At 40.2% G+C, this 101,166-nt stretch overlaps 2 protein-coding genes and 1 long non-coding RNA gene across 6 annotated transcripts; 1 reads left to right on the forward strand and 2 right to left on the reverse strand.

The window, feature by feature from the left end:
• Nucleotides 1–572: 572 nt before the first annotated feature.
• Tmem243 (transmembrane protein 243) lies at nucleotides 573–17,270 on the reverse strand. 2 transcript variants are annotated; one of them, XM_069996384.1, is made up of 4 exons: nucleotides 17,094–17,270; nucleotides 2,902–2,952; nucleotides 1,454–1,558; nucleotides 573–695 (listed from the first exon to the last, which is right to left on the reverse strand). In XM_069996384.1, the coding sequence occupies exons 1-4, from the start codon at nucleotides 17,169–17,171 to the stop codon at nucleotides 573–575; spliced, it is 357 nt and encodes a 118-aa protein (XP_069852485.1). In that variant the 5' UTR covers nucleotides 17,172–17,270. The 2 variants fall into 2 exon arrangements, with proteins under 2 accessions (XP_069852485.1, XP_069852486.1); XM_069996385.1 differs by lacking the exon at nucleotides 17,094–17,270 and adding an exon at nucleotides 6,846–6,973.
• A 67-nt stretch (nucleotides 17,271–17,337) lies between these two features.
• LOC138809638 (uncharacterized) lies at nucleotides 17,338–46,542 on the reverse strand. Its single transcript, XR_011366908.1, has 3 exons — nucleotides 46,450–46,542; nucleotides 44,211–44,275; nucleotides 17,338–17,399 (listed from the first exon to the last, which is right to left on the reverse strand). It is a non-coding gene; the product is annotated as an uncharacterized lncRNA (long non-coding RNA).
• A 19,747-nt stretch (nucleotides 46,543–66,289) lies between these two features.
• Crot (carnitine O-octanoyltransferase) lies at nucleotides 66,290–98,311 on the forward strand. Of its 3 annotated transcripts, none has more exons than XM_069996386.1 (18): nucleotides 66,290–66,374; nucleotides 66,946–67,033; nucleotides 70,666–70,801; nucleotides 73,550–73,674; nucleotides 75,732–75,913; nucleotides 76,067–76,191; nucleotides 78,549–78,657; nucleotides 79,440–79,533; nucleotides 80,343–80,468; nucleotides 82,595–82,696; nucleotides 85,208–85,291; nucleotides 85,376–85,483; nucleotides 85,703–85,833; nucleotides 90,432–90,555; nucleotides 91,658–91,736; nucleotides 91,824–91,917; nucleotides 92,337–92,456; nucleotides 97,298–98,311. In XM_069996386.1, the coding sequence occupies exons 3-18, from the start codon at nucleotides 70,687–70,689 to the stop codon at nucleotides 97,416–97,418; spliced, it is 1,839 nt and encodes a 612-aa protein (XP_069852487.1). In that variant the 5' UTR covers nucleotides 66,290–66,374; nucleotides 66,946–67,033; nucleotides 70,666–70,686; the 3' UTR covers nucleotides 97,419–98,311. The 3 variants fall into 3 exon arrangements, with proteins under 3 accessions (XP_069852487.1, XP_069852488.1, XP_069852489.1); XM_069996387.1 differs by having other exon boundaries at nucleotides 66,357–66,404; XM_069996388.1 differs by lacking the exons at nucleotides 66,290–66,374; nucleotides 66,946–67,033; nucleotides 75,732–75,913 and having other exon boundaries at nucleotides 70,714–70,801.
• The last annotated feature ends 2,855 nt before the right edge of the window (nucleotides 98,312–101,166 follow it).

A 101,166-nucleotide genomic window follows, 5' to 3' on the forward strand; every position in this document is an offset into this window, starting at 1 on the left:
TCTGTAACAAAAGGAAACAAATCAAGAGTCATTCCTAAGGGTTATAAGCCAAAATTAATTTCTAGGGCTTTAATGAGTTTGATCCCTAAACAAAAGTCACAAAAACTTGTATAAATTATTTTATTTATTATTGTAATTAGATCTTCACAATCAAAGTTGTCTTTTCACCGTCTCTTTTGTTAACGTGAAATTGTAGTTATAAGCAAAAAATGGTTGCCTAGGGAACAATAATTGTATATTCAGTTTAACAGAAATAAAAGAGTATTTGTCTTAAAATGCAAGATTCTGAGCCATGCAATTAAATTGTGAAAAATGTTTAATTTCAAAAGTGAAAATTACTTGTGCCATTTGAGTGCTGGAATGTTCAAGTGCAAAATCGGCTCCTTAAAAGAAAAGCAAAGAGATCTATGATATATATCTCCCTTGCAAGAGGGAATTTAGATTTATAATTGACATGAAAATCATGTATCAGACTTCTGTAGAAGATTCTTCAGCGTATTTTTTTCCAAAAGTTATTCACTGTCCTAATGTACAGTTTGAAGAGTCCTGGTAAGGATTTCTCCTTGGCAGCCTCACCTTCCCACATCATGGAAGTACAGGTTCGCACATATACATAACATGATGATAGAAAATACGATATAGTAAATTAGATTTCTAAATTTCGGTTCTAAGTCTCCTTGTCGATACCAGTAGATCTAAAAGAAGAATTAAATAAAATTTTAAGTAATAGCCACTAGGCCAACTGTTGAATATAAAAATACCACTAATTTTTTTCCCACCAATGTCATGTTTCCCTTTATATATTTTTGAGACCAACACAAACACAATTTAATCCTTATTCTTAATAACTCTGATACTACTCTAGGTTTCCACATCCCAAGGACCTACTCTTCCTATTTTGTCAGTAAATAGGTCAGACAAGTGAACTGCTTGAGTCAGATAAGTAAATTACCATTACAAGTTAAGCCTTAAGTAGTGAGGAGCCCCTATTTGTAGTAAAAGCAAAGTCCTTGTGACTAGGACAAAACTGCAGCTTTAAGTTCCCCTGAAAATGTGATATTAATTGCCTCCAAATGGAGAGTAATCATAGATCTACAGAGACTAATTTTCTCATTATGAGGAACAAATCCAGAGTATCGATTCTTCCCTAACTAACATTTTCAAACCCTTTATGGCCCTGTGCACAAGTCCTTGAGTGAAGACAAGTACAAATTTTTCAGCCAGCTAAAGATATTTTTGTTTTCCTTTTTAAATATAAGGGAACGTAGTTTCCCGTTAGGTTTATAACTTAGGAATCTAATAGAAAAAGGTAACTTAATGATTTGCAATTTCTGACATGGAAGAGAGAATATTTGAGAAACTTCTTTATGGACCCAGGGATGAGAACTCTGTCCATCAGCACTACAATATCAGGCTCTCAAGAACACTCTACTTAAATTTAAATAGTACTCACAAGTATGCAGGCAGTAATACTACTCAAAGAGATGCAGACAGCAAAAAATATATTCAGCGGTTTCGGGGGTAGTTGAGGGAATACAAAAGCACTGATCAGTGTTACCTGTAGGGAGGGAAATTGTGTAAGGATTTACAAATAATTCCAAGACTTGATTACTCCCAGTCTGTGCATATTATAAAATTATATCTACCACCACTGGGTTTGCTTTCTGGAATTTCAATATATTTTAAAAAACTTGTAAACATGTTCAAGTTTTTTCTGTAATATTTGCAAACTTTCCAGCCACTTACAAAAGGAGACAAAACAGTGACAAACAAGCTAATCTCATCCTCTTTGTTAAGAAATCATGTAAACCCCGTTCCTAGGATTAATGACTATCCTGAAGAGGTCTAGCCATCTTGTTATGCTGAATACTTCTACAAAAAATTAAGGATGATTTTACTTACCTTTATGAAAAATATTGAAGGATGGCTTTCCATTCATATACCCATTGTTTTTATTAAGAAGTATGGAAAAATTCATCCTCTTAACCAATTTAATGAAAGTCTAGACAAATGTCATCAGACTATGGAAACTGAAGCTGTTTACTGTGATAATACCCAGTTGTATTACACAGAATAAGAAAGTGCTATACACTGACCAAATGTTTTGTTTTTTGGGGTTTTTTTGTTTTTTGTTTTTGGGTTTTCTTTTTCTTTTTTGGTCGGTCATGGTAAACTCTGGGCCTGGGTGTTGTCCCTCAGCTCTTCAGATCAAGGCTAGCACTCTACGACTTGAGCAACAGCACCACTTAACAGCTTTTTCTGTGTATGTGGTGCTGAGGAATGGAAACCAGGGCCTCATGCATGCAAGGCAAGCACTCCACCACTGGGCCACCTTCCCAGCAAAAATGATGAGTTATAGAGGAAGCTGATAGTAGAGAGTGATATTTTTATAAATTTACTAGGCAAGCAAACTCAATAGCACTGTATCTCATATTCACTTGGTAATTTTGGAAGTGGAAATCCAAATAGCTCCTTCATTTGCCAATTGTAATTTTGTGGTAAGAAAATTAAAAGCATTAAGTGGACTGCGATTGAAACACATCATTGGCTCATGCTCAGCCCTTCCTTCCTGAATTTTTTTTCCTTTTGATTAATTTAATGTTAAAACCTTTTCTTTTTTTTTGTGGGTCATGGGGCTTGAACTCTGGGCTTGGGCGCTGTCCATCAGCTCTTCAGCTCAAGGCGAGTGCTCTACCACTTGAGCTACAGTGCCACTTCCGGTTTTCTAGTGGTTTATTGGAGATAGGAGTCTCCCGGTCTTTCCTGCCCGGGCTGGCTTTGAACCGCGATTCTCAGATCTCAGCCTCCAGAGTAGCTAGGATTACAGGCGTGAGCCACCGGCGCCCAGCTAATGTTAAAACTTTTAAGAGCCTGAGTACAGCACGAAATAAAGATACTTACTAGAATCAGTAAGGATGTAAAGCTGCCAACAACTAAATTGATGATTCGGTCCTGAAAAAGAAAGAGTTTGTAAGCCATGGTTGCATTCCTGGGGCTTTCTGTATGAATTCAAGGCAATAGGTTGGTTCAGCATGAAGAAACCAAAATCCTACCTTTCTTTGACTTTGATACATTCACCTGCTAGACCAGGCAGTGTGTAATGAGTCATAAGAGTAGAAAAGATAGTTTGAGAAATTGCAATTAACTAGAGGAGGTTTCTGAAAGATTGGAGAAGACTAAAAAGGAAGGAATGCTTACAAATGCTCCTGTATATACAGTAATGTGTGTAAGGATATAGCACTGGGACTGCCAAGCTATAGCCTTAGTGAAAATTACTAGAAGACATAGTGGTATTGAAGTGTCCTTATTTAATCTAGAAGTAGAGACCACAAAGTGTCAAAGCAGAAACCAATCTCAGAGACCAGTTAGTCAAGTAACATTCCATCTTATTTAATAGCAAAGACTTCAGTTTATAAAAAGAATTACTTGACTGAATGAAGAACCTAGGGTCCTCCCTATTATTTCCTTGTGATTTTCATTCCCAGCCAATACAATGTCTGGGAAACTTAATCCAATTTTAATTTTAAATCTTCATTTCACAGACTAAGGTAAGTTTAGACCCAATGTGGTTAAATTATTTGCCAAAAGCAGATTAGAATTAACTGAAACCAGAGAGTCCTGTGGTTAAAAGTAGCCATAATTTGACATGTTATTTACAAAACCACAGAAAACTTGATTTAGAAAACATTTAGATTAACAAATAATCTTACTTCTGAGAATTAAAGCTGGGTCTAATGAATGCAGTTATTTTTCTATGTGTGGAGAAGCAGGGAAGATCAAACCCAGAGCCCTGTGCTTTATAGGCAAGCACTCTACCACTGAGCTACATTCCCATCCAATTAATCAGTAATCTTTAAAAAGAAGTTTGGTATCAACAGAGAACAGAGTAGGTATGGAATATAAGTAACCGATAAACAAAACTTGAGACATGGGAGAGGCACAGGAATTTCAACAGCAAACCAAACCTTCAATTTCAAGCTACTTTTCAAGATAAGAATACCAAGAGTACAACAGGCAAAAAGTATAGGAAAGTCCCAAAATCCAAATAATAACTAGGTGTGCCAGGTCTAAGGACAAAGAATAGTTTTCCCTGCAATTTAATCTTAGAGGACTAATCAGATCTTAACAGCACAGCTCATAGAACCATGGAATAAACCAGAGACCCAGTCTGGAGTAATTTACCAGTCACTAACTACACAAGATGACTTAAAGTGTGTTTAACATAAAATGTGTATAAAAATAATCTACATTCCAATACTTCTGTATAAAATGTTCAGTTGCACTCTTCTGGTCTATTGTGAGAAGCAAGAGTATCTGTTTATCCCTCTGAGCTTCATGGATTTTCTGTGTATCTCAGAACAGCCAGGGAAGAGGTTCAGATGAAAGGTAGCCAAATATAGCAACTTGTTCACCAGAATCAAAGCAAGAGGAAAAATAGTAGTAACATCCTCAGAACTTTCACCTCTCTTCATGAAAAATTTTGTAATGAAATGATGGCTACTTTATGGGTGGCAAAACTAGAGAGCTGACCCCAAGTTCTCAAGCACCAATAATGATGGAAACATGATTCAATGGCAGGCCCATTCTTCCAAGCACAACAGATCCTATTTATATTCCTCACTGGAGGAGCAAACTATAAGCTACTACTACTTCTATAGACAAGATGGCAAGTGGCAGATGGCACTTCAAAAAGCCTATTAGTAAAAGAGCTTATTAGCCTACTAAGAATAAAGACTTCCACATAGGTGGACTTTTTTTCCAGATAGTAGGCTACCTTTGATAATTGATTTTATTCATTCTGATATATACTTTATACTTTAACAAATATTTCTCTGCCTACCTTTCTAGAGGTCACTGAATTCCAAGTCATTGTCGTACATATTTCTATATTCTCTGCTTCTAAAGTATTGGTTCCCTCGGGGGCTATCAAGTTGAGATGAACTGTTTAGAATATTGCAGAACTATTTCTCAAAATATTTTCATCAAGCCAAGAGCTCAGCTTTAGGTATTCTGCGATTCATATTAATGTAATTGTAGACCAAACCAAAGAAACAACACTAGCACCTTTGGGAGTCCTCTTCTAATGCAGTCCTCTAAACTTTAGCTATTCTAAGTGTAATTTGCGAACCAGTTTGTTAGAAATGGAGGGTGTGGGGCCTTGTTAAAAAATCTGCATTTTTAACAAGATTCTCCAGTAACATTTTAAAGTAAGCAGTGTTCAAAAGCCGAGTCTAAGCAAACCATTTTGCAGAAGCAGATCCTAAGATGGAGAGGCTCTAGCTTGGGCCAGAAATGATCCCTTCTTGAGGTCTCAGTCTCCAACAAAAATGGAGAATAAATCAATAGCTAGCTAATCAGGATTGCCAAGGACAATTTTGTGACTAAATCAGAATAAGAGTTCATGAAGAAAAGTGAATACTGCATTTAAACTTCACTGAAATAAACAGAAACTGTACTTCTACAATTAATGACTTTTTCACTTTTCATAAAAACTAGCTTCCTCCCAACTTAATTTTTACCTTAGTTACACCTACCAAAATTGTTCTCCCTTGCCAGCTTTAAACCTTGTTGCTTATTCAAGCAAGATGGATAGGGCAGAACCAGCCTAGATTCTTACCTGCTGAGAGATTTAGGATGTCTCTTCCCCCAAAGCCAAAATGTTCAGCTGCAGGTTTAGTCTTAATTGATAATAGACACATAAAAATATACATCTCTGGATGTGTACATGTACATCTATGTATATTTTTAATTTTGAGAGAAACTTCAAAGTATAAGTCATTTAGTCATTTTAACATTACTTCAGATGCAAATACAACAATGAATAAACTACATTCTCCAGTTTATATCACTCAGGACTCAGGCCACTAAGTCCACAGGAGATTACGGGCGGCAAGGGGGGGGGGGGGGGTTGCTGGAAGAAGTCCAGCATATCAAAACAAGAAGGAAAGAGATGGTTCACTTAAGGAACTCTTACCAAGTCCAGAGAACAAAAGCACTGCAGTTACTAAAAAATTGGGGAAAATGGGAACAGTTGGTGGTTAACTGAGTATCTTAAGGGCTGAGAAGGAAGGAATGCAATGCATAGCAAAGAGATCTGCCCTAGCCCAAAAGAGACACATTTCTGTCTTCTTCTAAATGAAAAAGATGTATATACATCTGTGTATATACTCTGTGAAGCAAGTAACAAATACATTATCTCCATTTACCAGTAACCAGGTTCAGATGAAACCAAAGGATACACTATTGTCTCCATCCAGTAGTACTTGAAAAAAGTAAACTTAATGAGTAGTTCAAAAAAAATCTTAAGAATATTAATTACATCTGTCAGGCACTGTGGCTCACGCCTGTAATTCTAGCTATATACAAGAGGCTAAAATCTGAGGATTGTGATTCAAATCCCAGGCAAGAAAGTCCATGAGATTCTAATCTCCAATTAATCACTAAAAAGCAAGAAGTGGAATTGTGACACAAGCTTAAAGTGCTAGCTTTGAGCAAAAGGAGTGCAGGGACAGGTCCCAGGCCCAGGAGTTCAAGCTCCAAGACTAGCACCAAAAATTAAAAAGAAAAAAAAAAAGCTTAATACATTTCATCCTGAAATTCGACTCAGGACACTAATGTTCTTATCTCATTTTGCTCCTGGGTAGTGGCCTCAGATGAATCCTTTAACCCATCTTAACCCATATGGGTCTATCAAATAAGATAGGGCTAAATGACATCTGGTCCCTTCCAGGTCATTTAGACCTGAGTATTTAACTCAATTCTTAGTCATAAACTTCAGACTGCACTTGAGCCAGAGTAGATCCAGTTCCCTGATAATGAAAAAGCAAGAACATCCCCAGACTTGCCTGATCAGTCATTATCCAGAACCTTCAAGAGCAGAGTATCCCAAGCTCATTTAGATAGTAATGATGGTTCTGACAAGAAGTTGATACTATCTTCCCAAATGTCCAAAAGGAGCTATCCTTGGCTCTCAAGAAAACATCTTGCTTCTATAGAGTGTAGAATACAAACAAATACAATGTTCAACCTTCTATTTCCATAGCAATAATTCTTTCTTTGCCTATGCCCAAGACAGATATGAAAGTTATACTCAATATATCCAAACCCCTTTAGAAATTTATAAGACATAGGCTGGGTCCTAGTGGCTCATATCTATAGTACAGGAGGCTTGAGATCTCAGGATCTCAGTACAAAACCTGCCCCAGCAGACATCTAGTTAACCAGCAAAACAACAACAACAAAAACAAACAAGTGGAGGTATGGCTCAAAAGTGCCAGCCTTGAGCAAAAATGCCAAGCCACTGAGCTCCAATATAGATTTCCCCCCAAAAAAATAAAACTTGTAAAACAAAAATTGTCTTAAAGCAGCATTTCTGATTTAAATTCAAATTATTATAATTTGAATTTAATTTGTACAAATTAGTACAATAGTCCTCTCAATCTTGTTTAGCTCTCCATGGATTCATTTACCAGTGATCCATAGTCCAAAAATCAAAGTTAAATGGAAAAATCCCAGAAATAAGTTTTAAATTGCTTGCTTCCAAGTAGCATGATGAAATCTCCATCTCCCCTAATGTTCAGGTCCATCTTGCCTAGGACATGAATTGTCCCTTTGCAGTATTTGTGTTCAAGGGACCCTTAATAATGGCCTCAAGGGTACAAAAGTAGCTGGCAAATACACCTACAGAGTTGTTGAAGGAAAAAAAAGACATGATAAGGTTGTTAAGAAAGAATCTGGGCTGGGAAGGTTGCTCAATGGTAGAGTACTTGCCTTGCATGCATGAGGCCCTGGGTTCCATTACTCAACACCACATAAGCAGAAAAAGCCAGAAGTGGCACTGTGGCTCAAGTGGTAGAGCACTAGCCTTGAACTGAAGAGCTGAGGGACAGAGAGCACCCAGGCTGAGTTCAAGCCCCACAACTGACCCCCCCCCAAAAAAAAATCTGTGTATGAAATTGTAGAGAAAAAAAAAAGAAATTTAGGCTAGTTTTGTACCACATAAAGCAAACATTACACAGCCACAATGCATGGTAAGTACTTAGTAAGAAAAAGGCATTCAAATATTAAAATCTAGGAGTCAGTTCTATCCATGATTTGAAGCATCTGTAGATAAAAGGGAAATACTGTAGTAAAATTTCTGGGTGACAAATGGAAAGTACAATAGGGAAGTACTCACTAATTAAAGCACACTGACTGATGATAAGATGAGGAAAACTTCTGGCTATAAAAAGAATTGATTGCTTGAGTCTATATAAATAGAGTGATAAGAAAATATAGGTATCTATATATATGCTGGTTCATGCCTACTCAGGTGGCTGAGCTCTAAGAATGGTGGTCCAAAACCAGCCCAGGAAGAAAATTCTGAGAGACTTATCTCCAATTAACCAGCAAAAAGCCAGTAGCAGAAATTCAGCACCAATGGTAAAGTACTAATCTTAAGTGGAAAAAGTGAGAGCAAAAAGTCCTGAGTTTAAAATTTAGTACTGAACATAAAAAATCCACAAAGGATCACTCATATTCCCTCACCATTTCCTGCTGCCACCCCTTTGACTCAAACAGAATCTCCCGGATCAGAAAATTAACCTGTCACTCCCCACTGTAAAAAATCTTACCCTGGGGCTGGGAATGTGTTTTAGTGGTAGAGTGCTTGCCTAACATGCATGAAGCTCTGGGTTTGATTCCTCAGAACCACATAAAACAAGAAGCCAGAAGTGGCTCGAGTAGTGCTAGTCTTGAGCAAAAGAAGCTCATGGTCACTGCCCAGGCCGAGTTCAAGCCCCAGGACTGGGGTGGGGGGAGGGGGGAGAGAATCTTACCCCTGCTTCTAGACTCAAGTCCTTAGACTTAACACCCCAATCTAACTATTCCTTATTCCGTAAACCCAAAGGGCTCTACTTCCGACAATTGTTCACCTAACAGTGTGGAAATCAAGACTCTTGAACTACATCCTACAATTTTTACTCCAACATTTTGCATTTACCAAACTTAAGTATTCAGGTACTATAAATAAAAGGCCAGTTCTCAGAAACTGTTTTTGCTTTCCTTCCAAATAACAGAAACTTCATATCAAAAGGTTTTGGCCCAGCTGAAGCAAAACAAAACACAAAACAAAAGAAACCATGCCCTATCCATGGGTTTCATTTGGGTTTTTTTGAGAGCCGTGCAACTGACCAAACAGCAGTTTCCACTTATGCTTTCATCAGGAACATCCAATGCATACACGAAGACTAAGATGACATCTTGCCCTACTGGCTCTAGGCATAGGGCCAATTGTTGTGAAACTTCCTAAAGAAGCACTGAACTCTGAACTGTGCCAACAGCAGAGGATATATGAGAAAGCTTTCTGAGAATGCAAACACACCTACCCTTTACAACTCCCTTCCAATTCTCAGACAAGACCTCCACTTCTATATGTTCATTTGAACACAAACTTACTGCCTCATTTCTATCTAGAAAAGTTAGTTCATAGATATGTTAATTTCCCTCTTCACAGACATTTAGAAATCTCTTCCCTTGTCTCCTCATAGATAATATGCATTTGAAATCCATTATAGCCACTGGAGCACAATTTGGGGGAATCAGACCACAGAATTAAAAACAGACAAAAACCCACTCTAGGGCTGGGAAGGTAGCTCAGTGGTAGAGTGCTTGCCTCCGATGCATGAGGCCCTGGATTCGATTCCTCATCAGCACATAAGCAGAAAAAGTCAAAAGTGGCACTGTGGCCCAAGTGGTAGAGCGCTAGCCTTAAGCTGAAGAGCTGAAGGACAGTGCCCAGACCCACAGTTCAGGCTCCATGACCGATAAAAGGAGAAAAGAAAAAAAACCCAGTCCACATTCAAGGAAGAAAATGACCCCTAAAGTTGGTGCCCTCCCAGAAGCACCCTAAAATGCACACCAAGCTTCAGGATTGGAGATAGAGCACAAAGGCAGAGGTGGAGGCCTGACTGGCTTACTCTTTCCTGCCATGTACCTGCCTGTGGCCTTGAGTTTAAGTCACTTAATATTTAAGCCTTAGTTTTCCTTGTGTGTATAATAGTCTAAAATTCAGGCCTGCTATAAGGATTAGGATAAATACAAAGCTGTAAGGATTAGGATAAGCCCCTATAACAACATATGCATTGTTGACTGAGTAGTAAATTGTAGGTAATTGTTCTATTATTTCTACCATGATTGAGTAGGCTCCTGAGCTTAGTGGGAGCTGAGCTGACCCACTGCCATAGCCTCAGTTTCTAGAAAAGCCAATAATTTTAAATGCATTCCATCACTCTCCAAAGAACACTCAGATCAGTCTTCTAACACACCAGAAAACATATTCCCTATACCAATACATTACCTAACCATTAAAAAATAGTTCAATTCAGTGGAACCAGCCAGTTAACACAGAACAGCAAAAAATCAAATCTTCAGAGGGATACTCAGTAGACCACATGCTTCAAAGGTTTTAGTTTATGTGTTTTTCATAAAATGCTATATTATTTACCCATTCATTACTGTCCTCTTTGATTGATAGGTAAAAAGACAGAGACAGAGAGACAGACAGACAGATAGATCAGTAGAGAAAAAGATAGATGGTGATAGCTTTTTCTGTATGGGAGTTTGAAATGCCACTTCTTATTGTGGTAAGGAACATATCTTGGCTTTCTGAATACTAGCCTTTGTCTTCCCTTGCTTCAGAATTTTCACAAGAGTACAGGTTACTTTATGATGATGCTAAATTCTCCTGTCAAGTAAAACTGAATACACAAAAGTACACAAACAGGACAAGATACTGTGCCTAGTACTAGAGTCTAAAGGAGTAAAGAAAAACTGACTCCTATACTCCAGGAGCATACACTGCTAGTCAGAAGCCAGATGCACACAAGTCCTCAGAACAAAGAGCAAGAGCCCTGAACCTGCCAGGCTTGCAAGAGGGAAGCATGGATAGAAACTAAATGCACTATAAGGAAGTTTGCCAAAGTGATAAATCAGACTAATCAGGATTCAGGTGTCTGGAGAAGACCATTTGCCTAGGGCAAGGAGGCAGGTAAGGCAAGCAGAAAGTGTTTGAATGGAGCTTGTACAGAGCAAGGGTAAGATCAGTGGATCCTAACCACCCATGTTCCTGACCCCTTGGAGCTTTCCAAACAAGCCAATGCATGAGTCCCACCCCCAGGAATCCCAGTCCCCACCCTAGTCTTGGGATGAGGAAAGCCATGGCATCTGTTTGTCCTGAATTGCTCCTTTAGCACAGGAACTAAAAGTTGTGAGGCAGACAAAATGAAAGAAGTCAATAGCTTCCTGTCCCACTAGGTGAGAAACTCTCCACTGAACATAAGAGCTGTGTTCAGATGACCATGTATAAACCCTGTTGAAAAGCTAGAAGCATGCACCCTCCTTGGAGGACAGCTTTGGGACAGCATTCAGAACCATAGCTTTGTTCTTAATTAAGGAGCAGAAACTCAAATAGCAGACATTAATCTTCCACCATTCCACATTCAAACTGTTTGATTAGGGCTGTAGGTCATGGAAAGATCTTACCTTTCCTGTGTTATTTATTTCCTTACTCATGAGAAGAGGGGATGCAGGAAAAGGCTGGGTTGGAGTGGGAGGTGACTCTGTGAAGGGCCAAGTTATGGAGAGGCTCCAGTGTATGGTTCTAAAGGCAAAATCCTCTCTGGGAACATGGCACCGATGTCTCACACCTGTAATCCCAGCTACTCAAGAGGCTAAGATCTGAGAATCTCAGTTCAAAGCCAGCTCTGGCAGATAAGTCTATGAGGCACTCATCTCCAATTAAGCAGCAAAAAGCTGGAAGTGAGGGCTGGGAAGGTGGCTCAGTGGTAGAGTGCCTGCCTACCATGCATGAGGCCCTGGGTTTGATTCCTCAGCACCACATAAGCAGAAAGAAAAAAGCCGGAAGTGGTGCTGTGGCTCAAGTGGTAGGGTGCTAGCCTTGAGCTGAAGAGCTGAGGGACAGTGCCCAGGCCCAGAGTTCAGCTCCCACGACCGAGAACAAAAAAAAAAAAAAAAAAAAAAAAAGCAGCTAGTAGTGGAGCTGCCAGCTTTGAGTGGAAATAGTAAAGCAAGAGCTTAATGCCTCCAGTAATGACATGAACAAAGAAAAACTATATAATCCCAGCACTTGAGAAGCGGAGGCAGGAGGATCATCACATGGGCTACAGTGAGTTTTTAAGCCAGCCAAAGCAATAGTGAGACGCTATATAAAAAGAAGAAAAATAATAATAGTTCACTCCTATGACTACAGAGCTACCGTAACTAGTGACTCACTAGCTTTAGAACTGTGCTGTCCAAATGGCAGCACAGTGTACACACTGGATTTCAAAAGCTTAATACAAACAAAGTAAAAATATCCCATTTTTGTATTGTTTTATGTTGAGATGATGAACTTATAGGCCAAATAAAAATATTTAAATTAATTTCACCAATTTTGATACGTCTTAATAGGAATACTGAGATAAATTTTATTTGCTCATGCTTCTTTAGAAAATACTAAGCTACAACTCAGGCTTAAAATCTTATGGTGGGGCTGGGAAGGTGGCTCAGTGGTAGGGTGCTTGTCTTGAATGCATGAGGTCCTGGGTTCCATTCCTCAGCACCACACACACAGAAAAAGCCAAAAGTGGCACTGTAGCTCAAGTGGTAGAGTGCTAGCCTTGAGCTGGAGAGCTGAGAGACAGCACCCAAGCCCAGAGTTCAGGCTCCACAACCAGAAAAAAAAAAAAAATTTTATAGTGGGAGTCGGTAGCTAACACCTATAATCCTACCTATGTAGAAGGCTTAGATCTAAGGATCAAGAAAACTCTCTGAAACTCTTATCTCCAATTAATCACTTAAGAAAGCCCAAGTGGAGCTGTGGCTCAAGTGTTAAGAATGCCAGCCTTAAGCAAAAAAAGCTAAAGGACAGTGCCCAGGCCCTGAGTTCAAGCCCCAGTAATGGCACAAAAGCAAACAAAACCAAGAACAGTCTAATACGTTTATACTGTCTCAGTCTCTGTGCTGTATTTGTTTTTTTTACTTGAAAGAGATGTACTATCAGGGCTGGGAAGGTGGCTCAGTGGTAGAGTGCTTGCCTTGCATGCATGAGGCCCTGGGTTCGATTCCTCAGCACCACATAAGAAAAAAGAAAAAAGCCGGAAATGGCGCTGTGGCTCAAATGGTAGAGCACTAGCCTTGAGCTGAAGAGCTGAGGGACAGCACCCAGGCCCAGAGTTCAGGCCCCACGACCGGACCTCCCCCCCCCCCAAAAAAAGAGATGTACTATAACACAAAACAGGAGCACACAGTTGGACCAGCATATGTCACATAGCAAAACTGTCTTAAAAATACACAAAAAAGCCAGTACCAGTGACTCATGCCTACAGTCCAAGCTACTTGTGAGGTTCAACACAGAAAATAATGGTTTCATGTCAACCCTATCACAAAAAGTTTGAAAGATTCCAGAGATGGACATAGTGATAAACTCCTGTCATCCCATGCTACACAGGGGCTGAGGTTAGGAGGACTGGAGTCTCAGGCCAGCTTGGGCAGATAAATGTAAGACTATCTCCACAGATTGAAACTGGATGCAGTGGTATATGCCTGTGGTCCCAGTGAGGAAAAGAAGCCTAAAGTAAACAGAATGTGGCTCAGGGGAAGACCAGGGTGGGAAGCGAGACCCTATCATAAAAGTAACCAGAGGGGCTGGGAAGGAGGCTCAGTGGTAGAGCACTTGCCTTGCAGGCATGAGGCCCTGGGTTCGATTCCTCAGCACCACATGAGCAAAAAGAAAAAAAGCCAGAAGTGGCTCTGTGGCTCAAGTGGTAGAGCATTAGCCTTGAGCTGAAGAGCTGAGGGACAGCGCCCAGGCCCAGAGTTCAGGCCCCACGAACGGACCCAAAAAAGTAACCAGAATAAAACAGGACTGAAGGCATAGCTCAGCAGTATTGCTCTAGCCTAGAGAGAACAAAAGGCCCTGAGAGTTCAAATTAATACTAATATATAATTCCAGAGATGTCAAGGAATGAAGGATATGTTTCTTACAAAAGAAAAACTTTCCTTTTTGTTAATAATTCCTTAGACATTTATATAACCCTAGAAAATTGCTTTGCTTTGCCTTTTGCTCCACAGCTTGATCTATAAAGCTATTCCTAAGCATTGTGTTAAGGACTGACCAAATTTAGAGTTTCCCTAATTAAAATCAGTATGTATAATCCAGTACAGAGGAAAATGGGAAATCCTCCAGGGAATGGCCACCAGGGTGCTACTCATGGGCTACCATGTTATATTTGTATTGTTCACTAGGTTCCAGTATCTTTCACTCATGTGGGACTAACCAGTTCGGCCCTACTTCCTGTGAAATGGCAATAGGTTTGTGAACTGTCTGCAGTGCTGCATCATTAAGTTACTACTCATTCCACTATTCAACTCACAAAAGAGAGTTGGGAAATATTGTCAGAGAATGCTGGGTGGCAGAACAAGTCATCCTTAGCAGCACTACTTCCTTAGTACAGTAGGAATAGCAACCTCTACCTTGCAAGGCATTTGATGAACACACAAGGAAAAGGCAAATGCCCAGCATGTTGCCTGGCACTGAGGAACCACAAACTTCTTTCCAGACTCTTCTCTGCTCTTGGGCTTCACTCAGTAAAGAAGTTGAGAGGCTAAACTGGGAGGGAGCAAGGGTAGAGGTGACACTGTCCACCCTTTACTTGACTTATATAACCATAACCCTCAGTACATCACCTTTACAATAACAATAAAAAATAAAAATAAAATAGGAAAGGAAAATGTACTCTTTACCTGACTTATATAACAGTAATCCCTCTGTACATTACCTTTATAAAAATATTAAAAATATATTTGTACACATATATAATATAAATATAGAGGCTATATAGTACCTGCAAAGCAAGTAAGACTATTAATAGCTCAGAAAGTCTGTTAGACTGTTAACAGGAAGTCAACTTTCCCCTTCCAAGATTTTTTAGCACAGTAGTTCATTAGTACAAGTTTCCACTGTAAAGTGGCTACTGGGTTCAGTTTCCTGGCATCTCACAGAGTAAACTGAGGATACCCACATACAAGAGCCAGGATTCTTTAGGGTCCTCAAAAATACCCTGGGGTTCTTGCAATTCCTGTCCTCTGGGAATGGCTGGACTGGAATATGCCCTATCTCTTCATGATTAAGGCACCATTCATTCCTGTGCCCTGTCTTCAGGACCTCAAATACCTTCATTTTCTATAACAAAGACAGATGCTTCTCCTTCAGATTCTGGCATCTTAAGTTATTAGAAGCATGTATCTTCTCATACCCTGGAGCCATAGAATGTCTTTTCTTTTTCTATCCTATGGAATTTCTCTACATCTAATGATCCAGTCAGCTTCGCAGAGCCAACCAAGAGAAGCAATTTTGAGAGATCTGTAATTATATATTATTCTTAACTTTGCTCAGTGTAGTTAAATCTACCATCATAGTTCATTGCCCAATTAATGGAGGGACTGTACATCCTTGAACTAATTATGTGTACAATAAACAAATAGTTAAAATACTTAGGCATTGGTCTTTTGAACCCTAACTAGTCAGAAAATATCAATATTTCTCAATGTCTATGTATTTGTTCAGGTTTTTGTTTGTTTGTTGAGATGGGGGGAGGGTCTCATGATATTCTAAAGTTGGTCTTGAACGCCTCAATGATCCTTCTACCTCAGCCTCACTAGTGCTAGGATTATAGACACATACCACCACATCCAGCTGCTAAATATCTATATAAGTCAACCAGTCTAAAACCAAGTCATCTCCCTCTATACTACAGGAATAATGAAGAAAAGGAGACCAGAGGTCTCAATCAGTATGGAAGTTATACTGATGTTCCTTTGGTCAAATTTCCCCCATTAAAGCAAATAGTTTCTCCTTTATATCCCCAACATGTCCCTCTGCGATGTCAGGGTATAGAGCAGGCATATGATCTAGACAAACCACATTGATTTGCTCCTTTTCCTCCACCTACCTGGAATCTTTGAGACCAAGCACATTTTGTAACGCTCAACAAGGCTACAGAAACAGATCTATCTACTGGACTATAATTCCTAACCACTGTAGTCTGGGACCATGCAAAGCCACACGAATCAAGAAAAGGCAGCTTCCTGGAAAGAAAGCTTAATTTTATTAAAATACTTTCAGATATAGTAAAAATCCCTGTGAAGATTTTTCTTGTGAGGAATTTAATCTGCTGGCAGGCTGGCAGCTTCCAAACTCAGCAATGTGTGTGTTCCTGACCACCACGTGTACAAGTTCCTATCCCTGGAAGCCCTGGACTGTGTGTGTCTTGAGAGGCTGAAAGCACTTTATCAGGGGTCAAAGATCCCCACTGCCACTTACAGGAAAATGAAAACCAAGCTTATCCTGCCCAGACTACTCCGAAAGTTAACAGTGAGTACAGGAAAAGAGCTCTCATCAGTTATTGGCCCGGAACATTATATAATCAAGCATTTTGAAAGATTGTAAATCTATAAAAGCCTAGAATAATGTAGTTGTTTAGCTTGTTGGGGCCCAGGGACCCTTTGATCACTTCCTGGAATGGCGGCTGCTATCAAAGACATCCTGAAGGACTACTGCCTCAAGAGTGAACCCTAAGGGCTCTAAGGCACCTCTCTTGACACACCTGAGATTCAAGTGGAGGTGAGGTTGTACAGCTACCCCAAGTTCCCCTCTGGCAAAGGGCTTCCAACAAATGGTCTGGAACTTTCTGAACTTTTTCTCCACCCCAATCTTCAAAGCTCTATAAGCCAATCCTGTCCGAAAGCAGGCGCCAAGTGGCAGGCCAAACAAGCTGGGAAGGGAACCTGGGGTGGGGTGTAGAACCAGCTCAGTCTACCTCCAAGTGGGGGGGGCGCTGCTAATGGATCCAGCCTGGCTCTGGCGGGAACGCAGACAGACAGACAGACAGACAGACAGACAGACAGACAGACAGACACACACACACACACACACACACACACACACACACACACACACACCCCACACGCGGGAACGCAGGCAGACACACACACACACACACACACACACACACCCCACACGCGCGCGTGGCCTGGAACCAAAGTCCGCAACTCACCTTGGCTGATGTCTCCCCGAACAGAGGTCTGTTGTCCTGGCCACTGGTGCCGTAGGTCCTGGCGGTAAAGTCCTCCATCTTGGCGCTCCTTCGTTCGTCCAGGGACACTCAACAGCGATCCCACATGAGCTGCGGGATTCGGGGGTCCGCGGCTTGGGAACGCGGGCGCCTCACCGCGCGCGCATGGCCGCGGGGCCTGGAGCTCGGGGAAGTGCCGGGGTGGTGGCGGCGGTGGGCGCTCGCTCAGTGCCGGGGGTGGCGGCCGCTCGGCCCGAACCCCGCTCCCGGCCTCATCTCGAGCAGCTGCTGCGGGAAGTGAAACCGAAAAAGCCACCACTCGGTGGACGATCCGCGCGCCGGGCGCCCCCGTCCTCCACTTCCCCAAATCTCAGCCTCCAGCCGCGCCCCGCGGCGCCCCAGCTGCAGTCCGCCCAGCAATCTGATTCTCCCTCCCGGGACCCCGCTCCCCGACGTCGCCCTAGAAGTCCGTGCTTTCCAGACGGCCCGCCCCGAGCGCCAGCCCCCCACCCGCCCCGGGTTCAGAGGGGAGAAAGTTTTCACCGGGGGAGCCGTACCCCCTCCGCCAGTGAGCCGCTGCGCGCTCGCCCCGGACCCCGCGCGGCCGCCCGGCCGGCGGCAGAAGTGAAGTTGCCGCGGGTCGGAGTCAGCGCCCCGCGGCGCGGCCGGCCCCGGAGTCGCGGGCTCCGGCGGCTCCCAGCAACTCGGCTTCCCTCGCCTGGGTTGCACCTACGGAGGAGGTCGCGGGGTGGCGTGCTCGCGGCCGCTTCCCCTCCCAGTCCGCCGCCGCCGGGGTCCCGCACCCACCGGCCGCCTGCCAGCGCCCGCAGGCCAAACCTCGGCGTTCCCCGCCGGCCCCTGGTCCGCTGGGATCCCGCGGCGCGCGCGGCGCCGAGACGCGGGCTAGGCGCGCGGAAGGAGGGGCCTCGGCACCGGCGGCTGGGCTGCGCGGCGGACACCGACGGATCGCGGGGCCCCGGAGCCCGCCGCCACTGTCGCAAACCCGCCGGGCCCGCCCAGGCCGCGTCACCACCCAGGCGGCCAATCCCGCGGGCAGCCGCGCCGCATTGGCTTCGGAGCTTTCTGCCTGGAGGGGCTGGGTTCTCCTCCGGGCGGCGCGGGCTCCAGGGCTACACCTTCCTCCCCGGCTCTCCGTCATCAGCCCCCGGCGTCGGCGCGCCGTCCGCGTCGGCAAAGCCCACTCCCGAAGACGGCTTTGCATCTGGCTGGAAACGGCTGAAAGCCATCTTGAAGCCTGCTTTAACCAAGGCGGGCTCTGCGACCCGGACACCGTGGGTTTGCGTGTACTCCAAACCCTGGGCTGTTACAGAAACGGGTGGGTGTCTAACTCGTCCGCCGAGGCTTCCAGCGCGTGTGCTAAGCCCCCGGGCCGCGGCGGAGCCGGAGCTGCGCGCCGCCAGCCTCCCGGGGGAACCGAGGTGGACCGAGGTCGCAGCTTCACGTTTGGAGTCATTTACAAATACAAGCAAGCACAGCGTCCTCGGATTCGGCGGGACTCAAGGTCCGGACTGAAGGAAGGAGAAAGAGACAGAATGTTTGTGTGCTGGGAAGTCGAGGCTGGAACGTTGTAGTCACACAAACTTCGAATCCCAGCCATGAATCCAGTGATCACGCGAGCGGTTGGAACGAGGGGTGGAGAACTCGGAACCGGACCGAATGGGTGCCGTGTGCATTTGATCTACCGCTGAGGTCTGGACTGTTTGTGAACAGCAGGCAGAGTACGCAGGATTAAACGCGGTTCTATTAAAAAGGTTGATGGGTCCCACACCTAACTTCATTCGCCTGCATGTAGCCATATGCAACAGAAGGCGTCTGACGCCTCGCCCGGCGGGGTATGACTGACTGGACTCCCAGACCTCCAGAGGTGGAGGCAGAAGGATGGTGATTTAGAGGCCAGCCTGGACTCCATATCAAGACGAAAACAGTAACAAAAGCAGCAAAATACTTTTCGGAAATGGATTGTGTACCAGACAACTGAGGGTCGGAGCAATATGATGATCACGATGGATCTGGGCAACAACCACCGAAGACAATCTTAAACACTGTACTACTGAAGGTTGAAACATAGGAAGATCCAAGTCTCTGAAGTCTAAAACACTGAAAGATCACAATCTTGATGACACCATTTTAAACACTCTTCACTTACAGTTTTGAAAGAGTATTATTATTTGAAAGATACAAGTGAACATTGTAGGGGCTGGGAAGGTGGCTCAGTGGTAGAGCGCTTGCCTTGCATGCCTGAGGCCCTAGGTTCGATTCCTAAGCACCACATAAAGCAAAAAGAAAAAAGCCGGAAGTGGCGCTGTGGCTCAAGTGGTAGAGCGCTAGCCTTGAGCTGAAGAGCTGAGGGACAGCGCCCAGGCCCAGAGTTCAGGCCCCATGACCGGACCCAAAAACAAAAACAAAAAACAAAAAACAAAAAAACAAGTGAACATTGTATAGGCAACTTTTCATCCTAAAATAGGCAATAGTATACCTATTTTTCCAAGTACATACTTTCACACACATGTACTAACAGCAGTCCCGTAGAATCACAGTTATGAACAGAAATATCTATAAAGACATCCGTGAAAAACCATAATATAGAGACCCAGATCACTTTGACTGGCAGTTTTGGGCACCAGCTATCTGTGGTATTCAAAAATACTATGACCTACAAACCAAGTCTCTGAAGACAAAAAATTATGAGTGACCACTATATAGCCAACCAAAGATTTGACCTCCTAAGAATTTTCTCTTTCACAAGTGCAGATTTTTTTTTCCTGTCGGTTGTGGGGCTTGAACTCTGGGCCTGGGCACTGTCCCTCAGCTCTTCAGCTCAAGGCTAGCGCTCTACCACTTGAGCCACAGCGCCACTTCCCAGATTTTTTTTAAAAGTCTTAATTTATTGAGTAAGTTTCAGTGTTTTGGCATTACATTCACCACTATACATGAAGTTAATGTGATGATAAGACACCTTTAGGGAGTTAAATTTACAACAAAAAAGCAGAGACTATAGAGCTCGGGCTGGGAAGGTGGCTCAGTGGTAGAGCCTTGCCTTGCATGCATGGGGCCCTGGATTCGATTCCTCAGCACCACATAAGCAAAAAGAAAAGCCGGAAGTGGCGCTGTGGCTCAAGTGGTAGAGCGCTAGCCTTGAGCTGAAGAGCTGAGGGACAGCGCCCAGGCCCAGAGTTCAGGCCCCACAACCGGACCCCCCCCCCAAAAAAAATGAATTGATAAAGCTGAGGAGATGGAAGGCAGAACATAACAGATGAATGCTGACAGTTACACATAATGGGAAATTTCACTAAAAAGAAACTTCAGCACCTGTTTAAAGAAAGCGTTACAGGGACAGGAGGGGTAGCCCATATGAACTGGCCAACTTCATTACCATATTTTCAACTCATGCTTCCTTAGGAATGCCTATTTGTTTTTGTTTGTTTTTTATAGCATCACTGTGTTTGAAAAATATGCTCCCACTCATTTTCTTTTTTTACTTTTTTTTTTTTTTGGTCCAGTCCTAGGCCTTGAACTCTGGGCCTGGACACTATTCCTGAGGTCCTTTTTCTCGAGGCTAGTACTCTACCACTTGAGCAACGGCACCACTTCTGGACTTTTCTGTGATTAATTGGAGATAAGAGTGTCACAGACTTTCCTGCCCAGGTTGGTTTTGAACTGTGATCCTCACATATCAGCTCCTGAGTAGCTAGGATTACAAACTTGAGCCACCAGTGCCCTGCCTGTCATTCATTTTCAATGTGATATTCTTTTTGAAAGTCTTAGGCCTCAATATCCCTATTAAATTCTCCCTTCTTCTGTGCTTTGCCTCTCTGCTGCTTGGGGTATGGAGAAACTCATCCCATATACGCTCACATACAAGCCTCAGGTTTGGTGGAACAATCTAGTGACTGAATAGCAACAGCACTCACTGCATGCCTATCTTCTTATCCTCCTATGCTCATAATTATTTTCAAACTTCTCAGTGACTTCACTAGCAAAATCCCAGATATTTTTAAGGCAGAGATAAGGAGGATCCTGATTCAAGGCCAACCTGGACAAAAAGTTTGTGAAAACTCAGTTTGAGGTGGGGAGGGCAGGAAGAAGTGAACTGGTGTGATGGCATATGCCTGTGGTCCCAGCTAAGCAGGAGGAATAAGTAGGTGGATTATCATCCAAGCTCACTGGTGGAAGAGAGTTCGAGACCTGACCTGAAAAAAAAAAATGACTAAAGGCAAAAAGGGTTGGAAGTGTGGTTTAAGTCACAGAGTGCCTGCCTATCCAGCTTGAAGCTCTGAGTTCAAACTCCAGGACCACACAAGGAAGAAGGAAAGAAAAAAAGAGAGAGAAAGAGAGAGAGAGAGAGAGAGAGAGAGAGAGAGAGAGAGAGAGAGAGAGAGAGAGAGAGAGAGAGAGAGAGAGAGAAGGAAGGGAGGGAGAAAGAAAAGAAAGAAAAAGGAAGAGAAAGAGAAGGAGGGGGAAGGAGGGAGAGAGAAAAGAAAGAGGAAGGAGAGAGAAAAAAAGAAAGAACAAAAAAGATAGATGAGAAAAAAACAGGTACTTGGGAGGTGAAGGCAGGAGGATGAAGAGTTTGAGGCCCATCTGGGCCAAACTTATCTCAAAAACAAAAACAAAGGGCTGAGGGCATAGCATGGGCTTGGGTTCAATCCCTAGTATGGCAGTAACTAAAAGAAGAAAAGCCCTTCAAGAATTGCATCCAGTAATATCAGCAAAGGATGAATTTTTCAAAGGAAGCTTTCACTACAGCTGCATCCCATGGCTGTTAGTTCCTTCCCTGCAGCTCAGCTACCCGTCCCTCTTAGCTTCTTTTCTTTTCTCAACTTTTTAAATTGCAGTTCAGAATTTTAATATTCAGGATTTTAAATCTTTTATAACTGTGATTTTCCTAGACTTCAGGGATTTTGTTCATTTGGGATTATGGTGTTTGAAATTGTGTTGAAGCAGAAGGCAAGTCACATGATCACTCTTGTAATCCTAGCTAGTCAGGAGGCTGAGAGTTGAGAACTGAAAACTAAGCTAGCCTAGATAGGAAAGTCCAGGAGACTCTTATCTCCTATAAATTGCTAAGTAGCTGGAAGTGGAGCTGTGGTTCAATAGAGTGCTAGCTTTGAGCAAAAAAAGCTCAGGGACAGGACCTAGGCCCTGAGTCATGACCAGCACAAAAAATTAAAAATATAAAAATATAAAAAATATAAAGGGCTGGGGATGTAGCTGAGTAGTGCATGTATGAAGCCCTGGGTTTGATTCCTCAGTACCACGTAAACAGAAGCCAGAAGGGATACTGTGGCTAAGTGGTAGAATGCTAGCCTTGAGCAAAAGAAGCTAAGGGACAGTGTCCAGGCCCTCAGTTCAAGCTCTAAGACTGGCAAAAAAATAAGTAAAAATAAAAAATGTAGAGAAAGCAGAAGGTGCTACATCTAAAAGAACCTATCTTTCTCAGACGAAAGCCACTACCTTCAAGCTATGTGATCTTGAGCAAGTTATTTAACTTCTCTTGAGTTCCTTCATATATAAACAGTGAAGATAATAAAAAGTACTAAATGTCTAACTTTTACATAGTTTAAAATATATACATTTCACAGTATGACGCTAGCAAATAGTATCAAAATGATGGCTGACATAAATGGTGACAAGCAGTGTGAACAGTGGACAGTGTAGATGCTCTGAATTCACCAAGATGAGGAGGAGAGGTGAGCATCAGGGCACAGAGGCCAGAACTTCATGGAGATGCATTTGAGAAGATAGATCGAGTCACAAGTAGCAACCTCACTCTGTTGCGGTCTATTCTCCATTTGTCAGTGTTTACACCTCTACTTCATTTTTCTTCTCTGAATATCCAGCTTCCTCACGAGTACTAGAGGTTGCACTGGTCCAGCTAAACTTGGGGAAAAATAGGCCTTACCACTCCAGGCCCAATCTGTTTTTCCTCTGTGCCTTCAGCACAACGAGAGAGGATTATTCAAAAGGAAAGAGTTGCATTGAAGTCAATGATAGGGTTAGCAATGCCCTGCCACTCTAGCTATAGGCTTCCAGCACTGGCATCACTGGGTAACTCATTAGAAGTAAAAGATTACAAGCCTCACCTCAAACTGAATCACTGACTGTGTTGTGATAAATACCAGCAGAGTATCTAGATAGATGAGGCTGGTACAGCACTTACAACATTTTGTTTTTCCAAATTGGGTTAATGCCATCTAGCAAATACTCCCAACCCCATGATCTCTAAGTTCTTGATCCTCCTCATCCCATTTTATCTCATTCCTATTTTATGCTCTGAACCTTTTCAACACTCTGAATTTCACACTGTCAACATATCAATGCTGTAGTCACCAGAGCTTCTCCCATCTGCTCCTTTGACTCTTTTCTGGTGAATCAGATAGCTGATTTCACTTCTTTTTTCTTCTTCTTCCTCCTCCTCCTCCGCCTCCTCCTCTTCTTCCTCCTCTCGTCTTCCTCCTCCTCCTCTTCCTCTTTCTCCTCTTCTTCTTCTTCCTCTTCCTCCTCCTCCTCCTCCTCTTCTTCTTTCTCCTCTTCTTCTTCTTCCTCTTCCTCCTCCTCCTCCTCCTCCTCTTCTTCTTCTTCTTCTTCTTCTTCTTCTTCTTCTTCTTCTTCTTCTTCTTCTTCTTCTTCTTCTTCTTCTTCTTCTTCTTCTTCTTCTTCTTCTTCTTCTTCTTTCTTCTTTTCTTTTTCTTCTTTTGGCAGCAGTGCTGAACTCAGAGCTTGATATTTGCTAGACAAGCTCTCAAATGTTTGAATCATGCCTTCAGCTTTTTTGGCTCAGGTTATTTTTAGATAACGTCTTTCTTTCTGTCCTGGACACTCTGGACCTAATCTTACCATTCACTCTTCCTAACTGACATGACAAGGAATTGTCACCATACCAAGGTTTGTTGTTGTTGTTGTTGTTGTTGTTGAGATGGGATTCGGCAAACCCTTTGCCAAGACTCTCCTAAAACTGAGATCCTCCTGATCTTACTTTCCAAATAGCAAGGATAAGCCATCTCACTTGGTTTTACTTTCTTTCATTTAGCTTCTCTAACCCATTCTTTTGAAAATATCTTCACTTCCTCATTATCTTATTTTTTCATTGCACCTGTGCAGAAAGTCCCCTGGGATATTATTCTGTCTGCCTCCTCAGCATTTGTGATTAGATATCTTATTCAGCTGGAGGGTGGGAATAGTAAACACCTGACTGGAATAATCTTAAATTGAGAGCAGTCAACTTCAACTGTCCTTAAAATCATCTGAAAGTTGAGCATCAGTGGCTCATACCTGTAATCCTAGCTACTCAGAGGCTAAGATCTGAGGATGATCATAGTTCGGAGATATCCAGGGCAGGAAAGTCCATGATACTTATCTCCAATTAACCACCAAAAAGCTGAAAGTGGAGTTGTGGCTCAATTGGTAGGGTTCTAGCCTTGAGCAAAAAGATCTCCAGGACAACACCCATGCTGAGTGTAATCCTCAGGACCAGCCCAATAAGATAAAATAGTAAATAAGAATAAAAACAAAAATTAAAAAAATCTGTAAATCACATATTGCATGGGCAATTTCCTTACGTTGCGCCCTCCTTCAGACTTCTGGCCCTCCCCCACTTCTCTTTCAGTCTCAGCAGGATACTCAGCCACCTGCTTGACAGGGAGGAAGTGGAAGCCATCAGACAGGAAGCCTCAAAGTCCCCAAGGAGCTCCACCTAGCACCCCTTCTCCATCACTCCTTCCCTCCAACTTAAGTGGATGCCATGCCCGGCCATCATATTTCACTCATAGTTCACACCCCATAGCACCCTCAGCCCACAGTCACAGAGGTCCCACTCTGCTGACTAGATTTGTTTCTACAAAAAACACTTAAAACACGCTCCGTTTCAACCATGTGGAAATAAGTAAATGACAAACTCGCACAGAGCCGATGTCTTTCCCAGCCTCCCAAGTACTCTCTCAGCCTCCTCTGTGGAACAGAGTTAATCACTGGTACAGCCATCTTCCTCTCTCCCTCTCCTTCCTTGAGAGCAGAGCCCACTTTCCAGTACAAAAACAATAGAAGACAAGAAAAACAAAAACAGATGTTCACTTTCAGAGAAGTCCTTGCAGCTGGGGGAGGAGAAGTGAGTGTTTAGGCAAGTGAGTCATTAGGACAAGTCATGAGGTGGGTGGTTTCTGATTAAAGAGAGAGGCATAAGAGAAGAACAATCCTTCCAGCTGTTTCCATGCAAGGACAATGCTATTTGGAGATGTTGCCCACATCTTATGACCATAAGAGATTGCCAAGTGTATCCTAGAGAAAACAACCAGAGTATGAGTGAGTGAGCTGCCTTCTCCAGCTTCTCCTATATGACATGTTGGTGTCTGTGCATGTGGGTGCATATGTGTGTGTAAGCATGCATGTGGGTAAATTCAGTGGGAATGCTACATGTCACTTTTACTTGGGTATTTCATAGTAACATTTAAGAATATATTAATTACATATTTAAAGTCAAACTTTCTGTGAAAGGGTCTGCATGCAGGTATCGATAGTATTAACTGCCTGGCTTCCACATTTGCCTCATCTGAAACCTAGTTAATGAGCATGATCTCATGAGTGTTCTCCCCTGAGTTTCCAGTGAAAGGACTACTACTACCATTGGTTGACTTTTCCTCTATAAACAGCCTTTGTGACTGCTCTTCTACTTATCCTCTGCACAGCTTTTCAATGTTATCCTTCTAGACTTGGCTTTTTCTTCATCTCAATAAATGCTTTGTAAAGGCAGAAGACCCACAGCGATGGCTTTAATGAATTGCTCTGTGCTGCTTTCTCCAAACCAGAGGCACCCACACCTTATCAGGAAACATGGCAATTTATGAAAGTTGTGATTAAAGTTAACATAACTCTCTTCTTTTCCAATAAGAATTATTTGTGCATCTCTGCTTTTGCTGCCTGCACACTGGAGCTATCTTGATAGAAAGCAATGCTGAAAATTCAAGCACTTGGGGACTTATTTAATAGCCTGGGACCACATCCCAGACCTATGCAGTCAGAAACTGCTGGAGAAAACACTTCAGCAGCAAGATATCATAAGCGCTAGAATGATGCAGTAAAGTAGAGAAGCACTGGTAAACCAGGAGCTCCTGCCAGTCAATAGCATAGAGTTTGGCATCCACAGACTGACTCTTAGTTTAACCCCTCAGGTACCTAACTGCAATGAGGCTCTGTTTGAACTTTTTTTTTTAATTTTTGGAACCCATGACCGTGTGCATGTCAGGGAAGTACTCTACTGATGAGTTATCAGCCAGTCATCTATTTTTATATTCATGAAAAGAACAAAGCAACGTTTGCCTCATTGGGTTTGATGAGCATTTTTAAATAGTATATTTGAAACATCTCACCTCCAGTTAGCTCTGTAAATAATGCACCTTATGTACACACCTACTAAAAAGGCATAAGGCAAATTTTGCAAGATAGAGAAAATTACATTGACTAAACAGAGAAAAATATAAATACAAAGTCGAAATTTATGTGGTATAATCAAGTGAGTTGTCTATGTATTTTGTCACATGACAAGGTCTCTACCCTTAGTTCATCACGTAGAGCTTCTGAATCCTTCAGAATCTCCTGAGTGATAATGGGCCCACAGGCAGCCAGGATGGGGATGGTCACAAGAAAAACCCACCCATAAGTAGAAGCAGAAAACATCTGACTATATTCTATGTGATTTAAAAAAAACTCCATAAAAATCCTTAGAGGATTGAGTTCAGACAGCTCTTACACTGAAGCCATCTCTATGCCTGCAAGGTAGCATGCCCCAAGTCCACAGGGACCCTTCCAGACCTCATTCTATGTATTTTGTCTTTTCATCTGCATCCTGTATCGTGTCCTTTACAACAAGCCAGCAAATACGTTTCTTGAGTTGTGTGTGCCATCATAACACATGATCAAACCTGAAGAAAGGCTGGTAGCAACCTCTGATATGCCTCAAGTCAGACAGACTTATGAGTGCCCCCAGGGTCCCATTAGTAGCAATTGGCATCTTACGTGGGAGCAGCCTATGGGACTGAGCCCTTTAAGTGGCAGTGCCTGCACTGATGCCAAGTGGTGTCAGAAGTGAAAGGCTGAGTACAGAAAAGCGAAGCTTTCCCTCTTCCAAGTGCCTTGAGCTGAGGGTCGAGTCAGTAGAAGGGAAAGTGTCCTTGTATGTGCTAACCCAATCTGAAAGGGGTTTTGAAAAACATGAGAATTATTTTTTTACATCATTAGTTTGATTTCTCTCTTTTCCTGGGCATTTTGAAAGTTCCATCTGTGTAAGAGGATCGGATGACTGGCAATTTGAGCTCCTGTATCCTTTTTTTCTGTGACATACGCTCAGTAACCACTGTGCCATCGTATATGATCCTTCAAAAACCAAGAACAAGAGGAATCAGAAAATAAAACTAGGGGCGAGAGGGTAAGGGGACAATCGGCTTTTAAGGTCAACCCAGACCACATACCTGTCAGTGAGGTTTGTTTTGATGAAAGTAATGATTCTCACACAGTCTTAGAGTTCTGTGGACAGAACTATAAGAGAACTATCCGAAGCAAGTGGAGAGAGGAAGGCTCACACTCAGAACAGAACTGTGTGAAATGAGCTTTGCCCCCGCTGGCAGCATTCAAGGACAAGAGAAGAAGATGTCTGACTGGCTATGCCCTAATCTGTTGTGTGTTTTAAAGGGCAGGAAGCAGAGAGTAGCACCTCTCAAACTTTCATCTCAAACTTCTGCCCTGAGTGCGACTTTTCACAGACTCACTGGACTCGAGAAAACCCAAGAAGAAAAAGATCAGGAAGGAAGGAAGTCTGTGGTACCAGTAGAGAGCCACAGAATTAGAATAAGGGAGAGTGTCTTCTAACAGTCTAGGCATCACATGGAAGTCACTGATGCTCAGCCTGAAAGTCATGTGATGGGAGAATAGCTTCACACATGTAATTGCTTTAGGCAAGACCACAGATTGTCCATATCAATCAGTATACACTGCTGAGTGCAAGTCAGATTGGTGGGTCTCCTGCTGAAAGAAATAAATGGTAAATCTATCCAGCCCTTGCCAATCATGTGGGTACAGTGGTGAGGTGGGGAAGATGAGGAGCCCTGCTCAATAGTGCTGCAGACCAAACCCAGGACCTTGCATGTACTAGACAATTGCTCCTCAACTGTCAGCTCAGTAACTCTAAGTGTTAGTCTAGCCCGGGCTGAGGCACCTTGGGTGCCACTGGCCTCATCTGGAAGAGGAAAGCCTGGAATCTGCCCTGCCACACCGGCAATGCTAGTACACTGTGACAGCATTTTTTTTTAATTTACAGAAAAGTTGAAGAGAGTTCCCAGGGTAATATGCCTGGTACAGCCTGGCCTTTGTGCCTTTCATTTCAATGTTAACATCTTAAGAAACCACTGGACATTTAATCAAACTAGGAAATGAACATTTGTGCCATATGACTTAGGAAATATACCACAGAATCTATTTGGAGTTCCCCATTTTTCTCTAAGACAAATTAATAATTAAAAACCCCTGACCTTGAGCAGACCCCATATACCAATAAATAAGGAGAATACCCCAACAGGAGTTTGTTGTGGTAGGTGAGGTAGGTTTTTATGTTCAGAGTTGCTCCTCATGGAAATCAATTAGAATGAATAAAATATAAATTGTAGATGTATTTATAATTGACTTAGTCAGCATGGCTTCTGGGATTGCAGATCAAATCCTCAGCATGGATTTATTTATCACCCAGTGTGAGGAACACGGTTCTCCATTTAAAGGTGCAAAGTTTGCATAGAAAAGTGGGATTTTTAAAAAATGTGTTCATGCTAGATGATTCTTGAACAGATCAATAGTTGACAAGAAGTTCCTACAATAATCTCTGGGATTTATTTGTGTGTGTGTACGTGTGTGTGTGTGTGTGTGTGTGTGTGTGTGTGTATGCGCGCGCGCGCGCTCAAGTGTGTACACATTTATGTATGTGTTTGGTGTGTTGTCTGTGTATTTTCTTTTTTTTTTTCGGGTCCAGTCGTGGGGCCTGAACTCTGGGCCTGGGCGCTGTCCCTCAGCTCTTCAGCTCAAGGCTAGCGCTCTACCACTTGAGCCACAGCGCCACTTCTGGCGTTTTTTCTTTTTGCTCATGTGGTGCTGAGGAATCGAACCCAGGGCCTCAGGCATGCAAGGCAAGCGCTCTACCACTGAGCCACCTTCCCAGCCTGTGTAAATATTTTATTTTTAACTAATTTCTTATATTAGAAATTTGAAATGAAGATCCAGAGGAAAGTAAATAAATTTTCCAGTGTTGAGTGATGTTTCTCAAGAGAAAATAGTATGAGGCATGATGGTGAATGCTTGTAATCTCTGGGAAAATAAAAGCAAGAATATGGTGAGCTTGTGAACATCCTAGATTACATTATAGAAGAAGAAGTGAGAATGGCCTCAGTGGCTTATCTTTCTGTTATTTCATGCAAGATTCTTGGTAATGATTTGGAGAGGATTATTTAAAATTATTTAGGAGATGTGTAGAGGAGGCCCTAGCCTTTAATTTTGTTATTGTTATTCCTTAGCTTTAAGAGTTCCCATTTCTTGATTGTAAAATGAGCACGATGGAATACAAAGCTGCTAAAGTTCATTGACACTGAAATCATGTGATTCTTTTGCCATAAGAGAGGAAGGCTTAAGGCTTAAAATTAAAGAAAAACCATACAAGGTAAATATAAATGTAATTCACAGATGCAGTGTTTTCTTTTCTTTTCTTTTTTTGCCAGTCCTGGGGCTGGGGCTTGCCTGGGCACTGTCCTTGAACTTATTTTTCTCAAGGCTAGCACTCTATCACTTGAGCCATAGTACCACTTCTAGCTTTTTCTGTGTATGTGGTACTGAGGAATCGAACCCAGAGCTTTACGTATGCTAGGCACTGAGCCACATATCCAGGCCAGATGCAGTGTTTTTATAGTTTCCTTTTGTAAGCTGATAGTCTCTGTGTGTGTGTGTGTGTGTGTGTGTGTGTGTGTGTGTGTGTGTGCGTGTGTGTGCAGGCACGCATGTGCATGCAAGCTCATGAGCATTTGAGCTGAAGGGTGGGTTAAAATCTTTCCCCCAAAGGCATTTTCTCTGTGATAATTTGACATTTTTAGTCATGTAAGCCCAGCAAGGCGCAAAGCACAACACATACTGAAGCCCAAACCTGACAGCCTTGTTTAAGATGTTCTCTAAATAGAGCAATGGGGGTAATCACACATCTTTTCTTAGAATAATGCTTCTCTGATCCTTTAAAAAGAAGAGACAAGCATACAACTTATTGCATAAAAGCCAGAGAAATTCATGGAGAATATTTGAAGAAGTAAATAATATTGCTTATTATGTTGTCTCTTTCTAATGATGTGAAATATATTGAATTGACTTTTCAAGGGTAACAACACAAGAAAAAAAAGCAAAGAATGAGAAAAAATGAACACACATTATCAGCACTGCTGACTTTTTAGGTAAAACAAAGCCTAGCAGAGCACACTTATACCAGGTTTGTTTCTCCTTCCAAAGAAGAACTTGGAGAGGCACTCAATTTTCATTTTGAGGATATCAAAGTTGGTTGCTGGTGGCTCAAACCTGTAACCCTAGCTACTCAGGAGGCTGAGATCTCAGGATCACAGATTGAAGCCAGCCTAGGCAGGGAAATCTGTGAGACTCTTACCCATACTTAATTACCTGAAAATCAGAAGTGGAGCTGTGGCTCAAAGTGGTAAAGCACCAGCCTTGAGCAATAAAGCTTAGGGACAGAACCCAGGAATAGAGTTTGAGCTCCACAACTGGCAAAAACAAAACAAAAAACGATGTCAAGATAGAGAAGAAAATAAGTAAATAACAACAAGGATAAAGAAAGTCTTTTGCAGTCCATCCATCCAGCAGCATATTAATTTGTGTGCTCTGTGCAGTGCAAACATTAAGCCCCATTCCATCTTGGCTGGGCTCCATATGGTCCCTGAAGTGCAAAAGCATCTATTCCTGAACCTCTATTTAGGGAAAAGTATTCACTTTCAGAATACAGGCAGAAGTTCCATCCATACCACCCAGCACAGTGTTCTCCCACCTTACCCCCAAGACACACAGGACCAGAACTTGTGAATCTTGAAGGCAATGCTCCACCCAACAAGGACTCCGGTGCCTCCCTTTTCCCGCTTGAACTGTGGCCACCCAGAAGACCTGTGCATCCCATGCCTGCGCTTGTGACTGCATTCAAGAGAAAAAAAATATTCGAAGACACATGTGACAGTACAATAGGGAAACAGCATACAAGACTCTCCAGGGTGCCAGGAAATATTTTGAGTACCGGGAATGTGAATGAACAAAAGATAGAAAGGCGAGATGGATAGGACAACAGGGTTTATTGAACTGAAAACCTGAGAAGGGCAATTAAGTTTGCTCAGCACAGTAGAAGAAGAAATGGCGTGCTTCCCTTAGAACTCAGGTCTTGATTAATAAGCAGAGACAGTAAAGTCAGGTGGGGCCGGGGGCAGGGATAGTTTGTATTGCTGAGGGAGCTGGGGAGTATGGGAACAGAGGAAGGGGCTCTTTGTGCAGAGATGGAGGCAGGACAGGACTGCAATCTTATCTTGAGTTACCAGAAAAGAGGTTTGAACAGCATCTGTTTTTAACTGACATGGCATTAAACAGTATGGCTCTCAGTTCACAGGTTATCTCTTTTATAGCCACAAGGTGTGACTGGGAAAAGGGAAAGGGAGAGAAAATGATTCAGCGAGGTCTGCACAAGGCTAGTGCTGGCATTTTTCAGGATATTGCTGTCAAGACGGGGAGATGAGTGTTTTCAGTTTAAGTCACTTTCCATGCAGGGAGGCCTGGGGACCCCTGAAATCTGACTTTACAAGGAGAGAGCCTGCCCTGACCTCAACTCTGAGGAAGTGTGTCTAAGTGGGAATGTAAAAGCAAGCAGCAGAGTGGACCTCAACCGATAGAAAACCTCAAGAGGTAAAATCAGAAGTGAAGACAATTCTAACTAAACTAAAGTAACAGAGTCTTGCTCAGGATGTTCCAGAGTGATCAGGAACCACCTGGCAGATGGTGAAAGATGAGAAATATCAAGGCACTTAGCTGCCCAAGGTAGAACATTCTTGCTAAACTGAGTTTGTTGATAAAACTGGATATGGCAAAGAAGTACACCAAGGGGCCTAGCAGAAGGTTCAGGAGCCAGACTAAAATTTGGTCAAGAATCTTTGTCAACTACTATGGACAATATGTTGAGTATAACAGGCTCCCAAAAATGTATATGCAGAATCACTATGCCAATGTAATTATATCGAAGATGGGGCTTTAGGAGTTAATTGGGTCATAAGGACAGAGCCTTCATGAATGGGATTTGCGTACTTAGGTGAACATACAGCAAGAAGCTGTAGTCTGAAAACCAGGAAGGAGTCTTGCCAGAATCTAGCCTTGACGATCTTGGACTTCCAGCCTCCAGAAGTACAAGAAATAAAGATTCTATGTTTAAGACACAAAGTCCATGTTGTTATAGCAACTTGAGTTGACTAATACAATGAACTTACATTTGGAAAAAGAAGAGTCTGCAGGTATACTTAAGGGTCTCAAGATGAGATAGCTTGGATTGGGTTGGGCACTAAATACAATCATTGATACCCTTATAAGACAAGGCAGGGGTTAGAGTTGGGTGGCAACAAGCCAAGGAACACCATAGATTGCCTACAACCACCAGAGGTGGACAGAAGCATGAAACTCAGAAGGAACAAACCCTGGACATTGTTTCCAGGACTGAGAGAGAATGAATGTCTCTTGATTTAAGCCAGCCCAGTTTGTAGCGGACTGCTACAGCAGCTCTATGTAACTCCACTGGGATTTTCGTTTTCCTTTACTATAGATATTGAAAGAATTTATTAATGTTGATCAAGTTTTCTCTTGTGAGAAGACCCTGGAAGAGCCACTAGTTCCAAAGTAAGAAGAGCTCTCGCAGAACATTTCAAAGGACAGGAAACCCATCTGCTCTATGGCAGGCAAGCTACCTACGAAACAGAGACACTGAACTTTAACACAGAGAACTTTAGTTCCATCCTTCAATGCCCTCCTGAATCTAAACACTAAATCAACTTGCTGAATTTGCTTTGCTTTTGAAAAACATTTTGTTTTATACATCTTACAGTATTTGGGCGAGTTATGCAAGCAACAATAGTTCCACTCACCTGACTCCGTGTGTTATTACCCATTTCTTTTATTTTTTATTTTGCCGGTGCTGAGGCCTTAAGCTCTTGCTGGGCTTTTTGCTCATGGTGGGCACTCTCTCAGTTGAGCCATGCTTCCAGTTCCCCATTTTGGAGGTTTCTTGCTGGTTAACTGGAGATAATCTCCAAATATTTTCTTTCCAGATCACAGTTCAATGTATAGCTAGTACTATAGGCATGAACTACTTGTGGCCCCCCCCTCCTCTTTGATGGTACTGAGGTTGAACTTGGGGCCTCTTGGTGCTGGGAAGATGCTCTTCCACTTGAGCCATACCCTCTTAGGCCTTTCTGCATTTGGTATTTTGGTGTAGATCCTCACCTTTATTTCCCCTCAGGGCTAGCTTCAGATGTTGATCTTATGACCTATGTTTTCTCAATTAGAGGCACCACAGGCACACTAACATGCTTTGACTTGTTGACTGAGATGAAAGTCTCAGTAATGTTTTTCCCAGGCTGGCCTCAAGTCTCCATCCTTTAGATTTTCCATTTCCCAGGTAGCTGGGATTATACATGGATACTACCTCATTCAATCTTTAATCTTAGATAAAAAAATTATTATAGAAACAAATATTGAATTTGGTCCCATGTGACTGTTTCCTTCCCTCTCCCTCCCTCCCTCCCTCCTTCCCTCCTTTCCTCCCTCCTTCCCTCCTTCTTTCCTCGCTTCCCTCCTTCCTTCCTTCCTTCCTTCCTTCCTTCCTTCCTTCCTTCCTTCCTCCCTCCCTCTCTTCCTTCCTTCCTTCCTTCCTTCCTTCCTTCCTTCCTTCCTTCCTTCCTTCCTTCCTTTGTTTCTTTTGTTCCTTTTTACAATATTCAGGACGGAATCAGAGCCTCATGAATGCTAGGCAAGTTTTCTACCACTAAATTACAACCCCAGCCCTTTGTGACTTTACAATAAAAAATGAAAAATTAAACATACACACATATATACATTTTAAATATATTGCACATATTAATATATATTACATAGATATATAATCTATGTGTTTCCCCAAAAGATTTTACTTATCATTTTATACCTACAACAGCTGCAAAAATTAAAAGCCTGGCAGTAGCATATTTGGCAAAGATAAAACATTTTAGGAAATATCTACTGGTAGGGTTGTACCGGAAGAAATACTGTATTGATTACATAGTAAAGGTTAAGATGAAAAAGATGCAAACATCTGCTCACTCAGCAATTCTAAATCTGGGAGGAAGTCTTGCACAAATGTGCCAAGGGACACTTAGGAAAAGGTTCAAGGCAGCTTTATCTGTGATGACAGGAGGTGGAAACAGTCCAAATGTCCATCAACAGCAGAATAGATAATGGAACATAGACTCACAACTTAATATAGCAATGAAAATGAAGGAAGCAGTTATATGTAACAATATACCAGCAAAAATGAGTCTCCCAACCATAATGGGAAGAGGTAACAGCCAATGAAAATGTGTGAATCCTGTGGAGTTTCCAGCAAACTCTGCAGTGCAGCCTCCAACTGTAATCAAGCCAGGCTTTTCTTCTTGCCTGGACACACAGCAGGCCAGAGGTGTCAGGGACATGCATGCCAGGAACATCAACCTCTGTTTCCTCTCCCTTGCGTGGGGCGACTCTCCCTGGGATCAAGACAGCTGTCTACAATGGTCCCTTCTTTGATGACAACCACATTTTGGCTGCCAAATCTCTCCTCAGTCCACTATTAGTTTCTCACTCCCCTGCTAGGTTTTCTGGCTCATTTCTCAGGTCAACCCCTTATATTAGAATCCATGCCTAAAGGTGTATGTCTGAGCAAACAATAAAAACAATATGCTTCCGCTTGTCTGAGATTCAAAAATAAGCAGAAGAGCAATATGTTGTTTAGCGCAGAGAGATAGCTTATTGGTTAAGGATACGGAAACTAAAACCAGTGTCTGACATTGAGAAAATCACCAACTTCTCTGTGCCTCAGTCTTCTCATTTACTGATAATTGTCTTTGCCTCAGATGCTCACTGTGACCATTAGAGTTAACATTTGTAAAGGATCTAGATTGCTGTCTGACCAAGAGCAAAGGATTCAAAGGACATTAGCTATTTCTCATAGTAAGGATGCAGGGATAGATGCAATGAAACCATAAAGGAAACATTAATACAAAACTAGAAGTGTAGTTACTTCTGGAAGGGGAATGTGATAAGCTCAGGGAGGGACAAGGGAGAATCTCAAAGGAGTTATTCATGGCCTATTTTTTTTGGGGGGGGGGGGCGTTGATTGTAGGGCTTGATCTCAGGGCTTAGGCACTATCCCTGAGCTCTTTTTGCTCAGGATTAGTCCCCTACCACTTTGAGCTCAGAGCTCCACTTCTGGAGATAAAAGTCTCATGGATTTTCCTGTCTAGGCTGGCTTTGATCTGTGATCCTCAGCTCAGCCTCCTGAGCAGCTAGGTTTACAGGCATGAGGCACCAGCACCTAGCTCATGACCTATTTTTAAGCTAAGGTAATGGACATATTCATGCTGCCTCATTATTATGCTTCTTAACTTACATGTAAATTACACCTTTTATGTTATCAAACTTTACAGAAGTCTAAAAAAACCAAAGCACTCATTGGTATGTAATGTTACACTAAATACATACAAAGTTTTGTGCCCTTTGATGGAGTATGCTCTCCAACACAGCTACAATTAGTTTCCTGAAGGTTTTCCTAGTTCCTGGAGCTCTGGCCTTCAGAGGGGAATATCCATGCCTTACAAGTCCTCTGGGCCCCAGTCCCAGGATGCTTCTGGAGACACACAGCTAGGACATGCAAAGTGCAGCAACACTGCCCTTCCCTTCTTTCCCCAGTAGAGGGCCCCAGTATAGTGTCTGACTAGGATTGTGGTGCCCTCTCATGGACACTTTACACTTTACAAGGACCTTGATTTTCTTCTAGGTTTGTCTTCAAGCTGCCATTAAATTTAGGATGATGAAATAAATTACAAGTTGACAACTAGAGTTGGTGTGTGTGTGTGTGTGTGTGTGTGTGTGTGTGTGTGTGTGTGTGTGTGTGTGTGTGTGTGTGTGTGTGTGTGTGTTCTTGTACTAGAGCTTGCAATCAGGGTCTGTGCTTTGCCTTTTAGCTTTTTCACTCCAGCCTGGCATTCTTCCATTTGAGCCATAGTTCCATTTTTCCTGCATTTTGATGGTTAATTGAAGATTAAGAGTCTCACAAACTTTTCTGTTCAGGCTAGCTTCAAACCCCAATCATCAGACCTTGGTTTCTTCATAGAAGTTCTTATTAGCATAAATTAATTGTACAAAGGGGTGTCATTGTGATGTTTATTTTATTATTATTAGTTTTGTTTATGTGGTTCTGGGGAATCAAACCCAGGGCCACACGAATGCTAGGCAAGCATTCTACCACTAAGCCACATTCCTAGCCCTCATTGTGATATTTATGTATTTCAAATAATGCACTCTGATACAATTTTCCACCCCTGTTATTCTTGGTTAACCACTCTCATTTTTAATTCTTCTTTATTAACTTTTTTGGTGGGTTTTGTTGTGCTATTCTATTTTTGTATATTCACATATGTAAATATCCACTATTCTCCCTGTTCCCATACCACTGGTTTCATGAACTTCCAGATTAGTCTCACTTTCTAAAACTCCCAAACTATAAAGGAAAGATGCATAATATCAAAATGCCATATTGAAATAAAAATGATGTAGCACTATTGGACTACTAGGGATATTCCACGAGGATTCAGTGCAGTGCATTCTTCCTCATAAGACATTGAGTGTCCACCACCCTTGTTCTAGCAGAAGTTCTGCCCTTCAGTACCATTGAATGAGACTTGCTCTCCTATAGGAGGGCATAGAGTAAGTCCTTGACTCAGGTTCTTCTTTCTTATTCTCCTTTGTCCTAGTTTCTCTTCCCACATCCTCTTTCCCAGTCTGAGTTTTACCTAGTTTCCTGATACAGAGAATTTTGCTTTACAACTGTGGTCCTAAAACAAGTAGGCTAGGACCATTTATTTGACAGGTGGAAGAAGGAAGAATGCAGAGTAAACTCAGCAGTAGAAATAGGAACACAGGGAATATTCTTACAGACATGGACTCAGCATACATAGGTTTGGTGAAACATATTTTAAATGTTATTGTGGGGCTGAGGATCTAACTCAGTGGTAGAGTACTTGCCTAATGTGTGTGCCTAATGTGTGCAAGGTCCTGGCTTCCATCTCCAGCACCACTAACCCAACAAAAAGGACTATGAAAACATAGACATAGTGTTGGGGATAGTGCATGCCTATAATCCAGTGTAATTCAATTCACTGATGCTGGGTTTGTCATTCTGGGTTTATCTCAAACACACACACACACACACACACACACACACACACACACACACTTCAAACATATCAGTTATTACTGTCTTTTTAAATTTATGGCTCCCTTAATTTAGAGGTTTAAAAAACCTAGTCTTTTTTCTTGTGTTTTTACCTGGAAGTTTCAAGCCTTAGGCCTGTTACAGAATTTTGCCTTGGATTCTTCCTTGGTAAGCAAAACTTGAGCTCATTTCAAATGGAAGGCAGTAATTCATAGGTAATCTGAATATGAAGAGTCTATGATCTTGGCTCTTCATTCACACTGTCCATTAATTACAAAAAGAAAATATAACATTTAATTACTTTTCCTCACATTTTAAATTCCAAATTCCTTCTTGAGTTCTATTCTTCAGTTTCACAATTTTAGGACTGTGGCTGCCTCAGTCTATTATTTTCATTTCTGGGAACTCATTTCAGTATGGGAAAATGGAACACCATACTTCATGCCAGATTAGTGAATCTGGTCTCACATCATGCAGAGAAGTACGTCTGGGTTAATGAGAACTTCAGCTCAGAGGCTCAGATTCATTGTTTTTTGGTAAGCAAAGAGAGCTTTTCTCCTAACAACACAGAATCTGTTTCATATTAATAATGCATTACAATAATTACTTTGCATTTTGTTCTGTTCTGCATTTCATAAAAAAGTAATGTGTGTAGAAGTTCATTTTCTTCTAAATCATATAAAACAACAACTCAGTACATATTTTCTTTTACAGCAGTGGGTTCCATTAGCAGATGTGCCTAGTAGAATTCAATGTCATTGCAAATTTTTTCTTTCTTGCTTTCTTTGTTCCTTCCTTCCTTCCTTTCTCTTTCTTTCTTTCTTTTCCTTCCTTCCTTCCTTTCTCTTTCTTTTCTTTTCTTTCTTTCTTTCTTTCCTTTCTTTCTTTCCCTTCCTTCCTTCCTTCCTTCCTTCCTTCCTTCCTTCCTTCCTTCCTTCCTTCCTTCCTTCCCTCCCTCCTTCCCCTCTTCCTTCCCTCCTTCCCCTTTATTTCTTTCTTCTTTCTTCTTTCTTTTTATTTTTTATTTTTATTTTTCTCTTCCTCTCTTCTTCCTTTTCTCTCTTCTTTTATTCCTTTTTACTTTTTTTGGTAGCACTGAAGTTTTACTTGGAGCTGGCACTCTACTGCTGAAGCATGCATGCCCTTTTTTGCACAGGTTATTTGTTGAAAGGGTCTTAATTTTTGACTGGGCATTTGCTTGTACTACAAGCTACCTCTTTTATATTTCCTTTAATAGCTGGGATGACAAACATATGCCAATGCACTCAACTATTGATTGAGAAGGGAGTCTCATGTTTATATGTCTGGGTTGGTCTTCAACTAAGATCCTTGGGATATTAGCCTCCCAAGTAAATAGGATAACAGGTTTGAGCCACTGGTGCCCAGCTTCTGTTTTAATATAGTTAGCTTTTATTTCAGAGAAATACAGCTTTCATCTACTTGGTAAATTTATCAGCCAGCTTATGTTCTTTTTGAAAAGAAAGAAATTTGTGTTTCCACTGATGTGTTTTTCCAGCCCTATTTTTGTTTTTCCCTGTTTATTAAATCTGGGCATAAGTTCTTTTGTTATCTTTAGTATCAAAATGGCATCTGGTCATGTTCTTCATTGTTGAGCAACATTACTTGGCATGTCTAAATATCCGGTTTCCTAGTTGCCTGGAAGTGCTGCTGTGATCCTTCGAGTGCAAGACTCTCTTAGAATATAAAACACTTCCAAGAAAAAAACACTAAGGGAACAGCTAGCACTCAGTATGGCATTTGAGAGCTTCCAAACGTTAGCCTTCGGTCTTGATATTTATTATGAACATTTCTTAAATGGTGCTACAAAGAAATCATTTTTCCCCAAGAGATAGAACAAGACTCGTTATTATTGCTGTGGCTCTGCTGAACTACTTGCTTTCACAGCCTGGCATTTCAGGGAAGCCACAGTTTTGATTATGGATTCTACACAGTAAAGGCAGCCAAACAATCGCCACATTGCTGACTTTCAAAATAGTTAAGAATGCAGAATCAGTGAGGCAGTAAAGAACAGAGCCGAATCTTGAAAAAGACCAAGGAGAGAATCTATCAACTAAAATTAGGAGGTTAAAAACAAAAGGAGGTGAAACGTTCATATGACAGAAACGGAAAGATGCTCAGGACACCTCTTTGCTGTGCAGTTGCATAAGCCTGCCTGAAATGTGGCTTCAGGGCCTCTCCTTCACTTAGTTGGATGTGCCTGACCATAAAATGCTTACGGTCTGATTTCCACAGTGTATGTTGCATTAGGACGTCACACTGTGCCCTATAATTGTATACAATTACTCGGTGCCAATTAAAAAGTTTTAAGTGTTTGCTGAGTGTCAATGACTCCTGTTTGTCATTCTACTAGCTACTGAGGAGGCTGAGATCCAAGGATCACAGGTTCGAAGCCAGCCCCCTCAAAAGAAAAAAAACAACTCTTATCTTCAATTAACCAGCAAAAAGCTTAGAATGAGGTATGGCTCAAGTGGTGGAGTGCTAGCCATGAGCAAAATAAGTAAGCAAGTGTGTGGTCCCGAGTTCACATTCCACTACTGGTACACACACAAAATAAAAGGAAAGAAAGGAAGGAAGGAAGGAAGGAAGGAAGGAAGGAAGGACGGAAGGAAGGGAGGGAGGGAGGGAGAAAAAGAAAAAAGAAAGAGGAGATGTCTACCATTAGATGAAATGAGTTCTTTAACAAAAACAAATTTGACTTTCCAATTTGCCTAGATAACTCCAATAGATAATTACAACTCTTGCAGACATAACCTGGCAAGTTTTCCTGCTAGGTACAGGCTCATTTTGGTAATAGTTTCCCTTGGTATCAGGGCTTGGACTCAAGGCCTAAAACTGTATGGCTTATTGCTCAGGCTATTGCTCTACCATTTGAGCCATACCACTAGCTTGACTTTTTGCTGGATATTTTGGAGATGGACTCTAAAGGACTTTTTGTTTTGGAGGGGGTCTCAAACATTGATTCTCCAGATCTCAGCCTCCTGAATAACTAGGATTACTGGCATAAGCCATGAGCACCCAGCTTTTCCATAACTTTTCTTTTTAAATACTGTAGTGTTTAATCTGTGAACGAATGTATTTGAAATCTGACTCCTCCAGAAATGCACACAGTCCTATATATCTTGATGTTAGCCTAAATAGACCCATGTAAAACTTGTGACTTGTATGACTGTAAGATAATAAAATCTGTTTAAAGCCAAAAAATAAAATAGATAAAAATCTAAGTCCTTTGTAAAAGTTTAAAAGTAAAATTAATTTCCATGTTTTTATTTCTTAATCTTCCTTTCACACAGTAATGTAAGTAATTTTTTTCTCAGGTACTGACATTTGAACTCAGAACCTCATACTTGCTAGGCTCGTTTGCTAGGCTGGTGTTCTAAACCACACTCCTAAGCCTGGCATTTCTGCTACTTAGATTGGAGATGAATTGTTGTGGGCTTTTCTGCCTCAGCTGGCTTTAAACTGTGATCCTGTGTATCTCAACCTCCTAAGTACCTAGGATTACTCACTTCACATAAATAATTATTTTATGTTCCAAAATTATTTCATGTTCCACCAGAGACAAACTCTGCATATAATTCTTACACTTGTTTAAATGGACATTTCTTTCTTTCCTTTCTTTCTTTCCTTTCTTTCTTTCTTTCTTTCTTTCTTTCTTTCTTTCTTTCTTTCTTTCTTTCTTTCTTTCTTTCTTTCTTTCTTTCTTTCTTTCTTTCTTCCTTTCTTCCTTTCTTCCTTTCTTCCTTCCTTTCTTTCTTTCTTCCTTTCTTTCTTTCTTCCTTTCTTCCTTTCTTCCTTTCTTTCTTTCTTTCTTTCTTTCTTTCTTTCTTTCTTTCTTTCTTTCTTTCTTTCTTTCTTTCTTTCTTTCTTTCTTTCTTTCTTGTTGTTGGTCATGGGGCTTGAACGTGGGCGCTGTCCCTGCACTCTTCAGCTCAAGGAGAGCACTCTACTGCTTGAGCCACAGCGCCACTTCCGATTTTCTAGTGGTTTTTATTGGAGATGAGAGTCTCACGGACTTTCCTGCTTGGGCTGGCTTTGAATCATGATCCTCAGATCTCAGCCTCCTCAGTAGCTAGGATTACAGGCATGAGCCACCAGCGCCCAGCACTTTACATATTTTCTAGTAGGATGTTTGTAAAAGTTAATTTGTTAGCAAAGTCTCATTTTTGTTTTGTTTTGTTTTTTTATTGTGAAAATACTGTTCAGAGGGGTTACAATTACATGGGCAAGATAGTGAGTACATTTCTTATCAAGCATTATAGCTTCCTCCTTTGTTTACCCTTCCCATCCCTTCCCAGCCTCCCCCCCCCACCCCGGCAACCTAATCCTCCCCCCCCCAAAGTTGTAAAGTTCATTTTCTACATGACAACTTGTACTGCTCATTGTTGCAACAGGTCCACCTGTATCCTTATTTAAATGACTTGTTTTTCCCCTTCCCCTCCATAAATTATACCTACATCAAATACAGTGAAAGCAGGGGTTATACTGTTGGGGAGGGACATACAAAGCAACAAAGAAATAATCTTATAAATGCTTTAGAAACAAATGCATGAAAGAAAAAAAACATTTAAATACATATCTTAGGGTTCATTTTCCTAACATCACCTTATCTGACCTTTTCTGGTTGACTCATATATATATACTAGATATTGCAAATAAGGGAAACCATGGGACCTATGTTTCTTTGGGCCTGGCTTACTTCACTTAATATGATTTTTTCCAAGTCTTTCCATGTGCTAACAAATGGGGCAATGTCATTCTTTCTGATGGAGGCATAGAATTCCATTGTGTATATATACCACATTTTCTTGATCATTCATCTACTGAGGGGCATCTGGGTTGGTTCCATATCTTAGCTATGGTAAATAATGCTGCAATAAACATAGTTGTGCTGGTAGCTTTAGTGTGGTCTTGTTTGTAAACATTTGGGTCAATGCCCAAAAGTGGGATTGCTGGGTCATAGGGGAACTCTATGTGGAGTCTTTTGAGGAACCTCCATACTGCTTTCCAAAGTGGTTGAACAAGTTTACACTCCCACCAACAATGCAGTAATGTTCCCTTCTGTCCACATCCCCTCCAGCATCTGTTGTTTTATTAGAGTTCTTGATTTTTGCCATTCTAACTGGGGTGAGGTGGTATCTCAATGTTGTTTTGATTTGCATTTCTTTTATGGCTAGGGAGGTTGAGCATTTCTTCATGTGTCTATCGTTCTTTTTTCTTCAGAGAAGTTTCTCTTTAAGTCATTTGCCCACTTATTTATTGGGCAGTTGTTTCTTTGAGGATTTGTTGTTGGGGAATTTAATTTTTTTAGTTCCAAGTATATTTTAGATATGAGACCCTTGTCCGTTGTATGGCTAGTGAAGATCTTCTCCCAATCTGTGGGCTTTCTATTGATCTTGCTAGCTATGTCCTTTGCCATGCAGAAGCTCTGCAACTTCATGCAATCCATTTGTCCAACCTTTCTTTGATTTGTTGTGGTTCCGGGTCTCTATTAAGAAAATTTCAGCCTGCGCCAAGGAGACCTAGGGTTTCTCCTATTCCATCCTGTAATGTTTTCAGAGTGTCTGCTTTGAGTTCAAGGTCTTTGATCCATTTGGAGTTGATTCTGGTGCAGGGTGATTTATAAGGATCTAGCTTTAGTTTTCTACAAGTAGTTAACCAATTTTGCCAGCACCATTTACTGAAGAGGCTGTCTTTCTTCCGTTCTATTTTTTTTAGCTCCCTTATCAAAGATTAGTTGGCTATAGGTCTGTAGGTTCATTTCTGGGTTTTCAATTCTATTCCATTGGTCCTGAGCTCTGTTCTTGTGCCAGTACCAAGCTGTTTTGATTACTATGGCTTTATAGTAGAGTTTGAAATTTGGTATTGATATTCCTCCAGCACTGTTATTTCCATTGAGGAGGGTTTTTGCTATTCGGGATCTTTTATTGTTCCATATGAATTTTTGGATTGCCTCTTCTATTTCCTTGAAGAATGAGGTTGGAATTTTGATAGGTATTGCATTGAATTTGTAGATAGCCTTGGGAATTATTGCAATTTTTACAATGTTAATCTTTCCAATCCAGGAGCATGGGAGTTTTTCCCATTTTCTAAGTTCTGTTTTGATTTCCTTTTTCAAGTTTTTAAAGTTTTCATCATAGAGGTCCTTCACTTCTTTAGTTAATTCCTAGGTATTTTATTTTTTGAGGGGCTATTACAAATGGAGTTGCTTTCCTAATTTCAGCCACACTTTTCTCATTGTTGGCATACAGAAAAGCCATTGATTTTTGAGGGTTAATTTTATACCCTGCTACTTTGCCAAAGTTTTGAATCAGCTTGAGTAATTTGGGAGTGGAGTCTATGGGATTCTTTAAATACAAGATCATGTCATCTGCAAAGAGGGAGAGTTTTATTTCTTCTTTCCCTATTTGGATCCCCTTTATGTCTGCATCTTGTCTTATTGCTGTAGCTAGGCATTCTAATAGTAGGTTGAAGAGAAGTGGAGAGAGTGGACATCCTTGTCTTGTTCTACTCACTGTTTTAAATGATGGAAGTGCTGGTTCTCAATGTCTGGCTTCCAGATCAGCAACATTAGCACCATCTGGGAAAACATTAAATACACCTTTTGGGGGTCTAATCCCAACCTCTCATATAAGGAACTCTAGAGGATGTGGAGGGGAGGCTCAGCAATGTATGTGGTAATAATCTTTCCAAAATCTTGAAAAACCACTGGCTTAAATCAATTCAGTTAAATAAGCTTATAAATAGGTTGTTTGTTCAGAGGAATTGATACTTTGAGGAACATCAGTTTAAGAACATTTGATGTTCTGTGTGTGTGTGTGTGTGTGTGTGTGTGTGTGTGTGTGTGTGTGTGTGTGTGTGTGTGTGTTGTGTGCTAGTCCTAGGGCTTGAACTCAGGACCTGGGCACTATCACTGAGGCTACAGCTCTACTTCTAGCTTTTTGGTAGTTTATTGAAGATAAGAGGCTCATAGACTTTCTTTCCTGAGCTGGCTTCAAACCATGATCCTCACATCTCAACCTCCTCAGTAGCTAAAATTACAGGCATGAGCCACCAGCTACTGGCTCTTGTGTTTTGTTTTTCACTTTTTGTTTGTTTTTAAAGATATTGGAATTTGAACTCAGGGATTTTATGCTTTCCAGGTAAGCACTCTACCCCTCAAGCCATACACTTAGCCTTTTTTGCTCTATTTTATTTTTATTATTTGCCAGTCCTGGGGCTTGAACTCAGGGCCTGGGCACTGTTCCTGAGCCTCTTTGTGTTCAAGTCTAGCACTGTACCACTTGAGCCATAGCACCACTTCCAGCTTTTTCTGAGTAGTTTATTGTCTCACAGACTTTCCTGCCTGGGCAGGATTTGAACTGTCATCTTCAAGCCTCAGCTTCCTGAGTAGCTAGGCTTACAGATATGAGCCACTGGCACTTAGCTTCTAGTTTAGTTTTAGCAGGATCTTATACTTTTTACAGAAGGTTTGGGTTATGATCCTCCTATCTCTGACTCCCTTGTAGGTTGGGACAGGGATGGTGGCTTAGTGGTAGAGTGCTTGACTAGCATGCATAAACCACAATGCTCACTTGTTCTTTGAGATAAGGTCTTAACTTTTTGCCTAGGGTGACTTCAAACTATAAACCTCCTACTTCACCCTCCGAAATAGCTAAAATGCCTAGCCCTTGATTTTCTTAAGATACACAAAATCATATTATTTAAAGTTGGAAAGAAATCATGATTTTCTTAGTTGAACTTACTGCCTTAAAAAAGACAAGTTTTAAGATATGTTGGCTGTAAAACTTGAATATAAGCACATATAAGCAGTCATTTCTGTACTTAGAAGTTGTTGAGCTTCAAAAAACTTATATGTCAAAGACCTGACATATCTTATATTTTTGCTTCTATGTGTCCTTTGAAGTCTGATCAAACAATTTTGTGAGCTTAGGGTTTTTTCCATTTTCTCCTTTCATTTAAAAAATGTACAAAAAGCTGCCAGATTTGAAAGGACATAGTAAAGGAAAAATATTTAAGGTATTTAGGACATCAGCATCTTCTTTATAATTGCAAATACTAGACACTTCAAAACTGTTCATTATTCTATCTACTACCAAGCTGTGATCCAAATTTCATACAATTTTCATTATGATACGGTGTCAAGTATTTCACTTCTTGTTTATAATTTATCTCAGTTGATTCAAAATATACAACTAAATTCCTGTAAACTATTCACCTTATATTATTATTGTATGGCAAAAGTTGTAGTTCTCAGAAAATAGTGGATGTTCAAATTATTCTTAGAGCATTTGATTTAATAGTAAAGCCATGTTACTGATAGGGCACATAATTGTTAAAACATGTCAAAATATAACACGTTAAAACATATCAAAATATAACACATTTTCAACTATGGTGTTATTTCTGTAAAGTCACTTTAGAAAGAGGACTGATGTCCCCATTAGTCACCAAGAATTATAATGTTTTTAAAATCAGTTTCATTATGCTAGAGATCTCATGTTCACAGGAATCAGTCTAATCACAAATACACAACTGTTGAAGTAACAGACAGAAATCCTCTACAACCTGTTAGATATTTCTCTTTTGTCTACCCTAAATTCTCTTCTATCTTTGTGGTAGCTTTTGAGCTTAGGAAACTACTTTCTTCCTGAAATACGTTTATATTTTCAGTGGCCAAGTTCAGCTTGCAAGAGCCAATTGTTAACTTTTTCAGGAGTTCCACAAGAAAGCGGGCAATGTATTTTAACTTACAATTAGACAAGTTATATTTTACATTGAATTCAAACTCGAGACTCACTGCTTCTTAGTCATTTTACTACCCTTTACCATCTCTGTTGTTGAGAATTCAACTCTGCATGGTGGGTATGAGGCAGGCAGATAGAACAGAATTCCTGGTTGCTGGAGCAACAGGGAGAACTACTCTCCATGGTTACCAAGATCCCTCCCACAGACACCCTTCTGACTTTTTGTTTTTTTGATTGGTCGTGGGGCATGAACTCTGGGCTTGGGGCCTGTCCCTGAGCTCTTCAGCTCAAGGCTAGTGCTCTACCACTTGAGCCACAGCACCACTTCTGGTTTTCTGGTGGTTTATTGGAGATCAGAGTCTCCTGGACTTTAGTGCCTGGGCTGGCTTTGAACCACAATACTCACATCTTAGCTAGGATTACAGGCGTGAGCCACCACAGCCCGGCTAAAATCTGTGGGACACTTTTTTTCTTCCCCCAGTATTGGAGCTTGAACTCAGGGCCTCTGGACACTGCTCCTGAGCTACTTTTGCTCAAGGCTAGCACTCTACCACTTGAGCCACAGTGCCACTTGCAGCTTTTTCTTTTTTTCTGTTGGTCATGGGGCTTGAACTCTGGGCCTGAGTGCTGTTTCTTAGCTCTTCAGCTCAAGGCTAGCACTCTACCACTTGAGCCACAATGCCACTTCGGACCTTTCTAACTTTTAAGGAAACTACTGAGATTGCCAAATGGTGCTGAAGAGACCACCAAAACACACCGACAAAAGATGTTGATTAAATTCCAGGGACAGACTAATTGGTGCCAAATCTGGGCGGTTTATCTGGCAAAGCAGAGCCATAACCCATTGTGAAGGTGAAGGGGACAAGGACAATGAACTGACTAACCATTTTACCCTAATGATGCTCAGGATCTTGGTTTAAGACCACCCAATCTTTATGAGGAGCCTGGTGCACAGTCATCCTGGTAAACCTGGGCGGGTGCGTATGCTCATCTATTCCATAAGTTCCACCTGCCAACCAACCTGTCCATCTGAATCTGTGAAAATAAACAACTACAGATAGTGCACACAATGACCCACCTGCCTTGGCTGATTTCCCCAGAAAACAGGCAAGAAGGCTGCATTCCAGGCTTAGCATTGCAGCTCAGCCCACCTAGTATTTCCTGCTGGGTGCACCTTCTACTTCCTATCCTTCACTGTCACCAGTCAGTGTGCTGCTCCTTTTTTGATGTGAACACAAGAGACCTAGAAGACAGATCCTGATGGGGAGACTCCATTCCCTGTCTTCTTTCCTGGTAACACTAACATTTTCACAGCATTCCCTAAAGGTGGTTAAAAATAAACTGAGGTGCCACATGATCATCTTTCCCTAACATATTTCTTTCCTAATAAACTTTTGCCTCACTTTAATTATGCTTCATGCCTTGCTTGAATTATTCTCTTGAGGGATACAATACCCAGGGTAGATTCTTCCCTGATTTCTCTGTGACAGTGAACATCTCTTCCCAGCTCAATTCTCACTTTCACAACCTGGGAGCTTGAAATCATCCAGGAGCATTTACATAATAGAAACCACAGAAACATTCATATCAAGGTTTTCAGCCATTTTGTTGGTTTCTCCAGAGTGCTGGGTGTTGAACATTTGCCAGTTGCCTCAGGGGTGTACTGGATGAGCCAAGGCATGGCTAGCAAAAGCACCCCAATCTATTTGGAGGTGCCAGATAATACAGAGGAGGCCTAGTTCAATTAGGCTTTCAGAGAAACAACGAAGAAATAGTTTCACATAACCGAGACATGGTAATTGTTAATCATCGAATTAGACTTTGTTGAAAAAAAATCAACTGCAGATAACCTTGTCAAACTTCCTAAAAGCAGGGTTTTCAGGCTTATTTAAGTATGTTTTCATACTTAAGTAGGTCTAAGTAGGTCTCAAGTACTGCATGGGAGACGCTTTAAAACTATTGTTTGTCTGAAAGTCTGATTTCACTGTGCAACTTGTATTTTTATTTGCTCTATCTGGCATTTCTATTCATATTGTCTCAGCATAAGGGAGTATCTTCTGTGAAGTTACCATAGTTTTCTTTTCATGACCCATTATCAATAGAGCTCATTGAGCTGCACAGGGCACCTGGTTAATAATGTAACTCAGGAGTTGGCATAATACAGGAGTTTTGTACAATTGAGACAAAAATGGAGTAGAAGAATTGATACTTTTTCAGATATGAAACTAGAATCCAAGGGAGTATCAGCTGACAGTGAAAATAACAAATACCTGTATATGTAGATCAGAAGGCAGTAGGGATCTTGAGTAATGAGCAGTCTACCTTTCACTACCACGTGGCAAGGAAGTTGATCAGTAGTCTGGTAGGCTGGTAGAGGTGGATGTGGAAAGGTGACAACCCCTTAAAGGGAAGTTACATGAAAACCACCTGGGAAGCTTTGAAAAGAAGCAATTTATAAATAGTTGGCCATGGAATCCACGCTTCAAGTTGCTTTTGTCTCCTCCTTCCTCTCTTTCTCCCTCCCTCCCTCCCTGCCCCTCCCTCCCTTCCCCTTCCTTCCTTCCTTCCTTCCTTCCTTCCTTCCTTCCTTCCTTCCTTCCTTCCTTCCTTCCTTCCTTCCTTCCTTCCTCCTTTCCTTCCTCTCTCTCTTTCTTGTTCATTTCTTTCTTTCCAACACAGGTAGTTTCATTGTAGTCAAAGTTTACTTTTCATAGGGCAAACAAACATTTTTTTATTTGCAAGGGGCAAGGTGACAACTAATTCATTGGCTTCCAGATGACCTAAGTCACCTGTGAGCCAGACTGAGTGGCTGTACCTGTTTTTCTAGTGTTGTCTTGCTTTGTCATCTGCCTTTGCAAAATGTCTATCTGTGGTCTCATGATGTCAACATCTCATATTTATACAGTATTGATGTCATTACAATAGGCGTCTGTTAGCTCAGTTGTCATACCAGTTTTTGTTCTTATAACCCAAGTTGATTGGGCACATTAAAAGAAAGCTAAGACTAAATTTCTTTGCACTTTTAGTTTCTCTTTCTCCCTCCCTCTCTCCTTCTCTTCTTCTCTTCTTCTCTCTTCCTCCCTCCCTCCCTTTCTACCTTCTTTTTTTTTTTTTTTTTTTAGATTTTTTGGTTTGTTGTTTTGTTTTCTTTTGTGCAGGTAGTGGAGCCTCAACTCATAACCTCATACTCTTTCTCAACTTTTTAATATTTTTCTCAGCCACTGGCACTTTACCACTTGAGCCAGTCCTCCACTTCTTTATTCTTCTGATTTCCAGTGGTTTTCAAATGACCTGTACAGTTGGCATTGCTTTGGATGCAGATTTTCCCATCCCACATCAGACCGACTGAACTAGGATTCTGTTAGTAGATTAGGGACAGTTATTTGCAGTTTTGGTTGCTTTTCTTGCAACATAAACCTATATTGTGATTATTGATCCCCATGTCTAGATTCTTCCTGGCTTGTAGGTTGTAAATTCCTGTTTTTTAAATTCCTTCTTCCCTTTGAACTTCCTACTCTCTGGTCCACCCCTTTCTGAAATGCAGACATAATTAGATAAGGTCATTCTGGAATAGGGTGGGCCTCATAACTGGTGTACTTATAAAAGAATGGCCTGTGAGGACAAGTAACACACAGACACAGAAAGCAAGCCATGCGAACCTGAAGGAAGAAATCTGCATGAGGCAGCCATAGATGTGGTGAATGCCTGCAATCCTATGATTTGGGCAGCTGAGGAAGGAAGTTTATAAATTTGAAGCCAGCCAAGACCACCCCGTACTATAAAAAGAAAAAGAAGAAATTTGCATGATGCGAGCCCCTCCTCAAGCATGCACCGTCTAGCATGTCATACCCAATATGTGCCACAAGATGTCACTTAAGCACAACTGGTAGCTAACAGACAGCGGCCCTCCTAACCAAACCCGAAATTAATTAAGTAGATACTGTGCCCAAGTGCATACTTTCATTGTATCAATACCCAGAGGAGATTGGTTGTATTTTGTTTTAATGGCTCTCAAAGTCTTAAGATATTTTAATATTTTAATTCTTTTTATTTATATTTTCTCATCAAAATATGTACATCTATACTAGGAGCTTTCCCAAAATAAGAGCCCAGTGACAAGGTATATTTTGCTTTCTTTCAACATACAGACCCTAGGAAACCTAGAATCTTTGAAAAGGAGAAGCCAACACTTATTTCAGAGTCCAGAACCTGACAACTTCATTATGGATTAGCGAAATCCATAATGCCTGAATGTAGGAAAAACAACAACACACATGATTTAATGGAACACTTGATTGTTATCATTATTTTCTTCCCCTTGGAGAAAAATGGTCACAACCAACAGCCTTCATGAACTACATAGCAGAGCAGGAAACAGGCCAGCTCAACCCCAGCGCCCCACCCCCAAGATAAGCTCTGGAGAGAGGAAAATAATTCTTTGACCTAGTTTTCTGCTTATAAAGACTCATGTCCAAGAATTTTGCCCAAACAAAAGGCAAACTGCCAGTTGTCCTGTTGGATTTTGTGTAGTTAATGGATAATCATCAGGGTTGTCCACTGTATGGTTGGGAGTGTAATTTTTAAAGTGTGTGTGTGTGTGTGTGTGTGTGTCTGTGTGGTGTGTCGGTTCTTGGGGAAAATCTGAAACAGAAAGAATGAAGAGGACAGGCCCTTGCTCTACAGAGTGAAGCACTCTGTGCTGAGAGGAAGCTGCTCTGCACTGAGGTTGCCTTTGGAGAAATGGTTTTGATTCTTCCCAGACTTTCTACAGACTTAGACTCTGCCTCGTCTGGATATGTGGGATGGGGGAGGAGAGCCCACAGGAAGAATGAAGTGGCAGATACCCATTCCACACTGTATGGACTCCTCCAAACAGATCTGGGAGCTGAGTGTCAAAAGTCCACTTGAGGCTAATCTGATGGAGCTCTGTCCCTCATTGTATGGTCAACTTTGAGAAATGTCTTACTTATGGAACATTATTGTCTTAAGATGACCTTGGTAAATACTAGGAAATAGAACTTTAGCTCTTGAAACTAGGAGGTGATTTGTACTAGATATTGACAAAACTTCTTTCTAAAAGGTTTAACACCAAAGCAGAGAAACAGATTGTGTTGGGAAAGGGTTTAACTATCTTTACAGTTTATAACATGGGAACAGTTATAATTAGAAAATAATTCAAGGTTTACACCCATGTTGAAATTTATTCTAATCATTCATGGCTCTGATATACTTGATTACATGAGCCATCTTTTATTGATGATATTATATTACCTCTCAAATTAAGAACATGTGAGAAGTAAACTGCTACAAGGCACTAAGATTAAAAACAAACAAACAACAAAAAAACCCTCAATCTGAAAAATGAAGGTGTCCAGAACAGCACAATCAGATTACAAAACCATGAGAAAGCTTGAGCATTTATTTTCTTGCTATTGTTTCTAACATATTTATAAGATATTTCTTTGTTGCTTTGTATGTCCCTCCCCCACAATATAACCCCTGTTTTCACCGTATTTGATGTTGGTATAGTTTGTGGATGGGAAGGGAGAAAACAAATTGTTTAAATAGGGATACAGGTGGACCCATTGCAACAATGAGATGTACAAGACGTTATGTCGAAAAATGAACTTTACAACTTTGGCATGGGGGGTATGGGGGGGAGGGGGGAGATGGGAAAGGATAGGAAGGGGAAACAAAGGAGGAGGCAACAATGCTTGATAAGAAATGTACTCATTACCTTGCCCATGTACTTGTAACCCCTCTGTATGGTATTTTCACAATTAAAAAAATATGAGAAAGAATAACTTGCAATAATGAATAATGGGTAGCTTACTATGTGAGCCATTTGGGTAGAGGGGGAAGGTGAGGATCCAACTCTCAAACTACTTAAGTTTTTAATAAAGAGAAATGGGCCTGAGGATGGACTTTGCTCTAAACTTTTGAAATAACTTTTGGCTGGCTGGGCAAGATAAAAATACTCTGAAGCTGTTTCCTTGGGTCAGTCTTGGGTTTAATAGTGGTGAATGCGTTCAGGTTTCTTTTACTATAACAAATAGCTGGGATAACCAATTTTAAGGGAGGAAATGCTTGTTTTTGGTTACAGTTTGGGAAGATTCAGTCCATGGTGGGTGGGCCAGTGCTCTGGGGACTCTGGGGAGGGAGCATATCATGGTGGATCATGGTAGATCATGGTGGGTGTGTTTAACAGTGGCAAGGAAGCTGTTTACATTATGGCACTTAGGAGGCAAATGGAGGGACAGAGGGACCAGGGGTCAAATATCCCCTTTTATGTCCATATGGACATAAAAACACAAATGAAATCTGTAGCAATACTGGAAAATGGAAGGGTTTTATTAGTAGACCAGAGGCATTTAGGAAATTCTGGAACACACAAAGCAGAATGGGTCAGAATGAGCAGACAGCTGATTACTATTAAATTACTGCCTGTGATTCAACACAGGGGAGGAACTTCATCACTAAAAGCCTCCAGAACTTTGAACTACAGGGTGGGAGAGCATATGGGTTCTTGAGTCCACAAGAACTAGCTTCTCAGTTTTACTAGACATCTCCCCAGGTATAGAAAGAGGCTTTACTAACCCCAGATATAAGCCATCAGCTTGACTGTGATGCCATGGGTCCTGCCCCAAACCAGGAAGTCTACCTGCTGTCACATCCCACCCAGCCCCACCCCCACAAGCAGGTGGCATCGCATCTCAGCTAGGCCTGGATGAGCCTGAGAATCACTATAGCCTCACACCTGCACCTGCCACTCCCCTACCTATAGGACAGACACCAACAGACCCTTGGTTGCTTTCACCATTGACCAGTTTGTTATTGCAGAGCAACAACTGGGATCACGTTTAACATGTGCTTCTGGCCCAGTTCTGAGGTGTCACCTGAAGCACATGTGCTCTCAATTGTAGAACTGGGGCCAGCAGTTCTGATAATGAGTAGCAAAGGTTAGAACACCATTTTCTGAAATATATTCCTTGTTGCTTTAAAAAGTAAAAGCAGCAAGTGGAAAAAACCCCAAACAAACCTAAAGAAGTTATTCCCAAACCATGTAAAGCCAATATTATAAATTGGAGGAAGTTTTCTGTTAATAGCAATTATCTTTGAACACTAGTTCTTATTACTTGTACTTTTTTGCCAAGGCTCTAGTGAGGAAATGGGTGAGCATAATTATGTTATTCAGTGCCAATTTGTCCTGGAGCTAGGTTGGCTCCTGTTGGAGTGCATGAGGAACTAGTAGACAGTTTCAGAAAAGACATTTTTCTGATGACACCACATATATTTAACTAGAAAAGAAAGAAAATAATCTGAGAAATCAGGTGAGGTGTTTCTCTCCTCGGCAACCTGATTAGATATGGGGCTGGCTAGCTCTGGCAGAAAGGGGCTCATTGAAATTCCTAGCCTTCCTTTACTCTCTGTTGAGGCTGATGTAGCAACAGAATATGGTCACTGCCTCTGGGTTTCACTTCCTGACAGTTGAACACAGCAGACAAAGCTGTGTGTCAAAGGTAGAAGAAGAGACTTGGGAGCAGACCAAATGAGAAGGGAATTTAGGCAAGTTACTCCCTTGGCTAAACTTGTACCACGAGGTTAATAGCCTTTCACCTAGCACTGTTGAGAGGATTCTGGGACATGATATCTGTAATAGAGTCAGCCATAGAGAGACAAGGTAGCTGCCCTTTGTATTTGTGTTAGATGCAATTAAGTATTCACATGTGGAAGTGATTCTTTTTAATTTTTTTACTTTTTATTATTATAAAGGTGATGCACATGGGTTAAGTAACGAGTATATTTTCTTTTGTATTGTGTCTTCTGTTCCTCACTCTCTCCTAGTCCCTACCTCCATCTCCACCCACGAGTTGTACAGTTCACTTTCATCAGTGTCCAGTGAGCTCCATGTCCTTTCTCACCCTTTTTCCCTTGAGTTCTGTGCCTTCCCTCACCCCCTGAAAGATAAACACATGGATGAACATACAGAAAGAAAAGAAAACAGAATCATCAACAAAAATTGAAGAAAGAGGATCTCTTGTTTTCATCTCTTGGAGTTCATTTTGATATATGTATATGTTTATATTCAATATATATTATTTTATATAAATATATAAATATAAAGAGGCATATATGCACTGTGCCTTTGTGTTTTTTTTCCTAAGAGTATCCTCTTTTGGTCTCACTATGTGAGAACTCTAAAGACCTGTATAACTTATCATATAACCATGTATTTTAGATTTAACTTCCACACATGCTGTTTGTCTCTCTGAGCTTGGCTTATCTCATTTAACATGACTTCTAAGTCCATCCATTTCCTTACAAATGACATGATATTCTTTTTAGTTGCTGCATAAAATTCCATTATGTGTAGGTTCCACATTTTTTGGACCACTGTTCTATTGCAGGGAATCTGGGCTGTTTCTGTAACTTGACTATTGTGAATAGTTCAGCAACAAACATGGATGTGCAGTTGTCTATAGTATCCTGGTTCAGATGTTCAGGGAAGATGCCCAGGAGTGGTATGGCTGGGTCATAGGGAAGATCTATGTTTAGTTTTTTGAGGAACCTCCAGACTGTTGTCTAGAGTGGTTGTACTAATTCACCTTCCCACCAACAGTGCAATAGAATTCCTTTTTTCCCCTACATCCCCACCAACATTTGTTGTTGTTCGAATTCACAATGTTGGCCAGTCTTACTGGAGCAAAATGGAATCTCAAAGTTGTTTTGATTCGCATTTCCTTAATGGCAATTCTTCATATGTTAAATTCATATTGACTTCATAATTCTTCATATATTAATTCTTCATATATTAATTCACATATTATACTATTGAGCACCACTGGCCAGTAGCCAGGTAGCCTGATCTTTACTTGTTAAGAAGCATAGAGGTCAGGGGCCTGTCAGGCATTAAAAGCTGGTGAAGTTAAAACTAGACGTTAAGCCTAACTGAGAACACAACCACAGGCACATGTTTAGCAGGTAAGTACTAACAAGTTCCAGCCAAATAAAAGGCCAAACCTTAAAAAATATGTATGAACTGATTTTCCCATGCAGAAGAAACACATGGTTGCACAGGGGCAGCCAGGGCAGGTGCCATGGTCACTAGCTAGGATTATAGGCGTGAGCCACCGGTGCCCAGCTCGGTCTACACTAACTTTCAGTTTTGACATCGTGGAAATCCTCCAACTTCATTCTTTTTTAAAATGTTTTCAGCTATTCTGAGTCCTTTGAGACTTCTAAGTGGATTTGAAGATAGGTTTTTCTGTTTCTATAAAAATAACACTGAGGCTTTAATAGAGACTACCTTGATTCTGTGGTCACTGTAGGTAATACTGATACCTTAAAAATATGGCTTTCTTTTCCAGGATTGTGGAATGTCTTCTCATTTACTTATGGTTTTCTTAATTTCTTCTAGCAGTGTTTCATTGTGCAGATCTTTGCTACATTAACAAAGTTAATTCTAAGTATTTTACTCTTCATGCTGTTATGACTGGTGATGAGTTGTTGAGCAGATCTAACAGTTTTTGTAGTTTTTATATATAGTTATTTATAGTTTTTTGTAGTTTTTGACATGTAAAATTCTGTCATTTGTGAACAGAGATAATTCTGCCTCTTCTTTCATAATTTGCATGGTTTTTAACTCTCTCCCCTCCCTTACCTTCTTTTCCCCTTCCTTTCCCCTCCATTCCCTATTTCTCCTCCCCTCCGCTGAAATTAACATGCTTGTTTTACTTCCATGCTTTGTTTTACTTAGGGGTGGGCACTGGTATTTTTACACAGGGTAGCGCGGAACCTTATGTATGCTATACAAGCAGTCTCCCATGATGCTACATTACTGACTCCTCCTTCCTTCCTCCCTCCCCCCTTTCTTTTTCTCTTCTCTTTCCTCTTTTTTCCCTTCCCTTCCCTTCTCTTCTATTCCCTCTTCCCCTTCTTCATCTTCTTTACTTTTCCTCTCACTCTTCTCTCTTATACATATACATACATGATTGTATACCAAGATTAGCAGCATAAAAATAATCATGAAAATAATTTATAATTTGCTATCTACTGTTTTCTGATTTATTTGTCCATATTTTCTTTTATCTTTCTTTCTTTTTTTTTTTTTTTGCCAGTCATGGGCCTTGAACTCTGGGCCTGGGTGCTGTCCCTCAGCTCTTCAGCTCAAGGCTAGCACTCTACCACTTGAGCTACAGCACCACTTCTGGCTTTTTTCTGCTTATGTGGTGCTGAGGAATCGAACTCAGGGCCTCATGCATGCAAGGCAAGCACTCTACCATGGAGCCACCTTCCCAGCCCTTGTTTTAGCTTTCTAAGCATATTTAACTGTTTTTTAAAACAATGTATGAGTCGGGGCTGGGAAGGTGGCTCCGTGGTAGAGCGCTTGCCTTGAATGCATGAGGCCCTGGGTTTGAGTCCTCAGCACCACATAAGCAAAAAGAAAAAAGCCAGAAGTGGTGCTGTGGCTCAATTGGTAGAGAGCTAGCCTTGAGCTGAAGAGCTGAGGGACAGTGCCCAGGCCCAGAGTTCAGGCCCCACAACTGGACCCCCCCCAAAAAAAAAAGCATGAGTCCAGTGTCTTAGCTGGTTTTTATCAATTTATTTTGTTACTATTGATACTCGAGTTTCTAGACCCTGAGCCCAAACTCCCAGAGTTCCAAATGTCAGGTCTGGCTGCTTGCCTTATACACCAAATAAAGAAACATGGTGAAGGGCAGAGAAAGGAGGTTTATTACTGCTTCAAAATTGATTCTTTGCTTCATAAGTGAAGTAAAAGTGGGAGAAAAGCTGCCATCTATGTGTCTGCACTCAGACCTTCTCCCAGCACTTTACAATCCCTCTAGAATCCAGCCAGAACTGGATTTATCACTCATCAATAACATTTTTGTGGGATCTGAACTACCCAGTCATAAATGTGGCAGGTTAGACCATTAGTCTGTCTCTGGAGGAGTTCCAAAGATGTTGCTATCAAGACAAGTCCTCCTCTTGGAGTTCATTTCGCCTAACATCAACTTATCTGACCGTTTCTGCTTGCCTCAGACATTTCTACTTATTGTAAATAAGGGAAACCATGGGACCCATGTTTCTTTGGGCCTGGCTTACTTCACTTAAGATAATCCCAACATAAGGACTCAAATGGTTTTTCTTTCTTGCTATTGTTTCTAACATATTTATAAGATGATTTCTTTGTTGCTTTGTATGTCCGTCCCCCACGGTATAACCCCTGTTTTCACTGTATTTGATGTTGGTATAATTTGTGGATGGGAAGGGAAAAAACAAATTGTTTAAATAGGGATACAGGTGGAGCCATTGCAACAATGAGATGTACAAGATGTTATGTTGAAAAATGAACTTTACAACTTTGGCACTGGGTGGGGGATGGGGTGGGGGGAGGAGATGAGAAGGGATGGGAAGGGGAAACAAAGGAGGAGGCAACAATGCCTCATTACCTTGCTCATGTAATTGTAACCCCTCTGTATGGTATTTTCACAATTAAAAAAAGGCAAGTCCTCCTTGTAGGGTATGGTCTGCTGCCTAAGAGCCTCTATGTTCCTTCAAAGCAAAAAACTTTATTGATTAGTCACAAGACCTGCCATTCCTAGATTCCACAGTGATAAATCAATTCAATTGAAGAACCTCTGCCTTAATGAAATATTTAATGTGTTTTGTGGATGCTTATATATCTGATTTTGAGTTTATAATCCTATGGAGCTTTCTAATTGTCCTTCATCTTCTGTGTATTTCTTCTGTTTTAGATTTTATCATATTGTTTCTCCTGTACTAATTTGAAGGTCGCATATTCTGTTTGTATAATTTTAGTTGTCACTCTAGAAATTTAAAATGTACATTTATATAATGCATTGCAAGCAATGTAAAGACCTCTAAGGGAAGTCATCTTACCTGCAGTCAATTTGTCAAGTTCATTTTATTTATCACAAATTGTTTAATAAAAATCAAAGATTGCTTAAGAGTGTGTTATTTCCAACACACAGTTATATCAGCTGCTAAAGTTCAATAGTATCCAAAGTCCAGAGGAAAAGTTTTCAAATACAAAATACATTTTGGTCCTTTTTCTAGTCTTTTGCCAAAGAAGAGATCGAAGTAAGTTGACACAGGTCATTACCACCGCAAAAAATAAATACGCACTTTGGTATTACCAATATTGTAATTATCTTCAAGTGAACTTGAACAGCAATCCCACTATGTGAATCAGTGCTCTAGGGCAGGATCAGCTGATAAGCCAAAACTTGCCTTACAAGGAAATGGGGCAAGAGGCTACAAAAGAATGAGGAAGTTAACAAGAGTTAATAAGGACGAAGCACTAAATATTTGGCATCAGGACCTTATGTGGAACAAAAGGAGAAATGTGGATGAAAAAACTGTCTTCAAAGCCTCCAGTTCTCCCTACTTAAATGAAGGCTAATCTCTGTAACCCTCTGTTCACCACAAGGGATGAGATGGGCTGAAGTTTTGTCTTCTTATGGCATGTCTATACCACGTACTCTCCTTTCCTATATTTCCTTTCTAATAAACTTTCCTATGCCCTTTAAAAAAGTTGTTTTAAAAAGACTGAAGCAAGAGGATTGAGAGTTTGAGGCCAGCCCGGGCTACATAGCAAAACCTTGCCTCATTAAAAAAAAAAAGTGTAAAAACAAGAAAGACCAAGATCTTGGCTTCTCATTTACCTGTCTTTGGGAGACGAAAGAGGGCACAGAAATGGAGGGATAACAGGTGAACAAATGCAGCAGTGGTACTTACTAGATGCTATATTGACCATGTTGTTCTGAAGGCCAATTCCCCTCCCAATCACTGCTCCTTTCTAAAAGGTTTGACCCTCTTTCTAAAGAGACCCAGGTGGACAGGGACACCTGTCATCTGGTAACCTCGTCAACACTCACCAGATTCCCTCCTGAGCTTCCAGTGGGGTGCTTTCCTATCCACCTGGGTCTCTTTAGAATGAGGGTCAAACCTCCAAGTCTGGCATCCCCAATCCAGGAAGTGACTGGCCTAACCTAGGCCATAGAAGCCCGCTGGTGTGGTCTGCCATTCCTGACTCAAAACCCCTCCCAGATGGTCAGCACCATTATATTAGGGGTTAATTAAGTTTAGGAAACTACCACATGGTCTTCAGGCAGAACAAGAAATTTTATTCCTGAACAGCCAAAAAGAAAAACGGTCAAAATGCTAAACTTTATTTTATAACTATATTTTACCCCCAATGGGAAATGCATCAATAACCTTAATATAAGAACTGAAATGAACCAAAAAACCCAGAACAAACTTTCTGACCAAAAAATGGTAAGGTCTGATGCTGCAAGCACAAGCAACAAAATTAAAAATAAATAAATTAAAACTTCTTCAAAATTAAGAACTTTGCACACCCAAGATTAGTGCAGAAATAGTCAAGACAAGTGCTGTGATTTGGATGTGTACCCCAAGCTTTCCACGTGGAGTTTGGTGCCCATGTGATGATGTCAAGTGGAGATGGGACCTTTAAGAGTGGGAATGCCAGTGGAGCCACTGCCCACAGAAGGAACCCAGTAGTTCTTGTGGGACTTCGGTTGTGTCTTTAGAACAGATTATAAAGGAGGAAGGCTGGCCTTTCCCATCTGGTTACTTGACCTTGAGTAATCCTTTACTCTCACACACATCTCTGCCATGGTGCCACCCTCTGCGATGTAACACAGCAATGAGGGATGTACCCAACAGTGCCAAGCTCTTTTTTTATAAAGTACTCAGACTCACATAGTTCGTTACAGCAGAAAAAAGGGGGGCAATTAATATCACATTCAGTAGAATGAGAAAAATTTCTAAGCCATATATCTTTGTGCATGTATGTGTAGGTGTAATGGACCAATTATTTGATCATCAGCACCCAGCTTATAGCAATTTTATATGCAATGTCCCCAAATATAAACCAAAATTATCTCAATAGGTAAATGGTCAAACAAACTGTTATATCTATGTCATGAAAAATGACTCAATTGTATTACACAACTTGGATGGATTCCTAAAGCATCTTGGTGAGTGAAATAAGCCAGTCTTAATAGGCCACATGTGACACCATTTATTCAATATCTTGAAGCTATAAAAGGCAGATTAGTGGTTGCCAGGGGTTAGGGATGATGTGGAAATAGGAAATAAGCAGAATGGCAGGGTGTAACGAAAGGGCATTCTTGTGGTGATGGAATAGCTCCGTACTTTGTTTGCAATTGTAGTTGCTCAAGTATACATTGACAAGGGGACAAGGAGTATAACACATTATTTTGTTGACAGTTTTCTGGTCTTGACTAATGTTGTGTACACGTAACTATTGGGTGAAACTAGGTGAAAGGTACATGGAACCCTTCTGTCCTCTTTTCCAAACTCTTAGTAATCTGTGGTTCTGTCAAACTAAAAAATTCTAAAAGGCTCGGTTGATACATACCTGTACTCTCAGCACTCAGTAGGTGGAGGCAGAAAGCTCATCAGTTTGGGCTAGCCAAGGATACATAGTAAGACCTTACAGAAAGAGAAAAAGAGGAGAGGAGAAGGGAGGAGAGGGAAAGAGGGAAGGATGGACAAGAGGAAGAAGGAAGAGAGAGAGGTTATATAAAAACAATAAAAGACAAAAGTTTAATCATCCTTAAATTTGTATAAGCAAATAAGAGCCTCTAAAGTAACACTATATAAAATAAAAACCAGAGGGCTTCTCTGGTTTACTGAAGAAACAAAAAATACCTATTTTGCTCAAAATTACAGGGAATAAGAGGAATCCATTCATCTTATTTTATGAGGATAACATAATCTTGAGACCAAATTCTCACAAGGACATTCCTAGATGTTTAAATTCTAAGACAATGTACTCATGATCATAGATGGAGAAATCTTCAACAATATATTAGCAAACCAAATCCAGCAATATGGAAAACAGATAATTATATCATGACTCAAACCCAAGAATTACAAATAGATAACTGCTCCTTTGTCATTTCTTTCTTCACTTCCACCCCTTTCTCCTTTTCTCCTCCTTTTTCTTTTTTTATTGTGAAAATACTGTACAGAGGGGTTACAATTACATGGGCAAAATAATGAGTACATTTCTTATCAAGCATTGTAGCCTCCTTCTTTGTTTCCCCTTCCCATCCCTTCCCATCCCCCCCATCCTCCCGCCCTCCCCCCAAAGTTGTAAAGTTCGTTTTCGACATAACGACTTTTCCATCTCATTGTTGCAATGGGTCCAGCTGTATCCCTATTTAAATGATTTGTTTTTTCCCTTCCCCTCCACAAATTGTACCGACATCAAATACAGTGAAAGCAGACTCCTCCTTTTTCTTAACCTCCAGTGTTCTTTCCACAATTGGGTTCACTTGACTCATTTTTATTTCCTGTGTGTATTCAGCATGTTTCTACATCCCAAAAGGCATTGACAGGAAACCAGATAGAAGACACAATGAAACAAAAAACCAGATTGCCCTACAGAGGGTTTATGATGAAGAAATGTGAACTCAATGGATGACAAGTTGGTCAGAGCACTTGGTTTTGCCTGTCTCTGTAACCTCCCACTTGTGGTGGGCAATGCCCAACTCTGGATTGCATAGGGCAGGAAAGACTGTGAGACATTTATCTCCAATTAACTACCAGAAAACCAGAGGTCGAGATGTGACTCAAGTGGTAGAATGCTAGCCTTGAACAGAAAAACTCAGGGGCAGAGCCCAGGCCCTGAGTTCAAGCTCCAAAACCAATGGAGGTGTGAGTGGGGGAAGGAGGGGAAGAAAGAAATGTATTAAGACTAAGAAAGGATGAGTAAATATGAAGTCAATGATTTACAATGTGACATAAAAGGCAATGTTTACACTGAGGGTTTAATATGAGAATTTATTTCCCTTTCAAGTTTCAGATTTATGAAACTGATGGTCCAGATGCTTGTGTATTTTAACTGAATTTCTGCTGTCTTTCCTATTCAAGGTTAAACCAGCTTACAACTCAAGATGTGAATAATACTAACAACAGAATTCATAATTAGAAAATTTATAACCAAAGAGGAAAGGAAAAAAAATTAACCTTTAAGATGATCATAATTGAATGTGACCTACTCAATACAGACAGCCAGAACATAATGAGTTGCCTTCAGTGTCAGAAAAATCTTTTGACTAGTCCTTTTTTGAGCAATGCTGGGACCACTAGGTCTATGGGGACTCATGCAAATAGTGGTTACACGGCGACAGATAATAAATTTGGGAGTTAGAGAGATCTGTGTTTGACTCCCAACCTACCACGTAGTAAGCTAAATGCTTTTGTTTTTACTATGACAATGCCTCTCTCATTGTTTATCATACCTAAAATACACGGGCTGGCAAAAGAAACAGCTTATAGCTGTACAAAAAGTATAACTACTGAATCACTGTGTATCTGGACTGGGTGTTTTATAACATTTTATAAGAAATCCTCTAAAAATAGAGATGGCTTCAAACTTAGCTCTTCTGGTGTGTGACTTGGATGCAAACTGCATTATTATTTATCATTCCAACCATGAAATGTTCATTTAACTATTATCACACTTCATAGAATTCTATAGGCTGGAGGTATTGTTCAGTAGTAGGGTATTTGCCTAGCATGTATAAGACCCTGGGTTCTGTTCCCAGAACACACACACACACACACACACACACACACACACACACACACACACACACACACACACACACACACACACACACACAATTACCTCCAGTGATAACAACAGGTGGGATCAATTCCAGAGCATTTTATTCATTTATAAATTTTATTTTTAACATCTATTTAATCTATTTATTCTTTGATGCCCTGAGGATTGAACTCAGGGTCTGGGTACTGTTTCTCAGCTCTTTTGTTCAAGGCTAATGCTCTACTACTTGAGCCATAGCTCTACTTCTGGCTTTTTTTGGTGGTCAATTGGACATAAGAGTCTCATGGACTTTCCTGTGCTGCTAGCTTCAAAACTCAGTGTTTAGATCTCAGCCTCCTGAGTAATCAGGATGATAGACATGAACCTGGCTATTTACTTTTAATCTTATTTTATTTTTGCCAGTACTGTGGCTGGAACTCAAGGCCTTGTGCTCTTGTTTGTTTTATTCACTCAAGGCTGGTGCTTTAACATTTAACCCACAGCTTTACTTCTGGCTTTGTTCTGGTTGATTGGAGTTAAGAGTCTCATGAACTTTGCTGCCCAGGATAACTTTGAATGGAACTTCATTCAGTAGCTAAGATGACAGGCATGAACCACCAGTGCCTTGTTTAAACATTTTATTTTTCAAGTGAGAAAGCTGAAGGAGACTTAGATTAAATATTAAATTAAATTTGGATTAAATGTTAGATTCTGCTAACACTTTATAAATAATGTGGAATAACTACTAAAATTCTCATGAAGTCATATCTTTTCTCCAGGTAAATACTATTTCCATATGCATTCATTCAGAATGAGAAACAATGCAGCCATGTGTCACCAACAGTACTATAACACCAATTACTTTGCCAAGTGTGTCCCTGGCATAATATCGTTGGTGTTCAGGCATCCCCAAAGAGGTGACAAAGAAATAGAAAGGCAATGTGAAGCAAAGTAGGAAACAATTTAGAGCTGAAGCTCTAGACTGTTATAAGCAGAGTTCAGTTCAGTGGATGGTTCTGGTGAGATCTTCAGAGGGAAAGGAGAAGTCAATTTAGAAAAACTTTCTGCTTAGCCAGAAATGATTTGTCTAAGGAGATTTACCCCCCCTACATTTAAAATTTTAATTTTAGTCACAAACTTGAGAGGTAAAATCAAATCAGAAGCAGAGTTTAGAGGTACAAAGGTGAAAGGTGCCATGATAAGTAACAGAATTATATTGCTATGGTTTGAACTGTGCCCTCTAAATTTCATGAGGTGTAAATATAATCCCTCAGATCTCTTGTTAATTACATGTCATGGGCTAAAGGAAGGGTCTTTGTTATAAAAACAAGCTCCATTGTGTTACCTTGCACTGCTGTGAGACTCTATAGAGAATTTCCATCGGCAAGAAGGAAGTTACACCTGAGGGGTTTTGCTTGTAATCATAGCTACACATGAGACTGAGATATACTGGTGTAAATGGGACTACTGTACTGCGAGTTGTGTAAAAGTATAGCACAGACAATTACACACGGCATAGGCCATTTGGTAATGCTAATAAATAACCATGTCAGTAACGTAGCTATGTTGAAGTAACAACAAAGCACTTAACGCCATAATCCATTTAGTAATAAAGAATTTCCTTTCTTGTGTGATTACATTTGTAATCATGTAATTCTCCTAGGAATATACAGCAATCAATTGGTTAGGCTCCACTTGTTTCACTTCAGGGCTAACCATGCATTGTAGCGGGAGTAAGTTACAGATTCACTACTTAAAGTAAATGAAACTGCATTCCTGTTGAGGATTTTAAAAAGTTCCTTTATTTTCTTGAATAGCCATTCATATTGGAAAAGTTCCTAAATAACACAAATACTATCCATAAAAGCCTAATGTGCTTAGTAATATTCATATTGAACTTTACGTGTGTGACAATTTCATTTCTCCTGAGTAAATGAAGATATAGTTTGTGGTAAAAATTAAGAACTGTCTTTTCCGACTCACTAATTGGATTAGATTGGTTCCTGAGAGGGATAAGGTACATGAAAAGTCAATATTTTTGCACTAAATGAAAAACACATATTGTATTCTAGGTCTCTATGCTGTAGAATGTTACGTTCTTGGAAAAGCAAGAACCAAAATATATCTATAAAATCAATAACCAAAATATCGATAACCAAAAATATCCATTAAAAATGAACAGGGCATAATCTCCAAGTTTACATACTAGAAACCTGAATTTATCAAGACTGTGTGGCACTGAAGAAGACCAGACATACAGGTGACCTTCACGGTATATAAATTACATCTCAATAAAGCACCTAACCTTTTAAATATTGCAGGGCGTCACTTTTTTTCTTCTTCTAAAAAGTCGGGTGTGGTGTTTACCATACAACATCTCCAGCACACTACACTATCACAGAAACGCGTTACTATTTCTACAGGAATCTAGTTCAGAGCCAGTGCACAAACTTCGCCTTTCCTTACACAACCGTGACACAGAAGGAGAACAAAAAGAAACAATGTCCTTAAGGTCAATGGAAGCAGTGCATTTTGTTTCAGGAGGCCGATGAGAACAGATGACGACCCCGGGAAACTTCACACCGGCCGCAGGATCTCCGTCCGACCTCGTCCAGCTCCACTTGGTTTTTTAAGTTTCACATCGTGTCGCGATATTAAAAAAATAATGAGACCGGTTTGCACGGTGAGAGCGCAGCGAGGGTCGGTGAGCGGCCCGGGCCGCGGCGGGGACGGGGAGACTGGCCCGGGCCCGGCCCGGTCCGGGGGGCGGGGCCCCGGAGCAGGGCTCGAACCCGGGTACCGCCGGGAGGGGGGCGAGCCCGCAGTTCCGGGGTTTAGCCCACAGGGTGCTGCACCGCGAGGGCGGAGCCGGGCCTTTACACCCACCTCACCACCCAGGATGCCCGAGCTCCCGCAGCACCTCGCAGAAAGCTGCTATGGCCCCGCAGAAGCGATCCTCTCAGTCGGTCGGAACCCCGCAGGCAGGAACTCAACCCCAGGTTCGCGAAGCCGGGGGTGGGGTGGGGGGGAGAAGGGGAGTGGAGGAGGAGAAGAGCGCGGGGAGGGCGGGGGCGGAGCCTGGTGGTGGCAACCGGGCAGTCGGGGTTCACCCTGCACCCTCCAGGCTTTCCGTCCAATCAGTTCCCGGCGGCGCACATGGGGCGGGACCCTCGTGGGTGTCTGTCCAATCGCGTTCCCCGGTGCCCATGGGTGGGACCCTCACGACTTCCCGTCCAGTTCGCGCTTCCACCCACCCCTCGCGTCCGCGGCAGCCCCGAGTGAGTCGGGCGGGCCGAGGAACGGTGAGCGGCGCTCGGGGCTCGGCGCGGGCGGTGAGCACCCGCGGGCGGCGGAGCCGGCGCTCGGTTCGCGCCCTCCCCACCCACCGGGGGCGGGGGGAGTCGCGTCGTCGGAAAGGGCCGTGCGGGTGAGCCGCGCGGCGGTGCGCAGCCCGGCCGAGCCGCGGTGGCTCCTGTCACCTGGCCCGGGGGCCCGGAGGCACCCCGAAGTCGGGCCCGGGGCCGAGGCTCCTTGGCGTCGGGGTGCTTGCTTGGGATAGCCGCGGGTCCTTCTGGGCGGCAGCCTGCCCGGAGCTGGGCGGGCGGCTCCAGCGCGTATTGTCCTCTGCTGGACGCTCGGCCCGGGCGGCAGCCTCCGGACTCGGGGCGCCGGGAGCCCAGGGACGAAACCTAGTCATTCAGATAGCGGCTGAATCCCGCCCGAGAGCAGAAGAACCTTCTGGGCGTATTTGCAGGGAAGTTGGAGGCTCCCGGGCCTTCCATCCCCTCGATTGTCCGCCTTCCACCTGCGCTCACCGGCTCTTCAGTTACTTTTGGTCTGACATTTTCGTTAAGCTTGTGTCTTCCTTCCCAGCGTCGGCTTGATCCAAATCCCTGTGGTCTCAAATCTGAATTGTTGCACCCGCTCCTGGCCGTCCCAGACAGTTCATCCTGGTACACTGGTATGTGGTGTTCTGTTCCTCTACTTCTCCTGGTTGTCGTTGCCAGTCTCTGTGAGCGCACATCATAGTGCCTGCAGGAAGTACACTAATGAAGTTCACTGTCATCGTTCTCTGATGCTGTTGGTATGAGGTTGTTTAACTCAATCTTGTGATTCAACACTCAAGACAACTCTTAAAGAAATACCTTGAGAACTGATGTTTTTAAAATTACCTGTTGGTGAATTAAGTGCAATAGTAGATAGGAAATGCATGTTAATGTTCCCACGAGGGAACAGCTAATCTTCTCTGCATATTTTTTATTACCTTCCTATTTCAGGGAACAAATTCTCACGAACAAAACATACACTTATTATCCTGTACTTTCTGTAGATCTGAAATCTGAGTGAGTTTAGCTGGAGACTCCTCATAGAATTTCACAAAGCTGAAGTCATGGTTATTTTCTAAGTATGGGTTATTTTCTAAGACTGTGAGGAGGAGAATCCACTTAGTTTGATTCAGGTTGTGAGAGAATTCCCTTCCTATGCGTTTGTAGGATGAGGTACCCATGCATGTTAATCCTTTGTACCTCTCAGTTTCTTAAGGCCCACCTGCATATTCAAGGGCAGAAATTAATCCAAAGCAACTTTAGAGTCTGTTCCACAGTGCTCACATGATTTATATTAGGTCCAACATCCCTAGATTAACATCAGTTCTGTAGACAATGACTCAATCACAGATAAATGATCTTGTCATATTTACAAATTTTGGGTGTGGAATTTGAGGCCATTCATAGAAATTCTGCCTACCATAATATTATTGCTTCAATTTTTTGTTGAGCAGTTTTAGTAGGAATTCTGTTTTTTTAAACATTATTGTTACTATAAAGGTGATGTACAGAGGGGTTACAGTTACGTAAGAATCTTATTTTTATAGTATGCTTTTCAGACACTTAAAAATTCTAATGGCTCCATTTGAATTACACGACTATACATTCAGTGTAAGGAAATTCATTTAAAGTTATTTGCATTATAGATATGGCTAGATCATGGTAGAGTCTCTATTTGGACCCAGGCTTCTACTGCCATTAGGTCCAAAGCCATGATTGTGGATGTTCAAAATAGAGTACACCTGAAGACATTAGACAGGAGGAAGCTGAAGAACTATCAGATCTTTGTGACATCCATTTTTGGATCTCTTTATGTTAATGGTATAGACTCACTTCATAATAAAGTAAACCCACAATACAGTCATAAATAAAAGCGTGGGTTTTTTTGTGGCTATTATTTTTGTTTGAGACAGAGTCTCACTGTGTTGGCCCAAGGTGACTTCAAATTCAGTTCCTGTGTTTAAAGCGATTATCCTCCCTCAGCTTTCTGAATAGGTGAAAATACAGGAATGTGTCATTGGGCCCAACACAGAAAAATAGTAATAATAATTTATTTATAAAAACAAACTTTACTTAGGACTGGCTCAAGTCAGGTAGAGTGCTCTCCTGTTAAGCATGTGGCCCCAAGTTCAATTCCCAGTACTGCCAAAAACATCCTGAATAAATTAAAAATAAATGAAAATCTATCTGTAAGTAGGAGTCCAGGGTCAGAAAAGTGATTCTGATAACCTTAGCAAATGGCTACCATAAAGGAGTGCTGTTCCATCTAATAATCACTGAGAAGGAAGAAAAGTCAGAAAGAACAAATACAGTCCTTATTAAATAGTAAGGGTATCATCTGGAGGTGACCAATCATGAAATCACACTGAGTTCCAAGGGGTGGGGCTAGGAGAAATAGAGCTGGGTAACTATGTACCTGATGTACCTAAAGTAACTTAGAATTCCATTAGCACAGGAAGGGAAAAAGTTACTGGCTGAAAATAACTGTGTGTGTGTGTGTGTGTTTGTGTGTTTGTGTGTGTGTGTGTGTGTGTGTGTGTGCTGTGGGCTTGAACTCGACCTGGGTGTTGTCCCTGAGCTCTTCAGTGTGTGTGTGTGTGTGTGTGTGTTGTGGGCTTGAACTCGGCCTGGGTGTTGTCCCTGAGCTCTTCAGTGTGTGTGTGTGTGTGTGTGTGTGTGTGTGTGTGTGTGTGTGTGTGTGTGTGTGTGTGTGTGTGTGTGTGTGTGTGTGTGTGTGTGTGTGTGTGTGTGTGTGTGTGTTGTGGGCTTGAACTCGGCCTAGGTGCTGTCCCTGAGCTCTTCTGTGTGTGTGTGTGTGTGTGTGTGTGTGTGTGTGTGTGTGTGTGTGTGTGTGTGTGTGTGTGTGTGTGTGTGTGTGTTGTGGGCTTGAACTCGGCCTGGGTGTTGTCCCTGAGCTCGTGTGTGTGTGTGTGTGTGTGTGTGTGTGTGTGTGTGTGTGTGTGTGTGTGTGTGTGTTGTGGGCTTGAACTTGGCCTGGGTGCTGTCCCTGAGCTCTTCAGCTCAAGCCTAGCACTCTAGCACTTGAGCCACAGTGCCACTTCTGGTTTTTAGATGGTTAATTGGAGATGAGTCTTAACAGACTTTACTGCCCGGCTGACTTTGAGTCTCAATCCTCAGATCTCAGCTTCCTGAGTAGCTAGGATTATAGGCATTAGCCTTGGATTCCTGGCTCTGCCCTTGTTTTGATACTGTTTAACTTTGTAACCAGAGAGTGGAATATTTTGTTTTGCTTTGCTATTTTTTTAACTTTTAAAAATAATCTTTAAGTAGTTATATAAAGGGATTTCAATTTAGTGTGTTAATTTGTGAATACATTGCTTTGCTATTTTAAAAAAATTGGGGAAGGTTTTTATTCAGTATTGATATTCCTTGTTTTCTCAGTTGCTATTAAAATAAAGGCTTCTTTGAGAAATCTAATTTTTATTTAGTATCCAACAACCTATTCTTATTTTTTGGTTAGTTTGATTTTTGGCCAAAAAAGCATGTTAAAAATATTCGATTGCTTTGAGATTCTTGAAACCAATCAGATTAAGCCCCACACCATCAGTGCAATTAAGTTATATAAGCTTATCATATGATTTCTGTATTCTATAATCTATAAGTCTGTAGTTGAACAAGTCTTCCATACCTCTCCATCTGTCTTTCAAGTACTCTTATCTCATAATACTTTTCTACACTTCAAGCCCTACCTACTAATTTTCCAGGTTTCTTTTTGCTTATGTGGTGCTGAGGAATTGAACCCAGGGCCTCATGCATGCAAGGCAAGTGCTCTACCACTGAGCCATCTTCCCCTTCCAGGTTTCTTGATAACTTCTCTCATATTGCTTTGTGTATGGATTTCAATGCCAAGTATGAACTCAGGCAAATTATTAAATCTCTTTGAGTTTCTTTTTTTTATATAATATGGCAAAGAATACCACCTCTCAGAGATAATATGAGAGGGAGTAGTTTTTCTATAATATGCTGCGATAACAGCAAATAGTAGGTATTCAATCCATAATGATTATACTAGTCTCCTTGATCACTCTGACTTGTACAATATTGAGTCTTCATTTCTTCATTAAGTTGCTTTTATTCAACTGACAAGTTTATAAATTGTGTGAAAACCAAGAAAATGTATGTACTTGATATATGGTTTAGTGAATTGGAAGTAATATATGTGTGTTTGTGTGTGTGTTTGTGTGTTTTTGTGTGTGTGTGTATTTATGCAATTGAAGGTATAAAGGAGGTTGCTTCCTTTTTTTAGTTTTCTAATTGTGATTATATAATGGAAAATCAATTGGCTAAATCCATTGAAGAACGAACATTTCAATACCAGGATTCCCTTCCATCACTGCCTGTTCCTTCACTTGAAGATTCACTGAAAAAATACCTCGAATCAGGTATGTTCATAATCTTTTTTTTTTCTTGTCTGGCTATGGAGCTTGAACTCAGGGTCTGAGCTTCTTTTGCTCAGGGCTAGTGCTTTAACACTTGAGCCATGGCCCCATTTTTGGATTTTTGAACTTCAATCCTCAGATCTCAGCTGCTTGGGTAGCTAGGATTACAGATATGAGCCACTGATGCCTGGCATGTTCATAATCTTTGAGTCTGCATCAGTACTGTACTGTTAACAGCGTAGAATACCAATAGCATCAGAAGTTGATGGGTATCTAAAAGCTACTTTTCATAAGTTCATGATAATTAAAATATCCTTAAAATACCCAAACTCTTGTTTTCTCCATAGTTAAAAGCCAACTAGTATTAAGAAGTTTGTAGTTAAAGTTCAGTCTTACCTGTCTTCCTTTCTCCCTGTCTAGGGCAAGAATTTTCAAATCACTGATCTATTTATTGTTTTATTTCATTGGAAGTAATATGCTTACAGTACTTTTTGAGACTTTTCATCATAGATACTTTAATTCCTAAAAGGCATGTGGGTTTTTCTCCAATGTGGCCTGCCCCAACATGTGTATATGTATTCACATCTCCTCTCTCATTTTTTAAGATATGGTTTATAAAAGAGTCACCATTTTAAGTCGGCATTCATCTGGTTAATTCAGGATTTTGCTTGGTTCTGATAAACAGTCACCTGACTTGGGAATCATTTAATTATTTATCGATAAACAGTCACCTGACTTGGGAATCATTTAATTATTTATCAACAAACCATGCATTTCATTCCTTGTATTTTCTTTTGACAGTACTTAAGTGTTTGAACTTGCCCTTCAGCCTGTCAGGCAAGAATTCTAACATTTGCACCATACCTCCAACCCTTTCTGGTTTGTTATTTTTCGAATAGCATTTCTCATTTTTAACCTGTGGTTGTCTTGGATAGTTATCTTCCTACCTATGTCTTTGGATTATAGGTGTATATTACCCCTTGCTTGTTGAGATGGGGTCTTGTAAACTTTTTGCTAAGCTGCCCAATCTCCAGCACCTGAGTAGCTGGGATTACAGGAGTGAGTCATTGCGTCTGGCCTGCTTTCCTTTTTTTTGTTTTTGTTTTTGTTTTTGTTTTTGTTTTTTGGTTGGTTGTGGGGCATGAACTATGGGCTTGGGCACTGTCCCTGTGCTCTTCGGCTCAAGGCCAGCGCTCTACCACTTGAGCCACAGAGACACTTCTGGTTTTCTAGTGGTTTATTGGAGATGAGAGTCTCACAGACTTTCCTGCCCTGGCTGGCTTTGAACCATGATCCTCAGATCTCAACCTCCTGAGTAGCTAGGATTACAGGTGTGAGCCACAAGCTCCCGGTTCCTGCTTTCCTCTTTAAAGCTGCATTTCTCCCTTATTTTTCATATGCTTAGTTTACTTATACATTTGTATAAAGTAAATAATATATCCCCAAACACTTCAAAACAGTGAAAATTCTGGAATATATTGAAGCACATAAAATATTGTGTCCATTTTATTTCTTCTTAGAGACATTCTTTTAGGAATGCGCTAGTATTTACTGTTCTTGAACTTGCTGGACAACTGTTATCTATTATCTTTCCTTTGCCATTATTATGGCTATTCTGTTGTTCTATTCACATTTCGCTCTTGCCGTGGAGTCTTAGCAATTCTTTTCCTTCTCTTTATGGATTTACTTCTTTGTTTTAACTTACTGTTTGTAGCTTCCTGAAAAAGGAAAATCTGAAGGAAAAAGAAGGAAGATTTCCTAGATCTTTTAGCTGAGTATAGAGTTCTGAGTTGGAAGTGTTTTCTTCTTAAAAACTTTGAAGGTGAGATCAGAGCTGGTGGCTCACACCTGTAATCTAACTGCTCAGGAGGAGGATAAGGGTTTGAAGTCAGCCTAGGCAGAAAAGTTGAGAGAGAATCTTATCTGCAGTTAGCCAGCAAAAAGCCAGAAGTGGAAGTGTGGCTCAAGAGGCAGAATGCTAGCCTTGAGTGGAAAAGCTAAGGAAAGGTACCAGGCTCTGAGTTTAAGCCCCCCAAAACTGTAAACAAAACACAAATAAAACAAATAAAACCACAAATAAAACCATCAAGAATTTTGAAAGTGGTGTTTGTTCCTTCCTCTTGTAAAGCACAGTTGTCATTCTGATTTTGAAGCCCCTTCCCATAAAGGTCCTTAACACATCCCCAAATCACCACCCTGGGAACCAGGCCTTTAAACACACTCCACATATTTAAGTCATAGTTGTACATTCCCTGTTGGTCTATTTACTACTTAATATCACCACTCCTTTTGCTTATTTTTCTCTTGTATGAGAGACTTTCTTCAACAATTTTATCCTTATGCTTTCATATTTAAGTATGATAGGACTAGAGACTCTGTGTACAAGAGTTGGGCTTAGTGACTAATGAACCATGGCTTGGGCTTAGTCACCATTTAGTGAGTCCCCAACTACTCACTTAGTCACTAGATAGTGACTTGTGGACTTGTTAGGTAGAGAAGAGAACTAGCATTTCCATGATGGCATACCTAAATTATACATATATATATATATATATATATATATATATATATATATAAAACACTATCTTTTTAGAGAGTATTTTGCATTACTTTTTTTTGTTTTAGCCATTTTCATGTTGTAACTCCATTGTAATTTATTGTACTTTGAGTCATTAAGATACAAATACTTGGCGATTTGGAATTAGTTGATGTCTAAATATCATTCATCATGGTTTTTTCCCATCTCTCTAGTAAAGCCATTTGCAAATGAAGAAGAATATAAGAAAACCGAAGAAATAGTTCAAAAGTTTCAAAATGGAGTTGGAGAAAAATTACACCAGAAATTACTCGCAAGGGCAAAAGCAAAAAGAAATTGGGTATTTTTGTTTTAGTATACTTCTTACTGAAAAACTGATCATGTTTAAAGAGGAAAAAATTAACTATGAATACCTGTTGATTTGTAAAGTATTGCTATGAAAATCTTTGCAGTCCTTGCAATTATGATAATATGAAAGAATGAAGGAGTGATTTAACTGGGGACTTTTGAGCATTAGTGGGCTTCTTATTGTCTAAAAACTTATTAAAGTACAGAATTGCTAGAGACAGTGATTCTGTTTCAGTCGGTCTGGAATGGGGCCTGGAAGTCTTGATTTCTCAGTTACTACATGTAGTTCTAATGCAGTGATCTATAAACCTTATTGGAGAAAAACATTTTTAAGGTGATTATAACTTGAAAAAAAAAGCACACAAACTCAAAGTAGCATGTGGCATAGACATATTTAAAACTCAAAGTAGCATGTGGCATAGACATATTTAAATAGTACATGGGAGAAAAGGGGCCATTACAAATTAAAGTGGAAAATAGTTACATAGAGTCTATATTTCAGTTAGACATATAGAGAGAACCTGCTATAATAATTATGGAAGATCTCAGTAATTTTCCACAATTTTTGACTTACTCAGCTCAACTACTTCAGTAGTCTCTAGTATTTCAAATAGGAAATGAGTTTTTATAATTAAAAAAATGTATGTAGGTGTCAGTGGCTCATGCCTGTAGTCCTAGCTCCTAAGGAGACTGAGGTCTGAGGACTACAATTCAAATCCAGCCTGGGAAGAAAAGTTCATGAGACTCTTCAATTAATCATCAAAAAGCCAGAAGTGGAACTGGGACTTAAGTGAAAAACTCAGGGACAGCATCCAGACCCAGAGTTCAATCCCCAGGACCAACAGACACACACACATACACACACACCTCAAACAAACAAACAAACAAACAAAATTATTGACTTAGTTGGGCACTGGTGATTCATGCCTATAACTCTAATGACTCAGCAAGTTGACACATGAGGATTTCATTTTGAAGCCAGTCCAGGCAGACAATTACAGAAGACTTTTTCTACAGTTAACCAGCAGAAAGCCAGGAGTTAGATATATGGATCAAGTGGTAGAATGCTAGTCTTGAGCAAAAAAACTAAGCAAGTGTACTAGGCCTGAGTTCAAGCCCTCGTACCAGCACAGCAAACAAAAAAGGCATTGCTTTAGTCTGCAAATAATGGTAACCACCCTGTACTTTCAAGAAGAAAATGTTTTATGAGCCATTTTAATACCTATGATGGAATAATAAAATATTCTACTCCCAGACTCCTTTATTCACAATTTTGATCCTTTGTGATTTTTTTGTTTTTTTTTTTTTTTTTTTTATGGAACTAGGGTATGACCTCAGGGCCTTTTGCTTGCTAGTCGGGCACTTTGCTGCCGAACTACATCTCCCATGTAACATGATTTTAACTAAAGTGGGGGATAAAGATAAAGACATTGAGAACAACTGTTCTGCCCAGGTGATAACATGAATTTCTTTAAAAAGAACTTAAGAGAATTTGATCATATTTGGTTATTAGGCATGAAATTACTTATTGTGAAAGGGGGACACATACAAAGGACTTTCTCTGAAGCATCAAAGTTGGGAAGCAGATATAGGAGGATTATGGGTTGATGCCAAAAATACTTGGTGAGACCGAGTCTCAGACAAGCTGAGTTTCTCCAGAAAGTATGGCTCATGAAGGCCTGAGTTCAAACCTCACCAGTACTGACAAAACCAAACAAACAAGAAATTTAGTCAATATCTGTTGTACCCTACTTATTCTGAGGAAATTCAATAAGGACCCTGTTGGATATTTGTGATTTCAATGATTATCTATCTGAGTGTATCTTCTTTAGTGTTTCTTGTTTTCTATTTTTGATAGTATAGTTAAATAATATTTAGGATCTTACAGTTCCAAGAGAGACAAAAATGATCACAGTAGCATTTTTCAAATCCATTATGAAACAAGGTGAAATGATAAAACAAGAAAACATGTTTTTGGATGTTGAATAAAGTACAAATGTAGCTGTCTCTTTCAAACAGCAGTAGACTGATGGTGTTAGTTTCTTCTAGCTGGAAGAGTGGTGGCTGAATGTTGCCTATCTGGATGTTCGTATACCATCACAACTGAATGTCAACTTTGTGGGTCCTTCTCCCCATTTTGAACACTACTGGCCGCCCAAGGAAGGCACTTGTTTAGAAAGAGGAAGCATAATGCTTTGGCATAACTTGAATTACTGGCAGCTATTAAGAACGTAAGGACACTTATATGAATTTAGTAACGGATTTACCTAAAGTCAAATGTTGAGAAGCTTAATGTACTTACTTGGGGAAAAATAAAACAATTGTGATTTTTTGATTTATAAGCTTAAAGATAACTTCTTACTCAAAATACTTTTTTTTAATAGAGAAAAAGTGCCTGTTCATAAGGTTGGAAATACTCCCCTAGATATGAATCAATTCCGAATGCTATTTTCTACCTGCAAGATTCCAGGAATTACTAGAGACTCGATTGTGAATTATTTTCGGACTGGTGAGTAAAAACATGAGGAGTCTCTTAGTAAAAGTATTGGAATTTTGATGTTTTGCTGTAACATATATTACTGAGGAAGATACAATTTGAAGAGTTTGCCTTTGACAAATTAAAGGCTTTCTGTGAACTTTTTTCTTCCTAGTTTAGATGTTTGTAATGTGTGAGAATAGATTTACGGAACTGTCCTACTTGATTCAACACAAACTGGATGCTTAGGTAGTACCATTTACTACAGCTTAAAATATTCATCGAAGAGTTGAATTACTAGTCTACACAATTCTTTTCTACCCTCATTTCTTATTTGAATTATCCTGAATAATACATCTTATCAACTGTAATCCCTCCCTTGTATACAAAGTAAAATTTTTTAATCAGTCATTTAAAGTTAGGAGAAAAAGCAATACTAGAGAAGAGTGATGCTGAACTTTCTCAGTAGCTCTGGCTCCGTCCTGACCCTGGCATTTTGACAGGCCAACTTTCCTCCCCTCTCCAAGGAAGAATAATACTGACAAGAATAAATCATTGTAACTACTCTAAACAAAACAAGAGACTCTAAAAATTTACTACTCACTGCCTCACTAGATGACCCTGCCCTTCAACTCCCACGTTGTATGACAACACAGAAAACACCGATTGGGCTCTTCTCCATCCTTTTTATTGCAAAAATAGACACACTTGGACCTCAGAGGAAATAAAAGCCTATTGCAAATACTAAAAGGATTAAAATCACCAGGCGAGGTGGCTCATGCCTGTAATCTTAGCTACTCTGGAGGCCAAGATTTGAGGATCACGATTTAAAGCCATGCTGGGTAGAAAAGTCCTTGAGACATTCTTATCTCCAGTAAACTACCCCCAAAAAGTTGGAAGTAGAGCTGTGGCTAACATGGTAGAGCACTAGCCTTGAGTAAAAGAAACTTAGGGACAGTGCCCAGCCACTAAGTTCAAGCCTCAGGACACACACACAAAGGTTAAAATCTTTGCCTCCTTCCCCTTTCTAATCCAAGAAAGCTTTAACATTTTAAAATTCAGTCATATAAAATATGACTCCCCTAACACCTAGTCAGAGTGGGGAAAGAAATCTCACCTGTTGATTTCAGTCAATCCTCAAATGGGCCCAACACACCTACCATGCTACTCTCTTTTGTCAGTTTGTTGTTTCCACTGCTTAAAAGATGACTGTTTCTGTGTCTTTCTCCTCATTCTCAGATAGTGAGCTTTTTCATGTTCTTAATAAATACAAAACAGAAATAGAATATGGCTGTCCTGCATAAGCTCTTCATTGACCTTCTTCTTTACATTTTTAAAAATTAATTTACTTTATTGTTATTATAGAGGTGATGTACAGAAGCATTACAATTATGAGACAGGTAATGAGTTCATTTCCTTTCCTGCAGTGACTTCTCTTCCTTCACTCTCTCCCAGTCTCTCCCTCCTGTCTCCACCCACCAGTTTGTATAATTCACTTGCATCAGTGTTCAGCAAGTTCCACTGCTGCACTTTTTTACCCGTTTCCCCTTCAAGTGCTGTACCCTCCCCCTGCCCTCCTGAAGATATACACTTGAATACACCATACATAAGGAAAAGAAAACAGAATCATGAAAAAATAAAAAAAAACTTTAAAGAGAAGTCTCTTGTTTGCATATCTTGGAGTTAGTTTATATATATATATATATATATATAATTTTATGTTAATATGAAGAAGTATATAGGCATTGTATCTTTGTGTTTCTTTGTTTCACTGTGTGTATCTAGAATCCTATATAATTTATCATATACCAGTGTATTTTAGATCTAGTTTCTACCTATCAGAGAGAACATGTCCATCTTTATATTTACCAGACTATTTCTAATAGGCAAAATAATTAACCCCTAAAGATGTCTACTTCCTGGTCCCTGGAACTGCAAATATATTAGGTTCTGTAGTAAAAGATGGTTATCACTTGACATGGAGATTCGAAGATTCCTGGATAATGCCACATTTCAGTAATGCATATTTGTGAAATCAGGTTACATATATCCATCTCCCCAAACTTCTGTCATTTCTATATGGCAAAACATTCAAAATACATGTTTCTTAACTATTTGATATATACAGTATACTTACATAAATACTGTATATATCAGTCACTATTTACAATCACCCTACTGTGCCATAGCATATCAGAACTTATTCTGATCTAATATGTAACTCATTGATCAACTTCTTGTCCTTCTTTTTCCCTAGTTGTTTTTGTTTCCATGACCTATGAAAATCAAACATTAGAGGAATATTTGTTTCTTGCCAGTGGCAGTGTGTAGCTTTATTCTCATTTAACTTTAGGAGATCTGAGCCTTGTGTTTTCTGTTTCTTTTTCCAGAGACTGAAGGTTATTCTCCAGTTCACATTGTTGTGTTGTGTCGAGGCCGAGCATTTGCTTTTGATATAATGCATGAAGGAGGTTTGATCACCCCACCAGAGCTTCTCAGGTATTTTTCTGCATTTGCTTCTTTGTTGTTGTTCCTTAATTTTTTCAGGAATAGAGAAATAATTCTCTATTCCTGTTTCTCAAAGGATAACAAGAACTCAAATATAAATGTTGTGTTCCTAGGCCCACTTCTTACCCTGTTTCTTTCCTTCCTATATTCCTGGCTTCTTGTGCATGCTCTGCTCCTGCCTCTTTACTCTACTTGCAGTCTCTTCCCAATGTCAGATTATCTCTGACTTTTGATCATACTGATGCTTTCTATTTGGAATGCTCTCTCTTGTCTTGTGTGCTTGGCAGATTGCTCTTTGTCCCTTTTATACATCACTTCAGGGTCAGTGGTTTCCTAATTTCCTTTTTCCTTTCCCCTCTGCAGACCACAAGAATAAACTCCCTTAGGGTCTTTGTGTAGCTTGTATATTTCTGTAATGTTGATTAAAATGTATGGAAATAATTTATTTTTGTTTTCAAATCCAGAGCTTCCAAAGATTATTGTCTTTCTGTGATTCTCTCTTCTCATGCTTCTCCTCCTCCGGTTTCTCTCATCTCTGTAAATTACTGTTACTTAATGTGTCATTTAGTATGTTTACAAGGTTCATTTGTGTTGTAGCATGAATATTCCTTGGTTATAGCTGGGTAATTATCTGGATATACCGCATTCTATTGATGTTACAATGTATTTCTTGGGATAATATGTCATAAACTTAAGTATTAATCAGTATCATGACCTGTTGAAGACCTCTGTGGTCCTGTGCTCCTTTTGAACCCTCTTTGATCTTCCATAAGACAACTGACGTATATCTATAAGAAGTGCCATAGTGAACCCAATGGTCCTGGAGTAGCAGCATTAACTACTGAAGAGCGAACTCGATGGGCTAAGGTAATATTTATTTTCTTCCTTTCTTGCTGGCTTGCTTGCTCCTTAAGCTTTTGTAGCTGCTGGAAAACCCAGATGCACAGAGCCTTCTTGGTCATGAATCAGCAGTGGGCTTTCTGTCATGTAGAAGGGGAAAGGTGTACTCAACCCTCACTCCCTCACTTCTCAAAGGTGTCATATTTGGTCTTATGAAGCATCTTTTTCCTCTGGCCCATGTTTATCAGCAGAGAGCATTTGTGGGCTTTGTCCTTTCTATATTTTTGAATGTGTTATTCATAATTGCAGGTATTGAGGGTTGAAGCAACAATTTGAGCCTCTAGGTGTCTGGTATCCTCTGGGTTTGCCATGACCATGTTTCATCAGCTGTTCTTACTTGACTTTTACCTTGCTTTCAAGTTGGCCATTTCTAAAAACGATCAGCCTTCTCAATTCCAGTGATGTCCTGGTAGTTTCTGACTGGCATGGAAGGTGTGGGTCATTGTCTTGTTGGGCTGGACTAGTTTTTAGATGACATATCAGCCTGTAGAACACTGCTGCTGCAGTCTTCCCTCTTCCCAGCAGCCCAAATACAGGGGCATGGCTCACTCTTTGGGTTCAAGTCAAACCCCCGCCATGATTTATGACCCCCAATGACCCAGTGCCACAGCCACCTTCCCCTTCATAGTACAGGATGGGTTACACAGTACTACCATGATGGCTCAGGCTTTAGCACTATGTTATTCTTAATAAACTTGATCTCTGACTCTTTATTACTTTGTGGATAACTGTATTTAAGGTATAATATTTAATTATATTATCTCCTTGCTCTTTAGGCACGAGAGTATCTGATTAGTCTTGATCCAGAAAACTTGACTTTGTTAGAAAAGATTCAGAGCAGTTTATTGGTATATTCCATAGAGGATGGTAGTCCTTATGTTACACCGGAAGATTATTCTCAGGTAACTTTTTCTGTTGCCTCCTTTTCTGGAGGATGTAAATGAAAGTGAGATAATTGTTTTTTCTCTTTTTATTATCAGGCTCTTAGAATTTTTCTCAGCTATGAAATACGCATGTGGCAAATCTTATACTTCCATGGTGCATTGTAAATTTTTGACACATGGTTTAAAGCTATTTAGATCTGTTTTGAACCTCACTTAGAGAAGTATGGTGGTGGTTTGCATTATCACATGTCTGGGCCCCCACTCATTTCACTCACTACATTCATAGACTATTTACACCTGTCACTGGGGTAAATTAATCTCCCAGAGTGACATAAGAACCTACTTATAACCCACACTACTCTGTCTTGACTAGTTGAGAGGATTTGTCCTGAGAATTATATTACCCTTGTAAGTAATTTATTTGTCATTGGTTTACCGAACACATTGACTTTAGTGAATTTAAGGGTATATGATGTTCCCTTTCCACCCCAAAGTACTGTTTTCATTTCCTGAGAAATAAAAGGTAGTCATTGTATTAGAAAGCTCATCATTTTCTAAAAACACTAAAACTATTTCACAATATAGTCATCAATATAAAATGTTGATAGGACAAATAATTTAGGATTAAAAATTTTGTAGCTCCAGACACCAGTGACTAACACCTGTAATCCTAGCTACTTCAAAGGCAGAGATCTGAGAATGAAAGATATCATCCCAAGGCCACAAAGCAAACTGGAGAGATTCTTAACTCTAGTTAACCTAAAAAGAGCCAAAAGTGGACTTGTGGCTCAGGTGGTAGGATAGATGTGAGTTAAAAAGCCAAACAAGAGCAAGATTCAGTAACAGTACTAAATAAGTAAATAAATTTGTAGCTAGACAGCAAGATTTTTAGTGGTTTTGTGTGTGTATGTGTGGGGGGAGGAGGGGGAAGAGAGGTGGGAGGGAGTATATTACCACACTAATTCTTTTTATTTTATTGTGGAAAATACTGTACAGAGGGGTTAAATTACATTGGCAAGATAATAAGTACATTTCTTATGAAGCATTGTAGCCTCCTCCTTTGTTTCCCCTTCCCATCCCTTCCCATCCTCCCCCCTCCCGCCCCCACCCAATCCTCTCGCCCTCCCTACCCCCCCCCCCCAACAAAGTTGTAATTTTTAAGGAAGAACATATTTCAATGCAATGTTACTCAAACTTTTTTTTTTTTTTTTTTGGCCAGTCCTCTCTGGCTTGAACTCGGGGCCTGGGCACTGTTGCTCAAGGTAGCACTTCACCAGTTGAGCCACAGCGCCACTTCTGGCTTTTTCTGTTTATGTGATACTGAGGAATCAAACCCAGGGCTTCATGCATGCTAAGCAAGCATTCTACCACTAAGCCACATTCCCAATCTATTCAACCTTTTTGGACCATCGTTTATACTTCGAAATACCATTAGTTCACAGCCCACTATGTATACTTACATAAACATGCTTATCCACACATATAATAAAAGTTTCAAAAAACAATAATTATACAAGAAACTCCATGAGATTCTTATCTTCAGTTAATCACCAAAAATTGGAAGTAGAACTGTGGCTCAAGTGGTAGAGTGCTATCTTTGAGCAAAAGATTTCAGGGATAGTTCCCAGGTACTGAGCTCAAGCCCCAGGACTGGCACAAAACAGTAATAAAAAACCAAGTAACTACTTTTTCTGTCTATGATATACTCTATTATTTCCCTCCCATTTTATAATTTGTAAAGAATGTTGATTGTGATTCAGTACCTTAATTTCATAACTCATCAATGGGCCAAAATTTGCAGTCTAAAGGGTAAAGTTTAGTGGGTTATGAATTGTTAAGACACTTTTTTTAGTGACTAAGCATAACAAGACTTCTTTTATATCTAAACTAGAAAGTCTGCTATTTTCAACTGTGTATCCTGTACATCCATAAACAATGCATGAGAATTCTATTTCTTGGTTGGATTTTCTTGAAACTTGAGAAATAGCTGAAATCAGGGCCCGAATTTTTTATCTCGAGTATTACTATTACTTTATTAAATTTGGTTGACTTGAAAGGAAGTACATGTGTTTAACTTTAATGTTTAATATTTACAAAGCATTGTGAAAGTCCCTTTTAATTTGGAAAAATAAAATATATTTTAGGTACTTGAAAGACTTCTCATTGGAGATCCAACAGTACGCTGGGGTGACAAATCCTATAACCTGATTTCCTTTACTAATGGAGTATTTGGGTCTAATTGTGATGTAAGTAAACTATGATTTTTTTTTAAAACTTTCCCTTTATTAATGTAACTATCATTCTACTTAGCTTAAGGTAACTTTTGCCTGTAATCCTTGCTACTCAGGAGCCTGAGCTCAGAGGATCAAGGCTTGATGCCAGTGCAGGTAGAAATCTGAGAAATTCCATCTCCAGTATTTTAGGTACTTGAAAGACTTCTCATTGGAGATCCAACAGTATGCTGGGGTGACAAATCCTATAACCTGATTTCCTTTACTAATGGAGTATTTGGGTCTAATTGTGAATGAGCATAGGCAAAGTTAATTTTCATGTAATTTTTATGTATTATAATTGCTAAGAACCTGTTATCTGTATTTTAAAAGATGTTTTATGCCATTGTGTATATATTCCCTATGCATAGGGAAATGTATACAGACATACTTCTAGGTTTACAGCTTTTCCTAGTAGCTAGGTAACAGTTTTCCTAAAGTGACACATAATCTTTGGGACACTAGCCTATGAAGATTAAAGGGATGGGGGAAAGGAAGGGAATTGCTATCCCTTTTGACCTTCGTGAAATATAAAACAACTTTTTAAAAATTTCTCTTTTGTTTTGTTTCCATTATTTTAGCTAGTCCTGTCTTCCATTTAGGCACTCTAAACAAAGAAAAAGGGAGAAAAGGGATGTAATGTTTTATTCTGTTGCTATTGGTTTAGTTTTGTTTCCTTAGTACCGACATTGCACTCTGTGCCTCCGTGAGTTACCCACGCCCTCTGCCTCTGAGCTACAGCCCAACCCTGTTCAGCGGTTTTACTTATCATTAGATATTCCATTTTAAGTGATAGAAATTTAGTCTGGCATTAGATTGGGAAGATACTTGGTGTAGGTGTATACTTGAAGCTGATTTCTAGGTTCCAAATTAGTATTCTCTCTTTCCCCATTTTTTGACATTCTTTGGCTTTGTTTTGATAGAATACCCAATGTGATTGTTGAAACTACAATTTTCTTATCTTCATACCTCTCCTAGAATATCAGTCCCTCTGGAAATAGCCAGCTTCTTTTTTTCTAAGGGTTCTAGAAAAAGTACGGAAATAATTCTTACTGGTTCTGATTGACTTGTTCCTGGACATCAGATGCTCTCATTTGTCTGGTCTCTATCATATGTAGAACCTTGGAACTTAGAGGGCAGAAGAAACTGCCTCATTCAACCCATTACCCAGGGGACTGTTAGTTGCCAGGAGAGTAATAAAGTAGCTGTTATTTCACAAGTAGGTGAACTGGTAGGTAAGAAGGTGTTAAAAGTGGTTCCTAGGAGTGACAGTAAAAGGTTGTATTAGAACTTTTTTTTTGTCAGTTGTGGGGCTTGAACTCTGGGCCTGGGCACTGTTCTGAGCGCTTTCAGCTCAAGGCTAGTGCTGTACCACTTTGAGCCACAGTGCCACTTCCAGTTTTCTGGTGCTTAATTGGAGATAAGAATCTCATGGACTTTCCTGCCAGGGCTGGTTTGAACTGTGATACTCAGATCTCAGCCTCCTGAGTAGCTGGGATTATAGGCATGAGCTACCAGCACCCAGCTTGTACTAGAACATTTTTGAATTTTTGTTTTTGTTTTTACTTTTCCTTCAAATCTACAAGATTTTTCACTAATTGCCTCAATTTTCTTCTTTTCTACTCCCTATTTGATTCACCTTGCTTTTCTTAGTCTGATTTGTTCTCTCTCCAGTCCCAGAAAGGATCCTGTATAAGGTAGTTATCTGTGTCTGCATTCTTCCCTTAATGTCTCTTGGGCCTGTCCACAACAAAGATACTAACATCCTTCTTGCTCTTTTTTACGGGCTCCAATAAAATAGAAATGGGTAGTGCTGTCTTAAATAAAACAATACACATGGTAATATATGAAAATCTTTGTGAAATCATAGGTTTGCCAGTGACCTCCTATTCTTGTTATGTGTGCTTGTTGCTTACAGATGGATGAACTGCTTGTTCATCTTATACATACTTCCTTCCCTCAAGAGCCTGCCATGTGTGTGGCTATTACCCAATTGGTAACAGCCAAGTGTACTTGTAAGCTCCATTGGTCTGTTACACAGAACAGCAGAGCCTTAGTGTTGGGTTACAGTTAAAACAGTTAATTTCTACCCCTGAATCTGGACACGTGTCTCTCAAGCTTTTCCTTCTTTCCCTCCAAAGTTAGCAGTGTCATATTCAGTTTGTCAATGATAATAGTTTAATGTAAAGTGAAGATAATAACCTAGAAGGAACTATCTGATGTCACTGTCACCAAAGGAACATGGAAAAATTAAGGACAAATATAACCACCAAACCTATCACACCTTGATTCAGAGCCCATCATCCCCACTTTCCTTAAATTTTGAGAATTATTTCTGCCACATCTAGTCATTCTTGTAGATATATACACAGAATGATTATCCTTTCTATACTCACATAGTGGCCTACTTTACCTAAAGAAGTTCAAAGAAAATAGTGGCTCAAGTTTTGACCCAAATACTCAATATATCATGGGCTTTCATTTTAGCATGCCCCTTTTGATGCAATGGTTATGGTGCACATTGCCTATTATGTGGATGAGAAAATTTTAGAGACTGAAGGAAGATGGAAGGTATGTCAGCAACAAATATTTCATCCTTTTTTCCCCCCATAATATTTTTATAGATACAAGGTTTTAAATCCTCTCTATTTTTAGGGTGTAGAGAAAGAACGGGATATACCACTTCCAGAGGAGCTTGTGTTCACTGTGGATGAGAAAATACTAACTGACATCAGCCAAGCAAAAGCCCAGTATTTCAAAGAGGTAGATTTTTCCCCTTTTCTCTTCAATAGTAATGCTTTTTTACTGACCACATGGAAAAATGTAGCTATTACTCAATCATGGTATAGCACAAGACATTTTACTAGGAATGGCTTTAATATTTTTAATGCCGTCCAACAGTTTCTTTAATTCAAATACTATTTCCATTTCTTTGGGATGTTCTGGGATGATTTTTTTCACTGTTCCTATCCTGTTTATCAGGCATCTGATCTACAAATTGCAGCATATGCCTTCACATCTTTTGGCAAAAGGTTAACCAAGAAGAAGATGCTTCACCCTGATACATTTATTCAGCTGGCACTTCAGCTAGCCTATTACAGGCTCCATGGACGGTGAGGCCTATTCATTTCCCATTTTTGTAATGTTGTGGTGCTAGGGTATATGCGTATCTCTCATAGCAATTCCATCCAAACCCCCCTAGTATTCTTGCTCGCTTTTTTTTTTTATTGTGAAAATATCGTACAGAGGGTTGCCAATTATGTGGGCAAGGTAATGAGTACATTTCTTATCAAGCATTGTTGCTTCCTTCTTGCTCACTTTTTTCCCCTAGTGCTCCAATCAGCAGTATTTTTTTTTTCTTTGTGCTTCCGTCAGTAGTATGTTAGAGTCCAGTTGCACCAGTTTCATCGATTTGCCTCTTAAAAATTACCACAATATTTACTTGGTATTCTGTCAGGGGGCTTGAACTCTGCCTAAGCACTTTCCCTGAGCTCCATTTCACCACTTGAGCCACAGCTGCACTTCTGGCTGTTTTGCTTATTATTTGGAGATAAGATCTTGTCTCTGGGACTTTGGACTTTACTACCCTGGCTGGCTTCAAATCAGATGTCAGCTTCCTGAGTAGTTAAGATTGTAGGCATGAACCACTGGTACCTGGACCACATGGTATCTTAAAATGTTTTTTTTTTTTTTTAAAGAGAATGGCTTACGAGTCAGTGTAATTCAGATTGTTTGGTTTTCTTGCAACTTGTTTATAGGTTCATAAAAAGCTATGATTTTATAGATTGTCCAGTCTTTACCCATTTTTGGAAAAGAGAAGCTTATTGTACCTTTCTTCATTCTAGGCAGAAGTGGATCCTTTTGATCTTTTGTACAGTCTGAGAAGATCTGGGTGGGATAGTTAGACATTTACATGTATTATAATTACCAATAAAGGTGGGTTTAAGCCACCATATTGCTATTTTCTCATAATCTATTTTTAAATCTTCCTTTGATATTAAAGTGGGTTTTGTTTCATTTTATATTCACTTTGAGCTATACTTTTTCTCTTTCTTTCCTTTTTTTTTTTTTTTAATGTGCCAGTCCTGTTTATACTCAGCTTGAACTCAGGGCTTGGGTGATGTCCTGGAGCTTCTTTTGCTCAAGGCTAGCACTCTACCACTAGAGCCACAGTTCTACTTCTAGCTGTTTTTGATACTTTAGTGGAGTTAAAAAGTCTCACAGACTTCCCTGCTTAAGCTGGCTTTGAACCATGATCCTTAGATCTCAGTTTCCTGAGTAGTTAGGATTACAGGCATGAGTCACTGGCACCTGGATTTTTTTTTAATTAAAAAAATTATATTAGGGTTTAGAAAATGTACCTTTAACTTATCATTATTTTTATGTATTTCCACTACAAATATAATGTAAGAAACTTAAATGTTTCTAATTTCCTTCAACCAGTCTTCATGTTGTCAGACATTTTACTTCTACAGGTGTTACACACTCTACAATGCATTTTCAATATATTTACATAATCTTATGTTTTATTGTGATAAACTCTGTATAACATAAAATTTGATGTTTTAATTACTTTTTTGGTGGCATTGGGATTTTTACTCAAGGTCTCACACTTGCTACACAGGTAGTCTACCACATAATCATACACACTGGGTCTTGTTTGTTTCAATCAGGTTTTAGATAGGGTTTTTTTTCCCCCAGCGTTTACTTCAGAACATATTTTCCTTCCTTTGCTCCCCATTTATCTTAGATTGCAAATGCATGCCACCATGCCCAGCTGGTTGATTGAGATAAGAATTTCAACAACTTTTTTTCCCCAGGCTGCCCTTGATCTGCCATCTTCCCCAGATCCACCTCTGAGTAGCAGTTACTACAGATAAGCATCACCACATGTGACCAACCATTTTGACAATGTTAAAAAATGTACATTATGGTACATGTTCTTTAAACAAATTGAAAACACCTCCTTTGTGCTGAGAAGATAGGCATGAGCCAAAATGCCCAGGCCTGTTCCTGTTTTTTTAACTGTCATGAATAGTGCTACATGAAAATTAACATATTAATAAGTCAGCGTGCTTTTTGGAGATTTGAATTCACACACTTTTCTGCTCTGAGTACCTTCAAACCATGATCCTCTGAATTCCAGCCTCTGGAGTAGCTAGAATTACAAATGCGATCCATTGGCGCGTGCCCAAATTCTTGATTTCTATCTCCTTTGAACGGCTACTGACTGCTTCAGTTATCTGCTGTGCTTCTAAGCAGCCTCTTTCTCCTTGGTTTCTTCACCTTTTAGCCTGTACTACTTATCAATAAGAAAATACCTCAAGAGAAGAGAGACAAGCTATTAGCCTCAGATTTCTGGATTTGCCTTTTGAGTTGAGATCTTGACTTCTCACATCCTGGCTTCCTTGTTAGCCTCAAACTTCAGTGTGGTTTCACAAGCCTAATAAAACTATTGAAAACGCTGTTCGGTTTCTTTGTCACTCATCAGTAAATTTCTGTTTAGTATGCAAACTTTCTGCTCATACATTTTATGAAACATCAGATTCCTGAGGCAGGGGAACTAGCATTACATAAGTTACCTCACTTCAAGGTTTGTTCTCTCCAGATCTTAGTCTTCAAGTCCTGACTTCCTGACAGTTCTGAAAAACTTTCAACCCAATTTTTCTCCTGTTCTTCTTGCCAGTAGGATTATTTTGCTACAAGATAGCCTAGCATAGCTACCTTGAGAAATTTCACATAGTATCTATTTTCACTAGTTGTATTTAATTAGTATGTATCCTAAGTCTCTCACCCACTCCATCACTTTAATAACCCTTTCCCTTACTTTAGTATTTTGTTTGATGGAGAAACTAGGTCATTCATGCTATAGAGTTTTCCTGACTAGCTCCACAGTCTCCTTGTATTTTCTGTAAACAAATAGTTAGAGAATTAAGAATCAGAGTCAGCCTAGCACTGGTGGCTTATACCTGTAATCCTAGCTACTCAGGAGGCTGAGATCTGAGGATCACAGTTCAAAGCCAGCCCAGGTAGGAAAGTGCCCCCCGTGACGTGAGAGTTTTATCTCCAATTAACCAGCAGAGAACCCTAAGTGGAGCTGAGGCTCAAATTGATAGAGTGCTATCCTTGAGCATAAAAGCTCAGATACAGCACCCAGGCCCTGAGTTTAGGCCCCACGACTGCCAAAAAAAGAGAAAAGAATCAGTTCTTTCTTTTGTTATTTTTATGACAATAAATCAATGGCCAATGTTTTATGTTTCATAATTATCAGCTAGCATCCATTATGAATTTTTCTCCCTGCATTTTCGTTATGTTGTTTTTGATCTTATTCGTTACTTTATATTTTTCATTTCATTTGGGGAGGGATCTCATCATGTTATGTAGGTTGGTTGTGAGCTCCTACACTAAAGTAACCCTGATGCTCCTGCCTCAGCTTCAGTGAGTGCTAGAATGCAGATGGGCCAGGCTCAGCTTCTTCTCTGAGCGCTTTGAGGAATCATTCATGGTTGTTGCCCAGATTCATTATTTACACATGATGATGCTTTATCATTCACTTTGACTGCTTTTAATTTTAGTTTTAATTTTTTTTTCTTTCTGTATTTTGCGACAAGGTCTTGCCCAAGCTAGGGGTAGTCTTAAAATCCTGGGCTCAAGCAGTCCTCCAGCCTTAGCCTTCCCAGTAGCTGAGACTCTCTGCCCTGCTAGTCTGAGTGTTTGTTGTGTTTTATGTTTTTAAGAAGAAGGTTACTTTAGCGCTGTTCAAAACTTTTATTAACGCTTTCTTCACGCTTGGAGAGGACATTGACGTAGAGATATTAAACCAGTGAGGCTCAGCAATATGTGAGCTTCCTAGTGCTTCACTCAGAACATTCAGCCTCACTCTACGCCACGTCATGATTTAACCACTGGGAAACTGAGAGCACTTTGTATCTAAAATTATGTGTCACTCATCAGCTGAGAAAACAGAAATCCCTCTGGGGAACTTAATGCTTCTACTTAATTTTGTTCATCTGTGTTCTATATGAAAAAGCAAAGGCCTCGACCTCTGTGTAATCTATTTCTGGATGACAAATCACCCTAAAACTGAGTGGCTTAGACTATAATACTTGTTATGAACATTTTCTACAGATCAGTGATCTGAGTGCAGTTTAGCTGGGTATTTGTCTCATGGTATGTGGTCAGAATGTTGGCCAGGGCAGTGTTTTCATCTGCAAGCTCTCTTAGGCAGGATCTGTGTCCAGGTTCATGCACAGGTTGTCACCTGGGCCTCTCCACAGGGTAGTTCCCAGCATAGCACTGGCTTTCATTAGAGCAAGGCAGTAGCAGGAACACAGCTCTTTTTGAGCCTGATTTCAAACATGATATTTCATCACTTTGTCTCTATATTCTTTCCTTTAGAAGCAAGTCACTCAATCTAGTCTATACTAAGCGTGTACCGGAGCATAAATAGCAAGAAATGTGGCTTATTCATGGTTATCTTGGAGACTGACTACCACACACTTCATTATATATAACCTAATGCTGTTTGAAATAGTCCATTATTATTAGATGGTTTTGAAAATAGCCTTTTTTTTTTTTTTACAAGTCTTAACTGTAGTTTGAATTGCACGGCTTAGTTTCTGAGCAAAGTTAGCTTTATTAAATAGCTGTATTTTTCATAACATTAAAGCATTTTCTTATTTATGATACACCTGGCATATTGTTTTTATAGGCCTGGTTGCTGCTATGAAACAGCCATGACAAGGTTCTTTTATCATGGCCGCACAGAGACGGTGAGGTCATGCACTGTAGAGGCCGTCAGCTGGTGTCAGTCCATGCAGGACCCTTCTGCCAGTGTGAGTATTGGGAAAGGACTGGCAGGATTGGTAGGATTTGTTTAATTATCTTAGAGGAATGAAGGAATGAAGATAATTAACTTCTTTGCTTTAGTTCTCCTGGGTCATTAAAATTACTTAAAAGCATTTTTCTCTGAAATGTTCAAAGCATCTGTACATTTGCCAGTAAGATGTGCACTGAGAAAAAACTAAGAAACATGGACCAGAAGAGAGGCCTAGTTTGTGCCATTTTCTAAGCAAGTGTCTTCACTGTGAATATTTCAGTAAAATGCTGCCAGAATTCTCCCACCATGCTTTTGAAGGGAAACTTATTCTCATGTGCTAGAATGTTTTTGACATGACAGATTCTAGTCTTGTCTCAAATCCCTAGAACCAGAAAAGGTATGTATGTGATGTATGTTGTTAGGTAATTAGAAAATAGTGTATTTCTTCTTTTGTTTTTTTTTAGTTTAGTTAAACATTATATATGTGTGTATTTATTTTATTTTCGTAGAAATTCTTGATTGTCATTTTTTTAGTTATGCTTATGCTTTCACTTTCAAATCACAGTAGTTACTGTTTTTGTATTAATGTCACTTACAAGTTCCTATTTCCCTATCCCAGGAGAGAAGTAATAAAAAAACCAGGGCTAATATGAAGAAAAGGCAATGGAACTTTTTTTTTTTTTTGTCAGTTGTGGTAGGGCTTGAACTATGGGCCTGGGTGCTATTCCTGAGCTCTTTTACTCAATGCTAGTGCTGTACTACTTTGAGCTACAGTGCCACTGTTGGTTTCTTGTGGTTAATTGGAGATAAGAGTTTCATGGGCTTCCCTGCCCAGGTTGGCTTCAAACTCTGATCGTTTGATCTCCGCCTCCTGATTAGCTAGGATTTCAGGTGTGAGCCACTGGTTCCTGCCTGGCAATGGAGCTATTAGGGAAAGACAGAAGCCTGGGCTTTAGTTCTACCTAGAAACTGTTTCTCTTCCAGATTACCAAAATTCTGATTTCAACAAATTCAGGAGTTTTTTTTGTTTAATTTGGTTTTATATTAGTTGTTTTGAAAACTTGATTTCTTGATTGATAGTATCTCATCCTGTTTATTCTTTTTTTTTTTTAACACAGCTTGTTGAGCAACGACAGAACATGTTAAAAGCATTTGCAAAGCATGATAAAATGATGAAAGATTGCTCAGCTGGAAAAGGTACTTGTGTTGGAATTATTATGACTTTTAAAAACTCTTTTGAATTGAAGATTGTTTTCTAACTTTAGATTTGTGGTTTCACTGCAGGATTTGACCGGCACCTTTTAGGGCTTCTTCTCATAGCCAAAGAGGAAGGCCTCCCTGTTCCAGAACTTTTTAAGGATCCACTTTTCTCTAGAAGGTAGCAGTAGTGTAACATTTTGTAACTTATAACAATCAGGATCCGTTTTTCTGAATGTTAAAAGATGCATTTTACTCATAAACTGACATGTGAAGAAAAACTTTTTTAAAAACTTAAGAGGAGCCAAACGCTGGTGGCTCATTCCTATGATCCTAGCTACTCAGGAGGCTGAGATCTGACAATTGTGGTTTGAAGCCAATCCAGGCAAGAAAGTTTGTGAGACTCTTAGCTATGATTAACCACCATAAAACCAGAAGTGGGGCTGTGACTCAAAGTGGTAGAATGCTAGCCTTGAGCAAGAAAGCCCAGTGCTCAGGCTCTGAGTTCAAGTCCCGCAACCAACCAAAAATAAAAATAAAGAAGAGAAACACTACAAGACTCTTTAGGCTTAATCAAACATCTTTCTTGGTGCCATACAGTGGAGGAGGTGGAAATTTTGTTCTCTCAACGAGTCTGGTTGGTTATCTACGAGTCCAAGGAGTGGTGGTTCCCATGGTACACAATGGATATGGATTTTTCTACCACATCAGAGATGACAGGTAAAATATCCCATTTGTTATTTGAATATTTTTCTTATGGTATGACTCTGATTATGTAGTCATTTGCTGCTTGTTGCATCAGTAACTATTTTTTCACTACATAGGCATTTCTTGTATATTTCTATATCTCAATCCCGCTTTTGAGATACTTAGCCCAGTTTTTTTGTTTTAAGGGATTTTGTTATTGTTGTTTCAAGTTACTTCACTGATCATGTCCTCATCCTCCAAATCAGTGCCTTCTTTATCATGTTTGTCATGTACAAGCTATTTTATAGCAAGTTCAGTTAAAATTTGTACATATACTTGGCCTGCCGTGTCTGGGTGCTCTGCACCTGCAGGCTGAAGACAGCGGTGGGCTTGGAGGTCATTCAGCTGCAGCACAGAGAGCTGAAATGGTAGTATGAGGCACATATATTAGTTGCTTGTGTGTTGTTTTTATACTTTCCCCTTAAAGATTTTACATTCGGCACCTTTTCAAAATGTTATCAGGCTCCATGTTGAGTATTTTACAGGCAGTACTTATTACTGATGGCCTCTGAACCCTTGGATTATGAATTCCCATGGTGCTCACCTGGTACACCTCAGTACACCCATTAAAGCTAAATGTTAAAGACTGGAGATAGATCTTAGTTTTTTCAAATGAAGAGTCAGAACTAAGTCATTTGTAGAGCATTAGTAAGCATTCCAGTATGTCCCATGATAATTTTGTGTTCTATACAGTGATATGAGTTCAGGCCACATCATATACTTTGGCTCTCTGATTTCTAGAAAACTCATCCTTTTTTTGCCAGTCCTAGGGCTTTTGCCAGTCCTTAGGGCCTTGGGCACTGTGTCTAACCCTCTTTGTGCTCAAGGCTAGTGCTTTACCACTTGAGCCGGGGTGTCCCTTCCAGTAGTTTATTGGAGGTAAGAGTCTCATGGACTTTTCTGCCTGGGCTGGCTTGGAACCATGATCTTCAGATCTCAGCCTCCTAAATAGATAGGATTATAGGCCAGAGCCCAGCTTCTACTCGTTAAAAATTTTAATTTGTTTTATTTAACACAACATATGTAAAAGGAATAATAGTACTTAAACATGTAATCAACATTAAAATTGATTGGTAAAAATACTTGCATTCTCTTTTTTCATGTGAAAGCTTGAAATTTCAGTATGTTTTTCACATTTAGAGCATATCTCAATTAGATCTAGTCATAGTTCATGTTATCAGTAGTTATATGTAGTTAATACTATACAACAACATACTATATTATATTAATATTAGATAGTCTCCATGAGCTCATATCCAATAAAAGTGGTAATATTTGGAAGATCTGTTTAATTCAAGTAGCTAAGATTTTTCCAAACAAGCAATATGTATATGTATGTATATACATATATGTATATATATATGCATACATATATACACATATATGTATATATACATATATATATACATATATGTATATAGATAATGTTACAAAAATTATGTGTATATAAAATTTACACTTAAACTTGTATAAGAAACCAGTGAATGTAATTTAACAGAAAAGATGTTAGAAAACTCTACTTTTAATATCCCTACAGTAAAACTTCTGTTTGCTCTTTCAGGAACTATTTAGTGGGTCTTACAATGTGTCAGATATTGTTTTGGGTACTAAGAACAAAAGACAGACAAGATATTCCTTTTTATATTTTTTATTTTCTACTTAGAGATAATCAAAAGCAAACAAATAAGCAAATGCAACTTTAAACAGTGCCGTGTGAGAAATAAGCAAATTGTGCTAATAGAGGTCAACTGCTAGGTGAAGCAGGGCTTCATTCAATGTGGTTAGGGATATCTCTGAAGAATAAAACTGAGATGTTAAAGATAAGTGAATTAATAATGTTAAACAAGAAAACAGCTGTTGAATCTGACTGCTGCTTACTTACCAAGTCCAGTGCTACCACCCAAGGCACCATCTTCTTTCAATCTATTCATCAGGTTCCTTGCTTCCACCTGTGTTTCCTTATTAACCACTGAAGTCCCATTGTTGTCAAACTATAGCTCATTTCCCATGACCTTCCCATTTCATTTAGAGTAAAATCCAAAGTCCTATAAGATCTGTGCAGTCTAGTTCTCAGGCTCTTAGTCTTTATGTTCTACAGTTTACCTACTCATTTCCTGTAGCCACACTGGCCTTCTTGTTCCAAGTAAGCTCCCTTCTCAAGGCATTCACTGTTAGTTAATTTCCTCTGCATTGTGTTCTCTTCCTTGACACACATCCAGTTATCACTTCTTCATACAGATATATGTTCATTGTCATCTCATTTGAGAGGCCTCGTGTGGCTATCAAAAATAGTACTTTATCTCCCTTACACATACTTTCTGCTTTTCCTTTACTAATATGTTTATGTGTGTAGATTTACAATTTACATAAAAGTTTGCAGGTATAATATATATTTTTCATTCCTAGAAAATAAATTCCATAAGAACAAAGTTTGGTTATATCCTCAACTTTGTAAATATGAGGCAGACAACAATTGTTTTCAGAATAACTGGTTGAACATAAATATTCAGTCCTGGGATAAGAAAGACCTGGAAAGCCAGGTGATGGTGGCTAATTCCTGTTATACTAGCTATATATACTAGCTTGAGATCTGAGGCTTATAGTTAGTTGGAAGCCAGCCCAGACAAGAACATCTGTGAGACTCTTATCTTCAATTAGACACCAAAAAGCTGGAAGTGGAGCTGTGGCCTAAGTGGTAAAGCACCATCCTTGAACAAGAAAGTGAAGAGACAGTGCAGAAGCATGGAGAAAAATAAATTGAAGGAATTAGGAAGGGTCTTTCTTTGTATTTTGTTGACATAAAGGAATATCTGAAACTTGGTGAATTATAAAGGAAAGAGGTTACATTAGCTCAGAGTTCTGTAGTCTGTGAAGTCCTAGGTCATTCCACATTTATTGAGGGCCTCATGTGGCTTCACCTTGTGGCAGGAATGGAAAGGCTAGGGGGAACATGAGGAACGTGCAAGGGGTGGTCTTACTTTATGAAAACATTTGAGAATGGCATTAATCCCTTTTATCCTAAACATCTCTTAAAGGAACCAGCCCCGATGCCCCTTAGTAGAGGAATGGCTCAAGAAAATGTGTGTGTGTGTGTGTGTGTGTGTGTGTGTGTGTGTGTGTGTGTGTGTGTGTGTGTGTGTGTGTGTGTAAAATATGATTATGCGCCTCCACCAGAAAGAATGACACTGCCCCATTTGTTAGGAAATGGAAAGACTTGGAAAAAATTATATTAAGTGAAGTAAGCCAGACCCAAAGAAACATAGATCCCATGGTTTCCCTTATTTGCAATAACTAGTATATGTCTATGATAATCTTACCAGACAAGCAGAAAAGGTCAAAAGCTATGTACATAAGACCATATAAGATGATGCTAAGTGAAATGAACTCCAAGATAGGGACATAAAAAGTTGTTCTTTGTCGCTGTTGTTTTTTATTTACTATGTGATTTTTTTTGCTTCTTTTGTATGTTCTTCCCCCATGGTATAACCCCTGTTGTCACTGTATTGATTCTAGTGTCCTGCATCTTGTATATACATTTTTCTGATTTGGGGAGAGTAAGGGAAATGACAAAATGCTGAAACAAGGATACAGTTTGACCAATTGTAACAATGAGATGTACAAGACACTATGTTGAAAACTTTACAACTTGGGTGGGGGAGGGAGGAGGTGGGAATGTAGGGAGGGAAAGGGATGGTAGAGAAAAAACAAAGGAGGGGTAGCAATGCTTGATAGGAAATGTACCCACTACCTTTGTTATATAAATGTAATCCCTCAGTACAGTATCTTTCCAATAATATATATAATATATAATACATATATAATATAAATAATAAATACATATAATATATAGATATATTTTTTTCATCCCTACTGTCAGTGTTGAGATTTGGTGGAATATAAGATCTTATATATAAGATTCCACCAAATCTCAACACTGACAGTAGGGCTGAAATTGCTTTATGAGTTAAAAGGAGGGCATTAACCCATATCAGACCACAGCAGAAAGTAGGGGTGAGGATGACTTGAACAATGTTGATAAAGAAGGTGGAAGGAAGTGGAAGGTTTGAGATATCCTTTGGAATTAGAACCAGTATGCTGGTAGATTGCTGTTTATGATGGGGGCATTTACTCAGATGGAGAATATTAAGGGAGGAGGTTTTGGAGGCAGGTCAGGGTAGAGTCAAGTGTGATGTTTTGTACATGCTTAAAAAGCAAAAAATAGTGACACTATTTCTTCCTTGAGCTCAGGGAAGCCAGACTTCTCCCATTTACTTCAGCAGATTTTCTCACTTGTCAGATACAGGATTCTCTATCCAAAAATCTTGTCATGGTAGAACACTGTACCAGGTCAGTGTCTCTCTGGTTCTTTTAGAAATAGTTTTATCCTACCACTTACCTGTCACTATCTTTTGCGTTTTAATTCCTTCCCTTTAAAAAAGTTCAAATTATATTAAAAACATGAATTTCATCTTCTAATTTATTCGGAAAGCACATTTTAGGAAGGAAGGTGATTTTGCTGCTGTTGTTCTATTTTGAACACAGTAAGACACCTTGTTCCAGAAGCCTCTTGGGTTATTTTTTGTTCCATTTTGTTCTTAGGCTCTAGCCATCTAGTGAGTTGGGGTTCCATAGCATTTTGTATACATATTATATCACTTTTAGCTATGTCAGGTGACATATACCTAACATCATCAGGAATCACAGTTCATGTCTGAACAGCTGGATAAAATAAAGGTACTGGCTAGTTCTATCCGCCCTCCAGATTTTGAACCTAATGTATCATCACTCCTCACTTTTTCATTTGTACTTCACAGGTTTGTTGTGGCTTGTACAGCCTGGAAATCTTGTCCAGAGACCGATGCAGAAAAGCTAGTTCAGATGATTTTTCGTTCTTTCCATGATATGATACACCTAATGAACGCTGCTCATCTCTAGGGTCTATGCACTTACCAGCTGTGTCATTGAACTGAGTACTGAAAGAAGGTGGTGATCCTGGATAGAGGGGATGTTGACTTAAATTTCTCATGTGTAGAAATGATTAGAATAATGCTCTCTAACTTTTTTTTCTGCCACTGAAGGTAGAAGTACTTTAAAGCTTCTCAGTGCAGCAGCAATGCAAAACTATGATATAGCAAATAGAGAACTATGCAATATGCAAAATAAGCCTCAACAATGCAAATCTATGAATTTTAACAATGCAAAATTTTAACTTCTAGATAACTTTGTTGGTACTTGTATAGGTTACAGATTCTCTCTGAAGATCATTATCATTGTTATGTCTGTCTTTCAAGCACTTTAACATTTCCTAATTGCCAAAGGGTATGAGTACATAACTCGATGCTGTTTTCCCTGACATCAGTGCCTTCCACACTCATCACATGAATATAAGCCTATTAAGTTTGATGGGAAATCACTATAATTCAGTGGTTATCCAAAATGGTTTATGGACAGATAATTAGATTGTGGTAGAGGAATTTACACCTGCTCTCTATCACACACACATGAAAAATCCTAAAAGCTATTATGTTCTTGTGATTAGTTTTATGAGTGTAACAATATCACTGACACTTAAGAATAATTTTAGTGATTTTTAAAAGGTTAAATTTTGAATCAGATTCTCAGGACTTTAAAGTTGTTTTCTTCATGTTGTTCAACTGTGTAGATTGTATTCTCAGAAAATAACCCAAATCATATGTGTGTGTGTGCATGTGTATATATACATATATATACATACATACTTGTTTTGTGTTTGAAAAAGTGATTCCTGATTGCTTTGTATGTCATGGTCTCAATTAAATATTATTGTTTAATAAACAGTCAAAACTTAGAATCTACAACTTTCTCTTTCTCATGATTTGCCATTTCATTGTGCCTGGTTAGATATTTTTCAGTTGGCCTTGCCTAGATTTGTTTAGATATAGGACTGAAGTTGGAAGGTCTAGGTGGGCCTCACTCACTGGGACTTCATGAGGAGGACTCTGTCTCCATATGTGGTCTCACATCATTGAGGTTACTAAGGACTGTGTGTCTGTACTTGGTAGTGAGAGTGTTCTGAGAGGTAAGGATGAAAACTACCAAGTTTCTTATGCCTGTGTTCTGAATTACAAAAGGTAATTTCACTTCTGCATTCTTTTGCCTCAGTAAGGACCCAAAATAGAAGTCCAGATTCAAGAGCTGGGAGAATATCACCTCTTGATAAGAACAAAGTTACTATTAAAAGAATGTGCTTGGAAGGCATGACCATTCATTTTAACATAGATTATACTATGCTTAATATACCTTCAGACATTTTATGTTTTAGATTAGATAAGGATTGATTTTATTATTATAACTGACACATAAACCCTTTATGCTGGGCCAGGTTCTGGAAGTATTTCTTGGTGATAATATAAATAGCTGACTCCTAGTGCATTCTGATACATCTTTCTCAGTTACAATAGATTGACTAAAAATTGAAATCTGAATTTTTTGCTTTCAAGTTTTGTAGACTAGATAGCCAGGAGAGTTACAATAATTTGGTTGGTTGAAATAATGTTTAGTAAGTTGGGCATTTTGGAAGCTGTATCCCTGTAGAGAGACTTTTATTTTTGTCTTAATATGGTTCAGCAATTGTCCTGAAGTTGAAAATCACCTGAGTTCCTTTTTTAAAAAAAAAAAGATTCCCAGGGGCTGGGAAGGTGGCTCAGTGGTAGAGCACTTGCCTTGCATGCCTGAGGCCCTGGATTCGATTCCTCAGCACCACATAAGCAAAAAGGAAAAAGCCAGAAGTGACGCTGTGGCTCAAGTGGTAGAGCGCTAGCCTTGAGCTGAAGCGCTTAGGGACAGCGCCCAGGCCCAGAGTTCAGGCCCCACGACTGGAACCCCCTTCCCCCCCAAAAAAAAAGATTCCCAGGTCTTAGTCTAGACCCTAAATCAGAGTGTAAGAGGGCAGATGTTTTTTTCATGATCATGCTTATGCAGGTATGAGAATAATTACATAGGAATAGGTAAAGTACTGCTCACTTGGACTCTGTACTGGTGTACTCTTTTTCCGTATGAGGTCTGTTCTGAAATTCTACCCACCTATGTACATAGTCACTTTTGAAAAATTCTTTGGGAGTATCTGAATTTTTGATAGAAAACTAGGTTTTATAGTTGACTAACTGGAAGACCTATTACAGCAATGTGAATTGATACTGCTGTAGGCAATTGGAGAAAGAAATGGGAAATTACAGAAAAAGAAATGGGAAATTACAGAGAAAATAAACACATGTCATTGTGAATAGCTTCCAATGGTTTTTCAACGTACTTCTTGCTTTCCATCTAAAGGCACCTTTTCCTTGTTGCAGAAAAATAGACCAGTTTCCTTAGTAAATGAGGGTATTGTGAAGGAAACAATTTCTATAGATTTTATCATTGCTATTGCCAGTGTTTCAAATTAAGATTATGTATATTTGAATTCATTAAGTTTTAGTTATGTTAAAAATACTCAGCTGGTTCTTTCTTGCTTTCTGAAGCAAATATGTGCTTGCAAATTTGGGTAGTACAAGAGGAGCTAGTCTTCACTTTTCCTTGGGTGCGAATGGTAAATGTGGGAATACATTAAATAAACAAATAAAACCAAAAGAGATCCAAGATGTGTGAATAGAGGTGCCAAACACAAAGAAGAACCAAAGAATCAAGTGTGTAGATGCATTTTGAAGAGTTATTTTTGAAGGAGATGATGGAAGTCAGCAAGAGAGATAATAACCTTGTAAGATTAAGAGACAACAGCATAATATGAAAGAAAATACCCTGGCATGTGCCACCTGGGCTTTACAGTAAACTCTTATCAGTGCAGATGCTGGTAATTCTAGATACTAGAAAGTTTCACAATCCTCACAGGCTTGCAGGCCACTCAGATAAGTCATCTGAAATCTGCTCAGCAACTTGCTTTGGGAAAGGATCCCACATCACCTCAGTGCTGTAGTCAGGAAGGACGCACTTTTAGAAGTGAGCTATTATTGGAAGTTGGACTGCTCTAGAAGCCTATAGCCCTCGTACAGTCTCATCTCTGGGACCCTTGTAAGCATTCTCTGCACTGGCTTGGGAGGTGGCCACCTTGTGATCCCCAGCTTGGCCCAGTGACTGTGATCATCCTCCAGCACCCTCTGGAGGATGCTGTTAAGACTCAGGGAGGAATGGAGAACTGGGAGTTTGAGTTCTTTTTTTGTTCCCCGCGTTCTTATCTGAGACTGTGCGCTGTGGCAAGGACAAGGACCTGTGCCAGTGGAAGGACCCAGGGAGGCACTCCCATAGTTCGTGCTTCCCCTCCCTCCTGGGCTGAGCTTAGACACTGGGTACTGATAGGGTGCAGAGGGAACGCGGCAGTTCCCACTGCTGTTCTCGGCACTGGGCTGTGTTGAAGGGTCCTTGAACAGCTCTGTGGCCCTGCTTGTCTCCTGACAGTATGTGTTACACACAGGAGAAGGAGTCAAAGGTGGAGGAAAGCCTCAGATCCAGCCCTTAACTTGTCCTTAGACATGGAGATCCCTTCCGCCTGAAAAAAAAACAAAAAACTCACTCACTTTGCCTAGGTCTGAGCATAATCTTACTCCTGGGCATGCACTGGCACTGGCAGAAACACCATTAACATCATTAATTATTCTTGCCATCCCACCTATTCGGTTTCTCCTTCTGTGCCTTAACATCTTGTCTGTCAGAT

The sequence above is a fragment of the Dipodomys merriami genome, unplaced genomic scaffold, assembly GCF_024711535.1.
Source record: "Dipodomys merriami isolate MVZ:Mamm:240054 unplaced genomic scaffold, mDipMer1.0.p SCAF_5, whole genome shotgun sequence".
NCBI classification, from domain to species: Eukaryota; Metazoa; Chordata; class Mammalia; order Rodentia; family Heteromyidae; genus Dipodomys; species Dipodomys merriami.

Coding starts and splice junctions, on each gene's coding strand:
- Tmem243 (XM_069996384.1), bottom strand. CDS start 17,171: ATGGAGGACTTTACCGCCAGGACCTACGGCACCAGTGGCCAGGACAAC. Junction 1,559..2,901: donor TTACATCCTTACTGATTCTA/GTAAGTATCTTT, acceptor CCCTCCCTACAG/GTAACACTGATCAGTGCTTT. Junction 696..1,453: donor GTATTACTGCCTGCATACTT/GTGAGTACTATT, acceptor TTCTTCTTTTAG/ATCTACTGGTATCGACAAGG.
- Crot (XM_069996386.1), top strand. CDS start 70,687: ATGGAAAATCAATTGGCTAAATCCATTGAAGAACGAACATTTCAATAC. Junction 85,292..85,375: donor AGACTGAAGGAAGATGGAAG/GTATGTCAGCAA, acceptor CTCTATTTTTAG/GGTGTAGAGAAAGAACGGGA. Junction 92,457..97,297: donor TACCACATCAGAGATGACAG/GTAAAATATCCC, acceptor TGTACTTCACAG/GTTTGTTGTGGCTTGTACAG.